The following is a 144,179-nucleotide window of genomic DNA, read 5'->3' as shown; positions in this document are numbered from 1 at the left end:
GTTTTGATTGACAAGGTCTTTCATTAGGTTTCACACACACATATATATATATATACACCCAGACACATACCCCCCCAACACACACCCATACACACACACACATTCCTTTTCCATGGGAACAAATAAAGAAAAGTTTACAAACCATTGAAAACAGTTTGAATGAATATTAACCGTTTAGTATATAAAAAAGTAATCATCATAATAACTAACTTATTTTCAAGCCAAACCAACTTTTTTTTACCTTATTAGTGTATATTTCACTGAATTACAAATTTCTATATATTGTAACATACTACTACTACTACTACTACTACTACTACTACTACTACTACTACTACTACTACTACTACTACTACTACTACTACTACTACTACTACTACTACTACTACTACTACTACTACTACTACTACTACTACTATTAATATTGAATATGAATTATGATAGATTGATTGAACTTTGTTTACAATATTGTGGATGTGCACTGTTGAGGAGATCCACAATAGGACAAAACCGCCATCCAATGCTTCCAAGTTTTCAATGGTGATGATCTAGCTTCAAAATACAATATTTCTCAAACTATTTCAATCAGAATCATTATTATTATCAACCTTATAAGGAAAGGTTAAATTTGGTGAGTTGCTGATTGATTTTCAAAAGATATCTTCATCAGAGATTATAATTTATAGGTAATCTTTGAACAACCCTGGAAGTGATCTTGAGAATAAAGGTTAGAAATCATTGTAAGGAATTCAATTTCAAATTTTCATCAGGGACTGATATCAGGGCGAGACTCTAATTTATGAATGACCTTTGAACGACTCTTAAGTGACCTTGAGAAATATTAGCTAATCAAGAAACAGTCAGTATAGAGTAAAAACATATAATACAAAACCAAGGTAGTAAAGTGGATACACTTCTTCTACGTGATTCAAAAACTTCTCAAGGTTAGAAAGAGGTTCAGAGGTTCTAAAATCCTAATGCATGTAGAAGAGGAAATCATCCATATGGCTACAGAATAGTCGGCCTCTGGAGCCGTGATAAAGTCTCAAATACTCTTTCAGCCTCGACTACATAGTTCCAATATTGTTTATGTGTACTTCGGCTGTTGAATATACAAAATGCTACTTATGGATAACGACACGATGCACATAACCAAGTCTACGTAGGAGTGTGTACGCTCTCCAATCATCCGTATATATTGTAGTACCTGGCTGCAGCCAGTGTTACTGGTGCTTTTATTATCCAGTTCGCAGTAATTGTCATAACTTGCCTTAGTTAGGAATTATATATGGGGTTTTCATCACGAACTGACATCAGCTATAATGCCGGGAGTTTATTTAACCAAAAGGATGAAAGGCTTTCGCGTTGAAATCCGAGATCTATTAACTAATGCCTGATTAATTCGTTCACAGATTATAGTCTCGCCGTTTTATTTGTTATAGCCACTCAATTATCACGTTTTGTACAAAATTCGTTGTGAACCGATCGTACGTTAGCATTAAGCACTGAAGTTGGCACCGTAACCTTGAAATCTCTAAAACGCTCCTGATAAGCTCGTCCATAAGTTTGAGTCTCGCCGATATCAGATATAATGCCAAAGCTGAATTTAAACAAATGGATAAATGAATTTCGCGCCAAAATCTCAGATACGTCATCTTAAATCGGATTGGTTCATCTATAAATGATAATCTCGTCGATATCTTAAATCCTTCTGTAAATATCTCATTGCGTAATCATCTATCAAAGTTGCAATCTATATTATAAATTGTATTCATATTATACCTGAAAGCACTAGATAGTCGTTTCATCCTAGTATAGGACTTTTCAGTAGTATGTATCCACGATCCATTACATGAGGATTCCTATTTACTTCCTATTTGCTTTAAATTTTAGTATAGGAACAAATTATATTCCTGTTTGCTAATGATATCGATATTAGATAAAAACTGATATAGTAGATGTATAGATGATAAATGAAATAGTGGGGAAAATGTTTTTATTATTGTTGTTGTTGTTACGCCAGTTTCTCGCAATGGAGCATAGGCCACCGACCAGAATTCTACAACCCACTCTTTGATGGGCATTCCTTTCTAGTTCTATCCAATTGTTATTCATTCTTCTCATTTCTGTATCCATTCCTCAGTGTAATGTGTTCTTTGGTCGTTCTCTTCTCCTTTGAGCTTGAGGATTCCATGTGGGGGGTTGACGTGTGACATAGTTGGGTGCTCTCCTCAATGTGTGTCCTATCCACTTCCAGTGCTTCTTCTTGATTTACTCCTCCACTGAAATCTAATTTGTTCTCTCCCACAGTATGTTTTTACTGTTAGTTGCTGATAGTCAACGGATCCAAAGTATTTTGCATAGACAACTGTTAATAAACACTTGTATTTTCTGGATGATGACTTTCGTAGCTCTTCAAGTTCCCGCCTCATACAGTAGAACTTTCTTGATATGTGTACTGAAAATTCTGACCTTGGTGTTGGTTGATAGATAGTTGTTTTGAGTTCCACATATTCTTCAGTTGTAAATATGCTGCTTTTGTTTTGCTGATCGACACCTTCATATCTGTATCAGATTCACCGTGCTCATGAATAATGCTTCCCAGATATGTAAAGGTTTGATTCGATTGGCGCATTCTGTGTTCTATCGAAGAATCTTACTTTTCTAACCAATTGGGGAAAATACTGTGAAAAAGAACTTATCCATATGACTAACCGTTTGTTTTCAAGGTTGTAATTAGCAGTACTATTATTATTATTATCATTATCGTTATTGTCAATCTCTTATGGCTATTCTTCTTCTTCTTCTTCTTCTTCTTCTTCTTCTTCTTCTTCATCATCATCATCATCATCATCATCATCCAAATCATCATCATCATCATCATCATCATCATCATCATCATCATCATCATCATCATCATCATCATCATCATCATCATCATCATCATCATCATCATCATCATCATCATCATCATCATCATCATCATCATCATCATCATCATCATCATCATCATCATCATCATCATCATCATCATCATCATCATCATCATCATCATCATCATCATCATCATCATCATCATCATCATCATCATCATCATCATCATCATCATCATCATCATCATCATCATCATCATCATCATCATCATCATCATCATCATCATCATCATCATCATCATCATCATCATCATCATCATCATCATCATCATCATCATCATCATCATCATCATCATCATCATCATCATCATCATCATCATCATCATCATCATCATCATCATCATCATCATCATCATCATCATCATCATCATCATCATCATCATCATCATCATCATCATCATCATCATCATCATCATCATCATCATCATCATCATCATCATCATCATCATCATCATCATCATCATCATCATCATCATCATCATCATCATCATCATCATCATCATCATCATCATCATCATCATCATCATCATCATCATCATCATCATCATCATCATCATCATCCAAATCATCATCATCATCATCATCATCATCATCATCATCATCATCATCTTCTTCTTCTTCTTCTTCTTCTTCTTCTTCTTCTTCTTCTTCTTCTTCAAGTAATCATCATCATCATAATGAGCTATTAATCATTCCTGTAATTTGATTTACTATTCATACGTTAACGTAACTTATTATATACAATCCAATTAAGTCACTGCCATATGAAACATAATTTAGAACAGAATTAGTAATAAATAAAATAAAGAGAAAAGGAAAAAGAAAGAAAGAAAGAAGGAGAAAGGGAAAAAGAGAGAAAAAGGAAAAAAGAGATAAGGAAGAAAGTAAATAATGGAGTTGAGAAAAAAATCATTGAACTATATGAAAGAATAGAAAAAGTTATAGTAAAGTAAAACAGAAAAGAAAAAAGGAAAAGAGAAAAAAGAAAAGAGAAAAACGTGAATCAACTCATTTTCAAACTATGTCTCATTATTCTTTATTATTTGTACTTATATTCATATTAAAATGATTAATGATAAATAAATTGATTAAATAGGTATAGTACAGTTATAAAGTGAATAAACAATATAAGAATATAATGATGATGATGTGGACGATGAAGAAGAAGATGACGATGATGATGCTCTCAAATGCCCTAGTATGGCCGAAAGTGGGGTGGGCCCGCCATCCCTTTCGAGATGCTCCCACATGGCCACGCGTATACAGCCTCTGCCATGGAAGTCCTACTCATTGCCTTCTCGTGGCATTACTGTTGTTTACGAAAATGAGAGGACGAAAAGCGAATGTCCGGCACTTTAACCAGATCCCAAAACAATGGTGCACATGGGCTCCAGTATCCTGAGGGAACAAATGGTGTATGACCCAATCGCTGGTGACCGGCTACCATGGGACTGCATCTCCTCACGATACTCCACTGCCTTGTGGGTTAGACCTTTAGGTCAAAGGCTTGGGGTGTGGCCCTCTAAGAAAACCACCTGCTTCGGTCTGCGCACCCGGACAGTATCACAGCCCACACACACACACACAAATATGGTGTGGCGCACATATATTTGGTGCCCCTTGTACCAATATTTATGTGTTGAATCGGTTGAATCGGATGATGATGATGATGACTACAAATATGGAAGATACAAATGAACAACCATAACAACAGCAAATTAAATACAATCGGAAGTTAGAAGTAAACAGTAGGTAAATGAAAAGAATGGAATGAAATAAACTTTCCTGATTTCTCTCCTCTATCTTATAATGATAAATAAATTTTATATTTATTATTATAAAAAATACATTAAGAAATTCTTTCACGATTATTGTTTACTTTAAATATGAACTTTGTCATGATTACACTAATGGTAATCAACATCATTGAACATTAATGTAAATGGATTTGTTTAGATAAATCATATAATGATGATGATGATGATGTAGGTAGGCAGGAAGGTAAGTAGGTAGGAATATAGTTATGTTGAATTTCACTTAATTTACACAGTTATGAACTAATTTTCTTCAGAATTTCAATATATTTATTATTGTGGTGTATACTACTTATATCTGTTAACATAAGTAGTATATCTAATACTAAATAGAAAAGGAATACTTGATAGTAAAAGATTGAGAAAATCAAATTGAAGAAAGAATAGGAACAGAGTATAATTGTTATGGTGATGAACGGTAGGTAAAGTTTGAGATAATTGATGGAACATTTGAAAATGAAATATTGAATGTAATTTTGAGTTAAAACTTCATTGTTTATTCCCACCCGTATTCTCGTTTATTACATTATCACTAATCTGGACTCTCCGAGTTGAGGATGTTAGACGACACTCTGTGTTTGATCGTTGGTGTCTACAAAGGATTGCTGACTTCCAGTGGCAATACCATGTCAGTAATGCAGAGGTTTGGCGTCGTGTTTTCGATAGCAATTGGTGTCACCATCTTGAAACACCGACTTCGGTGGCTTGGATATGTTCTACGAATTTCGTCTCAGAGAATTCCAAGTCGTGCATTATTTGCCGACTCTGGGACTGGTTGGAAAAAGAAGAGAGGTGGTCAATGTATGACATGGTGTCACGGTATGATAGAAATCTGTAAAGGACTGGCTTCTGTTGGTCCTTCACGACTCCCTGGTTGGGGTCTGAGAGATGGTGCTACACAGTGGCTAGAGACGTTATCAGATATGGCTCAGAATAGAAGCCAGTGGCGATCCTGCTGTAACCTTCTTTTACTTTCTTTATAAAAAGTGGTTGTGTCTCCCTTAACTGAAAGATTTCTTCTGATTGTACCTTTCTGTCTCCCCCATTATTATTATTACGCTACCTTACACCAATCTCTTCGTTATTGTTCTCTTTCTTTCTTTCGCTCCTTACCTTTTTTCCTTTTCCTTCTCTCTAAATTCTCATTGTTTTGTGTGGCGCATAAATATCTGGTGCCCTGTTGTACCAATACTTATGTGTTCAAATAAATAAATATCACTATTTGTAACGATCGAACAACCAATATTCAGATGGAACAACGGACTGACGAACCCAAAATTTATTTGATTAGATCAGACCACTTTCCTCTGTATAGCTCACAACGCGTTTTTGAGATACTCGTATTATATTATATCAAAACACAAACTCTGTGCTCAATATAAACGGTTCTAATTAAGAAAACAGAACAAATTACATCAAAAATACAAAATACCTCAAACGGTACAGCATGTACTATACAGTCAGAAGTTTCTCTTACGCAAAGTAGCGCGCTAAACAATGAAAGAGACAGTTAATACTAAAGGGTTTGATACCTGAGAATCAATACAAATATTCCCAATAAGATGGGATCAAATATCTATCTGCAGGGATTGCAGCAATTCTCCCAAGCAGACAGTCAAAAAGTTAACAGTCACAAACTGAACCACGCCGTGACCTTGAGCTTAGTCAAACACGACCTTACTGTCAATAGTCCGGCAACATGCAATAGAAAATTAGGTAACAAAAAATAAGTCTTGAATCAAAATCACATAATAAAGGCTCAAATGGAGAAGACTGAAGAACAAAAGATATGGTTAAACGAAATCGGAACAAGGGTTAAAATACACAACAGGGAGAAGGAACAAATAAATGACAGTACTGTTCAACAAAGAAGCTGCAGAGAGATTTTCATTGTTCTCTTTCCGTTACACTATTATTGTATTAGACATAGAAATTATCTTCATTTAACTTAACTTAAAGCCGTTGTAGATGGATTATACAGTTAATCGGATAAGAATGGTCTACTGATTGATAATTCACGAAATCTGTATAGCCTAGGAAATCGAGAAAAAGTTAGTTCAATGGAACTTTAAAGAGCCTACTTCATATGTAACAGACGTAAGTAAGTAAGTAAGTAAGTAAGTAAGTAAGTAAGTAAGTAAGTAAGTAAGTAAGTAAGTGGTGTAAGTAAGTGTAAGTGGTGCAAGTGAGTGAGTGAGTAGTGAAGTGAGGAGTGAGTGAGTGAGTGAGTGAGTGAGTGAGTGAGTGAGTGAAGTGAAGTGAGTGAAGTGAGTAAGTGAGTGAGTGAAGTGAGTGAGTGAAGTGAGTGAGTGAGTGAGTGAGTGAGTGAGTGAGTGGTAGTAGTGAGTGCAAGGTGAGTGAGTGAGTGAGTGAGTGAGTAGTGAAGTGAGTGAGTGGGGTGAGTGAAGTGGTAGGTGCGTGAGTGAGTGAGTGAGTGAGTGAGTGGTGAGTGAGTGAGTGAGTGAGTGAGTGGTAGTGAGTGAGTGAGTGAGTGAGGTGAAGTGAGTGAGTGAGTGAGTGAGTGAGTGAAGTGAGTGAGTGAGTGAGTGGGTGAGTGAAGTAGGGTGAGTGAGTGGTGAGTGAGTGAGTGCAGGTGAGTGGGAGTGAGTGAGTGAGTGAGTGAGTGAGTGAGTGAGTGAGTGAGTAAGTGAGTGAGTGAGTGAGTGAGTGAGTGAGTGAGTGGCAGTGAGTGAGTGGAGTGCGTGAGTGAGTGAGTGAGTGAGTGAGTGAGTGAGTGAGTGAGTGTAAGTAGTGAGTAAGTAGTAAGTAAGTAAGTAAGTAAGTAAGTAAGTAAGTAAGTAAGTAAGTAAGTAAGTAAGTAAGTAAGTAAGTAAGTAAGTAGGCTAAATTTAATCATCTACCCGAATTTCATTTTCGAATAGATAAATTACTTTTTTTTAACAAGAATCATCAATGACTTAAAACTAGTTTAAGCTATTTACTTTGTCAATATTAACTGATCAAAATACACTACTACTACTATTACTATCACGACTACAACTGCAATATCTATCATCATTACAAATTGTGTACACAGTCGATCATCTGTTTTGTTTATTTGGTATAAAGACGGAAATAAACAAGCATTAACAAAACAATATGATGAAATGAAAAGGGGTTAACTGAATCGGTTGTAATGAGTTAGTGAATGAATAGGAAAGATATAAGAAAATAAACAATCAAGTAATAGATATGTATCTTATTCAATTTACATGAATAAGAATATGAAACACAACTGTTCATTAAAAGATGTTAGTTTAAAACACAATAGAGATAGAGTGAGAAAGAGAGAGAGAGCCAGTGTTGGGATATTCAGGGAAATATCCCAAAAATTATCCTGTTAAGCCTAATGCTATCCTTGGACATGAAATGGTATCATCTTATTGGTCAATATTTATTTAACGTGTTATTTTCCTGTTGGCCATTATTGTACAATTTTATCTTCTATTTTATGGTACGTTGTGGACTGCTTGACTGGTATATAAACAAAGTATGTTTGAAATATAATGATTCATAAATCCGAGGCTGAAACTTGTGTTCTGGACTCAATTGACTGGGCTAGACAGGGAAGCGAGACCAATCAGAACCCTAGGTCGTTCTACGTATTTGCGCGTCTTTGGTCCGATCAATAATTTGCTACCCTCTATTCTGCCGTCACAGTTATAGCAGCCAGAGAGATGGATGGGAGAAAGAGTTTAACACCCTCTATACATAAATATACATCTTTAATAGAATAAAATATTGTAAGTTTTTTGATAAATTACAAAATAACACATTCGTTTTTCAGAATGGGTTTTGTGGAGAGTTTTTAGAAATTTCACAGGTTGAAATCATGAGTCGATTGAAGCTAGATCACCATGGAAAACCTGGAAGCATTGGACGGCCGTTTCGTCCTGGTATGGGACTCCTCAGCAGTATTGGTTGAAGTTAGACATTAACACTATTGGATGCCGGCTCAATGGTCTAATGGTTAAGTGCTTGCGCGCGAAGCCAGTAGGTCCTGGGTTCGAGCCCCACGTGGTGCGGGATCGTGGATGCGCACTGCTGAGGAGTTCAATACTAGGACGAAACGGCTGTCCAGTGCTTCCAGGTTTTCCATGGTGGTCTAGCTTCAATCGACTCATGATTTCAACATTCGTTTTTCTTAAATAGTTGAGTTCATAAGTCAATTGAAGGTAGATCTTCATGAAAAACTTGAAAACACTGAACGGCCGTTTCGTCCTAGTATTGTATTCCTCAGTAATGTGAATCCATAATCCAGCTTCGAGAGATTTAAACACACGACCTATCAGTCTCGCAAGTGCCTAACGTCTAAACCACTAATTTGGCTGGTATCCAACAGTGTTAATGGTTAACTTCAAACAATCCACGAAAATGTGCCATAGTCTACCATTGTCTTCAGTGATTAACTATCTCACAATAGACCCAGTTGAACTCCATTTGATTTTTTCGAGAAAATTTATACCTAGAATCTTTCAGTCAACCAATAGATAATCGATCACATTCTTGATATTATTGATCTCATAAGAAAATGATTTCATTTGTACCGTTAGTTTGATCTTTAATGAAGTCAACAAAGATCTCTCTCCACTAACATACTACTTATTTAGAATGATTTAATTTGTGAAGATTTGAGGTAGTTGATTATTGTTGTTATTCACGATTGAATATTGATCAGTCTTCGTTGATACATATATGAATCCTATGTGGATTGCTTGGATACGGCCATTTTTTTACAAGTTTACTAGAAGACATTGGTAATGGTTAATAGTGGAATTCAGGACAAAAGTATGTTGTCTTATGTATGGAAATTTACTTTGGTCAATTATACTTACTTACTTACACCTGTTACACCTCTTGGATGAACATAGACCAACCGCCAGCATTCTCCATCCAACTCTATTCTTGACAATTCTTTACAGTTGTTTGCAGTTCCTATTTATTCTTTTAATGTTTTCTTCAAATTCCCGACACAGGGTATTCTTCGGTCTTCCTCTCCTCCACTTCCTTTGAGGATTCCAAGTTAGCGCCCACCTCATGATGCAGTGTGATGATTTCCGTAACGTATGTCCTATCCATTTCCAACGACGTTTCCTAATTTCCTCTTGAGATCGAAACTGGTTTGTTCTCTCCCACAATAGGCTGTTATTGATGGCATCCGGTCAATGGATGTTGAGTATTTTGCGTAGACAACTATTTATAAATACTTGTACCTTCTTGATAATGGTTGTAGTAGTTCTCCAAGTTTCAGCTCCGTATAGTAGAATTGTCTTGAGGTTTGAATTGAAGATTCTGACTTTTATACATCTTGACTACTACTACTACTACATCTACCGCTGCCACTACTACTACTACTACTACTACTACTACTACTACGCACACTAATCGTACTACTATTGATGGCAAATAATCAGGATTCTTTTGAAACTATGCAAATGTTAGAATTTTAATTTATTTTTGGATTTAAAAGAGAAAAAAATATCCAAATTTGATTGCTAAAGAAACAAATCCATTAGAAGGCGAAATTCTGTCAACAGTGAAACCACAACAGTAACAAGAACACCATACGTACATTAAGCATATATATATAGGGGGGGGGAGGTTGTTTATTCCTTTCTTTATATGTATCTATCTATATGTGTGTGTGGGACCATATGTTTACATTTCATTTCTTTAGTTGTTTTTTTTGTGTTTTGTTTTTTTTCTTGCCCTTGATAACAGGAACTTATATCATAGTGATATCATCATATAAATTAATTAGGAGACAACGTTTCTATGTTTATTATCGGTATTCATACTAACCGACATCAATCAATAGACATACAATCACACACACACATAGATACACAACTACATCGTTACTGTAAATCAAAGTTAATGAACACCTGTTTAGTTGAAAAATTTCTTTTTTTAAAAAAAAAATGGAAAACTTTTCTAACACTTTTGATGATGGAAAAAAACTGGGTATTCTGATCTATCTCTATGCATTTGTTTGCCTTTTTTTAGGTTAACATCAATTGATGAGATACTCATTTTTTTTCCGCAATTCTTCAGCAATTTGGAAGACTCTCCCGGTCTCTCACATTGTACGAGAATTATATGTATCTAAATAAATGATTGTTCTGGTTGTTAGAAGTGGCATTGACCTCGTGACTTCCGAAGGAACTTGGCTTTTATCATGAGGCGTCATAATTCTTCTAAATGAAGACCATCTGACTCCCAGGGCAGAGTTTCAATGGTGTGAATAATTTTTTTCTCGTTAGCATTTTTTTAGCGAGTTAGTTTTCTACGGGATGGGGTTGCTAACCCTATGCTCAACCCTCCTCCTTTATCCGGGCTTGTAACCAGCAGTAGCCTCCAGAGGCACTCCAGTCGGAGTTACTCATTGTATGCCATTTAGTAAATTAGTCAGATATATATGTAACTCAGAATCTGGCAATTATATACATATGCATCATTTTATGTTCTCAAAGCATATCAATACCTACTTGCTTACTTACGCCTGTTACCCCCCCCGCAATGAAGCATAGGCCACCGACCAGAATTTTATAACCCACTCTTTGATGGGCATTCCTTTCTAGTTCTACTCAGTTGTTATTCATTCTTCTCATTTCTGTATCCATTCCTCAGTGTAATGTGTTCTTTGCTCTTCCTCTTCTCCTTTAACCTTGAGGATTCTATGTGAGGGTTTGACTTGTGACACCGTTGAGTGCTCTCCTCAATATGTGTCCTATCCACTTCCAGTGCTTCTTCTTGATTTACTCCTCCACTGGAATCTGGTTCGTTCTCTCGCACGGCAGGTTGTTCAAATAGTTGCTGATAGCCAACGGATCTAAAGTATTTTGCATAGACAACTGTTAATAAACACTTGTATCTTCTGGATGATGACTTTTGTATTTCTCCAAGTTTCCGCCTCATACAGTAGAACTATCTTGACATTTGTACTGAAAATGCTGACTTTGTTATTGGTCGACAGACATTGGTTTTTACTTCCATATGTTATTCAGTTGTATGTATGCTGCTCTTTTATTGCCGATCGGCGCCTTCACACCTGTATCAGATCCACTGTGCTCATAAATGATACTGCCCAGATATATAAAGGTTTTTACATCTTCCAAAGCTTCTCCGTCAAGTGTGATTTAATTGGTACATGCTGTGTTGTATTTGAGGATCTTGCTTTTCTCCTTGTGTATGTTGAGATTTACTGCTGCTGAGGCTGCTGCTACAGTGGTCGTCTTCTCTTGCATATGTTGTTGCGTGTGCGATAGAATAGCCAGATCATGTGCGAAGTTCAGATCTTCCAGCTTTATCCTAACTGTTCACTGTATCCTTTGTTTTCAGTATCAGTGATGGTATAAATTATTAGAAATCAGTAGTATAATCAGAGAATAATGATTTAAAACAACAAAAAGTCCATGATTTTAGGAAAGATAATAAGTGACTGCAGGCGCACTAAGGTGACAAATTCTAAGCCATGTTGGCAAACGTCTCTAGCTACTAACTAGATGGTTTACTTCTACTATCACACTTTGTCTAACAGATAATCACTAGATCTACTGAGTCTAGGCAATTAAATGTCCTCTTATTGCTCTATTTCAACTAATTTCTACGCCAGTAAATCTAAAGAAATCCTGAGGTAAGGAGGATCAGTAATATATATTTCATAGCATTTAACATCAAATACATAGCATGTGATTAAACACAGATCACAAAGGTCTTACGTTCAATAAGGTTACTTTTTTGACATTGAAATTGAAATCCAATGGGTTTTGACTAGATTGGTCATTGAAAAGTTCAATTGATAAGTCACTTCACTAAACATCATATTAACTAACATTGGTGATATTATGGATATTTGATGTCACTAGTGATATTGTTCTTTAAGCTGGATGATTTGATCGTAAAGCTTTCATCATTCTACTGGACAACATCATCAACACAAACTTCAGGTAGAAGTGAAGTGTTTGAATTTCTCTACATGTGATTCACAGCTTGTCCTGTTAAAGCTAGACCACCATGGAAAACCTGGAAGCACTGGATGGACGATTTGTTCTAGTATGGAATTCCTCAGCGGTGAGCATCCGGGATCCCGCCCTGCGAGATTTGAACTACACTCTCCACCAAATTCCTCTCTGATTATAATTCTCATATGCTCACTAGTGACTGTCTCCAAGAGTCATTTCCTGGATTTATAGTGAGAAGACGTGACTAGTAAAGTTCAACTGGTTCTGTTGTGAGATAGTAACTCACTGAAGACAATAGTGGATGCGTCGCTCAATTTCGTAGATTGATTGAAGTTAGACAATAACACCGCTGAATGCCATCACAGTGATCTAGAGTTTAAGCTCTAGCTCAGAAGACTGATAGGTCCTAGGTTTGAATCTTGGTAGACAGGATCATGGATGCTTAGTAATTCAAAATAATTGAATTCATGAGTCAATTAAAGCTAGATCACCATGGAAAACCTGAAAGCACTGGACGGCCGTTTCTTCCTTGTATGGGACTCCTCAACTGTGCGCACCCACGGTCCCGCACCCCGCGAGATTCGAACCCACGACCTATCAGTCTCGCACTAGGCGCTTAATCAACTAGACTACTGAGTTGGCCGGCATCTAATGGTGTTAATGTCTAACCTCAATCAATCCACGAAATTACGCGACCATCTTCCATTGTACTGAGGTAGACAACTGTTTCTACCCGACACAGATTAGCTCCACTGGTCACGACGGTTGTACACTGCTGAGAAGTCTCATACATGGTGGTCTAGCTTCAATTGACTCATGATTTCAAACTATTCAGTAAATATATCAACATTCCATGTTTTCCACTTTGATATTTAATCCTTATGTATGCTATCTCTCTCTTATAAGTTTTAATCTATTTATTGTATATATTCTCAGGTTATATAAGATGATAACAAATGCACCTTAAATGACGGACATTTCATATTTTATTTTACTTTTTTCTTATCTTTTTTTTTAATTTGTCTTTTTCATATTACATTATTGCAAATATCAATGAATATGCACTTGAATTCATCTATCTATATATATGGGAATACTGCACAAGAAACTATCAGTTACTTTGATAGAATAGAATATTATATCGTTTATTTGAATCATACATAATCATTGTATATGCAAAGAATTAATGATAAATAAAGATGAATAGGAACTAGCAGTGTAAACCAGGACGTATGTTTCGTCCTTTTTTGGATTCGTCAGTTGTATGAACCTTGTATCCGACAGTTGATGTTCACTCCGAGACTCGAACACAGTATAATACCGTTTAATTCAAATGTTATCATGTCATCCACTTCAGTTACTGAGTCCTGATAACCACCTGTTTATGTAATGGGGTGAAGTATAAATTCACTTAGTGTTATTGTTTTACTTGTATCTTATCATTTGTTATTTAAGACTGTAATTGATCAATATCTTGTTGAGATATATATATCCTGTGTGCATTGCTTCAATATTGCCTGAATTCACAAGCATTCAAAGTAAAGATTAAAATAATGGCTAGTAGTATAATTCAGGATGTACGTTTCGTCCTATTTGGGACTCATCAACTAAATGTATTTGTATTCCACAGTTAATGTTCACTCCAGGATTCAAACCCAGTACAATACCGTTCTCTCTTCAAATCCCATCAAGTCATTCATTTAGCTAATGAGTTCAGATAGCCACCTTCTGAATGAAGGCAATATCCAAGCCATCCACACAGTATCCATATATATTACCAATACTAAGAGACTAATCAATTTCACTCCTTAACATTATTGTGAAGATGAAAAAAAAACAAAAAGAAAGAACAAATTAATTACCAGAAGGGGTTTGTGGAGATTTTTAGAAATTTTCACAGATTGCAGTCATGAGTCAGTTGAAGCTAGACCACCATTGAAAACCTGGGAGCACTGGACAGCCGTTTCGTCCTAGTATTGAACTCCTCAGCAGTGCGCATCCACGATCCCGCACCACGCGGGGCTCGAACCCAGGACCTACTGGCTTCACGCGCAAGCACTTAACCATTAGACCACTGAGCCGGCACCCAACAGTGTTAATGTCTAACTTCAACCAATCCACGAAGTTGCGCCACCATATACCATTGTCTTCAGTGAGCTGATATCTCACAACAGACCTGGTTGTACTCCACTGGTAACGGCTTCTCACTAGAACTTCGGGAGTTTTTCCTGAAGTCAGTCACTAGTGAGCAGTTGATTATTATCAGAATGGGTTTTGTGGAGATTTTTAGAAATTTTCACAGATTGAAATCATGAGTCCCATACTAGGACGAAACGGCCGTCCAGTACTTCCAGGTTTTTCAATGGTGGTCTAGCTTCAACTGACTCATGATATCAATCTGTGAACAAATTAATTATACAAAGTAATCTATAGATTTATTTGTAGGTTTGTGTAACTATATCCATAATGTTACTATTACTATGGAGGTGATAATTCCATTTTGATAAACATATTTTAAAAGATTTAATAATTATTATTACTAACTAGAACGATTGAAATGATATGTATCTGTACATACATACATACATACAAACACACACACACATGCACACATACACATGCACACACACCTAAACAACAATACACATATAAACATGTTAACCTATTTATGGACATGTAAATTAATAGTAGCATTTTTTTTAAAAAAATAAGAAAAAAAAAGTACACCAGATTGAGACAGAGGGAGAGAGAGGGAGGGAGAAAGAGTTGAGGACAGGGGGGGAAGAGGGGTGGAGGAGTACACAAATTGGAACATTGGAACAAAGGGTAAATAATGATGAATTGAAGATTAATCACATAGATCACTATCTATTAGACCTAGATATACGTTACATTTTCGAATTATCACAACTGTTTCGTTTCTATGTTGTTGTTTCTTCAGTTGAAGGAGTAATAAAACTGTTAGAAAAATGAAATACGCCTGTTTTTAATTAATAAAACAATAAATTTTTCTTCTATAAAACTATATGACACTTTTATTCACAACTGTTCCATCGTTTTGATTTATTTATTTAGTTAGTTAGTTGTGAATTACAAACTGTTGGGAGGTTTACTGTTTGTTTGTTTGTTTTGAAAAGATAAACCTTTTTCTTTACAGGAAAATTTCGTATCAAGTTACAAAAGTATCACAATTCAGTTGTGTTTTAGTGTGTACTACTGATATACACAGATATATAAGTAGTATGTATCATTAATCGAAAGTGAAATACTTGATGATAGAAGGTTAAGCACATCGAACATAAGAGAATAATTGTTGTGGAAATGAAGGAATGAAGGAACAGTGAAGTGTTAGACGATTGAAGAAACTTATATTGTGATGTGTGCTACTGATATAGACCAATATATAAGTAGTATATATCATCAATCGAAAGTGAAATACTTGGTGATAGAAGGTTAAGAAAATCGAAGAAAAGACAATGAGAAGAATGGATGATTGATGTGAAAACGAAGGATTAATGAAGTCACAATATATTTAAAGGAATATATGTGGATTTATGAAGTTTACACATTCACTAGACTTGATTTGTTGAATAATTATTCATTCTTCTCATATCTTTCTCCATTTCTCAGTGTCATGTGTTCTTTGATCTTCCTCGTCTCCTTCGGCCTTGAGGATTTCATGTGAGGTCTTGCACTGTGATGTAGCTGGATACTTTCCTCAATGTGTGTCCTATCCACTTCTGGATGATGGCTTCCATAGTTCTCTAAACAGCAAACACCATTTATAAAGTAATATATGAAGTTTACACATTTACAAGACTTGATCCATTGAATAATTATTCTATTTTATCGAACTATAAACTACTGTACACAATTTAGGACAGAGTGGATTGGAGAATGCTGGTCGGCGGCCTACGTTCCATTAGGAGTAACAGGCATAAGTAGGTAAGTAAGCCTCATATTTTACTAAGAGATTCTGTAATTTTGTGTCTTAATACATTTGGTTGTCCCCCACTTCTGTTCTCTTTCACTAAATTATATGCAGTCATATTAAACTTATGTCATCAGTCAATGCAAAAGAAGCATGTTTTTTTATCCAACAGTAGATATAAATCTACACTGGTTATGACAGAATCGGATAATACTTATACCGAATTATCTTTCAACGGTTTCCTTTGATGATAAATAAAAGAGAAGATAGTGATAGTGCGTATCCACGATCTCACTCACAGGATTCGAACCCAGAACTTATCGGTCCAGTGATTTCAGATTTTCCATGGTGGTCTAACTTTAATTAACTCATGAATTTAACTATTCAGTTACTATATTATCTACAAAACCCTTTTCTGATTATGATCATCATATGTTCAGTAGTGACTGGTTTCAAGATATATTTCCTGGAGTTCTAGTAAGAAGACATGATCAGTAAAATTCAACTGGGTCCGTTATGAGATAGTAACTCATTTAAAGACAATGGTGGATGATGTCAAAATACAGTGAATTAGTTGAAATTAAACATTAACATCACTGGATGTCAGCTGGCTTAGTGATCTAGGGGTTAAGCATTCATGTACAAAACCACTACATCCTGTGTTTGAATCCCGCGAACGGTATCGTAGATGCATACTGCTAAGGAGTCCCACAATACGACGAAACATCTGTTCAAAGCTTCCAGGTTTTCCATGATGGTTTAATTTCAATTGACTTTCTTTTATCTAAAATCGATTCCACTCTGTGATAGATAAGTGGATAGAGAGGAGAAGAAGAAGAAGAAGAAACAATATCTTCGAAACTATACCATAACATAAGATCATTATTATTTTAATGGAGAACAAGTTAACAAACATTTCACATGGGATAAAAATTATCAACAAAAAAATAGATTTAGTTAAATATCATCTGATAAATTACATTAAACAAGAAAAAAAAAGAAGCAACAATCCACAATCAGAAAGAAAAAGGGAATAGTGAGAGAGAGAGAGGGGGGAAAGAGAAAAGGAGAATTCAGTGAAGGACAAAAGGGATTAGATAAGAATGATTACCCATCATGCACACAAATACAAATAATCAATTACAGACTACCCCCCACACACACGAATATGATCTGATTACGTAATAGGGATAATACACCATAAAATAACGTAGATCACTGGGTGGTGAAGGGAAAAGATCTGATCAGTTTTTTTCTATTTTCTCACATCAATGGATCGGTATTCTAATAAAATCGAATCAAAATATGATCATAGAATATAGAACATAATCGTTTAATATTCATTATTGTAAGAGAAAAGTCAGAATAGAATAGATAGGTAGATAGATCTAGATCAGATAAATTTCATTTATGCAAAATGAATATTATTTAACCTAGATTTTAGAAAGAAGTGTATTTTTTATATTTTAAATCATCAGCTGTCTTAATATATACATATATCCTAATATGGAACTCTTCAGTAGTACACATCCACGATGTCGCACGTTGAGAAGTTCCATATTAAAACTAAACAACCGTCCTGTAGCTCTTCTAGAGTTACTGCCGGTCCCAAGCCCGGATAAAAGAGGAGGGTTGAGCATGGGGTTAGCGTCCCCATCCCCTAGAAAACTAACTCGCTAGAAATACGCTAACCAGAAAAAATAATTCAAACCATTTTAACTCTGCCCTGGGAGTTAGAAGGTCTTCATTTAGAAGAATTATGACGCTTCATGGTGAAAGCCGAGTTCTTTCGGAAGTCACGAGGCCGACGCCCTTTTTAACAACTAGAGCAGCAATTTTTATAGGTACATGGAACGTCCGAACAATGTGGGAGACAGGGAAGACCAGTCAACTAGCAACGGAAATGAGGAGATTTCAGATTTTCAATGATGGTCTAACATTGATCTATTCATGATGTCAATACAGACTTAACATTCTTCACAGCTTAGAGTTTGAGCATTCGTGTATGAGATCGAAGGTACTGGGTTCGAATTCCATGTACAGAATTGTAGACGCACAGTTCTGAAGAGTCCTATACTAGTACGAAACGATCGTCCATTACTTCCAGGTTTTCAATGGTGGTCTAACACCTATCATTTCATGATCTGAGTAAAAACTCAGTAGTCTTTACAACGCTATTCATCACTATGATGTTATCTAAGAATTGTAAACTTATCTATGTACTTGTGTTTACTAGTCTATTTACTTTTCAGTTACTATAAGTGAAATATACTAATACCAATTGAATCACTATCATTTGTACAAAGACGGAACGAAGAATCAAGGATTCAGAGACTCGATAGGCTTGCTAGGTTTGAAGCTATCACGAGTTCACTTAATCCGCGAACGAGAAACAAGACTCGGTGACCAAAGACCAGTAAGCTAGCTATTTGATGCGTCCCAGCCCCGCTAACTAGAGGGAGAAGTCCAAGCTTGAAATGGGGAAGTATATTCTGCAAACAGCCAGAAACGAGTGATAACAACAACACACAATTCGAAACGTATATATACAGTGCGAAACCATCCTTGGGGGAGAGTTACCAAATAGCATGCTCAAAGACGCAACAGACCAATAGCATTCAAGATATTTCCCAAGTGGGAAATACGACATGAAGGTGACAAGAGTGCCTTTGGCGCGAAAACAAAGAAATTCAAATTTTCTAAATAAAATTACAAAATTAGATCCTTTTCCCATGTGAGTTCTGGGGATCTAACGTCCCCAAAAAAACTCAAGTTTCGTCCTATCTAGAACTCATCAGCTGAATGTACGTGTATCTCAAAGTTAATTCTTCTTCCAGGCACGAATCCAGTACCTTTCACTTCAAATATCATCATCTTATGCACTTAACTATTAAGTTCAATAACTCAATGGCACTGGAAGAGAAAGGCACTTAGTTCAAGTTCTGGATCTAGACAAATCCAAATAACAAGTCCTAAACAGGAAAAAACCTTTTATTCTAGATTTCATTATTGGCTACCACCCACCAACCCAACTAACTAACTAACTAACTCACTAGTCATAATACTTAAATGGTTTTTTAAACAAACGTTTTCTAGAAAGTTTTTCTCATACTACTTAAATCTATATACACTCATCTATTAATGAACTACTTATTTATGATTAGAAATTAGTTCTCACAATTCATTTAATTACTTTATCATTCTTTCTATTAAGTAGTATATAAATAATAATAGTAATAGAATAATGTTAAGATTAGTTTATTGTAGTGAAAATAAATGAAAAGAAAAGCCATATGAAGTAATCATTAATTGAATTTTAAAAGGAAGAAAACAACAACAACAACAACAACAACAATTAAACCGTAAAGAAAACCCATCGTTTACTCTTTTCATCTTCCTTATCATCATCACCATCATCATCACCTTCTTCTTAATTCGTCATTTCGTCTCCTTAAATGTTGACTATACTTAACCTATGTCAAATGAATGTAGATACATATGACTAGAATAATACTTTATTGAATATATTTAAATCTATGCTTCTCTGTCAACCCCCCCCCATCTTGTGTTCTCTCCCCTCTCTCTCTCTCTCTCTATCCCTCCCTCACTCACTCACTCTCTCATTTTGTCGCTCTGTTGCTTTCATTTCTATCATGTTCCAGCTGATTTCATTTCTCACTTGATTATTTCTTAACTAATTCTTACTTTTATTTGATTATTCTATATTGAATTTATATATTTAATTAATCAGATAATTAATGAATGAATTATCTTTTATTCTTTTCATTAGAGTAAACAATGAAATGCATTTTTTTTCTTGTTTTTCCCCCCACCACCTTATTGTTTCCCCCCTCTCTCTCTATCGCTCTCTCTCTCTCTTTATCTCTGTCTCTGTGTCTCAGTGTTTCTGATTGTGTAAGTGATTGCTTTTACGCTTTGAACATTGAAAACAACAATAGCCCAGACTCATTTAAACAACCATTTCATTCTATTCATTGAATGTATTTTTTTCTCTTTTAAGAATACACATGACTACATTTATACATACACATATTGAATAAGATTTAATGTAGCGGTAAATAGACAAAAACTATGTATATAAACAATCAACATTGATAATTGAAAATTAACATAGTTACATTGTTATCAGAAAGGGTTTATGTGAAGATTTTAGTAATTTTAATAGTTGAAATTCTGAATCAATTGAAGCTAGACCACCATGGAAAAACCTGGAAGCACTGGACGGTCGTTTCGTCCTAGTATGGGACTTCTCAGTAGCGCGCATCCACGATCTTGCCTCCCGCGAGATTCGAACCCAGGACCTAACAGTCTTGCTCCAGGCGCTTAACCAACTAGACCACTGGGTTATCCGGCATCCAATGGTGTTAATGTCTAACTTCAACTAATCCACGAAGTTGCGCCACAGTACACTATTGTCTTCAGTGAGTTGATATCATACAACAGACCTGCTAGAACTCCAGGAAATGACTCTTGAAGTCAATCACCAGTGAGCAGATGATTATTATCAGAAGGGGTTTTGTGGAGATTTTTACAAATTTCATTAGTTGAAATTATGAGTCAATTGAAGCTAGACCATTATGAAAAATCTGAAAGCAATGGACAATCATTTCATCCTAGTATGAGATTCCTCAACAATGCATATCCACCATCTCAACCCCTCTTCGCGAAATTCGAACCCAGGACCTACCACTCTCATGAGCGAACGCTTAACCTTTGGACTACTGAGCCGGTATTCTATCTATATCACCTTACCATTGAAAGGTGATTCAAATAACCTTTTATTAAAACAAAGGCCTAAATCAGTCATTAAGAAGACATAATGTGCAGCAAAGGTCATTATCAAAGAAATGATAATGTTCATACTTCATCGAAAACCTAGAAGACAAGAAAACGACTGAATCACATCCCACTGTGTTTACTTATTTAAATGTATATGTGTGTGGTCACACATACACAGAGAGAAGCAGTTGTGAGATATATTTTCTCCTTACACTTAAAAGGATGAATAATCTATGCACTTTAGCTGTAAAATATACATCTATATATATATATATATATATATATATATATATATATATATATATATATAATTATTACTTGTATATTTTAATAGTTGAATTCATGAGTTAGTTGAAGCTAGAACACAATGAAAAACTTGGAAGCATTAGAGTTCTAGTGAGAAGTCGTGATCAGTGGAGTTCAACCAGGTCTGTTGTATGATATCAACTCACTGAAGACAATAGTGTACTGTGGCGCAACTTCGTGGATTAGTTGAAGTTAGACATTAACACCATTGGATGCCGGATAACCCAGTGGTCTAGTTGGTTAAGCGCCTGGAGCAAGACTGATAGGTCCTGGGTTCGAATCTCGCGGGAGGCAAGATCGTGGATGCGCGCTACTGAGAAGTCCCATACTAGGACGAAACGACCGTCCAGTGCTTCCAGGTTTTCCATGGTGGTCTAGCTTCAATTGATTCAGAATTTCAACTATTAAAATTACTAAAATCTTCACATAAACCCTTTCTGATAACAATGCAACTAGTAGGTTCTGGGTCTGAATCTCGCAGGGGGGGGCAGGATCATGGATGCGCACTGCTGAGAAGTCCCATATTAGGACGAAACAGTCATCCAGTGCTTCCAGATTTTCCATGATGATCTAACTTCAACTAACTCATGATCTTAATCACTGGAATTATTATAATATCCACAAAATCCCTTCTCTACTTATATATTTATTCTCTTTAAAGTTCATTTAAACTCATATTGTTTACAGAATATACACATTGAACGATATACTCTTTGATATTCATTATCATTATTCAGTATTCTTTAAATAACTTCATAATTGAATAGTTAACATCGTGGATACGCACTGCTGAGGAGTCCCACAATAGGACGAAACGGCCGTCCGGTGCTTCCAGGTTTTCCATGGTGGTCTAACTTCAATTGACTCATAATCTCAACTGTTTAAATTACTACAATCTCCACAAAACCCCTTCCGATACATCAAAAAGAATAAAAAGGAAATAATCTTTAGTCAGATAATTAAAATTTTCTTTTGTTTAAAATTATTCACAGTTGACTTAATTCAAGATTATCTGATTAAGCTAAACAAAGGGTTGTTTTCTTTTCTCTTTCCTTTTTCTTTCTTTTTATATATTCTTAAAGTACATTATCAATTAATTTTGATTTCACTGATTGAAATCATGAGTCAACTGAAGCTAGACCACCATGGAAAACCTGGAAGCACTGGACGGCCGTTTCGTCCTAGTGTGGGATTCCTCAACAATGCGCATCCATGATCCCTCACCCCGCGGGATTCGAACTCAGAACCTATCACTCTCGCGCCAGGTGCTTAACCAACTAGACCACTGAACTGACTGGAATCCAACGGTGTTAATGTCTACTCAATGGTCTAGTGGTTAAGCGTTCGCGCGCGAGTCCCACAATGCGGCATCATGGATGTGCACTGCTGAGGAGTCCCATACTAGGACGAAACGGCCGTCCAGTGCTTCTAGGTTTTCCATAATGGTCTAACGCTTCAATTGATTCATGATTTCAATCAGTGAAATTTCTAAAAATCTCCACTAAACCCCTTCTGATAATAATTTTGATTTGTTTTTTTCTTTTTCGTTAAAAATAAAGAAAAGAAAAATGTTCATTATTGTTCTTCTCTCTTTTTTTTCTTCTCTCTCTCCTCTTTATAATAATAATTTGATAGACTGTAATAAACATACATTCAATTCGCTTTAACAAAATAACTCATTCAGGTAGAATTAATTTCATTTAGTATATGATGATTATATTGTATTGATGAATCACGAAGTTATTGAAACTCTTCAATAGTATATACGTGTTATGTTTGAAAAAGATTAGGCGATCAACTAAATCGTTGAATGTAATGAAGGATCAGTGAAACAACGATAATACAAGTTAACGATTCCGATGCATTTCAGTCTCGTTAACTAGTAAGAGAAGAACTGGTTCAAATAAAGGTAAATTGTATTTCACAAGTAGTTAGAAGCATAAACAACAACAATCATACAACTCATGCGTATATCTATCAGAGGAAATTTGGAAGACTCTCCCGGTCTCCCACATTGTACGTGAATTACATGTAACTAAATAGGTGGTTGCTCTGATTGTCAGAAGTGGCATCAGCCTCGTGACTTCCGAACAAACTCGGCTTTCATCATCAGACGTAATAACTCTTCTAAATGAAGACCTGACTCCCAGGGTAGAGTTTAAATGGTTTGAATATTTTTTCTAAGGGATGGGGTCTCCAACCCCATGCCCAACCCTCCTTTTTCATCCGGGCTTCGGATCGGCAGTAGCCCCAAAGGGGCTCCAGGCGTAGTTGCGTATACATATACAGCACTAAAATGTCTTTGGGAGAAATGTGAGAAATGTAAGATGAGGGTGATAATGGGCGCTTTTGGAACGAAAATTAGAAATTTACATTTCCAAAATAAAATTAAAAAATGTGGGGTGCTCATCAAGTTATTTCTTGGGACTTGGCATCCCTAAGAATACTGAAAACATGACCTGGAATCATCTGAGTTCCATGATTTGCATGTTACTTTTAGACAACTGAGTTGTAATCCAATCGATACACTTGTGATATAAGCTGGTCTTCAAGTTGTGTTATGAAACGATTGAGGTTGGAAACGTAGATCCTGATGAATTCTGACTGACTGGTCTAAAGTTTATAAGCTCGCAGCCAGACCCGAAACTTTAATATGCTCACAAAATCATGACTATATGCTGCATTGTTTCCTCATACAAAAAAGCAACCACTAACCAGTGCTACTCGATTTTAGGTAACTCTTCAGTTTGTATCATTTTGTGCAAAAAAAAAACATATTTGAATTGGATCTCATTGCAAACTAGCCATATAAAAGCGACCCATTTAGGATATACGTATGTCAATACGGGACTTATTGAAATACAGTCTTGAGTATGAATTACGAGGTAATTCTAATCCTTATTGAAAATGACACAAATATCAAAACAGTTGACCAAGTTGACAGCTACTTAAACTCAGTAACTTATTAGATAGCGCATTGATGTTTGAGTCAGAAGATATTGAGTTTGAGTGTCGATGAAGACATCAACACTAGGATTAGTGTTCATCCAATTGAGGAGTCCTAAATAGGATGAAGCATTGCTTTGCATATAGCTATTATAGCCATAGTCCATCTATTCGATACTCTCCGAAAACTTCGAAATTAAACAATAATTTACGAACTAACTTATATTTGAATATATTTAGAATCTAGCAGACTCAATAGAAGAAAATGAGAGACTACAAAGTTTATAAGGTTGTAGGTCCAGTGAAATTCAACTGAGCCCTAGCCAAATCATCCTGCAGTTGGGTCATTGATTATCGAGCAGATCACCGACCCTCGTCAAGGCCAAGGACAATCCAACGCGCATCAATCAATCGTACGCTATGGACTGGCCCATGCGTTAGTGGTCTTACTTTCGCTTGTATTTACTTTAACTAAATATATTTCTGTAATAACGTCCTCTGTGTTGTACAGTCTTCAAAGCATCTATGGTAAATTGATACATCAATGTGTTAGTCCATGTAAGGTGATGACCACGAGGTGTGACTTCGGCGTTAGCTGGTTCGTCACACCATCTCCGTTTAACTCGAGTAGGCTTCCGATCATTCGACATAGATCATCTACGTTGGTGATCTACAAGGTGATTTTTTGGGTAGCAAATAATTCTACAGAGTTCATAAAACATCAATAACTAATAAAATACATAGTAGTACAGTTGATGAACATCAAAACGTGTGTTTATTTAAATTTCATCTGTAAACAATATGACTTTTTATACTAGATCCCGAATAACTTCGTATATTTTCTTAGGTCAAACTCCTAGTTAGATCTACTATCATTATTAGTCTGAAACATAGCTTAATATATTTGTAGCGTGGGGTCGAGTAGTGTTTGACTATGAACACCACTACGAGAAGACTACGTGCCAGTTAATCGATAAAATCCCCCGTAAGCCAAATATCAGAAGGCAGTTGATGGCTGTAGTCGAGATGTATTTGTTGGCGATCTCGTGGTATCGAAAGGATACCGCGATCGTGCCAAAGGAGTACAAGCGTGGTTACCAAGCGTAACCAAACACATGCAATGTCACACTCGAAAGATAATGGGGCAGTAATATGGCTTTCTTTAGCACAGTTAAACAAACGAGCACAGTAAAACAATCACTGGTACAATTGGTTATAATAATGATTGTTTCCACTGAATCAATCGCGTTCTCTTGGTAAAAGTAGGTGACTACATATTCAACAAAAGCCAGCAGCGCTTTTAATTAGCAGTACTGAAAACAGGAAATACACAAGCATTAGGCAGTATAGAATTGTATATGTTATGTAGATATTTTCAAGAGAGAAACTCGTTACTCATATTAAGTCGAATCTAATGGACCGATATTCTTTTAATTTAAAACGATTGGATTACATTTCCGGCATGCCGAGATTCATCAGGAAATATTATGTCTTTTGCATTCATACTGATATAAATGGTGGTTATGATATAATTTCCTTGTACATGATTCTACGTTTGAGTTAATTTTTTAAATACACTATATTTGATTGTGTTCATGGGGCTCTCTGACTTTACTGCTGATTGACACGTGACTACCATATTATGAATTAGAGGGTTCTGAGTATTACTACTTAGTACGGTGAATTCAACTAATTCTAAATAACATGATGTTGTTTAGTTATAATACAAGGGCTAACACCATAGGTATTTCAACCATAATTACTTAAAAGTCATGAAAACCAGATTCCAGTGAATGAAGTGAATCTACTGTGGTGTTTGAATGAACTAATGGTTTCTTTGTACATGTTGAATGCTTGATTTCGAATTCCAAATACAGTACATCCGTTCGTGCTCATCTAATACTTCTTGATTACGTTGCGTAATTTCTGGGATTCCTAGTTTGTACTGTAATTCTGCTGGGGATGTTAGATTCCCAGAACTCACTTGGTAAATGCCTTAATTTTATAATTTTATTTTGTAAATCTAAATTTCCCTGTTTTCGCGCCAAAAGCGCACTTTTCACCTTCACGTCGTATTTCCCACTTGGGAGAATCTTCAACGATACTGGTCCGTTGTATATTTTTAGTATGCTATTTTTGCTACGCTCCCCAAGGACAGTTTTATGCTGTATACATACGTTTGATTTGTATCTGTTATTATTCACTCGTGCTTCTGGCTTACAGAATATACTTTCTGGTTCCAAGCTTGGACTTCTTCCTCTAGTTGCTGGGGCTGGGACTCATCGAACAGCTAGCTAATCGGTCTACGGTCACAAGTCTTTATTCCGTTCGCATACTAAGTGAACTCGTACTAGCTTCAAATAACTCGTAATAGCAAATTCAAATACTGCTAATTATCCTATCTACTTATCATGAAAGAACTGGGATTATTAAACCTTGGCTAATTTTCAGAGAATGTCCAAATATGATCCCACAAGGTCCAGCACTAGAATCTTTACTATTTTTAATTTATACTAATATATTAATTTTCTAAAGTATCACTTCGCAACAGCTATATAAAACTTTAGACACATGTCTACAACTAGAATTATTAGGCAGTGCATCACAAAGTCCTGACTAGACTTCAATGATATGTGATATGAGATCCACCACGTACCTCCTGGGAATTCAAGGGTCATGCTTACATCATGAAGGGGAACTGATGTATCACCAGTTGTGGTACCTTAAGTGTAGCTTCCGATTGACATTTTGCAGCTAATCAGGCTTTAGTTGCTCGAGATATAACTCCATATAATGAAAGAATTTTGATGCCTATGAGAAAAACATCCCACCTACACTCGTATATAATGGTCAGCTTAACTCACATTATCAGTATGGAGATTTATACAGATAGTGTTATTTTGACACTCGAAATCACGAGTAGGTCAAAGTTAGACCAACACTGATAACCCGGAGGCACTAGAAGGCTTTTTCGGACGAGTATGGGACGTCCCAGAAGTGCCCATCAAGGATCCCTCGCGGAGGACTCGAACCAAAGACCTTGGGAGGCGCGCAAATGCTTGATCTATAGACCGCCTTCGGATCACATTAATAAATACCAGGACAAAACGAAAGGTCTGGGAGTGCGTATATTTCATACGCCCACAACCGAAGACATACAATAAATGAAAAGAGGAAGAGTCGGCAGAGGTGCCCACTAGGTTTGGTGTAATGTGGCCCACAGTTTATAGCTGAACAAAAAAACAAGTTAGGAATGTGTAGTAAATATAGCAGGTTATACACCCATATGTGATCACACAACAGTACTCAAGGCTATAAGCGGATAGTCGGAAAGGTCAAAGCGAGGAATAAACTGATTGATCCGTACAAAAGCAAGAATGATAATACCAGACGTTATAGAGCGTATTCCGAAGATTATTTTCAGAGTAGTTGCGAAATTACCCCAGAATTATTCACAACGGTTTCCAGTGATTTTACCGAGTGCCATTATTATAAAACTACTGCGTTATATTCTTCTGCCTTGATGATAATTGTAACGGAAAGAAGACGTTGAAAATCTCTCCACAGAGTTTTATCGGACAATATTGTTATTTATTTGTTTCTCCACCCTGTCTTGTATTTTAACCTTTATAAGGGTCTTTTTAACTGTTCTTCAGTCCTCTTCGTCAGAGCTTTTATTATGTAACCTCGATTACAGACTTGCCTTTTGTTTCCTAGGTTTATCGTTGCATGTTGCTGTACCATAAATAATAAGGTCGTGCCTGACTGAATTCAAGGTCATGGCGTGGTTCAATGAGTGATTGTTATCCCCGGACTGTCATCTTGTAAGGGTTTCCGTAATCCTTGTAAATAAGTATCTGATCTCATCTTGTTGGGACTATTTTTATTCATTTTCAGGTGTCGAAATCTTGACTGCTTATTATTCCTTTCGTTGCTTAACATGTTATTTTGTGCTCGAGGAACCCTTGACTATGTAGCACGGGCTGCACCGTTTGAGACATTTTGTATTTATGATGTAAATTGTTATCTTTCTTAAATCAAAACCGTTCAAAGTGAACATAAAGTTTATGTTTTGATATAATTTAATACGAGTCACTCACAGAAGGACGTAGTCCGGCCGAATCAACTAGACTCTTGTTCGTTAGTTCTGGTTCCAAACAAAATATTGGCGTTTCGGTCGTTAAAGTGATTTCGCCCAAGAGGGTACTTGGATCAAAAATAAAACTGTATTCAGGTATCATGAATGCTCTTAGTTTATAGCCATTGCGGCGGGAGAGGATTGAGAACGTTGTTAACACGATATGGTTTAGGGCCTAATCGAGTTAGAGGGGAAATGGTTTGACCAACTAGCTAACGTCGAATTCACACCTCGCGATTAACACATAACAGTGACCGCCCTTTTGTCGTATCCAGGTACAAGGCTGCTCTGATGGCCGTAAAACACAAAGGACATGCCCATGGATGTCTACATGCTTTAAATACGCTGCAAGTGCAGGTACTTCAGTGTACAAAGATTTGTGGCGACTGAGTACTGTCAGTGGAAAATGTCAATCCCGAGTTTCAACTTTCTACCCCTAAGCGCCGATACACGACAATGGGTCCTAACAGCCACTGACACAGCAGTATGTCAAGCCAAAATCAGACCTGTCTACATACCAAAAGTAGTGTTTAATGACATGGACTGTAATATATTTTTTTAAAAATGAGTCTAAGAAAATAAATAAAAGTTCGTCTGTACTACGGGAGAACTGGAGACATTTTGGCCGATTAAAGCCTTTATCTTAAATATTTTTAATTTCACTGTGTTCTTGGATGTATTTATTTTACTCAATCTTTGAACTTGTTTGTTTATACTGTTATTTTCGGACATCTTGGTTTCTCTTTGTCTTTGGTTTGGTATTTGAGAGCTTTTGCTCCGGGAGCCTACAAAATCGAAGGTCTGTTTCTATAATTGTTATAATTATTGTAAGGACGACATTTGAGTCGACATTTTTTAAATTGCGAATAAACTTTGGTACCTAGATTAGGGTACCATAAATTGCAAATAGACCGATATACCGTACTTCAATAACGGGAATGTGCAAAAACTTGGACGCAACAGTCTGATTGGATAATAGCATTTCCCTAGTTCACTTGAAGTAGACATTATCACTTCCGAACAAGATTTCTCGCTTCTCCAGTTTCACTTTGAAGACACCGAAGGGGACAGTAACTAGTTGGTCATGTTAACAGCTTGATGCAAAAATCAGTCAACTGATGATCGTTAGGTGCACGAAATTCCAAATACTGTTCTCTGAATTTCAAGAAAACGAAAATTGATCCAGCCAGTAATGTCCATCACGAACTGGTTTTCTGGATATTCAGTTTGGCTAAATTAGATTATATCACATTAAACGTAGTAAATATGAAGGAAAGCTGATAGTCTTAGTGATTGGACGCACTCCTATCCTCGGTAAATTAACTACCGTTTAAACTACATAGAGTGTTCAGATGTCTAAACTGAAAATCGTTCAAGCTCTCCACGAACGATCATTGTTAGATAGCCTCTGATTAACCCGGAGAATCTTAAAATCCTCTTGAAACTGACTAATCAAGATAGTTAAGGCATCTCAATGTCATGCAGTTTGCTACAACCTACTAAAAGTTTCACGCCAGCTTAAGTGATTCTTTGTACGCTTAGCCCGCATAACTATAACCTTTGAGGTAGTTCAGACGTTCACTAGAACTGTGACAACTATGATACATCGCGCATCGACTGATGATCTTATTTCAGCAATTTGACGCATGCAATTAGGAGGCTCTTCTTAGGACAGTGAAGAATTTTTAAGTAGCCTGCAATCGGATGCACCTACAAATGTACGGCAAGTCAAATTAGATGCATTTTCATGTCATGGCTCTAATGTTAGTTTAGTAAGTAGACATAGCAAAGTTAGCTCTAGGATTACCTTAGCAGAGTTAAAAGAAAAACAATTATTAGAAATGAGAGGCTTGAAAGGTAGACAGAGGAAGCAACTACTGTGCTTTCAGAGAGAGTTTGGGTCGTTAAGGCTGAACGAAAGCACGTGTAGTAAGTTATCTTCTGTTTCTAAGTGTGATGACAGAGAAAAGGAGCACGTTCACAGGTTCGTAAGTCCTTCTCATGACCTTAGGATAAAGTCTCTAGAAAAGTCCAAACTGCTAGATTATCCAGGAACGAAGAAGAAGGAAGTGACCTTGGAATCTCCAAGTGTAGGTCTTGAACTTCCAACAGTAGAGCGCGATGTCTACTTCGATGAAAGTTACAATATTGTTCCTTTACCTAGAGGAGTGGCTGAGGAAGACATTGCTGCCTCTGTTATTGGCAATGAGTCTGGTATGTGTAAAGCTGGCTTCACCAAAAATAATGCTGCCAGAGCCGTATTACCCTCTATTGTTGGAAGAACTAGACATCAAGTAGTGACTGTGGGAATGGATGGAAAGGACAGTCATGTGGGAGACGATGCTCGATCGAAACGTGTTATCCTGACACTGAAGTACCGAATTAAACGTGGTATTGCGACTAAGTGGGGTGATATGGAGAAGATATGGTACCACACATTCTACAAAGGGTTGCGAGTGGCAAGAGAGAAACATCCGGTGTTGTTGAGAGAAGTTTCATTGAACCCGAAGGCAAACCGTGAGATGACAAGGGTCATGTTTGAGACTTTTAATACACCAGGTACGTGTGCTGCTACTCAAACGGTGTTGTCACTATGTACATCTGGTCGTACAACTGGTATAGTGTTGAACTTAGGTGACGGTGTGACCCACACAGTTCCGATTTATGAAGATTATGCGTTGCCTTATACTGTTTTTGGACTGGACCTTGCTGGTGGAGTTCTTGCCGACTTTATGATGAAGATCCTGACTAAGGCAGGTTGCAGTTCCTCTGTCTATTCGTGGAACATACTCAGGCGCAAACCACCGGACATCGTTTTACTCTATAGTAAGTCTAGAGTGGCACCTATAAAACAGGTAACTGTGCCTAGACTGGAACTAGCAGCGGCAGTATTGAGTGCTAGAATAGGGGACGTTATAAATAAGAACCTTCCTCATGTGTTTGACAAAACTCACTTCTGGACGGATTCTATGATAGTACTGTACTATATAAAAAATACAGATAGTAGGTATTCCACCTTCGTGGCTAATCGTCTGGCCGCTATTCAGCATTTAACATCTGTGGACCAGTGGGGGCATGTAGAATCCAATGAAAATCCTGCTGACTGGACATCACGAGGCATACGGAAGGAGCTAGCTTTAAAGAACTGGATTGAGGGTCCTCCCTTCTTAAGGAAGAGGGAGCCGGTAGGAACACTGACGCTTATGTGCGAAAACCCCCCGGAAAATGTTGAATTTATGAGATGCCACACGACCAACGCATTTGCGCTAAAACATAGCTCAAGTCCAATTCTGCTATATCACTCAAATTTGATAAAGCTGATTAAAGCGGTAGCATGGCTCAGAAGATACGTGACCTATATAACCATCATGTACTTCCATCACGATGACAGGTCCCTAAGTGTGGGCTATCTGTCAGTTTATGAATTGGATGCAGCTGAACACAAGGTATTAGCCTTAGTGCAAAAGGAAGTGTATGGGGAAGCAGTGAAAGTGTCTCGATGCAATGGCGTAAGCGCAACTGATATAAAAGAGCTAAAAAATCTTTCACCTACGCTAATCGATGGATTGCTTTGTGTCGGCGGACGATTAAATTACTCGGATTATCCACTCTCAATCAGACATCCGGTAATTTTGCCCAGTCATCACTTCGTAACAGAACTTATTATTAGACACCACCACCTAGAAGGTCACACCGGTACATCACAAGTGTTAGCTACCATACGACGAAATTATTGGATTGTTAAAGGAACCAGTGCAGTTGAACGAGTGATAGGTAGATGTGTGAGGTGTACACGCGCGAAAGCCAAATTAGGCCAACAGATGATGGCACCTCTCCTCAAGTGTCGAGTGCAGCAAGGCTGGTTTTGCTTCTCCTCCGTCGGGATAGACTATTTTGGGCCGTTGATAGTTCGTCGGGGAAGAAGTGAGGAAAAAGATATGGATGCCTATTTACGTGTCTCCAAACACCGGCCGTACATTTGGAAGTAGCTTTCAATTTGAGTACTGATGCTTTTATAATGGCTTTAATACGTTTCATCGGAAGACGAGGAACTCCTAAGGAAATCTATAGCGACAATGGAACTAACTTTGTCGGGGCTACTTCCGAATTACGGGCTAATATGAGTGTGTGTGACAAGCATAGAATAAACGACTTAACAGTATCGAAGGGTATACGCTGGCATTTCAACCCCCCACTAGCTAGCCATCGAGGCGGAGTTTGGGAGAGATTAATACGGTCTGTTCGGAGGATCTTACTATCTATTTCCAACGGGCAAGTATTACACGATGGTAGTTTGGCAACTTATTTTGTGGAGGTAGAACAAATTTTAAACAACCGCCCAATCGTTCCTGTGACGTCAGATGAAAAGGATGATTTGGCGCTCACGTCAAACACTTTGTTATTACTAAGAGACTGTGATGGTTTAGGAATGGAGTGTAGTGTTACGGATAGGTATTCAAAGCGATGGAGACAGGTTAATTGTTTGGCCAATACCTTCTGGCGTCGATGGATAAAAGAGTACATTCCTTTACTGCAAGTGAGGCAGAAATGGTTTTGCAAACACAGAAACTTAAAAGAAGGTGATGTAGTTCTAGTGGCTAACGATGCAACTACTCGGGGTTCATGGCCAATGGGACGGGTTGATAAGTGCGAGACAGATAGAGATGGGTTGGTAAGAACAGCGATAAGTGCGAATGAGAAAAGGTGTAGTAAGAAGAGATGTGCGAAAGCTCTGCCTTCTAGAGGGAGCCGAGTAATTGTAGATTGTAGCTCAGGTTTATGGATGTACAGGCGTACTGTTGTAAGTCCTGTGCCTCCCATTGATATAGAGCAGTTAGTAAGGAGAGCCATGACGGAAATGTATTCTAAGGTGTCTTTGCGTAGCTGGAGGGATTTGGGGGCCGGTGTAACGGAAAGAGAACAATGAAAATCTCTCTGCAGCTTCTTTGTTGAACAGTACTGTCATTTATTTGTTCCTTCTCCCTGTTGTGTATTCCAACCCTTGTTCCGATTTCGTTTAACCATATCTTTTGTTCTTCAGTCTTCTCCATTTGAGCCTTTATTATGTGATTTTGATTCAAGACTTATTTTTTGTTACCTAATTTTCTATTGCATGTTGCCGGACTATTGACAGTAAGGTCGTGTTTGACTAAGCTCAAGGTCATTGCGTGGTTCAGTTTGTGACTGTTAACCTTCTGACTGTCTGCTTGGGAGAATTGCTGCAATCCCTGCAGATAGATATTTGATCCCATCTTATTGGGAATATTTGTATTGATTCTCAGGTATCAAACCCTTTAGTATTAACTGTCTCTTTCATTGTTTAGCGCGCTACTTTGCGTTAGAGAAACTTCTGACTGTATAGTACATGCTGTACCGTTTGAGGTATTTTGTATTTTTGATGTAATTCGTTCTGTTTTCTTAATTAGAACCGTTTATATTGAGCACAGAGTTTGTGTTTTGATATAATATAATACGAGTATCTCAAAAACGCGTTGTGGGCTATACAGAGGAAAGTGGTCTGGTCTAATCGAATAAATTTTGGGTCCGTCAGTCCGTAGTTCCAACCGAATATTGGCTGTTCGGTCGTTACAACCTTTATTACTCAATTGTGAAAACCCCGAATTCTACGCCATACCAAATGATAGTTATTAGGTGTGTTGACAATATTGATGACCGTAAGGAAGATACACTAAAACAAAAGTGGCAAGAGTGAGAGGTAGACAAGGAAACATCCCAACATGAAGCAGCTCAGTTTATTGTTGGCAACGGAAACATTCACAATATGAACATGATACGATATTATAAAAATTCACTGCTTCTGAGGGTGAAATTGTTCTTAGACATCAGGAATATGATAGTGTAGATCACCAACGTAGATGATCTATGTCGAAATGATTGGAGGCCTACTCGAGTTAGACGTGAATAGTGTGACGAACCAACTAACGTCGAAGTCACACCTCGTGGTCAGCACCTTACGTGGACTACCCCCATTGACGTAACAAGGTACTATAGATGCTTTGAAGACTGTACAACACAAAGGACGTTATTACAGAAATATATTAGTCAAAGTAGATACAAGCGAAAGTAAGACCACTGCCGCATGGGCCAGTCCATGGCGTACCATTAACTAATGTGCGTTTGTTGTACATGACCTTGGCAGGGAGCGACGATCTGTTCGACATTCAGTGATCCAACTGCCGGATGATTTGGCTAGGGCTCAGTGACATTTCACTGGCCCTACAATACTCCCCCACCAGATTCAGCGGCCGTTTGAATCGGTACCAAACATGTTGGGAGCAGTCGCGCGCCGGAGAGTGCCAAACGAATATTATAAATTCTCCAGGTATTGCTTATCTGTAAAACAAATGGAAAGGAGGCGGCAGAAACTGGTCGGGAAACAGCGAGTCATAATATGTTAGTAGGACGTTGCTTAAACGTAAATTGATTAACCATAGAAACAATGAAAAGAACAAAACGTTTTATTGTTCTATCAAGTCGCGCTGAAATATATAGCCTTGACAAGTAATTCAGTTCCTCCGATGACAAACGTTAAGTCCGTCGCAAGAGTAATGATGCTATAGCGATAGTAGGATAAGTGTATTATCAATCGATGTCCATATTTGTACTGTCATTAGTTTAAAGTTGTAAGTCGGACAGTGTCGTTGACAGCTATTAATTAGTATCGAATTCTAGTTATATCTATATCTAACAGACTAACCGTAGGTACAGAAGTATAACAGTGAAGAGTGGTCGTGATTTCGTTGTGCGAAGCTATTGACCAACTTGTAGTCACAGTTTGAAAAGTCGATGACTGCTGTTACAGTCAGTAAGGGTTGAAGGCTACAAATCCACAGCAAAGGTGGCACGATGAAGTCTCTAAAAGATGATAAACGGTGAATGCTGCGTGTTTGTTCGGTTAGTGAACAGAAAAATATCGAAAAGAACATAAGAAACCAAGAGTGTCACTCTGGACTCATGTCAATGATACCCGCGAAAAACGCTGTCAGTGTTGGGATAGAGGCGACAATATCGTTTTCAGTTTGCAGGAGATTCACTCGACTGCATAAACTGATGATTCGCGCGAATGATATTGTCGTCAGACCACCAATTGAACTGTACAGGTTGTAAATCGTCGAGTAGTTGAACAGCCGATTGATGTACCGGAATCATCTGTTAAATAACAGCCACGAGGAAACAATACTTCATAAAATGAAGTACGACATCGAAGTAGAACAACTACAATAGTTCAGATGTGTTACAATGTCAAGTCTAAATAACATCGTTCTTACGTATACTGACAGTTGCACTGAACGTTCGCTTAGGTATGATTAGCGTAACAGTTGGATGTGTGAATAAAAACATATACGAAAACTATGGTTGGGTTCGTGGAGAATTTTCGAGGACGTTTAGATATTTTCCAAACCCGTATCGCATGTAAATAAACCGAAAATAGAATTAAAATGACTGTCGTGTAATAAGGAAATCGAGCCATGATTTACCGTGTGAATTATTAGCAAATACAAGGGGTATAATAAACATTAATTAAAATGGTAACCACCAATGTAACTAAGGTTTAGAGGGTCCAGGTAACGTGGCCATTTCGTAAAAGGCCGATACAAAGAGCTTATTACCTAGCGTTAAGTGACATATTAAGTACGACAACATGTGTACTTGGGACATGGACTAAGCGTGGTCGTGTACATGCAATATGTTTTACCACAGTATGTCGACTAACGAGTCATAAATGTACATGATTTCGACTAAAACTTGACGGCAGTGACAGAATATATGACTAGTTTACGTGAAAGCAACTACGAAATGTTATCACGCATCATAAATATAGTACGAAATAATCTAATGAAATTATGAAACTCGCCTGGGTTACTCTTGCCTTTAAGTAATGAAGTAGGCAGTAGTTTGAATCTGGATTATGTACGAGGTACTGTTGATTAAATTTTTCGATTAACACAGCGTTGTAGACTGACGAACAGTCTAAACGAGATCTAAGATCGCAGGAAATTTATAGTTCAAACTCACCGTGAATTTCTAGCATTCGTATCCTCTGTTTGGCCATGGAACTCAACAATTGGAAATTAGGCAGGCAGTGGTAAAAAAAAAGCAGAACATTCTAGTGGATAGTGGTTAAGCAGAAACATGAATTTATAGTCGATAGTTAATCTTGTCTTATTTATACCAGTGGATAAGTTACAAACAGATTTGCGTTCGTGTTGCCTTGTGGCTATACTCACGAGTGGTTGATATTTTAACAGACATATTACACAGGAGCATTTACATGCTGCTAATGCTTGTTAAAGAACCACGATAGCCAATTGTAATCGTAGTTGATTGTTTAGTTCTGCTGATTGAACTAAGTATTTAAGTTTAAATACTAATCAAAATTGACATGAAGCAACGGAAGTTCACAGTGATAGATTGACATAGGCGATGATAAAAATGAAAAAGAATAAGTATAGAATGCAATAATAAAGATTATAGTGATAGGTTGTGTTATTCGAAGTCTTGCTCACCAGTGTAGATCACCAACGTAGATGATCTATGTCGAAATGATTGGAGGCCTACTCGAGTTAGACGTGAATAGTGTGACGAACCAACTAACGTTGAAGTCACACCTCGTGGTCAGCACCTTACGTGGACTACCCCCATTGACGTAACAAGGTACTATAGATGCTTTGAAGACTGTACAACACAAAGGACGTTATTACAGAAATATATTAGTCAAAGTAGATACAAGCGAAAGTAAGACCACTGCCGCATGGGCCAGTCCATGGCGTACCATTAACTAATGTGCGTTTGTTGTACATGACCTTGGCAGGGAGCGACGATCTGTTCGACATTCAGTGATCCAACTGCCGGATGATTTGGCTAGGGCTCAGTGACATTTCACTGGCCCTACAATAGCACAGTCGACTCACCACATTCCTCCATGTTGAAAAACGATAAAGGACCAAATGCAGATCACGTGACTCGGAGTAGACAATGCAAATGCAGCAAAAACAAGCGTTTTCAGGTCATTTCAAACAGTTGCTTCTTGAGTGAAACTTCAAGCGCAATGAAGCAAAATTCAGAACGAAACACGGCATTCATATTCTCAGACACTGATGTAAGCACATCCAACCATAAGCACACAGACCTGATTTGTTTCCAGAGCAAATTTCTGGAAGAATGTTATATCCCTCAACTCTTTTTAGCCATAAATTGATACCGAGAAGCAGTAAATACTTGAGGCGCTACTATTAATATAGTGCGTTACTGTGTGACGTAATTAGACGTTCACTTGCTCTTGTTCCATCGGTAAGATCTCACTACTTAGTTTCTGTAAGTCTTACTTCCAGTAGTGTCTTGCCCTTTTTGTGAAGCCTCTGCCCCATTTACTTCATACAATTTTTCTGTTCGTTGATCGTGAGTATGACGACTACATGCTTGTTTTCTTTGACGTGGAACATATAGATTTCATATTATCAACAGCAGAGACAATTAAAAGACTACATGTCGTCAAGAAAGACTAACGTTTTCAGCGCTTCAGTTTCAGTTTCAGTTTGGGAAGGACAGGAGGCTCGATGGACTATGTTAGTCCTGGCAATGGTGGTCTCTCAGTTGATCCAACTTTCTTTTGAAAGAGTCGACGGATGGAGCCTCAACCACGTGCTGAGGTAGTGAATTCCACTCGTTGATGATTCGATGGGAAAGTCGATAGTCAGCTGACAAGTAATTTGTTCTCGGCTTGTGAACTTTTTTGGTGTCCTCGTAAATTCTCTGTTTTGGAAGACAAGAAAAATGAGGGCATGTTAGGTGCAAATTTATCACTAAGCAATTTGTAGACTGTAATAAAGTCGCCTCTAGTTCTGCGATATGACAACGGGAAAAGGTCCAGCTTGGCCAGTCGAGATTCATACGGAAGCCTCGCTATTCCGGGAACCAGCTTAGTCGCCGTTCTCTGAACCTTTTCCAGAAGCTCACTGTCTTTTTAAAGCAGGGGCTAGCCGCTTGTATGCAGTACTCAAGTTTAGGACGAACGAACACTGTATACAAAGTCAAAAACGTCTTAGCGTCGACATGACTAAAAGCCCTACGTATTGACCATAACGTTCTAAAACTTTTGGCGGCTATTGCACGGCAGTGTGCAGTAGTCTTTAAGTCTTGACTAACGATAACTCCTAAGTCATTATATGTCTGGACGACAGGTAGCTCAGTGTTATTCATCGTGTATGTATCTGTGCCTTGATGACCGATATGCATCACAACACACTTGGAAGTATTTATCGGCAACTGCCATGTTTGAGACCATTCAGATAACTTCTTCAGGTCATTTTGAAGTTCTAAGCTATCACCCTCACATCGTATCGTTCTCCATATCTTGACATCGTCAGCATATAGCAAGACCGATGATGATAGGAGACAAGGAAGGTCATTTACATACAAGAGGAATAGCACTGGCCCCAAAACTGTACCCTGGGGCACTCCACTAAGCACAGTTTCCCAGCTAGATAACTTTGAGTTCACCCGAACTCTTTGTTGACGCCCAACTAAGAAGTCTTTTATCCACATCAATAAATTGCCTCCAATCCCGACTTTTCTTAGCTTATATAACAGCCGGTTGTGCGGAACTTTATCAAAAGCTTTACTGAAATCAATGAAGGCGACGTCTACAGGTAGCTTTTGGTCCTTAAGAGCACACCAGCTTTCACGAGCCACTAATAAGTTAGTGAGACAAGAATAACCTATTCTAAAGCCGTGCTGCTTCTCCGAGAGGATCCGGTTTTTATCGAGATACTTAAACAGCTCCTTCCGAATAATCTTTTCTAATATTTTAACAACCACACTAGTTAGGCTAACGGGGCGGTAGTTCTCAGGTTTGTGTTTCGTGCCTGTTTTGAAGACAGGACTTACTATGGCATTTTTCCAATCTTTCGGTAAGCGACCCTGCGTAACGGATAGGTTAAAGCATGTACTTAAAGGGCTTGCAACGAAGTTAGATAATTCCTTCAGTAGCCTAGGATGTAATTCATCGGGCCCCGTGGATTTACCTATGTCAAGCTTATTTAGCAGACCAAAGACATCGAGTTCTTTAATGGTCACGCTATCCAGTGTATGTATGGGGGATCTGTATACGCTGACGAGAAGGGCGCTTCTATGGTATACACGTTGCTAAAGTAGTTCGAGAACGCTTGAGCCTTACCAAAGTCGTCCTCCACTAATGATGAAGCAGTACTGTCTCCCCATAAAGCAGGAATATTTCCTTTTCTCCTTGAGACTAAATCGCATTTTCAGAAGCCCATACAATCAGAATTATGATTTTGTGCCTGTCGCTAGCTACTAACCACATAAATTAGATAAATGGAATCTAATAGTTAGGTCTAATGTACAATATATTTTCACATGGTTCGTGGGTTTACAGGTTCAAAATCAAGATTTATTCATCTCCGAAGCTTTTTTACTTGTTTTTGAATAGTTGTAGAGTGGCTTTTCTTCATGCAGCGCTAACAATTTTGAAGAAGTTATCGCGAGCTTTTATAATTTTTGACTACAACTCGAACACTTCGGCGCTAATGAGTGACCATTAGGTATTTACATCTAATATTGTTTAGCCGTATATCGTGCACGAATGATAGTTATCTGATCTTGTCTTAATTCAAGTCCCGTAAAGTTTGGTCCAAGATAATAGAAAACTATAATTTATCAGTGATCTGCGCCCCCATCTCTATCCGCATAGTAACAAGTCGCCGTCTCTCGCGTTTTTGCTCCCACGTATCACCCCCGCCCTGAGAAGACAGTGAGCAGGACTTCCCTGGCAGTGAGTGTATACGCGTGACCATGTGAGAGGATTTCGAGAAGGTGAGTAGACTCCCCGACCCTCGACCGTACCAGGGAATTTGGGGGCATTGATCTTTAGAAGGCGTTAAGTTCATAACCTAATCAGGATTAGATGTGGTCAGTTACATAACCGTGAAATATTTCACTGGGAGTTTGTTATCTAACCTAGAGTTTTCCAGAACTTAATTATGAGATATAAGGAGACTATGGGTGACATGACTCAGAATCGATCACAATGGTGTCGGTGTATACACTCTCTGTCTTCCTTTAAACTGCTCCCAAATGCCCTGGTATGGCTGAGAGCAGGGTGGGCCCGCCCTCCCTCTCGAAATGCTCTCACACGTTCACGCGTATACAGCCTCTGCCACGGAAGTCCTACTCACTGACTTCTCGTGGCATTACTGTCCTTTACGAAAATGAGAGGACGAAAAGTGAATATCCGGCGCTTTAACCGGATCCCAAACCAATGGTACACATGGGATCCAGTATCCTGAAGTAACAAATGGCGTATGAACCAATCATTGGTCACCGGCTACCATGGGACTACATCTCCTCACGATGCTCCACTGCCTTCTGGATCAGACTTTTAGCTCAAAAGCTCGAGGTGTGGCCCCCCAAGAAAACCACCTGATTCGGTTTGGGCACTCGGGCAGTATTACAGCCCACACACAAATATAATGATAATGATGGTATTTACTGAAAACTTTATTCTCGCTTCGATTTAAAGTCAAACAATTCACATTTATTATTATTATTATTATTATTATTATTATTATTATTATTATTATTTACTACGTCATTTATCCACTCTCTTTTATTCCCACTGTATGTATCCTTATTTTTCGACTTATACAGCAGCTCGTCTATGGTGGAAATTCGACTCTATCTAAACGTTCTCGAGTCACTGCCTGGTTGAAAATTGTATGCTACCACCAAATACGAATACTGAAGCAGTTTTTTCTGAAACCACGTGCACTATTCAAACTGACTGCCTTCAACGTTCGCACATTTATGCAGGTTGGATAACAGATAGGGCTGGCTATGTCTTTGGAAAGTTTTAATATCGACGTTTGTTGTCTATCCGAGACCCGTATTCAAGACTCTGGTGAAGTACTACAAATTTGCTCTCCATCTGTCGCTTCAAAAAGCTTGTTTTACGTGTGTTTATCCGGGGACCCTGTGGCATCTTCATCTGATCTTGCTGGCGTTAGTGTCGAACTAAGCGCTAGAGCTAAGGCAGCACTAATCGATTGGATCCCCATTAACAGTTGGTTATGTGTTGCTAGAAAGTTACATCAGAGTGAGAAGAAATCGGCATGAGAAACGATGTCTTTGAGTCATTTCCGCTTATACCCCGACAGATTGCAGCCCGGATGCAATCAAGGATGAATTCTACCGCCAGTTAACTGTTTTTCTCCAGAAAGTGCGTTCGACAGATATTGTAGTACTAGCCGGAGACTTGAATGCTCAGGTCGGGCGTCTAGGCACAGAAGAGAGTCGTTTACGTGGCCGATGGGGGCTTGTTGGTCGCATGACAGATAACGGGGACCGTCTACTGCAACTATGCACAGACCACAACCTGTTTCTGGCTAGCACTAACTTTCGGCACAGTCATCGCTGATGTGCCACCTGGCGTCCTCCCTCTGCATCTCAAGCCTGGACTCAGATTGATCACATCACGATCAGCTACCGCTGGCGTGGTTGTGTACAAGACTGCCGCTCCTTTTGGAGTACTTATCTGGACTCTGACCATTCCTTGGTCTGCGCCAATCTTACCTTACTTTTCAGTGGCCAACGAAGTGACCGCCACCAAAGGATTGATGTCAGCAAGTTGGTTGCAACTTCTTTTGCAAATAAGTATCAAACCGAGCTAGCTTCTAGGCTAGCTACCATTCCACCGAAAAGTATAGGTGATCATTGGTTGCAACTTCACGACGCCATCAAAATGGCGAGTAAAGCTGCTTGCGGCTTCGCGAAACGTCCCGCTTATAAGCACTGAGTTTCTTCTGGTTCCTTACAACTCATTGAAGCCCATCGGTCTACTCCGGGCAATCGTAAGTTTGACCAGAAACGAAGACTGTTACGTAATGAAATCGGGCAGAGCTTGTGTAAGAACCGAGAAGCCTGGTGGTCGGAACGTGCTAGAAGCAGTAGCTGCATCTGGTAACTACCGGAAGCTCTTCCAACTCATCCGAGCCACTGGCAGCAAGAAGTCTGGTGTGAGCGAAACAATCTACGAGGATGACATGATACCAATCACCAACATCCATCTACGTCTTGGACGATGGGCAGAATTTTTCGAAGGGCAGTTCAACTGGCCTGCTGCTCCGGCAACATTGGTCAGACTCCCGCCCTCCATGGCCGATGACGACTGATCCACCAAATGAGGCGGAATTCCGCAAGGAACTCCAACTCTTGAAGCGCTGAAAATCGCCGAACCCAGATGACTTACCTCTGGCTCTTTTTAAAGGTGATGGTGACTTTCTGACTAAGGGATTGACTGTGTTGCTTACAGAGGTCTGGGAACTAGAGAGTGTACCAACGTCATGGAATGAGTCGATAGTTGTCCCTATCTTTAAAGAGGGTTCACGTCGTTCCTGTAACAACTATCGGGGAATAAGTCTACTTCCGATTTCGTCCAAGCTATTGGCTTCCGTGATACTTCGTAGGTTGTTCAAAACCTATGAAAGATTGACTCGCGAGAGGCAGACTGGTTTTCGTTCTGGTCGAGGATGTATTGATCATATCTTCATCTTCCGCCAAATGTTAGAACACCGTCATACTTATCAAAGGCCAACAATCGTAGTGTTTATTGACATCAGGGCTGCCTTCGATTCGTTGGACAGGACTGTTCTTTGGGGTCGTCTATTAAAGAAGGGTGTGTCTGAGAAGTTCATTAACATCTTAAAAACCCTGTATACAAACACCCCAGGCAGAGTGAGGGCATACAACCACCTCTCTCCATTGTTCCATTCGAGCAGTGGGGTTAGACAGCGTTGCCAAATCTCACCATTCCTCTTCAACTTTGCCATAAACGACATTCTGGAAACAGCTCTGATGGATGTAAGTAATGGCAGTGTGGATCTGTTGCCTGGAGAAAGACTTCTCGACCTTGATTATGCGGATAATATTGTCTTACTGTGCGATAATGCCCAAGCCATGCAATCCGCACTTAATCAGTTGGCAATCAGTGTCCGTAGGTATGGTATGTGCTTTGCACCTTCCAAGTGCAAAGTACTTCTACAAGACTGGCAGGATTCTATTCCTGTACTCTCCCTGGATGATGAGCAGATAGAAGTAGTCGAGAAGTTCGTGTATCTGGGTAGCTGCATAAGTGCTGGTGGGGGTGTGAGTGATAAGATCAATGCACGTATAGTGAAAGCCAGAGCAGCTTATGCCAATCTGGGCCACCTTTGGCGCCTTCGTGATGTCAGTCTGTCTATAAAAGGTCGGATCTACAACGCGTCGGTGAGAGCAGTTCTGCTCTATGCTTGTGAAACCTGGCCTGTCCGAGTTGAGGATGTTAGACGACTCTCTGTGTTTGATCATCGTTGTTTCCGAAGGATTGCTGACATCCAGTGGCAACACCATGTTAGTAATGCAGAGGTTTGGCATCGTGTGTTCGGGCACAGAGACGATAACCCAACTGGTGTCACCATCTTGAAACACCGACTTCGGTGGCTTGGATATGTTCTACGAATGTCGTCCCAGAGAATTCCATGTCGTGCATTATTTGCCGACTCTGGGACTGGTTGGAGAAAGCGGAGAGGTAGTCAGTATATGACACAGTGTCGCGGTATGAAAGAAAGCTGCAAAGGGCTGGCTTTTGTTGGTCCTTCACGACTCTCTGGCTTGGATCTGAGAGATGGTGCAACACAATGGCTTGAGACGTTATCAGATATGGCTCAGAATAGAAGCCAGTGGCGATCCTGCTGTAACCTTTTTTATCTTCCTTAACTGAAAGAATACTTTTCGTTGTCCCCTTCTGTTTCCCCCATTACTATTATTATTACACTACTTTACACTAACCTGTGGTCGTTATTGTTCTCTCTTTTTCTTATACGCACCTTACCTTCTTTTTCTCTTCCCATTCTCATTGTTTTGTGTGTGTTAGCTGGACATAGACTGGATTAAAGCATGCTCAATCCACGATAAGAATTAGCCAATCAGCGTTAGTCAATACTTAGTGAACACTTTAGAAATCTTCTCATGTGAAAAACTATAAATGTACTAACGTTTTCTCTATTGTACTTACTTACTTGGTTCTTGCTTCCATCTAACCTTGTTATTTGGAATATAATCTCTTTCCTGTTTAACCGTGTTCTGATTTGGGGACTTGTCGAGTGATTTGGTGTCCAAGAATACTAAGCAATAGGAATAGCTGGGTTATAACCGTAAGAGAGAGATTATAACAGTGTGGCGCATATATATTTGGTGCCCTGTTGTACCAATATTTATGTGTTCAAATAAATAAAATTTAGCTAGACAATTTACACAGTACTGTAAATATTTGGTTTGGTTAATTTGTGTATTAACTCCGGTCATATTTAAGTTGGACTCGTTGATTTAAAGGTTGTTTCACATCGATTCCTGTTACTTTAAATTTTATCTGGTAGCCATCCCATTTGGATAACATAAGTAGAAAACTTGGTTTCAAGGATACACAATATGTTACGTTTCTTTCTATCCAGGTATTTGAAGTTAGGCTCAAGTCGTTTAAAAAACTCAAACCGTAATTTTCACATTTCCAGCAAAAGGATGAGATACTGTGTGAGGGGAAATATGTCAGTCAAAGTGATTTCAGTCTCACAGATTCTCCATAATTTATTGTATAGAAGCAATTATCATAGGCACTTGAATATTACTAATCTTATTTCTTTAATCAGCAACATATTGCAATGTCTTAAGAGGCTTAGCATCAATTCGTTAAAGTAAGGTGAATAAAGCAAAGCCTCTAGATACGATTTGAATCAAATCCATCATGTTTTTGGAGTCATTCAGCTACAACGTAGGACATGGCACATATATGCATCGGTCCAAGTTGCCATACCTCATCAACACAACAAGATGAACACCAGATTCATAAAGGTAGTTAATTCAGTTGTGGTGATATATAAAAGAAAGATTATATATAAGGACGTAGTACAGGAAGAAAGAATTAGTTCGTACAAAGAAAGATATGAAGCGATTTTAATCTCTTAGTTTAAGAGAAGACGAAGGGTGTATACAACGACGCCATTGTGACCGATTCTGGGCCATGTCACACACAGTCTCCAACCATTGGTTACGATAGTCACGCGACCCAAACCAAGTAATCTGCATCTCCCAACATGGCTCAGACTAGACGTTAGTGATTTCAAGCACTGATGCCACGTTTTGGTTTGACCGCCCCTAACTTTCTTCCAACCATCTCCAACACGGGTTAGCATTGCACGTCGTGGTAATCGGTGTTCAGGCTTACGTAATACGTGGTCCAACCATCTCAGTCAATGAAGATTCACAACCTCATCAACTGATTTACCATCATTTCCTAATACCCTGTATCTGTCTAACCTCACTATCACTTACCCGGTGATCCCAGAAGACGCCCGTAATATTTCTAAGGCATCTGTGGTCAAATACTAGTAGCTTACGAGTATCTTCTACTCTTAATGTTTTCGGAGTAGTTTTCTTTGTTTGCATTCCGATTACCAATTAGTTCCTATCAGTTCCGTCTACTAAAGAAACAAGATACATTCCGGTTTCTTGTTTGAAAACTAACTAATTTGTGTATTTATTTTGTTGAATACTTGCTTTTAAATCCATAGTATATGTTATTTACTATTTGTATCTCATAGTATTTAAATGACTTGGACTCGTTCTGAAGTACAATATGGAATATTACAAAAACTATGTCTACATGCTATTAAATATGGACCAATTCCAAAACATGTTGCTTTTATTATGGATGGGAATAGACGGTTTGCTGATAGTAAAATGTTAAAAAAATCTGATGGTCATTTACATGGTTTTACAAAACTCTCTGAGGTATGTCGTTTTTTTTCAGATTTCATTCTATCTAAACATATTTATTGATATTCTTTTTAGACTTTACAATGGTGTCGTGATATTGGCATTGAAGAAGTATCAATATTTACTTTTAGTATAGACAATTTCAATAGATCTCATGAAGAAGTTTCATTTTTAATGAATTTAGCTGAAGAAAAACTTCAAGAGTTACTAGATAATAAGTAAGAAGTATCATTGTTATTATTATTATTATTATTATTATTATTATTATTATTACCACTCTTTTAGCGATTAGGTTGACTAATATTTTAGCTAAGATCTGAGTGTTAGACGTAATCCCATCTGACTGGTCACAATCATTCATTGTTCCGATATGTAAGAAAGGGTTAAAATCATCCTGTGACAACCATAGAGGGATTAGTTTGACCAATATAGCATCTAAACTACTGTCCTCAATATTTATCAGACGCCTAACTAAGACTTGTGAACTGGTCGTGGCTGCATCGACCACATATTCACCATCCGTCAGGTTCTAGAACATATGCATACTTATCAGCGTCCGACAATGGTGGTCTTTCTTGACTTAAAAATAGCATTTGACTCTGTGGAACGCGAAATTCTGTGGCAGTGTCTGTCATTGAAAGGCGTACCTCAGAAGTACATAAACCTTGTGAAGGCTCTTTACTCGAACACTATCAGTCGAGTGAGAGCGTATGGCGAACTGTCATCTGGTTTTGCAACCTCAAGTGCTGTCCGTCAAGGCTATCCACTTTCTCCATTTTTGTTTAACTTCACCATAGATCTACTGATAGAAATAACATTCTCTTCGACTGAACTCTCGGGTATTGACCTCCTACCAGGAGGTCCACTTATCGACTCAGAATGCCCAGATGACATAGTCCTGTTTGGCGAAAACGCTGATAAAATGCAGAGTCTTTTGGTAGCACTAAGCAACAATGCCAGAATGTTTGGAATGCACTTCTCTCCCTCTAAATGCAAGTTTTTTTTCAGGACTGGCCTGCGTCGACACCTGAACTAAGGATAGGAAGTGAAGTAGTCGAACGCGTTGACAACTTCACTTATCTTGGAAGTCTGATCAGCCCTAATGGGTTGGTATATGACAAAATCTCAGCACGGATTCGAAAAGCTCGTTTAGCTTTTGCCAACTTACGTCACTTATGGCGAAGGCGAGATATCCGCCTGTCAATTAAGGGGCGAGTATACTGCGCGCCAGTCCGTTCTGTTCTACTTTACGGCTGTGAAACGTGGCCATTAAGAGTAGAAAACACTCGTAAGCTACTAGTATTTGACCACAGATGCTGGGATCACCGGGTACGTAATAGTGAGGTTAGACAGATACAGGGTATTAGGAAATGATGGTAAATCAGTTGATGAGGTTGTGAATCTTCATCGATTGAGATGGTTGGACTACGTGTTACGTATGCCTGAACACTGATTACAACGATGTACAATGCTAACCGGTGTTCGGGATGGTTGGAAAAAAGTTATGAGTGGCCAAACCAAAACGTGGCATCAGTGCTTGAAATCACTAACTTCTAGTCTGAGCCATGTTGGGAGATGCAGTCTACTTGGTTGGTGTCCGTGTGACTGTCGTAACCAATAGTTGGAGACTGTGTGTGACATGGCTCAGAATCGGTCACAATGGCGTCGTTGTATACACTCTCTGTCTTCCCTTAAACTGTGAGATTAAAATCGCTTCATATTTTTCTTTGTACGAACTAATTCTCTGTTCCGGTACTATATCCTTATTGCAATCTTTCTTTTATATATTACTACCACCTCTGAATTAACTACCTTTATGAATCTGGTGTTCATCTTGTTGTGTTGATGAGGTATGGCAACTTGGACTGATGCATATATGTGCCATGTCCTACGTTGTAGCTGAATGACTGACTGATTATCACTCTTCCCTTAACCATTATATTACTTCCTTTTTAGAGATGAATTGAAAGAAGATGATATATGTATTCGTGTTATTGGAAATTTAGCATTACTACCAGCAAAAGTTCAAAGTTTGGCCGCACAATTAATGCTTGTTACTAGGAATCATTCAAAGTCAGTAAAAAGTTAACATCTCCACAATTTTATTAAACACTAACTTACGTATATTATTTAACCTGGAAACTGGCTATCAAGATATATATAATCCTATTTATGCGAATAGTTTTTGGAAGTAGCGGATATTTGTTGGTTACCAGATATCTTCAAAACACTGCTTGCGTTTAGTAGAACACAGAAATAAGCAATTCTGAGATTGTATATAGTGTACTCGGAAAAGATGAAGAATAGGTTAATATAAATCTGAATCTTCACCGACTGAAGAGCATGTAACATATATCACTTACCTAACTACCACCTATCTTAATATACAATGCTAACTGTTAAAGTAGGTTGGAAAGAAGTTGGAATAAGGCAAATTATATACACTGTTCATCAACAAAATCAATAACTGTCAAACTGAGCTATGTCAGTAGACTCACATTAGTTGATTGAAGTCAGTCATTGAAAACATGAAGTAATATGACTCACAATCAGTCTCATAAGCGTAAATGTATTCGTTTTTCATCTTCCTCTCAATATTTTTTTAAATACACCATTACTTCTCGAGCCATGTTCTCCAAACTTCAGTTTTTCTCGTTATCATGAACAATATTAATTATTCCAACTTCTTTTCCATTCATCTTGTTTGTTATTTACCGAAGTACATAAATGTCGGTACAAATGGGCACCAAAATAAATATGCCGTCACACAATGAGAAAATGAGATTTTGAAAAGACGAAAGAAAGTGAACATAATAAAAAGTAGTGACCAGTGGAGTTCAACCAAGTCTGTTGTGAGATAGTAACTCACTGAAGACAATGGTGGATGTGTCGCTCAATTTGGTGGATTAGTTGAAGTTAGACATTAACACCGTTGGATGCCGGCCGACTCAGTGGTTTAGTGGTTAAGTGCTCGCGCGCGAAACCAGTAGGTCCTAGGTTTGAATCCCGCAGGGTGCGGGATCATGGATGCGCATTGCTGAGGAGTCCCACAATAGGACGAAACGGCTGTCCAGTGCTTCCAGGTTTTCCATGGTGGTCTAGCTTCAATTGACTCATGATCTTAACCATTGAAATTACTATAATAATAAAAAAAACAAATAAGTTAAAATAAGTGTATGAGAGTAGTAAATAATGTGAGAAGCAGTTCAAGTGCGAGAACTACAACCAGAAAAGAATTCCTCCAGTTAAAGAAGTTCTTATGACTTTTATATGGAGATCGTAAGAAAATTACAGCAATACCCACCACTAGCTCTTAGTCTAAGTCATATCTGATAATGTCTCAAGCCACTGTGTTTCACTATCATTAGGATCCCAACCAGGAAATCGGGAATAACCGACAAATGTCAGTTTTCACAAAACGACACCATATCATAGAGGGATCGCCTCTTCTCTTTTTTCCAACCAGTCATAGTCTTGACTAATTTCATTTCGATGTATTGATATATTATAGAGATTTTGATCTGATGCAGATTTGTGTCAGCTTTTACTTTGATTACTAATTGACTGTATTTACTGGTTGGATTTTTTTCTTAGTTGTTTCCTTTTCATTTTCTTCACAGATCAATACTAAACATATGTATGGCATATAATAGCCGTAATGATATTACAAATGCAATGGAAATCGTACGTTTAGGTGTGAAAGAAGGAAAAATTATACCTAGGTAGGTGATGAATTTCTTTTCTCTCCCCTCCCCTAAAATTGAGTCAAATTCTTTGCACTTTTATTTAGATTTCATTGGATTACTGACTTCACTAACCGTTATCTTCCTCTTTCTGTCCCTTAGGACACTGCGGTTCTCATGGCGAATCCCTTACCATACATCTCTTTCATTGATACAACACCTCCCGATTTGCAGAACTAAAATGTTTGCATAATTTTCAAAGTGTTTCCATTGAAATCACGAACCTATCTAAGTTAGACAACCATTGTAAACCTAGAAGCACTGGATGATCGTTAGCGCAATATCGTGGGCTAATTGAATTTAGACTTATATATCACTGGATTCCGGCTCAGTGGGGGCTAAGCTTTCACATTCGAGACCTAAAGTTTTGAGTTTAATTCTCAGTTTCAAGGGCGTGAACGTGAACTATTGAGGAGTCCCATAGTGGCATAGAACAGTCGTTCATTGCTATCGGTTTTTAGTTATTGTCTAACTTAGAATCGATTTGTAATCTCAACGAAATTCGGCAATCTACACAATGCAATAATGAAAATATATTCCCAATCACTAGTGGTGGAATCGATAGACGGGTGGATAAACGAAGTGGTCTTAAATACAATCTTACACAAAAGTTTATCCGTTTGTTTATTATTCACACATTACAACACTCTAAATTCATAAATAAAATCAATACAACAAAACTAAACGAAAAGAAATAGTAGATGTAGAGGTTTGTGCTTTAAAATTATTTGTTGAAGAAGAATGTATCTGATATGTTTATCAGCATCTTGAAGGCTCTCCACATAAATTTTTCGGGTAGAGTAAGGGGTTATACTAATCTGAACATCTTTTGCTCAGTCATAGTGTTACCCTAACTTCACAGAATCGGATTTATAATACATTGGTGAGAGCAGTTATGCCGTATTTTTTTGAGATTTGGTTACTGTTATGCTGATGATGTTTCGTTGAATCTCTATATGCTTGATCATCATTATCTTTGAAGGATTGTTGCTTCTTTTTTTGTGTTTGATCAACAAAACTGTCATCTCAGAATTCTGATTCAGAAATGTGATACATTCACCCATCCATTATTATCACACAAATTAACTTTTATACAATCCATTAAGCGCTTGAGAACTTCCACATAGAAATGATCATTTACTGTTTGTTCTTTGAAAAGGAATTCATGGGACTAGTACTGTAGTGAAGCAGAACACAGGTGAGGACAATCGGATTATATTTAGCACATCATTACAGAGTTACTTGGTAAAATAGAAAAACCATACTATAATACTTAATTTGCAAAATGTTCAATAATTGTCTCGAACTTCATTGTTCTTGCATTTCTATACTAATTACATTCTATTGCCGTTCTTCATTTCTTGATCTTCCCAATCTTCTGCTGCCAGATATTACATTCGTGACTCGCGTTATATACTACCTATATCAATATATAAGTAGCACACACCACACTACTCCTACTACTACCTAATTTGCAATTTACTTATTTATTTGAACACATAAATATTGGTACAAGAGGGTACCAAATATATATGCGCTACACAAAAAAAACAGAGTCTTGAATACGGATCTCGGATAGACAACAAATGTCGATATTAAAACTTTCCAAAGACATAGCCAGCCCTATCTGTTGTCCGATCTGCATAAGTGTGCGAACGTTGAAGGCAGCCAGTTTGAATAGTGCACGTGGTTTCAGAAAAACCGCCTCAGTATTCGTATTTGGTGGTAGCATACAATTTTCAACCAGGCAGTGACTCGAGAACGTTTAGATAGAGCTGAATTTCCACCATAGGTGAGCTGCTGTATAAGTCGAAAAATAAGGATACACAGAGTGGGAATAGAAGAGAATGGATAAATGACGTAGTAAATAATAATAATAATAATAATAATAATAATAAATGTGAATTGTTTGACTTTAAATCGAAGCGAGAATAAAGTTTTCAGTAAATACCATCATTATCATTATATTTGTGTGTGGGCTGTAATACTGCCCGAGTGCCCAAACCGAATCAGGTGGTTTTCTTGGGGGGCCACACCTCGAGCTTTTGAGCTAAAAGTCTGATCCAGAAGGCAGTGGAGCATCGTGAGGAGATGTAGTCCCATGGTAGCCGGTGACCAATGATTGGTTCATACGCCATTTGTTACTTCAGGATACTGGATCCCATGTGTACCATTGGTTTGCGATCCGGTTAAAGCGCCAGATATTCGCTTTTCGTCCTCTCATTTTAGTAAACAACATCCCCGTCACGAGAAGGCAGTGAATGTGACTTCCCTATCAGAGGTTGTATACGCGTGGCTATGTGAGAGCATTTTGAGATGGAGGGAGGACCCCCCACACACACACCTCCTCTCGGCCGTACCCAGGGTATTTGGGGGTCACCACAATACTAGTTTAGTTCATTTATTTACATATCTTATACATAGTTTATTTTTATCAATTAAATTACTTTAAACTTTATTGAAATTGTATTTTCTAACTAATTTTATTTTTAGTGATATCACTCAAGAATTATTATCAAAATGTTTATATACACGTTTATCAAAACCATTAGATTTATTAATTCGTACTTCTGGTGAAATACGTTTAAGTGATTTTTTAACTTGGCAAGTATTAGAAAATGATACTATTTATAAATTTATTAATAATTATTGGCCAGAATTTTCATGGTGGGATTTTCTTTCATCTATTTTACATTATCAAATATCATATCTACAATTATCAGTAAGTATGAATTGTATTGTATAAAAAAAAAATGATAATGATTATATCGTGGATTGATTAAGGTTAAACATGTACACTATTGAATGTTGGCCAGTTCAGTGGTTCAGTAGGTTAAACGTTCACGCGTAAGACTCAAGGCCCTAAGTTCGAATTCTGTGGGTGAGATCGTGGATGTGCACTGTTGAGAAGTCCTACAATAGGACGAAACAGTCGTCCAGTACTTCCAGGTGTTCAATGGTGGTGGTCTAACATCAATCACTTCATGATCTCAATCAAAACAGAAATTTGTTTGTTTTTTTTTTGTATATTTCTAAAGTGTATTTCTGTTGGAGACGTTAGATCCCCAGAACCTCACTTGAGAAAGGATCTAATTTTGTAATTTTATTTAGAAAATTTGAATTGCTTTATTTTCGCACCAAAGGCGCTCTTGTCACCTTCATTCATGTCGTGTTTCCCACTGGGAAATGTCTTCAATGCTATTAGTCCGTTGAGTCTTTTAGTATGCTATTTGGTAACTCTCCCCAAGGACGGTTTTGTGCTGTATATATTTACGTTTTGAATTGTGTTTGTTGTTATCGCTCGTTTTATGGCTGTTTGCAGAATATACTTCCCCATTCCAAGGTTGGAATTCTCCCTCTAGTTAGCAGGGCTGGGATGCATCAATAGCTAGCTTACTGGTCTTTGGTCACCGAGTCTTGTTTTCTCGTTCGCAGATCAAGTGAACTCGTGATAGCTTCAACTCTAGCAATTTCATTCTTCTTCCTATCTAATGCTGAGTGATAAAGTATTATTTAACTTTTAATTCAGAAAACTAAGTTTATGTTAATTATTAACAACTTGAAATCTGATTTATTTATTGGAACACATAAATATTAGTACAAAGGGGCACTGAATACATATGTGCCACATAAGTCACGATTTACTGTGATACAGTCCGGAGCCTTCGACCTAAAGGTCCGATCCACAAGGCAGTAGAGCAACGTCAGGAGATGCAGTCTCATGGTAGGTGAGTGACAAATAATTTGTTCATACGCATTCGGGGGCAGTAACTGAGAGCCAGTCGCTTGCCGAATGCCCTGGTACGGCCGAGAGTGGGGTGAGTCCGCTCTCCCTCTCGAAATACTCTCACACGGCCGCGCGTATACAGCCTCTGCCAGGGAAGTCCTACTCATTGCCTTCTCGTGGCGGGGGTGTTGTTTACGAAAATGAGAGGACGAAAAGCGAATGTCCGGCGCTTTAACCGGATCACAAACCAATGGTGCACATGGGCTCCAGTATCCTGCGGGAACAAATGGCGTATAAACCAATCGTTGGTCACCGGCTACCATGGGACTGCGTCTCCTTACGATGCTCCACTGCCTTGTGGGTTAGGCCTTTAGGCCAAAGGCTCGGGGTGTGGCCCCCTAAAATAACCACCTGCTTCGGTTTGGGCACCCGGGCAGTATCACAGCCCACACACAAACGATGAACTCTATGTCTATGGCAACTACTTTTCTCGCTCCGAAAAACAATCAATCGATTCAAATAATTATCATTACTATTATTGTCATTATTAATACTATTATTATTACTATTATTGTCATTATTATTATTATTATTATTATTATTATTATTATTATTATTATTATTATTATTATTATTTTCCACATTATTACGTTCGCACACTTATGCAGGTTGGTCAACAGATAGGGCTGGCTATGTCTTTGGAAAGTCTTCATATCGATGTCTGCTGTCTATCCGAGACCCGTATTCAAGACTCTGGTGAAGTACTACAAATTCGCTCTACATCTGTCACTTCAAAAAGCTTGTTTTACGTGCGCTTATCCGGGGACCCTGTGGCATCTTCGTCTGGTCTTGCTGGCGTTGGTGTCGCACTAAGCGCTAGAGCTGAGGTAGCACTAATCGATTGGATCCCCATTAACAGTCGGTTATGTGCTGTTAGATTAGAAAGTTCCATCAAAGTGAGAAGAAATCGGCGTGAGAAACGATGTCTTTCCGTCATCTCCGCCTATGTCCCGACAGATTGCAGCCCGGATGCAATCAAGGATGAGTTTTACCACCAGTTATCTGTTCTTCTCCAGAAAGTGCGTTCGACAGATATTGTAGTACTAGCCGGAGACTTGAATGCTCAGGTCGGGCGTCTAGGCACAGAAGAGAGTCGTTTAGGTGGCCGATGGGGACTCGTTGGTCGCAGGTCAGATAACGGGGACCGTCTACTGCAACTTTGCACAGACCACAACCTGTTTCTGGCTAGCACTAACTTTCGGCACAGTCATCGCCGATGTGCCACCTGGCATCCTCTCTCTGCATCTCAAGCCTGGACTCAGATTGATCACATCGCGGTCAGCTACCGCTTGCTTGGTTGTGTACAAGACTGCCGCTCCTTTTGGAGTACCTATCTGGACTCTGACCATGCTTTGGTCTGCGGCAATCTTACTTTTCAGTTGACAACGAAGTGACCACCACCAAAGGATTAATGTCAGCACGTTGGTTGCAACTTGTGTTGCTAGTAAGTATCAAACCGAGCTAGCTTCTAGGCTAGCTACCACTCCACCGAAAAGTATAGATGAGCATTGGTTGCAATTGCATGACGCCATGAAAATGGCGGGAACAGTCAGTTGTGGGTTTGCGAAACGTCCCGCTTATAAGCACTGGGTTTCTTCTGATTCCTTACAACTCATTGAAGCCCGTCGGTCTACTCCGGGTGACCGTGAGTTTGACCATGAACGAAGGATGTTACGTAATGAAATTGGGCAAAGCTTGCGTAAGGACCGAGAAGCCTGGTGGTCGAAGCGTGCTAATAAGCTGGAAGCAGCAGCTGCATCTGGTAACTACCGGAAGCTCTTCCAGCTCATCCGAGCCACTGGCAGCAAGAAGTCTGGTGTGAGTGAAACAATCTGCGAGGATGATGGGATGCCAATCACTAACATCCATCGACGTCTTGGACGATGGGCAGAATCCTTCGAAGAGCAGTTCAACTGGCCTGCTGCTCCGGCAAAATTGGTCAGACTGTCCTGCCCTCCATGGCCGGTGACGACTGATCCACCAAATGAGGCGGAATTCCGCAAGGAACTCCAACTCTTGAAGCGCTGAAAATCGCCGAACCCAGATGACTTACCTCTGGCTCTTTTTAAAGGTGATGGTGACTTTCTGACTAAGGAATTGACGACGTTGTTTACAAAGGTTTGGGAACTAGAGAGTGTACCAACGTCATGGAATGAGTCGATAGTTGTCCCTATCTTTAAAGAGGGTTCACGTCGTTCCTGTAACAACTATCGGGGAATAAGTCTACTTCCGATTTCGTCCAAGCTATTGGCTTCCGTGATACTTCGTAGGTTGTTCAAAACCTATGGAAGATTGACTCGCGAGAGGCAGACTGGTCTTCGTTCTGGTCGAGGATGTATTGACCATATCTTCACCCTCCGCCAAATGTTAGAACACCGTCATACTTATCAAAGGCCAACAATCGTAGTGTTTATTGACATCAGGGCTGCCTTCGATTCGTTGGACAGGACTGTTCTTTGGGGTCGTCTATTAAAGAAGGGTGTGTCTGAGAAGTTCATTAACATCTTAAAAACCCTGTATACAAACACCCCAGGCAGAGTGAGGGCATACAACCACCTCTCTCCATTGTTCCATTCGAGCAGTGGGGTTAGACAGCGTTGCCAAATCTCACCATTCCTCTTCAACTTTGCCATAAACGACATTCTGGAAACAGCTCTGATGGATGTAAGTAATGGCAGTGTGGATCTGTTGCCTGGAGAAAGACTTCTCGACCTTGATTATGCGGATAATATTGTCTTACTGTGCGATAATGCCCAAGCCATGCAATCCGCACTTAATCAGTTGGCAATCAGTGTCCGTAGGTATGGTATGTGCTTTGCACCTTCCAAGTGCAAAGTACTTCTACAAGACTGGCAGGATTCTATTCCTGTACTCTCCCTGGATGATGAGCAGATAGAAGTAGTCGAGAAGTTCGTGTATCTGGGTAGCTGCATAAGTGCTGGTGGGGGTGTGAGTGATAAGATCAATGCACGTATAGTGAAAGCCAGAGCAGCTTATGCCAATCTGGGCCACCTTTGGCGCCTTCGTGATGTCAGTCTGTCTATAAAAGGTCAGATCTACAACGCGTCGGTGAGAGCAGTTCTGCTCTATGCTTGTGAAACCTGGCCTGTCCGAGTTGAGGATGTTAGACGACTCTCTGTGTTTGATCATCGTTGTTTCCGAAGGATTGCTGACATCCAGTGGCAACACCATGTTAGTAATGCAGAGGTTCGGCATCGTGTGTTCGGGCACAGAGACGATAACCCAACTGGTGTCACCATCTTGAAACACCGACTTCGGTGGCTTGGATATGTTCTACGAATGTCGTCCCAGAGAATTCCATGTCGTGCATTATTTGCCGACTCTGGGACTGGTTGGAAGAAGCGGAGAGGTGGTCAGTGCATGACATGGTGTCGTGGCATGAAAGAAAGCTGCAAATGGCTGGCTTGTGTTAATCCTTCACGACTCCTTGGTTGGGGTCTGAGAGATGGTGCTACACAGTGGCTAGAGACGTTATGAGATATGTCTCAGAATAGAAGCCAGTGGCGATCCTGCTGTAACCTTCTTTTACTTTGTTCATAAAAAGTGGTTGTGTCTCCCTTACCTGAAAGATTTCTTCGGACTACCTTTCCGTTCCCTCGTTACTACCACACTACCTTACACCAATCTCTTCGTTATTGTTCTCTTTTTCTTTTGCGCACCTTAGTTTTTTTTCTATTTCTCTTCGAATTCTCATTGTTTTGTGTGGCGCATATATATTGGCGCTCTGTTGTACCAATATTCATGTGTCTAAATAAATAAATAAATGTTCATACGCGATTTGTTCTATCGGTTTGAAGCCAGCGTTTTCCAACACCCCTACGTGAATCCTTCATATTTATAAGCTCGGTTAAAACGCTGGACATTCGCTCTTCGTTCTCTCAATTTCGTAAACAACAGTGATGCCATGAGAAGTTTGTGAGTAGGACTTCCCTGACAGATGCTGTATACACGTGTCCGTGTGAGAGCATTTCGCGAGGGAGGTTGGGCCCACCCCACTCTCAGCCATACCAGGGCATTTGGGGGCATTCGTACACTAATATGTTCATGAATTACTTGATTAAGTAACTTATCGAATCCGTTTTTTTTCTTCTGTCTAGCCATTAATTCATTCTAAACGAATGATGAATAACAAATTGAATAATATTCATAATGATGATTCTATGAACAATAATTTCATATTGAATAGGATACATTCAAATGAAAATGAATCACATCAACAACGTATCAATTCATTTTTAGATTATTTAGATCAAACATTTTGGCAAAATATGACTATTTTAGCTACTTCATTTTAATGTGAACAAGATTTCCTCTCTTTCTCTCTCTCTGTCTATGTGAGTGTGTCGTTGTGTATCTGTGCAATTCCTCATAGAATGAATGAATCCATGATTTCACTTGCTCATTAAATGTACAAATGATTTTATACTTACTTACAATGTATGTATTTAGACAAAAAAGAAAGCAATATTATGATATAACTTTTGTTCTTATTGACTTTATCAAATCTATTACGTAATCGCGTAACGCGTTGACAAATTCACTTATCTTGGAAGTCTGATCAGCCCTAATGGGTTGGTGTTCGACGAAACCTCAGTACGAATTAGAAAAGCTCGTTTGGCTTTTCCCAACTTACTTCACCTATGGCGAAGGCGAGATATCCGTCTATCAATTAAAGGACAAGTATACTGCGCAGCAGTCCGTTCTGTTCTACATTACGGCAGCAAAACATGGCCATTAAGAGTAGAAGATACTCGTAAGTTACTAGTATTTGACCACAGATGCCTCAGAAATATTGCTGGTGTCTGTTAGGATCACCTGGTAAGTGATGGTGAGGTTACTCACAGGGTATTAGGGAATGATGGTAAATCAGTTAATGAGGTTGTGAATCTTCATCGACTGAGATGGTTGGGTCACGTGTTACGTATGTCTGAACACCGATTACCACGACGTGCAATGCTAACCGGTGTTCGGGATGGTTGGAAGAAAGTTAGGGGCGGCCAAACCAAAACGTGGCATCAGTGCTTAAAGTCACTAACTTCTAGTCTGAGACATGTTGATAGATGCAGACTACTTGGTTGGGGTCCGCGTGACTATCGTAACCAATGGTTGGAGACTCTTGGTGACATGGTTCAGAATCGATCGATCACAATGGCGTAGGTGTATACACTCTCTGTCTTCCCTTAAACTGTGAGATTAAAGTCGCTTCATATTTTTCTTTGTACGAACTAATTATCTGTTCCGGTACTATATCCTTATTGCAATCTTTCTTTTATATATTACTACCACCTCTGAATTAACAACTTTTATGAATCCGGTGTCCATCTTATTGTGTTAATGAGTGAGGTATGACAACTTGGACCGATGCATATATGTGCCTTGTCCTACGTTGTAGCTGACTGACTGGATCGTACAAGTTAATTCTCATTGATTAGATATATGATGAAGTTTCCTGTTACCTGAGAAAGATTATTTTGATACCAATTAGATACTTTAAGCCCAGTAATTCCATCATGAAACTTTTATTGTCTTTCTAGACAATAGTTGTCACCAGTGGTCTAGTTGGGTAAGCGCCTGGCACGAGACTGATAGGTCCTGGGTTCGAATCTCGCGGGGTGCGGAATCGTGGACATGCACTGCTGAGGGGCCCCACACTAGGACGAAAACGCCGTCCAGTGCTTCCAGGTTTCCCATGGTGGTCTAGCTTCAATTGACTCATGATTCCATTCAGTGAAATTTCTAAAATCTCCAAAAAACCCATTGTGATAATAGTTATCATCAGTAAACTGTTAGAATTTTTCTCTACAAATGACTAACAAGTATCAATACCTAATGATATATATGTAAATAGCGTTCGCGTTTTAGTGTTTGCTAATGGTTGATAGTCATGTAAACTATACGGCCTTGTAATCTATCTCAGATCATCTGTAATTGCATCAACTAAATCTGGTCTTTACACATATAGTATGTTGTTGATTACTTACCCAATAAATAGTAGACTATGAGCATGTGACTATGTAGAACTATAACTGATCCTAAAATTACGCAATACTAGGATTAGTTCTTTTTTGGATTATACTTTTTGAATGAACAATGAATAACCCTTGGGTCATTAAGATCTCTGATTACAAACCGTTATAAGCGTGATTTGTCCTGAAAATCTTATTGACAATAACATAACAATCAGATCAGAAACTGATTTCATCTGGACAACCATTAAAGAATAGGTAGCGCTGGACAATTGTAACTTCTCACCAGTGTACATCCATACTTTGTCAGGAATGAAACCCAAGAAAACCTCGAAGTACTTATCCTATCAAATATCAACTAACAATTTTCCTACACAGAACCCAATTAGTAAAATGACTATTCACATGTTTATGTTACCAAGAAATTGTAAGATAATCAAGTAGCTGTATATTGTTGTATAGCATAACAATACAAATATAAAGTTTTGGGTTATACACACACAAATCAGCTGTTTTAATTCTTTACAACAGACCGAGGAAAAATAGAGAAAAATCTTCCCTTACTACTGATGAATTCTCTCTGAAAAATATTCACGATCCAAGTAGCCAAGAAGTATCAGCTGGCCTATACACTTTTAACAGTGTTGCTCTAAGCTAAATTGAATTATAGACTCGAAATCGAAAAGCCATAGTTCATTTTGAGATGGTGGAGAAGATTTGTAGCACAGGTGGATGATTTTTGTGGAGTTTTTTTTTCTCTGAGCTGGATGGGGTTTGATCGTGGAGCTTTCATCACAAACTTCTATCTGAAGTATGTGCTGATGATGTTGTTCAGAAGAACGATGAAAGATCCACGACCAAACTATCCAGCTCAGAGAACAAAACTCCACCAAAGCCATAGTTCATTGTTTTGTTGACACATAACCAAATTCTGCTTTGGTGATTCAAATGTATACCACTTAACTAGGCATGCTAATACAGACTTTCCGCAGAACCAGGATTAATTTAACAATCACTAGAAAGTAGCTTATCTTAATTCCTAGACGAGATTAGAGATATTCAATTGGTTGTACAATTTGCTTAAACACGATTTTAATGACTTGATAAGATGATGAGCTATTCTGATGGAACATTGTAGATTATCTAAGAAGTTAAGGATTATGAAAAAAATCATTTGCTTTACTTCATTCAATGTGATCGTGTTATAATGATAACAAGATAGATTGTAATTTATTTTATTATTTTAACACAAAGATATTGGTACAAGGAGGCACCAAATACATGTGCGTCACATAAATCAATCGATTTGTGTGAGGGCTGTGATACTGCCTGGATGCCCAAACCGAATCAGGTGGTTTTCTTAGGGGGCCACTCTCCGAGCCTTCGACCTGAAGGTCTGATCCACAAGGCAATGGAGCATCGTAAGGAGATGCATTCCCATGGAAGCCGGTGACCAACAATTGGTTCATACGCCATTTTCCCTCAGGATACTGGAGCCCATGTGCACCATTGATTTGGTTTGGAATCCGGTTAGAGCGCCGGACATTCGCTCTTCGTTCTCTCAACTTCGTAAACAACAGTGATGTCACGAGAAGGCAGTGAGTAGGACTTCCCTGACAGAGGCTATATACACGTGGCCATGTGAAAGCATTTCGAGAGGGAGAGTGGACTCTCCCCACTCTCGGCCATACCATGGCATTTGGGGGCAAATTGTAATTTAATTGTACACCAATTATGAATAGAAAAGCTGTTAGAAATAGGATCTTATATTAAGATAGAAATTAATGAGATTTAATTCTTCTAAACAGAATAGTAATAAATACAACAATCTTTATCAGTTAATTATAACATAGAGATTATGAAACAGATTAAAATTGATTTTTTCTAAGCATCTATCTAAAGGCTCCAAACGATTGATCACATGTACCAGTATTTGTATGAGATCTATCTTCATCTTGAACTACAAGAATATATATGTATATATATAAACCATGTGAAGCCTTAATATAATCTATAATACCTGTATTTTAATTAGACTACTCGATGACGAGGTTCATCTCAAAAGATAGTTCAGAACAGTAGCCTCGAGACATTATCAGAGGATGGTTCAGAATAGAAGTCAGTGGTGGCAATTTTCTTATGTTGTAAGTCAGAGGAACTTCTTTAACAGAAAGAATCATTTCTGATCATATTTTTTGTTGAATGAACTACTTCTCCCGTTATTACTTTTTCTAATCAGACATTAATTTCTATTCATTTTGTCTTATTCACCTTCCTTTCTTTATCTCTTTACAATCTCATTTTTATTGTGTGGCGAATATACATTTTGGTGCCCCTTTTTATCAGATTAATGAAGTTAGCTATACACTACTATACCGAATTCAACAAATACAGATAACTTGCTTAAATTAAGCAATACATTCGTCCGGGATTTTACATTTTCTTCTTACATCAGTTAGCTATTTGCAACATCAGTCAGTCAGCTACAACGTAGGAAGCAGGCACATATATGCATCGATCCAAGTTGCCATACCTCACTCATTAACACAATAAGATGGACACCGGATTCATAGATGTAGTTAATTAAATGGTGCTAATATATAAAAGAAAGATTCCATATAAGGATATAGTAAAGGACGAAAGAATTAGTTCGTAGAAAGAAAGATAAGAAGCGATTTTAATCTCTTAGTTTAAGAGAAGACAGAGAGTGTATACACCTACACCATTGTGATCGATTCTGAACCATGTCACCAAGAGTCTCCAACCATTGGTTACGATAGTCACGTGAACCCCAACCAAGTAGTCTGCATCTATTCAAATGGCTAAGTTCAATTGTCAATAACTTCAAAGACCGGTGTTATGTCTTGATTTGATCACTCTTAGCTTTCTTCCAGTCAGTCTACTTCTACACTAGACAACATCTTCCATACATTAAGAGCTGATAAGTTTTTGGAAATCAATTTGATTTAATTTTTTTTTTCCTGAACGATGTTATTCTTGAGTTCTCTGATTTATTGGAAATTTGTAAAAGATCTAAGATGGAATGTTGTCTATCCATCGAATGCCTTAATATCAAACAAAGCAACAAAGTCAATGAACAAGATGAAAAGCAAAGATATAGAGTTCATTTCAATTGCATTAGTAAATTAAACATAAAAAAAATACAGTACAAAAGAGAATTAATGAAACTTAAGGAGGAAGGTAGGTAATGAATGCGATTTTGTATCACTCAGACTTATTTCAAGTCATAAATGATACAAACGCTCAGTGTCTTCAATCATAGACAATGAATATCCCAAGGGTTCCAACTAACTAATCCACTTACTACTCATATGCTTCAGACTAACATTCAGAGTAAATAAATCGATGCCAATTCTCTACTTGAACACCGTTAACATAACTTACCCTTATGTCATCTAGCATTGTACGTTGAGTTAGCCGAACCTCAGGATATGTATTACGCATGCTTAACCATTAAAGTCGTTGGACTATCATAACCTTATGAATCAAATTGTTATTTTATCTAATACTCTTGACCTATGATCATATTCCAATATTTGAATTACCGTTGTATTCAACTGCCATTCCCACATTTATGGTTTATGCATCCAGCTTTGAGTGACACTGTGTTAAAGACTTATAATACTAATTAGCTGTTCGGACTGAAATACAAGGTGTTTCATCCTAGTCTGTATGATGACTGAACAGTGCGAAACTACAAGCCTGTTAGTGTTCGAACCCTAAAGGCTTCAGACATCATGGAAAGACGCGTTAAACACATTTCAACACAAACTTACATACACAACTTGATCATATCAAACAAAACAGATAAATAAACATTACGTACCGAGTAAACATCCCGTCGTTTTTTTTTGTTGTTGTTGTGGGTTACACAGTTCCAAAAAGTGAACAACTACTACACAGAATACATATTTATTTTATGAGTGCTCCCTCCTCCCCCCCCTTCCAAAAAAACAGTTTACGGACATATATAAATAATGGTGCTCATTTATTTCTCTCTACATTACAAATAGATAGATATGTACACTCATCTGTCAAGAAGAAAGCGTAGATAAAAACACTAATTATTATAATCGATTAACAAATAGTGTCAATAAAGTAAGTACTAATACTACTACTCTTATTTACTATTACAAATCTTTGCATAATCCAAATTTGCATCTGTAATTTATCAGGGTTTATTACCGCTATTTAATCTCCATTTAAAGGATATGTACACATATTGTAGTATTTTTCTTTCTTTGAAAACCAAGTATTTCAACATAAATATACACATTTACAACCAAGCGAGCCATGAAATTATCATTATCGTCCAGGAAAACCACCTCTGGAAAAATTTCGATATCGAAAGGGTAAGCCAATAACACCACCGCCGCCGCCGAGAGATGGTGGAGCGGGAGGAGCGACAATAGCACCGCCGACAACACGAGGTGGAAACATTGGTCGATTAAATGTTTTCATTTGTCCTGAATTAAGCATAAAAGCATTAGGATTACAAGATATCGGTGGCATAGTTGTTTGATTATTGTTGTTATTAGACCATTGTATATGCATAACACCACCACCACCACCACCACCACCACTGATGACACCAGTAGAAGGATTAGCACTACCGAGAATACCATCATTATTCATTGGTATTCTACAATTATTCAATGGTAACCCAGACCCCATTGGACGAAATCCAGACGATTCCAATTGTACTTGATGATGAGGATGTCGTTGTTGTTGTGGTGGTGGTAATGGTAAACGTTGTTGTATTTGTTGACGTAGTCCAGATTGTTGACATGTGAACAATGGACCAGGTGGACGAGGAGATATAAATGTTTTTTGAGTTAATTGCATTTCATAAGAATTCAATGAAGACGTATTATTATTACTTGCATTGGATGGAATATGAGGAATTTGATTGGATTGAACAAAATGACCTTTTTTTGTTAAATAAAAATGAATAAACATCAAATCAAATTGTTCATACAATGAAGTGATTGAATCAAAACAATGAAAATTTCATTTATGATAATTACTGATAATTTTGTGTATAGTAAGAAACAAGGAAAGAAAGATAGAAAGTAATTTTAATCTCACGGTTTAAGGGAAGACAAAAAGTGTATACATCTACACCATTGTGATCGATCGATTCTGAGCCATTTCATCCACAGTCTCCAACCACTGGTTGTGATAGTCACACGGATTCCAACCAAGTAGTTTGCATCTACCAACACGACTCAGGCTAGAAGTTAGTGACTTCAAGTATTGATGCCACGTTTTGGTTTGACCGCCCCTAACTTTCTTCTAACCATCCCCTACACTAGTCAGCATCGTATGTCGTGGTAATCGGTGTTCACGTATACGTAACACGTAGTCCGACCATCTCAATCGATGAAGATTCACAACCTCATTAACTGATTTACCATCATCCTCTAATACCCTGCGTCTAACCTCACTATCACTTACCCGGTGATCTCCCTATCCTTAGTTCAGGTGTTGACGCGGTCCAGTCCTAGAGCAACAACTTGCATTCAGAGGGGAAGAAACGCATCCCAAACATTCTGGCATTGTTGCTTAGTGCTACCAAAAGACTCTGCATTTTATCAGCGTCTTCGCCAAACAGGACTATGTCACCTGCGTATTCTAAGTCGATAAGTGGACCTCCTGGTAGGAGGTCAATACCCGAGAATTCAGTCGACGAGAATGTTATTTCCATCAGTAGGTCTATGGTGAAGTTAAACAAAAATGGAGAAAGTGGATAGCCTTGACGGACACCACTCGAGGTTGCAAAAGTAGATGACAGTTCGCCATACGCTCTCACTCGATTGGTAGTGTTCGAGTAAAGAGCCTCCTTTACAAAATATTTCCCATTTATTGCAATACACTTGTCCCATCCAAATGTCTTTTGTTGAACATATCTTTGGAATTTCACAAAAGTTAGGGTCGTTATCATTTCAGGTTTTATCGTCTTTATATCATCCAGTTCATTAACAATTCACCAGATAGTCGATCAGCGGTCGGAAAGTACAATAGGTGGTATAGACGTTCGATTTTGTTCTATAACAAGGACAGTTAGTGTTCGTTCCGATCTAGGGTTATCCTTGATGTCTTTACAGTCCTAACTGTACAATACACTTGATCCAAAGAGTTGATTGATTTCAATGTATATTATCTCCATAAACAATTCTCATTAGTTCATGCATTTTTTAAAATTTTTTTTGAAGCTAGCAGTAGCTTATCTAGTGTACTTATTATACAGAGATCATGTACATAATACGAATGCGTAGAACGATGACCTAATCCAGACATGTTAGAAGAAACATCCGTTCCTTGAGGTCGATCATACCAAGTGTAGTAGTTTAGGAGCGGTAGGCTTTAAAGCAGTAAACTCATCATCTAGGGGTTTAATTTTACTGCTGAATATACAGTGGCATGATGCCGATAAGGTGTTCCCCTCAGACAACTAGCATTTACGGCGATGCTGCTTTTGTACAACGAAAGTAAGGGACTAAAAAAGATCCGCCCTCAAAGTAGCTCACTACTTTGCGCCGAAGATTTCCAGTCCCAGAGCTAAAGTCAGAAAAGTATGAAGGTAACACATTGACAAATGCTCACAAAAAGAGTGTGTGTGATCAATCTCAAACAGTTATTCTTTGGGCTATACAGTCGCGCTTTCAAGTCGCCAAAACCATCTCCTTTCTAATCTAGTTTTATTTTCAGATCCCTCAAGTGTTCTTTCATAGTGTGAGCAACTGGTAAGTGAAAAATACTTTCATACCTCCAACAACATTCGACATCGCTTTGTTTATAAACTTCATACAAGGCAATTTATGAGAGTTTAACAAAAAGGTATCGACACTGTGCAGCATAGAACATTCATATATATTGGTTTATTTGGTTGTTTTTATAAAACATATTGTGGAAGGTAACCTCAGTCAATAATTAGACCGATATAATTATGGAAAATATATTGTATGAGAAAGGGAGGGCAAAACAGGTTAGTCATTTAGTTAGTTAACACTACTGAAGATGTAATAAACGCAGTTTAAAAACGGATGTAGTGTATCTTTTTTAATAGCAGACGAACAAAAACACTATACACTTAAGGACATACCAGCAGGAACATTTGAACTTGATGGTTCGGAAAAACGTACATCTGACCAAGAAGATGAATGAGGTGGGAGCATTGTATTGGGACGAGGTAATGTCGACTGATTATTGTTGTTAAGACCTGGTGGAAATGACATGTTGTTGGGAAATCGATTTTGTTGATTTACTGCATTCATATAATGTTGTTGTTGTTGTTGTTGAGGTCTAGTTTGATCAGCTGATGGGTAAGTGGGGGAGATAACAGAAAAATCAATGATAAAATACTTTGAAGAAGCACATGGAACAACAGTTCACTTATATGATTGGCTAAAATTACTTAAGGGTTGTTTATATCTATACTTTTTATAAGTAACAAAGCTTCTATACTCATGATTTTAATACCACAGTAAGTCATTTGCCAAAATATAAAGATTTGTATACTCGGCTTTTAACTACACTGTTTATGTAAGGTGAGGACTAGTGATAACACTAATTGACTATGGAGCGGTTGCTCCGAGGTTTAGAAATTCAACTTCGAGTCAACAAGTTGTGAGTTCTAATCTCTACCAACATACATATGTACAACAGCAGAGTGAACTGAAATATGGCCTTTAAAAATGGAGAATATTCGTAGGTTAGTAGTATTTGATCACATATGCTTTCTAAGCACTGCTTGTGTATGCTTGAACCATCGAGTGATCAATGTTGAGGTTTAGATGCAGAGTACCAGATGAAGATAGAAAATCAATTGATCAGGCAATAAATCTACACTGACTGAGGTGGGTTGAATATGCACTATGTATGTCCAGCATCAACAAACAATAGTTGTAAATGTAGAAATATGTTGGAAGAAAGTGAACGCCATCCAAATAAAAACATGACATCAGTTCATGAAGTCATTAACTGCTGGTCTAAAACATGTTTGTAGTCGCAGATTATCTGATTGGAGTCCGTGTGATAACCTCAATCAGTAGTCAGAGACTTTAAGTCACAATGAAGCAGAAATATTCACTCTTTATCTTCCCTTCCATTTAATCTTTACAAAGCATATTCCCAATGTTTAATCTTTCTTATTATCATTATTATTGTATTATTCGAATTTCTTTGCAATCCATCTCGTTATGTTAATTAGGTATGGCAATTTGGGTAAATGCACACCTATATCACGCTTTATATCGATAATGTCGGTTTGTTATTGTGAAAAATTGTCTCATACTTGTGAAAAGAGTTTGAATATCAAAGTACTGTTTGTTTTTTAATTGTTCAAAATAACTGTACATCTTCTCCTTCAATGCGACCACCGGCATACAAGATCATCGGAAAACGACACCTTACAAATTATCTACAAACAACAGGTTCTTCTAGTATTCACTATACTATAATTCAGTTCTTACAATTTCATATTCTTCGCAATAGATTACTCCATACGATGTTGTATTATTTGCTTTGAGCTCGAATAGAAACCCTTTCGTGTATTTCTTGTTTTCAGGTATTGATGTTTTTAGTATGTTATTATTTGTCACCCTATATATCCAAGAATATTGTATATAATATTAATACACAATCATTGTACACACCTGATAAATCAATTACTTCTTTTGTGAGTAGAGCTACTACACTTTTACTTCTGGACTATCTACAGAGGTATGTAGATATTTACGTAGATTTGTTATGTCATACCAACATCACAGACTGACCTTATTTAGATAGCCATTCAAAAACATGAAGCATTTGATAGCTGTTTTGTCCTAGTATAGGACTGCTGGAGGTTTAATCATATCCAGTATGTGGCAACTAGTTCCTAACCGATGATATCGAAATACGATTGCTCAATCTTAAAAGTTGATTGAAATTATAAATGTCAAGCAACAGATATCAACTTAGAGGTCTAAAGTTTAAGTGTTCTCTCCACAAGACCTGAAGGCTATGCGTTTGATCACTGATGTGGATGAGGATAGCTGAGAACTTCCCAAATAGGACGAAACAGCTGTCCAGTCTTTCCAATTTTTTATATTTATCTAATTCAGATTAAAACTGAGAAATCCAACAATCTCCACGATCCCTTTACGGTAATAATAACAATAATAATAATGTGTACTTACGTGGAAGAAAAGTATGTGGTAATAATGGTGGTCTGTTGTATGGTCTAAGCGCGGCAAAACTTGAAGTTGACAATTCTGGCTTCGGATTTTGTTGTAATAATTGCTGATTTACAACACGTTGATGATTCGCATTAATTCCAGGATTCCACTGACACTCCGATGTAGTGGTTGTTGAATGAGGTTGGGATGATATAGTGGCAGAGGGAGGGGGAGGGGTGATTGACGGTTGTGTAGGTGGTGGGGGTGGAGGAGGAGGGGGTGGAGGCGGTGGCGGTGGAGGAGGGGGTGGGGAGGAGGGGGAGGTGGTGGTGGAGGTGCTCTAGAAGTAGCTGTTGTATTGTTCTGCTGAAAATATAATGGTTGTGTTGGGACTGACATACGTGGAACTGATGCTTTGAAAACAAGAGGAATAATGAAAAATAACAGGTAATTTAGTGGAATTTAAATCCAATTTATCAAATGGCTATGAAATGGAGCGGTAAATTAAGAACGTGGATGGTATATAAATGCAACAAAATAGAAACCGTTTGACTGATTTATTAGTATGAGTAATTGATGCATTTTGATTGCCTCATCTTCAACACAAAAGATAGTATGTGAGATTTGAGTTTTTTATTATTACTTAAATTCATTCGGGCAGTAACAACGTAGAACTTCGTACGTACATACACCAGTTCGAGTTACCATACCACATTAGCACAGAGATGCAGTTGTCAATTCGAATCCCGTAGTGGTAGAGGTAGTAAGAGTATAAGCAGTAATCGGAAACATTAGGGTTTGGAGATGTTATTTAAAGAGTATAATTCAGTGAAATAAATTTGGAAAGAGAAAAAAAGAAACAAGGAGGATTCAGGAGATTAGAATTTGAGAGAACACAAAGAGTGTATGCACTTGCGCCATTGCAAACGAATTTTGAGCCATGTCATTCAAGGTCCCTAACCATCGGTTGCTATCATCTCGCGGTCAAAGTATCTCACTGATACTATTATTACTTTTACTACTCTGATATTTATCTTGATAATTTCATATGATTGTGTTGATATGATGTAGCAACTGGAATCCATTGACATATATAACAGGTTCTACGTTTCATATAACTAACTAGTAGAATTGGTTTTTAATTCATATTCTTCATTTGATCTGTATGAAGTTGATTAGTATATAGATAGGTCTCACATATGGTTTCCACTTATTTATGAATGTACTTATTAACTCATTATCAGGTAAAAATAAATACGTTTAGTTGGCTACGTGCCACATCATCTAAGTCTAAAGACTAATTATTGATAATATCTGATTATTCAAACTAAAGTAGATAAAGTAAGGTTCGAAACTACAACTTATTGGCTGAAACTCGAATACCTTACTAATCAATAAACTACTGTTCCACTAAATTAGTATCAGTTAAGGAGAATCATTTATCTAAAGCTCTATACATCGTTCCAAATTAATAATCACTGTCACTGGTTATTCAAATTAATTCAATAAACAAACCAGGTAGTCTTGTTTATATTTTAATCATCATCTGAATACTAACTAAGTTTTTGTATCTCATGGACTTTTAGCCACTAGTTTGTAGGTTCGAACCCCACTACACCTTTAATTTAAGCAACTGGGTAATATCATCAGTCCTCACACTTGAATTGTAGCTTGAAGCCGAGTCTTCTGACCACTATAAGCGATAATGCAAGCAGGTTCGGGATGCGGTTCCCCTCCTCGAAATGCAAAAGTTACTTCAGGATTGGGTGGTAGTTAAACATGTCGACTGCTTCACTTATCTTGGGAGTCTCATCAACCGCGTCGTTTATGGGGTAGGCGAGATATCCGTCTACCAACCAAAGGACGGGTTTACTGCGCAGCAGTTCGTTCGTCTTACTTTATGGCAGTGAAACATGACCAGTAAGAGTAGAGGATATTCGTAGGTTACTAGTATTCGATCATAGGTGTCTTCGAAACGATGCTCGTATATTCTGGGACCACCGAGTAAGTAACGCGGTTGTTAGGAAACGGGTGCTAGGTAAGGGTGGTAAATCAATTGGTAAAGTAATGAAACTTCATCAGTTGAGATGGCTGGGACAGATGTTACGTATAGCCAACCACCGACTGTTCCGACGTGAGGTGTTTCTTGGTGTAGGAATAGGATGGAAGAAAGCTAGGGGCGGCCAGACCAAAACGTGACACAAATCCATGAAGTCACTGACAAGTGGAGTGAGCTATGTTGGTAGGTGTAGACTATCTGGTTGGGATCCGCGAGATGATAGTAACCAACGGTTAGGGACCTTGAATGACATGGCTCAAAATTCGTTTGCAATGGCGCAAGTGCATACACTCTTTGTGTTCTCTCAAATTCTAATCTCCTGAATCCTCCTTGTTTCTTTTTTTCTCTTTCCAAATTTATTTCACTGAATTATACTCTTTAAATAACATCTCCAAACCCTAATGTTTCCGATTACTGCTTATACTCTTACTACCTCTACCACTACGGGATTCGAATTGACAACTGCATCTCTGTGCTAATGTGGTATGGTAACTCGAACTGGTGTATGTACGTACGAAGTTCTACGTTGTTACTGACTGAGTATCAGTAGTTGTAGAAAATCTAATCATTGGTCAATATAATTCACAAGGATCGTAGACAGGTAGCCTGAGACCTACCATCATGGCTCAGTTCAACAGTTAAAAATTTAATCATAGACACAAGTGAAACGTATCCTAATCACTTCAGTCACTGCAGATTTACTAATTGATCAATCAATTTGCTATCTTTATCTAGTCCTCAGTTTGTGATCTCAAAATACACAAACGATCCTTTAAAGTCATCTATAGTCAAATATTAATAATCTATGAGCATCCTCTATTTTTAAGAGGCCACATTTCATAGCCATAAAGGAACGCTTTCAAGACCTCATGGTCAAAAACCATTCGGCCTACTCACATCTACTTTCATAGACTATCCTTCACAACAATAAAGTACGATAGGACGAGTTACTGTCCACTATACTTGTCCTTTAGTCGGTAGATGGACACTCCACATACACCACAAGTGACACAATTGACCAAAAGTCAACCGAACTTTCCGGGTTCGTAACGCCACATCACCAGACACAAACACATCACAGCTGACTAGACCACTTAGATAAATGAAGTGGTCAATGCACTAAATTACTTCACATCCTAGCATTAGTTTAGGTGTTGGTCTGGACCAGTCCTGACGCAACATTTCGCATTTAAGAGACAAAGCCCACTTTAAATGCGCTTGCGCTATAGCTCAGAATGATTATAAGACTTCGCACTTTATCAGTGTCTCCACTAAGTGAACCTTTTTCCCCTGTATTATTTTTATGACGTCAGTGTGTATTGAAAACTAACAATTAAGTTAAGATTAATCAAAAACATCCTCTAGAAAATATTCAACAAAAATACGAAAAACATACCCGCTACTAAAGGTAGGATTAATGGGACTGACCGAGGAACCATCGGCTGCATTGGCGGTATAGGGCGAGTTAATATCATTGGGACAGACGGTGGTACAACAACAGGAGAATAAACTGATACTGATAAATTTGTCGAGGTGTTTGTTGTAGATTTTTGAGTGGTTGGTGTTGTTTGTATCCTCTTAACAGACTTTACATTAGGACTACTAATCGATTGTGTTTTACTATCATTATTATTATTACTGTTCATCATGATCAAACCTCTAAGTCGAGGATCAGTGAGAGATTCTTCATCAACTTCACCACAACCAGCTAAAAGATCATCGAATTGGGGACGTGTTAATTTTACAACTTCTTCTATCGGTAAATAAGTACAACCTTCATCAGTATCCCAATAATTGGTGACGTAATCTTCTCTTGATTTAATACCGAGATTTGGAGCCCAGGCTACTTTAATTTCTCGACCACTCAATGTAGATTGATCCATGTGAGTCACTGCACGATGTGCAGCTCTTCGAGTAGCAAATGTAACAAATGCACACCCACGTGGTGGAATAAAATTACATTCAATTACTTGACCTTCAGTTACTTCTGAACAAAGTGCTGTTAGCTTGCTTTCAGCTAATTGTTTATGTAAATGACCAATAAACACTGTATGCGATAAAATCCCAACATGATCTGGTTTCAATGTAGGCAAGCCAAGATGTTTTCTACGACGTTCACGATGTTTTGGGTCGGATTCAGTTGGTGATACTGATTCATTTTGAAACAGACTATCGTCAAAACGTCGACGAACAGGACTCAGAATAGGTGAGTCTGAAGCATAATCATCAACGAATTGATCTGAGTGTTCAGGTTCATTGTCGAATACATCAAGTTTATGTGATTCAAGAAAAACATGTCGATGATGATGAGAATGAGGAGGATCAACACGATCATCGTACGAATCGAGACTATTAAAAAGGAAACGATAAACGGGAGTTGCAGGTTGAGAAGATTCACAAGAATAAATTCATGTCAAAAGATAACTCACTAAGAAGAATTTTCGACTAACCAATCAACATATTAACAGGATATAATTTATCATCAATGTGAGACCATCTAGAACAAAGTTGTATCAATTTAAGTTACCGCAATATCTTAAACCAGCAATAGTGAGAGAGGAAATAAATTAGATGATAAACAAGAAAGGGGGGAATAGTTTAAACTATAATCGGAAATATCAACGTGAGAAATAGAACAAATGAGACTACAGAATAATAAGGTATAAAATGACATTTAACACAAAATTTGGATAAAGATAAAGAATGAGCGAATCTGTGCAACTGGAACCCATATTGAATCATGTCAAATAGTCTTTGACTATGCATATGACCATTAAGTTGTGGACCACTAATAGGAAGTCCATATCTAGAGTGGCGATTGAGTAAGCGAAAATCAAATATTATAAGCAGAGATTATGGTAGCTAGCAGACACCCTAACCATTTATTTCCAGGTTCGAACCGCACTCCATCTACTCCGATTTGGGCACCTGGGTAGTAACATTGGCTTTCACAACTAGATTGCGGCTTATACCTAAGTACCTGGTGAATGAGTAAAATTTATCTTTTGTATATCTATCAAAACGATACAGTTCAACACTTAATGATATTATAAGCTGATATCACAGCTTACTTCAGTTACTCCTAACTTTCTTCTAAACCATTCCTATACTACCCAGCATTTTGCATTAAGGTAGTCAATGGTTGAACATACGTCACAGATGTTTCAGATACAGTAGCCGACGACGATTCATAATTTTATCAAACAATTTATCATCTCCAATTACCCTACATTCAACCTCAGCACTGGTAACTCCGTTTTCCTGTCATATGCAAGAAATGTTTTTAGGATGAACAAACCAGACTGTTACGCAATATACTCGTGTCTTTCATAGCCATACAGTCATTTCAGGTACATCATAGATGATAAAAGCCGATAAAAATTTCTGAGTCCATCCTAAAATTTCGTTAGCTACTACTACCCCACAAGATCTGATGAGATTTCTAAAAAAAAAGTGAAGTGGTTAGTATGCTCGATCAATTCGCTCTCTATTATAAGTCAGAGTATGCGTTGATTTAAATCACTGTTGAAGTAATAACTCGCATACAGAGGCGGAGAAATTCATCTTCAACATTTCTGCTTCCAATAAACATTTCGTTTGAAGATAGAGCACATAAAAGAGTAATGCATTAGGAAATTTAACAACAAAAAAAAACAAAACAAATAGGATTAGTTTTCATTCAACGCTGATGTTATACTCAAAAATAAGATACTACTATTACCCTGAAAAAATAACTAAACAATACACAACCTAATGTTAATTAAAAACGTTAGGGGCCGCCAAACCAAAACGTGGCGTCAGTGCTTGAAGTCACTAACTTCTAGTCTGAGCCATGTTGGTAGATGCAGATTACTTGGTTGGCGTCTACATGACTATCGTAACCAATGGTTGGAGACTGTTGGTGACATGGCTCAGAATCTATCAGAATGGCGTAGGTGTATGCACACTCTGTCTTCCCTTAAACTAAGAGATTAAAATCGCTTCTTATCTTTCATTCTACGAACTGATTCTTTCTTCCTGTACTATATCCTTATGTTCAATCTTTCTTTTATATATTACCACCACTGAATTAACAACTTTTATGAATTCGGTGTTCATCTTGTTGTGTTAATGAGGTATGGCAACTTGGACCGATGCATATATGTGCCTGATCCTACGTTGTAGCTGACTGACTGATTAATTACAAACAATTTGCATTAATTATATCAGGACAGAATCGGATAAAAGTAGGGACAAAAACTTACCGACTATATTTATTACGAACTCTTTGACTTGATGAAATATTCCAATCATCACAATTTTCATATTCTGAAACAAGTCGATTTGTATGTTCTCGAAATGAATGAACTTGATCATTATTATGATTAATATTACTATTATTTCGATCGGAAAATGAAGAGTTATCTGATGGTAAAAATCCATCTACATGACTAGTTTCTCTATCGAAATTATGCATTGGATGCGAATCATAAATATGATGTTTACGTGAACCCTGACAGACATTGGAATCATGAAAAGTAACATCTAAGGACTGATAAAACAAATTATTCATAAAAATAGTGTAAACATAAATAACAAGTTACTTATAAGCAAAATGATATGATCATATATGCTGAAAACTTCACCTGGAATCAAACAAAAGATAATTTTTTAAAAAGGTCTAAACTGTCCTCTTAAACTTGAGTTCAGCGGTTCGAAACTCGTAAAGATACATATGTCACTAGATGTTGTTGAGTAACCAGGAGAAGAAACACGTTCAAGAGTTGCAGTTGAATTCGGAACATAGGCTTCGTCCTATTTGGGACTCATCAGCTGAGTATACCTGCATTCCATAGTTGATTTTCACTCCGGGACTCAAGCTCAGTACCATTTACATCAAACGCTGTCAAGTTATCCACTTAGCTACTAAGTCCAGGTAGCCACTGGGTTAGGTTGTGCAATAAGGTGAAGTTCAATTCATTTCTATTGGTTGTTTGAATGTTCCCATTGATGTTCAGGAATGCAACTGTTTAACTCTTGAGTGCAGGTACATCCAGCTGACGAGTCCCAAATAAGGCAAATAGGCGTCGCGAATATCATTGCTAACTATCATCTGTCTGTGCTTATGGTGCTTGTGACTTAATGGCAATATCGAGGTAATGTGTGCAGGATGTACATTTGCCAATAAGAGACCGATTAATTTCAGTCCTAAACATCAATGAGAAAATCAAAATAACCAATACAAAAGGTCTCAATGACAATGTTTAATATTCTGAAGTATTAAATTAAGTAGCAAAACACCTTAATATATACAAACCCATAAACACATCGTCAATGTACCGCATTCAACAGGTATAGGTTAGTGTATGTGAGGCTTTGAACCCGATTAATGATGCTATCTCCGTTGCGTTGAACCTAAGTAGATGTAATAAAGATCTAGTCCACAGAGCAGCGGAGCAACACTAGATGTTATCTAGAGGGAGTTAGAGACCAAATAATGTTCATATGCTGTTCGCTTCTCAAGAATTCTGAAGTTTATATCCGCGTATTATTTGCAAGCAGGGGTTCCCAACTCTCCCAGCTAATCTATTCGCATACACCAACCCCGATGAAATACTGAGTCTGCTTTTGTGGTTTTGTACAACTCAGAGGACCGCTGAGATGTGATGAAATTACGAATACAACTGAGAACTTCGATAATGTTTAAAAAATTCCATAGTAATATTATGTAACAACACATTGCACAGAGGCAACCAATAAACCACACCAGGACAGTGTACATAAACTTTTGAAATGAAATTCAGGGTGGCCAATTTAGTAGGTTAAGATAAATTGCTTTTGACATGATATTTGTAGCTGAATCCTTGATAAGCGGACAGAAAGACATTACCAGTCGATCATACATAATAATCACAATTTAACTTACTTTGGAGCCTAAATGTTTTGAACTAGCTCTATTTGCAATTTTATTCTTTTTTGTTAAGTGAAGTTTTCTATCACATGACTGTGGTAAAATTCCAGGATCATCTTCAACATCCGATAAACATGGAGGTGTTGTAGGTCGTATTAATCTATTTGAATCATTTCGAATACATGTGTCTGTTTTTAGTTTAACTGAACTAACTAAACCACCACGGTTATCTGTAGGCTAAAAAAGTAAGAGACAAAAAAGACAAGACAATACAGTTGAATGGAACATTGGGGACCATCTGATTGTTTGATGTTAGGCAAATGAGGTAAATCGATTGGAAGACCCTTTATTAGTCTGTACGAACAGTGACTTGTTTAAAATACCCAATGTATTGCAATCATTTGTTGACTAGCATAAAATCTAAAGCCACAGGGGGATTACTACAGACTGTCATCAATTAAAAAATGTTATTGTGAAAATACTGGGCCATTTATGTTAAGGCGATTTTAGAAAAAAACAGTCGAATTATTAAAGAGGTAAGAACGCCTACCTAAAGAAGTATGTGAAATACACACTGTTGTCAACCACTTTTATTTGACTTACGTGTAACGGAACAGAGGGAAAAACAAGCTGACCAAACAAATGTTCATGTTTTCAAATTAACTCTGCATCATGTCTCCGCATCAATATTGGTTGTAACATGTATTATGTATGCTTAACCAGGGCCTACCTTGACGCGTGATGTTTGCCGGTAAACGTAAATAACAGCCTGCAAAATCAATGACTAGTAAAATAAGTTAAGTCAATAAGTGTAGGCTAGGTGGCTATGTTCCATCCAATAACCACGATCAGTGGTTAGAGACCTTAGGTGGTGGTATGTGGCACTTGAATCCACTTGTTATCTTCCATTGGATCATAAATTTGAAAATTACCTTAAGCTTTTCTGTTCCACCAATTCATTCATTCTGAATCATACTGTTGAAGATTACTATTCGCTGATACCAAACATTTTAAGAATTAATTATCTGGAAAAGCCATCACTCATTTTTAAGTAATCCAAAATTACAAAGAAGAATCTATCATATGATTTATACTAACTAGTCTTACAACGAAACACACTATCCAATGATGGAATTTTCTCCACCACATACGTAACAATATGAATTAAAATCTAGGGTAGGGAAAACCTTTCACCTTGTTAATCATTTCCCCTCAAATGCCCTGGGACGGCCGAAAGTGGGGAGAGTCAGCTCTTCCTCTAGAAATACTCTCACATGGCAACGTGTATACAACCACTGCCAGGGATGTCCTACTCACTGCCTTCTCGCGGCATCACTATTGTTTACGAAATTGAGAGGACGAAAAGCGAATGCTCGGCGCTTTAACCGCGTTAGTGGACGCGGAGGATCCACCTAAGGGAATCGGAAAACCCTGATTTCAAACAAATGGTGCACATGGGCTCCATGATCCTAAGGGAACAAATGGCGTATGAACCAATCGTTGTTCACCGGCTACCATGGGACTGCATCTCCTGACATTGTTCCACTACCTTGTGGATCAGACATTTAGGTCAAAGGCTCCGGGTATGGCCCCCCTAAGAAAACCACCTGCTTCAGTTTGAGCACCCGGGCAGTATCACAGCCCTCATACAAATCGGATGATTTATGTAGCGCATATCTAGTTGATGCCATCTTGTACTAATGTTTATGTGTTTAAATAACTAAATGTTAATCATTTAATTAAAATGATAATTTCTAATTCAACCTTATTCCTGATCAATTCATTTATAAAATCTATTTAGAATTATTTGCAATGAAATTGCTCTAAAAATACCAAAATATTCCATGAAATTGAACAATAAACAAATAAACTTAATAAATCATTTAAAACACAACAACAACAACAACAACGAACCCGAATTAGTTTTGTATCATCTTCCAATTGACCAGCTGTTACACCATTGATAGATCGGACAACAGTATTTGATTGTTGTTGCTGATATCTTGAGTGTTGTTGATGGTGATGACGTTCAGCTCGTGCTTGATTTAGTTGTTTTTGTAATACACGAGTATGCGCCAATGTATCAACCATCGATTGTATTCGTGCCAACAAATTTGGATCAATCACACTGAGAGGTGAACAAGAAGAAAAAAAACGGAAAATAGAGTAAAATCATTGTAATTGCAGAATAAAGAGAACAGTAACTATGAGAATGTGATACAATGACTTCTTTAAATGCAAAGTTTTATCAATATTTTGGAAGTAATGAACATCCCATTCACTTACGTATAAACGAACAAAGACTAACACTGAAACGATGTGATGTGATACCAGTGATACCACTAAAGAAACTCGGAATTTCGAACCAGGTAAACTTCAAGATTACCAGGGGATTTCTAAAATAATGTCATTCAGGTCAATCGCAAACTACATCAATACAGTTTTAACCTATGAACCCATAAGGAAGAGATCAACTTGTCGCAAGACTACAACTAAACTGACAAAACCTACGAAAACAACCACTCACAAACGTGACCACTGGAATGAACTAATAGAACACTTGTGAAATAACCAAAAAGCTTAACGCAACATAAGTAGGCGCTGAAGATTTTGAAAAGAAGGATAATTAAAGCTCCCCAATGAAACTATCTAGCTCAGAGAACACAACACAAAAACCAAACACTTTGTAGCATTTCATAAGGACATAAACAGGTTATACATAATAAGTGAGTAAAACAGATTGATTCTGGGGAAGCAATTAATACATAACGCAAAGTTTTCTCATGTTCAAAGTAACAGGACAGTACAAAAATGTGGTCAGATAGAAAGTTTTATTTGTTCTCGTGTGTGTATGTATGTATATGTGAAAGAAATCCGACTAAACTACATTGTCACAAACAGTTCAGACGGTAAAATTGAAGTGGTCAGCTTAAGTGAATATTACTTCATCGAAAAGTGAAAAAAATTTCAGCACATTCTATGAATTCCCTATATTTAACTAGTAATGTTATCTAAAACACAAAACATTTTGATACACAACAGGGGACCCAGCAAAAAAACTACTCTCCATATAAATTAGAATGATAACATTGTTAAAAGAAAGGAAAAAAGGTAGTGATCATTTAACTAATAAATGAAATGAATAACCAAAGTATCCATTCAAAGGTACACTTCCACTACGAACATAATCAAGAAGTTCCATTTCACTTTTAAGTATGAAAAATGAACACAGTCTCTCCAATAAATGTGCCAACAAAGTTCATAAATACATTAGTTCATAAAATTTAAGGTAAGTCAACCCTATTTCTTTTAAAATACTCTCAATTTATGGGAATACATTTGCCTTAACTCTAAACCTTGTGTTCAAAACATCACCAGAATTCTTACAAAAATAAACCAGGCTGTTTAGCTGACTTGTTTAATATTTCATATCATCTCTATATCATTCTAGTGCTAATGTGCAAAGGAGAACTCCCTAAATTCACTTCATCAGTAATGATTTGAAGAGTAAATTAACGGTCGGAACGTACAGTAGGCCATATAAGTCCTATGTTTTCATCAATACAAGAGGTTGATAGTTGTTCTGATCTGATCGACACAATGTACACATGACCTTTTAGTCAGACTAACGTCGTAGAGGGACCAAAGATGAAGAAGAAGATTAGCGTAGCTTACTCTAGATTCCAATATATGTAGATTGACCTCATTTGGCTAAAGTTAAGAACTAAGCATGGGACTAGCCAATACTTAGTAGTCGATTACTACAAATTAATACAACTTTTAAAAACATTGACTATGTGGTACACTTTATAACCAGCTTAAATTGATGTAAGTTACTTAGGACGACGAGAACAGATGCTAATAAAACCACCAAAAAAATATTAATGGTAAAGAAAACACAGTCGTAGTTACGACTGATGTATCAAACTACTAATGATAATGGACTGTGTAATTTCATCGGTTTTGAAGTGAACTTTCTAGTTATCACCAAAAAATAATAGCTTGATTGATTTGCTTCAAAAGTAGTCAGCAATATGCGTATCCATGTTTCCAATAATCCTTTTGTTAATAAGCTATATCGCGATTTGATTAACATCGAATTAATTGATTGATAGATCTGTCCTACATTAGTATGACTAACGATTATTGATTGACCTGAATGCCAGACTTTTAGGAAATTTCTAGTATCTGAAGAACCTCTTTAGTTCACATTTTTTTGTATTTTTCCAGACAAATTAGTGTTTCTTACTTGTCGAAACCCATGGATGGAAGAGGGTATCAATAAGTCAATCATAACCAACGCAGAGTCTGGCACAAACATGCATTTGCCTAAGTCGCTGTATCACACGTTAGCACGATGACAAAATTAACAAGATGAATGGCAAAATGAGTCCAAAAAATGCAGTAACTATGATAATGAAAAAGACTAAACGTTGAGGAAAAGGTCTGAGAAGAAATGAAAATGTATGTATGAAGGGATACTAAGAATTAAGATCTAAGGGGAGGAAAAAAGGGTTAATGCATTTCAGTGACAGATTCTGACAAATGTCATAAAATGTATCCAGACACTGACCTCGGTTATCCCATGGGTTAAAACCACGTGTTCTGAATTCCCCACCATGACCTGGTTAGATAGTTAATGAGCTCATGGACCGATGTTGCCATTTATTGGCTTGGCTGTTCCTACTTTTCTTCGAACTTACTAATATACCAACATCATCCGTCAATATAGGTGATGGCTAAGCGTAAAAGTCGTGATAGGTAATGGGCATGAATTCAAAGCTACGACTTGTAATTGACAGTTTAAGATTTAAATCACAAAGCCAACAACTAAAAAACACTATGAAGTGTAGTTGAACTTGGAGTTAAAACCAAAGGTCAAATGAGTGACAGATTTGTGCTCAATTAGAATGAAGCTATTCTTTTATTAAGTAGGAGAATCCAGTGCCATATATGTATAACTTGATTATATCAAAGAACAAATAAAAACAGCCTACTTTAAATCTTCATTGGCTTGTTCATTAGCAAGTTGAACTGTTGCTGCTTCTGCTCGTCTAGTTAGTTCTGACATAAGAATATGAATTTGTGTCAGCACCTCCGGATCAATTGTTTGTTCTTGATTAAGTAATGCTGATTGTTCAGCAATCTTTTTTTGTAAAGCCTATAAAAAAGGTTCAGAGAAAATTTAAGCCATGGAATCATAAGTATAGCATTACTCTGCCCATGTTTCTAAAAAAACGAATTAAGTTTGAACTATTGTACTCGTTCACTAAACGGTGGAGAAATGAATATACGGATAAGTTATGAAAGATTGGTAAGAAATCAGTATTTTAATTTTCTTTAAAACCAGAAGGAAAATATTCTTCTATAATCTTTGTTAAGTAGTCGACATTGTAGGAAAATTAGACAATTAGGATTATTCATTCAGCAAACAATTACATGCAACGTGGAATCTGGAACATATGTACATCGGTTCAAATTGTTACGTCATATAATTCATCAAAAAAACGAGGTCTGATAGTCAAAGAACTGACATACTAATTTTATGAACTTTTACGTCGGAAATTTTTCAAAATCTAGGGTGTGGATACAAAGCCCAGCACAAGTTAATAGTTTTTATTTATATTGGAGACTTAATAATCCCATAAATTTCCCTTATCTTGAGATCGAATTCGAGTACGTGGACAAAAGTTTGAACTTTAAAGTTAGTCTTCTATTATCCTGAAATCGGACAACCGGTATTAATATAACTAATCGATAACTGGGTGCTAATTGTCTGAAAACGGCTATCCAAGCCGCTTCATACGGAAGAATATGGAAAAAGAAATCGAGACAAGGAATCTGATAATTTAGTCCGAAAGAGGTACCTTCATATGAACATGTAATTTAAAGGTGACCCAACTTCTGATATAATGAAAACTCAGTTGACGGTAGCGATAAAAAGGACGTTCTATGCAACAAAGCTGTTGATGGTGCTCATTAGTAAGAACCTGTTTTCTGTATCCGTAAAGAATAAGCTTTCTCGTCTGGTCGCCTCCATGTGCATCTAAAAGTTCACCTGCTCAAGTGGAGCAAGGTATATAAGTCGTAGCCAGAGTCTGCTTTCAACTCGGATACGAGAATATGTTGCAGTGTGGTTCTACAAGGGCAAGAGGGAGTTAGAAGTCCAATTCTTGAACATCCAATTGACTCTAATCACTCTACCGACCCACAGGTTGACTTTAAGGTTGATGAATGCAAAGAATGTGATCCAAAAGGACTGAGTGAATAGAAGATTCAAAACAAGATTTATACAAAGACATAATTAATATGTCTGAACAAATGAGACCGATTTCCAGCTCAGTTCCTTAGGGCTTCAAGCTATTTATCATCTTTGGGATGACAGAAAGTCTGCAACTTTTCACGTTACTAAGTTCAATAGATAGTGAACTGGACTTTATTCTTCATTCCATTTACTCCTGTAATAACCAACATTCAGTATCTTAATTAACCTCTAACTGGATGTTGAACAGTAACTCCCAATGTATCCTGTGTAGTCCCTAGTGTCTGTTCTAAAAGCTTAGTGAGTTGTCCTAATCTCTAGGTTTAGCAAACCAACACTTTTCAGACTTAAATTTTAGATGACTCCTTTGATGTCGGTCAACCCACTATTTATTTTACTCCTATAAAATGTGAAGACCATTGACTTACTTGTTTTTAATTTGACTATTCACCCTAGTGTACGTGACAACAGCCTGATTCCATTCAAGTTTGTAGATTTTTTTCAAAAAGACGAGATACGTGATGTTAGGCTTGCTAATTTTGTTTGTTTAGCACAGAAAGCTGAATAAAACTAGATGTTTTTACTACCACACTCTGACAATTCTAATTACCCTACCCGCCATCCTAATCTCAAGACAGCTATGTACACGGAATAGCACCTGGCACAAATCTTGGAGTTACCACAAACCCCATAGAAAGAAATGGGAGAAAGGAAGAACAAATAGAAACAGTGAGACTAACAGTGGGGAGTTGGGAACATAATAGAGGCAGAACAAACGAGTGAACACAACGAAGTGAATTCATCTAATAAAACGTTGGTTAAGACAAAGATTGTGTATGGGATTTATCTGAATCAGTGACAAATTTCTAACTAAAGAATAAATATGAATCCGAAACTCAGCCCTACTTTAAGTATTATAAGGATTGGGATATAAAGGGTGGTTGTGACTTGTTAGAACTGTAGTTCAATGGTCAAGACTTCTAAATTTCAGCCACTGGGTTATAGGTTCGAATCTCACGCTGCTTACTTCAGTTTAAGCAACCGAGCAATATCACCAACCCTCATATATGGTATAGCTCAAAGTCAAGTACGCGAACCTCTACTCAATAAATTGACGAAAATCTGAGGCCCGGAACGTAATTTTTTAGATAATCAGTATACTGCAACCCTCATATGCAAAGTCTGACGTGTTGATGCTAAAAGCACGAGCCGCTCAAATTAAGGGACCTGTGGAAACATTAGTAAAATATTGTGACAAACTTAATACTGGAAACTAATGCTGTCATCTTTTTATGTAAAGTTGAACTTCATTCGCGAAAACTCTTAAGATTCAAGTTTACTACATGCATCAACCTCGTATAAATTAATGAATTACTGACCACTAAAAAATGGCTAAGACCAACGGGATAATTTATACTATAAATCTGGTCAATCTATGCTTTTATCGGAAAACTATTTTGACTGTAAGTGCACTGCACGTACCCACGTTATTTCAAACGATTTAGAGAGATATAACGACATGAAATATGGAAATCGTTCAGTTTCTTCGAAATGTCACAATAAAACTCACTTGTAGTTGAAGTAGTTGAACCTTAGCGCTTGTGTTCCTTTGGGCGCAATCACTAGCGATCTCAGAAGCAGATACTGCATTATCGTCTCTAGATACACAGTTGTCTACAGTTGGGGGTATTTCTGTGGCCTGTGAAGGGACTGAAGATTCAATGATTATTTGCTTCGTAGAGGAATTGTTTAGTGATTCAATGATGACCTCCTTAGCTAAAACAAAATAATTAATGAACATAAAGACTTACCTTTTCCAACAACCTGTGGATTTTTGGGATCCGATATAACACCGCACAGTGCCTTTATAACTTCATCTGGAAAGACAGAACTTTTCTGCCACAAATACAACATGCGCATTAGCATTGGCTTATCTTTCTCATTGCAATTCATAAGGGAAATAAATACAGGCACTAGGTTACGAAGGAATCTGGGTCCATAAACATCCTTCTCGCGATAAAAGTACTGAGATTGTCTAACAATGGCATCGATTACATACAATCCAGGGACTTTATATTCCGGTGAACATTTCGCTATAAACTTCTCAACAATCTGTACCACATGTTTATAATATTTCAAAGCCTTTATAGCGGCCCTTGTTATCGAAGCCATTTTGGCTCTAGAAACCGGCAGTTGTGAATCTGTTAATGATTTTAACTAAACAAGGTAAATCGTATGAATTACAACTAACCTCGGTGTTGAAGGCCGCAACCAAATCCATTTCCTAACATAAGGTTTAGATTTTATGTCAGCCAGTTGCAAAGAACCTCAGGAGTCCAGTGTACCTTACAGACGAAACAAACCGATACGCGTAAACACGGAAACTTGTATTACGCGCAACGCCTTGCACATAGAATTATACCAATTAACAATACATCTAACACGAGAATACACAAACATATTAAAGTGCTTATGAACTATTGAAGTATAGCAAAATAAACGCATAACGTCAGGTGGTGTTTCTGTCGGCAAATTTCGATGTTTATTGGCAGTAGGAAACCCTTGAATCCCAACAGAAATCTGTATGTAGAGACATGAGAAATTGTCGGTGGATTGCAACACAATGATTTCCTGAGTGCTTTTGAAAGCATTAAGCAGACAACTCTTGTAACACATATCCTCAACTTCTTACCATCTTCCTGTTACCCTGAGAAAAGCGCCAGTAAGACGGAAAAAATAGATAAGGTTAAGGAAAGTAAGATTTGTAGTGGATAAACGTACTGCGTGAACTCCCTGAGTTTCCGAAAGCGGTTCTGACTTGAAACGTTACGTTTTTGGTTGATAGGTTCATGGGCTTTGAGATTTAGGGGTACGTACGTATTATTGAGGAATCTCAGGGGACATTCCAGGGAACTGGTGCCGGCATTCATGTCCTGGGTTTAACACCAAATCTCTTACCGTGTCATCCATAAAAAGGTCTTCTAAGAGTGCCTTATTCAACAGAGCACGCGTTTGTCAAGATAATATGTTCAGAAATCACAAAATCTTAGATACAACTGCAGAAGCTAGTAATTGGGGGATTAACATAAATGTCATTAGGCAGCAATGCAGCTATATCGCAAAATTCCCCTTGACACACCGGAGATTTCCTTCTTATGTCCACCGGTAAATTGAGGCAAGGAGAAGAAATTGCATTGGTAAACAGACCCCTGAAATAAGTAGTACAGGAAGTCTTAGACATTGATGCTGATGTAATTGGTTTTACTGGAGACATCCTAACTGAAAGCGCTTGGTCGCGCATCCGCACCAGATTTCTACTGTTAACGCCGTTCTACACACCCCTTATAGCAACTAGACAGCTTAGATCAAACACCTCGATATAATGACTATCTTCCAAATATACCTTCGAACTACATCATTCTTGACTTTTGGTTTGACTGGGTTTGGGTTCCTTAAATTATAAAGGTGTCATGGACAAAAGTGTTGTTAGGCTTCAAATACCCGTGACATCCTCAAAGCAGCGGGTAATTTTAGGCATGAGAAGACCAGAAGATATAATAACCAGTATCCTAAAAACTGAGGGTGGGATAACAGATTATAAATAATGGCTTCTGATAAACTTCAGAAGTTCAGTGACGCGCAGCAATTTCCTAAAAAAACGTGAAATTATTCTGAAAATATCAACGGTATGCTACTGAGATTTATTCGAAATCATACCATACATTTTCCGTCTATATCTAGGCAATAACACTACTTAGAATAAACTCCCCTATTAATAGAGGCCATGGACTCAATAAAACTGGAGTGCTAAAATCATTCATCGCCAGAACGTAAACCATCCAGCAACAAATCTGTCGTATAACAATTATGGCCCATCATTAGTGTCGTTTAATAAGCGTCATGGACGAACATTCGGAAGCTATGGAATGCTTGAATGTATGGGTGACAACATATGGCAGAATAAATATGAAAAACTGTAATGACTTGAGAGGTTTATATATATCATGTGTTAAATTCCCCAATCAGAATTTTACTACTAATTTTTCTACCCCACGTATTGTATCTTAATCATACTGTTCAAACAGCTAACAACTATCTCAAGCACTCATTAACTTATTTAAATGAATTATGAAACCGAATAACATACCAAGTAAGAAATTAAACTCCAAGCACAGCCATACATGTAGCTTAGGGCGAAGAGAACAATACATGATTATTAAGCAGTAATTGAAGAATAATAAAGCGTATTACAGCAGTTTTTGACCTAGTAGATGTTAGCAATAAAGAGAATATGGTATTACAATGCTACAACTGTCTACTAGTCATGAAAAAACACAAATAATAAATCAAAAAGTAGTTCCAAAAGTTCGAGCCTTTCCTTTACTCGTCCTGTTGTAACAGAGACCACCAAGTCTAGATTGTCTACTCCCGAATTATCGGCTTACAATCGAAAAGCTCATTTTTAAACTAACTTGGATAGGAATAATCGTGTTATGACCATGTTTGGCATAGTTGCCGCCAAGACACCTTCATGGAATAGGAACATTTCTGCTCCTGTCAAATTAGGGTCGACAGCGCGGCTATAAAGTTGTGCTATCGGAACTCCCCTGACGCGCAAACTTCGTAATCTACCAGTCCATGAAAGCAGCAAAGTTAGACATTTATATGCCTCTACAATGAATAAACCAATCAAGAGATGATCAAAGGTGAAGTAGCGTAGCGACCACCCATTTCATTCCAAAAGGAGCCTGACATAAGTGGAGAATTTCTCTATGACAAGTAAACACTAGTATTTTCCTGACTTCCAAGGGGAGTGAAGAACACGACATCTATCGGGACAGTGGAATAGCACTGAACCTTCGCAAAATTATCATTGGAACGAAATGTATATCTGCATTAAAAGACTGATTCTTGGACTCTGATCGGCTGATAGCAAGATAAAATTCAGTGAACATACAGGCTACATGACTCGGCTATACAAGAAAGCCCATAACATATAAATCTTTCATCTTAATATGGAGTACTTTTCCGGCATGACTAACTTGTTTTTCAAAAGTACTGAATAACAGGACAGACTATCAACGGATTTCTTCGTGACATTATATAAATCAAACAGTCACGCTGTGGCCGGTAAACAGTTTTGGTCTATGACTGCAGATTTAGTAGCTTGAATGAGCTCACTAGTAAATGTCACAATCCAAGAATTTCCAATCAACCGTCCCGGACCCACCTATCCAGCTGATGCTAATTACTTGATCTTGATATCTGTCTACAATTCATGGCGACATGTGTCCTTCAATGTGCCTCTTTACCCTCTGCAATGAAAATTTCAAGTTAGAGTTTGCCTTGTGATACGGTTTAATGGTTTCTGTAAAGTGTGTCATATCCACCTCCATCATCTTTCCCAGTCTCCTCTTCATTTGGAAGCCGGTCTGTGTGGCACAGACTTTACTGTTCTTTGTATTTTGCACATTTTATATAATCTGTCATGTCCTTAAGTTAATACCCACTAAGTTAGACAGAGAGTCTGTGTTTTGATATGATTTAATGCGAGTCACTCATAAACTCTTTGTACGCTACACAAACGAACGTATTTTGGTCTTATCAATAAAATTCGGTTCGTTAGGTCTATGATCAAGTCAAACACCAGAATTTTGGTCGTTACACTGTCCCTGCCTACACACAAGTTTGTACATTTTTAAAATAACTAACCCCCCGAGGTAAGCTGTCTGTGGGACAAATCTTTAATTGGTCCGCAATGATTATTGTATACCTATTTGCAAGTACACATGCTTGTAAAAGTGACTACGTAAGGCTGAATGCGCGTTTGTCGCCCTACACTCTTATTTCCCAGCCGCACGTGAACATTTGTTGTCCGAAGCTTTCAGTAGTTTCCTGTCTCAGACATACATATTCGCTCACCAAACAATATTAATCAATTCTCCTGCTTAAATATCTGATATACCTGCTTTTGTTATCTGGATAGTTCAACAAGTTATTTGTTCTCTTGTTTAATCAAACACATCATTATGCCTGTTAGTCGCATAACCTATTCATGTGCGTTTGTGAGGCATTTACATTTCCCTGCACAAGTTACAAAAGGGCACAATCAGAGACACCATATCTGCTGACATGCATCGAAAAGAATAATTATTAATCAGGTGTCGATTAACTCAGCCTGGAGTCCCTCCGGGGGCCACTGCCGGTCCCAAGCCCGGATAAAAGAGGAGGGTTGGGCATCGGGTTAGCGTCCCCATCCCGTAGAAAACTAACTCGCTAAAAAAACGCTAACCAGAAAAAATTATTCAAACCTTTTAAACTCTGACTCGGTGGTCAGAAGGTCTTCATTTAGAAGAACTATGACGCCTCATGATGAAAGCCGAATTCCTTCCGCAGTTACGAAGCCGATGCCTCTTCTGACAACCAGAGTAACCATTTATTTAGGTACATGGAAGGTTCGTACAATGTGGGACCTCGGGAGAGCCTTCAAAATTGCTGCGGAAATGAGAGGATACAACCTAGAGGTACTTGGGATCAGTGAAACACATTGGAGGCAAGTTGGACAACAAAGACTAACTTCAGGAGAGCTTCTGTTATACTCTGGCCATGAAGAAGAAAATTCCCCACATACACAAGGAGTTGCATTGATGCTGTCCAAACAAGCGCAAAATGCACTTATGGGATGGGAATCTCATGGATCCAGGATCATCAAAGTCTCCTTCAAAACAAAGAAAGAGCGCATTTCAATGAACGTCATCCAATGCTATGCGCCTACCAACGACTACAATGAAGACGCTAAAGATCAATTCTACAATAGGCTGCAGTCAATCATCGAGAAGTGCCCAACAAAGGACCTGACCATTCTGATGGGAGATTTCAATGCCAAGGTTGGAACGGACAACACTGGATATGAAGACATCATGGGACGACACGGACTGGGAGAAAGGAACGAAAATGGTGAGAGATTTGCAAACTTGTGTGCCTTCAATAAAGTGGTCATAGGCGGCACCATATTTCCACATAAAGGCATACACAAAGCCACATGGATTTCAAATTATCACACTACACAGAACCAAATCGACCATATTTGCACCAATAAAATGTTCAGGAGGACGATGAAGGACGTGAGAAACAAGAGAGGAGCTGATATAGCATCAGATCATCACTAACTGGTTGCCAAGATGAAATTAAAACTCAGAAAGCACTGGACAACGGGGCGGACAATATCACAAAAGTTCAATACGGCCTTTCTTCAGAATACCAACAAACTCAACAAATTCAAGATAGCCCTCAGCAACAAGTTCCAGGCCTTGCATGATCTACTCAATGGAGAAGGAACTACTGTGGAGAGCAACTGGAAGGGGATCGAAGAGGCAATTACTTCAACATGTTATGAGGTCCTGGGTCACAAGAAGCACCATCACAAGGAATGGATCACTGTTGATACACTGGATAAGATTCAAGAAAGGAGGGACAAGAAAGCAGCAATCAATACCAGTCGAACAAGAGCAGAAAAAGCCAAGTCACAAGCTGAATACACAGAAGTAAACAAGCAAGTGAAGAAGAGCATCAGAAGCGACAAACGTAAATATGTGGAAGATTTAGCAACGACGGCGGAAAAGGCTGCAAGAGAAGGAAACATGAGACAACTGTATGACACGACAAAGAAACTCTCTGGAAATCACCGCAAACCAGAACGACCTGTGAAAAGCAAGGAAGGCGAGGTAATCACCAACATTGAAGAACAACGAAACAGGTGGGTAGAACACTTCGAAGAACTCTTGAATCGACCAGTTCCACTGAACCCACCCAACATCGAAGCAGCACCCACGGACCTCCCAATCAATGTTGGCCCACCAACAATTGAAGAAATCAGCATGGCCATCAGACAAATCAAGAGTGGCAAAGCAGCAGAACCAGACAACATTCCAGCAGAGGCACTAAAAGCAGACGTAGCGGCAACTATAAGGATACTCCACATTCTCTTCAATAAGATTTGGGATGAGGAACAAGTACCAACAAACTGGAAACAAAGACTTCTGATCAAAATACCGAAGAAAGGCGATCTCAGCAAGTGTGATAACTACAGGGGCATCACTCTTCTCTCAATACCGGGAAAAGTCTTCAACAGGATATTGTTAAACAGGATGAAGGACTGCGTAGACGCCCAACTTCGTGACCAACAGGCAGGATTCCGTAAGGATAGATCGTGTACAGACCAAATCGCATCTCTACGGATCATTGTGGAACAACCGCGCTTTTCGAACGGGAAGTTTAGTCCTAACGTGATTTGCATTTATCAAACTTTTGCTGTGTTCTTACGCAACAAAAGTACCATTTCAGTTCTAAAGAATCTATCCTGAGCTATACGTTCGGTAGATTACTTTTTTTTTTTTGAGTTTCACTATATTTAATAGTTACCTGTGGTTTTGCCTCAGCTTACTATTCGGTTTGTTTTTGTTTTTCACGTATAGACTAGTTTCAGTTTATATCACTCGTTTTGTCCATTTTTGTCCGTTTTCAGTGTGCTTTTTAGTGTTTTTTTTAAAAGGTCCTAGGCTCTTGCAAGCATCTATAACATAATTTGCTTCAACACCGTCATGAAAAACTCATGCAAACGTCCGGGATGCCGTTTTGCTGTCACAACTGGCATGCAGTGCGACAACTGCAAAGGTTGGTTCCACGAAGCATGCACAGATCTGACAGCAACTGCTTACAACAGACTCAGCAAGTCAGAGCAAAAGTGGGTGTGTGTCACGTGCAACACAGACTCCGTAGTCTTGCTGAGTAACATCATTGTCCTACTGACAAGTCTTCGGAACAAGTTGTCAGTTAACTTGGAATACGATAGTAAAAAAACTGATATACAAACAAGAGAGTGCAACGGACTCAAAAACAGGGATATCGATAGGTATTCCATCGATGGAGCATCCATCCACACTAACGACGACGTGTCGAGGCTCAGTACCATCATTACGTCGACGGTACTGAACTCCCTAGGCAAACTCGGGTCTCCCAGCTCAGGGTCCCCGAACACAACAGTGGTTGCCAAAAACCCTGCATGTGATTCGACCCACGTTAAGAGAGCCCAAAAGAACCAGACATCACCGCCTAAGCCGAGCAACCCAAGAGTTGCTGCACGGAAAATAACTGGTAATTTAGTCGCACAGTCTACCCCCAAGACTGTTCGTCCGGTCAATAAAGAGCCCATGATTCATAAACGCACACTGACCTCCAAACAACAAGTTACTAAACCTGAACCCATCGTGAAACCTGGTAAATTAACAACAGTTCGTGACGATTCTCTCATTATCATGAACCTCGTTGACAAGCCTGATCTTCCTCTCAGTCTGCAGGACAAAAACGACAGGATGCTCTGGGGTGAATTGAACAAGAAGCTCGAACTTCCTAGAATAGAGCCTTTGACGGTCACCCGGCTCACTCGAGGAAAGGATTCTAAGCATCTAAATCACCCGAGGCTTCTCCGAGTAACACTTAAGGCTGCTACCGACGTAGAGGACGTCTTGCTAGCAAGCCACTTGCTGAAATCAGATGGTAACGTAAGAATACTGCCCGACATACCGTACTCTGAGCGCAGTATCATACGAAACGTCCCTAAAGAATCTCGTGAGAAGTTTTTCCGTGGAAGAAACATAATTGTCCAAGGTATACCGGAAAATGCAGACCCTACTCAATCAAATTCTGACATCAGGGAATGGAAATTCATCAAACAGTCCTTGAGGCTCAAACACATACTGACTCAGCATGTGACGAGACTAGCCAAGAAGGACGGTGATCTTAGACCCCGTCTAATGAAGATAACCTTCCCATCTTCCCACATGGCGGCTGCAGTTCTGGAAGCATTTCGTGCTAATAGACGTCGATTGCCACCTGGAATCCACATGCACCCGGATAGGCCATACGAAGTTAGGACCAAGAACAAAGACAAGTTGGAGCTGACCATTCCACTTGTGGACTGTCTAAACGATAAAAAAAACGTGTAAAGGACAGGGCCTACCACCTCGGCAAACCTCACATAGGTGGGCTACCTGTCCATTCACATAAGGTTCATACAGAAAAACAGGACGAAGCTCACGCGTTCCAAATTGAAAGCATAAACTGCTTATATATGAACGCCGCGAGTCTACCAAACAAACTGGATGAACTACGTGAACTAAGCAACGCTAATAAGGCCCATCTGATAGGAATATCTGAAACATGGATATCTTCTCAGTTCTCGGACCAAGAGTTAGCATTGCCTGGGATGACTTTGTTCCGCAACGACAGAAAAACAGGAATTGGGGGCGGAGTAGCCATATACATAAGCTCTTGCTTGGAGGTGCACCAGGTTCACAACCTCGAGTTTAACAATCTTGAGGAATCCATATGGTGCTCTGTAAGATTGTCTAGTACTTCCAGGTGTCTAGTCGGAGTCATTTATAGGAAGCCAACTGCCGACACCGAGTACGATAGTCGTATGCTGGAAGGACTATCCCGCTCTATCCGTCTCGGTTTCACACACATCCTGATTCTAGGGGACTTTAATCTCCCTAGAGTCAACTTCGCGGAACACACGTACACTGGAGGCGACAACTCAATTGAAGCTCGGTTCTTCAACCTCATCGATGACTTGGGCTTATATGAAAATGTGAGGTCGGCAACTCGTTGGAGAAACAGTCAGACACCATCGCGCTTAGACTGTGTATTCACTAACGAAGAATTCCTAGTCGACAACCTCTCAATCCTGGCTCCTCTGGGAAAAAGCGATCATGCCGTCATAGCCTTCAGTTTTGTCATCAAAACTAAGCTAAGGTATCCCAACAATAATTTGCGTTGGAATTTTAAACGGCTGAATGTGCCAGCTCTACATGACTATCTACAACAGGTGGTTTGGGATGTTCACCCTCAAATCGATGTGGATGGTCATTGGGACTTCTTACTGCACACGCTCTTATGTGCTACAGACCATTCAGTTCCTCAAACGGTTCCCAAAAGCTTCAAGCCACCTACAGTAATCAAGAACCGTACCCTTCGCCTCCTAAGCCGCAAACGGCACTGTTGGGCGGAATACAAACGAACTAATAACGATGGAGCGTATAGGCAATACAAACATATCAGGAACACATGCACGAAGGCTATAAGAGAAGACAGGCTTCAGTACCAAACAAAGCTTATGGACAAATTCGCCTCTAACCCTAGAAGCCTATTCCGTTATGCAGCCTCTCTTCGTCAAGCCAAAACAGGAGTTTCTCAACTGCTAGGTCTTAACGGCCCGACCAACAACGATGGCGACGCCGCTAACCTTCTGGCGGCCCATTACTCTCAAACATTTCAACCGGCTGACATCAACTTTATTGACGACAGTCTCATCTCCAACTCTACAGGACTTTCTGAAGTGGACCTAAGCGCTGACTTGGTGTTCCGGAAATTGCAGCACTTAAGACTTGACACTTCTCCTGGCCCGGATATGGTTCATCCTGCCATACTGAGGGAGGCAGCCTCAATCCTGGCAACGCCGCTTAGCGTGATGTTTTCACACTCGCTTAGCCGAGGCAAATTACCGGAAAACTGGAAGTTGGCTCACATCACACCAATTTTCAAAGGTGGTCGACGCAATGAACCTTCAAGTTATCGGCCGGTGGCTCTTCTGTCATTACCTTCAAAACTCATGGAGTCCCTGATATGCGACGGTTTAAATGACTATCTACTGTCCTTAAAGTTCTTCTCACCCCAACAGCATGGTTTCAGGAAGGGTTACTCTTGTATAACCAACCTGCTGACTGCGGTGGACAGATGGACAAGCATCCTCGATTGCAAGGGAAAGGTTGATGTCATTTACCTTGATTTCTCAAAAGCTTTTGATAAGGTTAACCACTTGTGTCTTATCAACAAGCTCAAACGACTAGGTATCAAACCACCCCTAATCGATTGGCTTACTTCATACCTAAAAAATCGACACTTTAAGGTTAGGGTTAATTTCACTTTATCTCAGGCTATGGAATGTCCTAGTGGGGTCCTCCAGGGCTCAGTACTAGGGCCTCTTCTCTTCTTGATCTACATAAATGATCTTCCTCAACAGGTAACGTCAGACTTACTACTTTTTGCCGACGACGTGAAACTTTGGAGAGAGATACGCAACCAAGACGATACACAGGCACTTCAGGAGGATCTGACGCGACTTCAAAGTTGGGCAGACGATAACGGACTTACCTTTAACACTTCAAAGTGTAAAGTAGTCCATCTGCGACATGTTGCAAACTACAGTTACAACTTAGGAAACTCCTCTCTAGTAGTATCCCAAGTCGAAAAAGATTTAGGAGTCCTGGTGCCCCATGACTTAAAGTCTTACGCTAACTGTGACAAAAATGCCTTCCGAGCAAACCTTGCACTGGTAACGTTGAAGCGCATTTTTGGACAGTTTGACGGACGAACTTTCCATACAATCTTCAATAGTTTCATCCGTTCCCATTTAGAGTACGGAAACATAGTACTCCCCCCCTCACTCCATAAGGACAAGGTCACTTTGGAGCGTATCCAACGGCGAGCTACGAAATCAGTTCGAGGACTCAAATCTAAGCCTTACGAAGAACGCCTCCGTTCACTAGACCTTTACCCACTAGAATATAGGCGTCTTAGAGGTGATTTACTAATGGCTTATAGTATTCTTAACACATCTGGACATCCTCTTAAACACCTACTTAAGCTTAGTTCGAATAATAATCTAAGGGGTAACACCCAGAAACTGGAAACACAACATAGCAAGACGGAATGTAGACACAACTTCTACTCCTTAAGAGTTGTCAAAAGCTGGAATTCGCTGCCGGCCGAGCTAGTCCAAGCGACTTCTCAGGAGTCCTTCAAGAGGCAACTTGACCTATTCTTAAGGACCAAGGACAGCATCACATTATGATTTACCAATTTCTTTTCCTTTTTTATTGTTAACATACCTAGGTTCCTGCCTGGAGGATTTGGTGATCCCCTGCTACTAGACACGGAAGCCTGTTAAGCGAAAGCTTCTTCTATTCCGTCCACAACCATTTGAACCATTTGAACCATTTGAACCAATTGAATGGAATTCATCACTCTACATCAACTCCATTGACTACGAAAAAGCATTTGATAGCGTGGACAGAACAACACTATGGAAGCTTCTTTGACACTACGGCGTGCCTCAGAAGATAGTCAATGTCATACAGAATTCATATGATGGATTACACTGCAAAATCGTGCATGGAGGACAGTTGACAAAGTCGTTCGAAGTGAAGATCGGTGTTAGGCAAGGTTGCTTACTCTCACCCTTTCTCTTTCTCCTGGTGATCGACCGGATCATGAAGATGTCAACGTTTGGAGGGAAGCACGGGATACAATGGACATCTAGGATGCAGTTGGACGATTTAGACTTCGCAGATTATCTGGCCCTTCTATCCCAAACGCAACAACAAATTCAGGAGAAAACGACCAGTGTGGCAGCAGCCTCAGCAGCAGTAGGTCTCAATATACACAAAGGGAAAAGCAGGATTCTCCGATACAACACAGAATGCAACAATCGAATCACACTTGACAGAGAAGATTTGGAAGATGTAAAAACCTTTACATATCTGGGCAGCATCATTGATGAACATGGTGGATCTGATACAGATGTGAAAGTGTGGATCGGTAAAGCAAGAGCAGCATATTTACAACTGAGGAACATCTGGATATCAAAGCAACTGTCAACCAACACCAAAGTCAGGATTTTCAATACAAATGTCAAGACAGTTCTACTGTATGGGGCGGAAACCTGGAGAACTACGAAACCCATCATCCAGAAGATACAGGTGTTTATTAGCAGTTGTCTACACAAAATACATCAGATCCATTGGCTGGACAGTATTAGCAACAACGTACTGTGGGAGAGAACAAACCAGATCCCAGCGGAGGAAGAAATCAGGAAGAGGCGCTGGAAGTGGATAGGACACACATTGAGGAAAGCACCCAACCGAGTCACAGGGCAAGCCCTCACATGGAATCCTGAAGGTCAAAAGAAAAGAGGAAGACCAAAGAACACATTACACTGAGAAATGGAGACAGATATGAGTAGAATGAACAACAATTGGATAAAAGTGTAAAGAAAGGTCCAGGACAGAGTGGGTTGGAGAATGCTGGTCGGTGGCCTATGCTCCACTGGGAGTAACAGGCGTAAGTAAGATGTCGATTCCTAAGCTAATAAATAATATTATAAATATGTATATATTACTGATATACATAAGTTGCATACCGTTCATGTCGTTTGAACCGAATGTTGCGAATAAACCATTCTTAAAAAATTTCATCTCCACTAGCGAATATTCCACGTCGTTGTTGGGTTAACATCGTAACAGTTATTAAGTCAAAGTGTCCACGGAATTAAGAGTAGAAACTTAATGTCCCTGCAACAATTTCTATTCAACAGATTGTTCTGCTATAATCCGCAGTGTTATGCCTTGATTGGTGCTTGATCGGTCCTTGCGAAAGCCAGGTTGTCGATCTCTAACTTTGATGTTTACTGAATATTTCACCGGATTCAGCAACACTTAAAACGGGTCTAAATTAGCGTCCAATCAATACCTCAGAAGTTTGGGAAAGAAAACTGTTTAACAGTGCTATGAATTGTTTTGGAATAACGTCCTTAAGGATTACAATGGTCATCCTCTTGACCCATCAGAATCAAGTGAATTAGTAGGCTTTTGATAGCCAAGTGACGGATAAACAGGATTCTAAATCACAAGAGCTGGTAACAAGGGTGTCACCTCGGAAGTACAGCTGTTTGGCTATCAAGGAGCTAGTTCGGCCGTATATGTATACTCCAGTCGTGGAATTAAAGGATGAGAATACACCAAGTTTGAGAAATTCGTGGCGACAGTGTGAGGTTAACCATCTTTCTAACGTTCAATCAAAGAAGTATATCCGGCATTTTCGATCGACTGTCCGTTTATTTAGCCAGGGGCTGCATAAAAGAGGATAATTGAACCATGGATATCATTTTAGTTGTATAAAGCTATCTTCTATAAACACGCCGCCGCAGAGAATCGCAATGTGTAGGATGAAAATAACGAATAAAGTGGGAATCAGAACCCGAAATATAACCGATAGTAAAAATCACTCCTGCAAGCATCACCATAATAATTAGAAGTACTCGAATTATTGTACTGACTAGGAATTCCAGAAATAGTGCAATTTACAGCAAGTAGAACTAGATGAGTACAAGTCGACACATAGTACTCGGAATTTGTAATAAGCGGGTCATCAAGTAAAAAGAATCACTAGTTCATAAAAATACCACTACTACTTACTAAATGAAGAAAGAAAGCTTGGAAATACTTGAAACCGTTCACATATCGAATATACGAAAACAGGAAAGCTACAACTTCTCTTATTTATGACCCCAGAATTTTTATTTGACTTCAGGGAGTCATTAATCGGAACATCCAGCCTCACTTTTATTTCAATCTAGTCCTTAAGTTTCAGTTTCATCTTGGCAACCAGTTAGTGATGATCTGATGCTATATCAGCTCCTCTCTTGTTTCTCACGTCCTTCATCGTCCTCCTGAACATTTTATTGGTGCAAATATGGTCGATTTGGTTCTGTGTAGTGTGATAATTTGAAATCCATGTGGCTTTGTGTATGCCTTTATGTGGAAATATGGTGCCGCCTATGACCACTTTATTGAAGGCACACAAGTTTGCAAATCTCTCACCATTTTCGTTCCTTTCTCCCAGTCCGTGTCGTCCCATGATGTCTTCATATCCAGTGTTGTCCGTTCCAACCTTGGCATTGAAATCTCCCATCAGAATGGTCAGGTCCTTTGTTGGGCACTTCTCGATGATTGACTGCAGCCTATTGTAGAATTGATCTTTAGCGTCTTCATTGTAGTCGTTGGTAGGCGCATAGCATTGGATGACGTTCATTGAAATGCGCTCTTTCTTTGTTTTGAAGGAGACTTTGATGATCCTGGATCCATGAGATTCCCATCCCATAAGTGCATTTTGCGCTTGTTTGGACAGCATCAATGCAACTCCTTGTGTATGTGGGGCATTTTCGTCTTCAGAAAACTTCACAGGCTCAAAAAAATATTTGCCAGATAAATATCGACCTTCCCATGAATGGTACTCGTCAATTCATTTGTCAACGTATGCAAAAGAAAGTCGTATCAACTGCGTTACCACCATTCCGATGACTAACCCAGGCTACTCAATTTCCTAGTATTTACAAAATCAAACCGGAACTGAAAAGTTTTAAAATTAACCTTGAACTCGAGAAGGGATGGGCGAAACAAGGCTGGAAATAAACTGAACACTAACAAGTCATTTAAACTTATTGTAGTCAGTGTTTTCGGTCATGTTTTCTTTTATCTATTCACTTAGCTGCAAATATTTCTGAACAATTTCTATTATAGAAGGTGTGGCGTTTGCAGTGTTGTGATCCTCCTTCCTTCATGACTGACTACGCTAAACGTGACACATCCGTAACATGAGGAACTGATAATTCCATCTTAAACAACTACATTTTTCGTGGTTTTATATAAGTAAACCCTTGGTAAATACTACCAGTAGTGTTAACGCAAATGGCTTACTTATTTTCGAATGTAGGTAACCAATGCAGATGATTTGTGTCGAATAATTTGAGTCTACTCGAGTTAAGCGAAAATAGAGTGACCAACCAGTTGATGTCGGAGTCGCACCTCACAGTTAGTACCTAGCGTGGATTACCCTCCCGTGGTATGCAGGTGCTATGACTGTTATAACGACCATAAAACACAAATGACGTTATCACGGAAATATTTTAGTAAGAGTAGGTACAAGGAACAGAGTGAGGCCACCAACGCAGTAGCCATTCCATGGCATGCGACTGATTAGTGGGGGTTGATTATCCTTGACCTTGACGAGGGTCGACAAAAAATTCGATGTTCAGTCATCTGATTGCCAAAGGATTTGACTAGGGACTAATGACAGTTCACTGGTCTTACAAGACACTTATGGTTTAAAAGAAGCAAAGAAAGAAGGGGAAATCAATCCAAATCTGAATGAATTGAAGGGAACATTTCTGAGGGAAATAAAGATGCTACAAGTATTGGGAGTTTGGCAACGCCTTTATACGTCATGTTTTTGTGAAAGAAGTGAACCAATACAGTCGAACCAGAATTCAGAAATGAAGAGGGTCGTGGATGTATTTGAAAAACTATCGATACTCTGGGAAGCGTCTAATCTAAGCTGGGTAACGGTTGTAAGAAGTGCGTAGCAAGGTATGCCCACTCGTGATCTGTTGCGAATGCATGACCAAGTGTCTTCAGCTGGATGTACCCATCAAAACTAATGGGGTCAGCATCAAATGTCGAAGACTTACAAGACTATTTGTTTCAGGGATTTATTTCCCACTACAGAAATAAGGAAGAAATTGAGATAGACTCGCCAAAAAGTCTTTCTTGTCGCCTGCCATGGGTTAATTATGAGACTTTTCCGCTTTGTCTAAGCATAGATTGGAATATTTTGAAATTAGCGATGGATGTTGGCTGTTGGTGTTTGCTTTCCGCCTGATTTAACGATATTCTGTCTAATCCAACCTCATATTCACGAGAAATGACTTGATACTCGCATGTGCTACCGTTAATTACATTAAAAATTATATGCTCTTGGCCAAAATGCCTCCCATATTTGCTTTTATCTTTATCAGGGGACAGACGTTTCTACCTGGTGAACTACATCTAGAAGTATGCATGATAAAAGACATTTACCTACAGGAATGTAAATCCAGAAATGAAAAAAAAACAAAGCTACAAGTTCATGACTTATAAGGATTTTACGAAGTATATCTTAGCCCGACAAAACACCTAAATTGGCCGCTATAGTTTTAGTCGTCACATAAATTACAATATACCGAGACGCTGAAACACCAAACATTGCTGTTACATTGATAAGCCAGCAAAAACAGCAGAACAAAACACACCCGTCTTCGTGGTTCATTATAGAATCAAATATGACACCCACTTCATTTTGATTGATTGTCAGGTGCGACGTCAAAATTACGAATGAGAGTGGAGTTTATTCTCAGTCGTTAGTTCTGTTCAGCGAAGTCTGCTCATGCAAACTTGCTGGACTCATGAGAGCGCCTTCGCATTTGAAAAGCGCTGATTTGGGTTATAAGCGTTACTCAGGTTGTATGTTAGTCAGGTTGCTGAACGGTAGTGATGCGAGGTGGTATTATCAAACTTCAAATCATTTAGGTTTCCCTGTGTAATAACTTTTAGATGTACCTATAAACTCGAAGCACGACACCTAACTGGTGTTCGCCAGGGCTACCCACTATCCCCATTCTCACCTACTTTAGCCATTAATGCGATCTTTGTTGTAATAACATTTCCAACCACCTTTTCAGAAGTTCAATATCCTACCATATGATTCACTTGACTTAGAACACAAGGATCACATAGTTCTGCTTGGTGAAGACACTGACAAAGTGCAAGGTCTTCTAATCACTCTGAGCAATAACGCAAGATCATTTAAAATGTGTTTTGTCTCTTAAATACAAAATGTTGCTTTAGGACTGGTCTAAACCAACACCTAAACTGATGATAGGTTGTGAAGTAGTTTAGTTCATTGATCACTTCATTTATCTAAGTGGTCTAGTCAGCTATGATGTGTTTGTGTCTGGTGATGTGGCGTTTCGAATCCGGAAAGTTCGGTTGACTTTTGGTAAATTGTGTCACTTGTGGTGTATGTGGAGTGTCCATCTACCGACTCAAGGACAAGTATAGTGGACAGTAACTCGTCCTATCGTACTTTATTGTTGTGAAGGATAGTCTATGAAAGTAGATGTGAGTAGGCCGAATGGTTTTTGATCATGGGAGCTTTGAAGCATTGCTTGCGTTTCTTCGAACGACCGAGTTAACAATGTTGTTTGACAAATGTGTCAAATTGGTCGGTGAGTCTATAAATCTTCACTGACTAAGGTAGTTAGGACATATGTTACGTAGGCCCAACCACTGCCTGCCTCAAAGAGTAATGCTTGCTGGTGCAGTATTAGGTTGGAAGAAAGATAGGAGTGACCAAACAAGGACGTGGCATCAGCCTATGGAGTCAGACTGTCGTCTGAACTATGTAGGCAGATGCAAACTACTTGTTTGAGTCCACATGATAACCGCCACCAGCGATTGGAGACTTTAAATGACAGCTCAGAATAATTCACAACAACGAGGCAAAATATCTCCCTAAGAAAACCACCTGCTTGTGTTTGGGCGCCTGGGTATTATTCCAGCCCTCATATAAATCAAATTATTTTTGTGGCGCACATATATTTGGTGCCTCCTTGTGCCAATATGTGTTTAAATAAATGGATAAAATGCATTTAGTCCCTAGCTGCCTCTTGGTTTCAGACTTCAGTACTCGGCTTTGAGGCATATTATGTGAGCCTAGGGATGACGCCCCGCTACCCAAAGACGGACCAGGGTTCGAATCTGTAATCTAGTGGTTTCTAAGACAGTGGTTTTAATCAGCAGGGCACTGTTGCACATTTAACATCTTAGTACTACTTGTATGAGGTTTAGCATTGGGATGTTATCAGTAGACTCAAGCTTTTAGATAATTTTGCATCCAGAGACTACGACTAATTCACAAAATACAGTGTTTATAAACAATATGTTTTCGGTATCTCATAAATGGTTTCGCTTTCCGCTTTTATAGGAGTTTGTAGATAGTAGGAATATGCGTTTATGCTCGGTCTTACAATCAGTTACCCATCTCAAATTACTCATACTGGAGCTTAGATTTAATCTTTCATCAATCCACCCGGGTCTAGTAAATTTGAAGACCAGTGTGTCAAATTATTACACAGGGATTCGAAAAAGTATGTCGCTTTATCACACTTTGTATTTTACGGAGTGTCTTGTAAATTGAATAGGTTTTTGACTAAACAAACCATGCACAAAGTGTAACCTTTTAGAGCTGTTATTAAAATTATCAATGAAATTAACTGGTTGATGTATTTGTTGAAACCTCTAAGATAAAGTATTTTATCGTGTTCTTCACCGCAGAAATGAAATCTGGCTCCAAAATACAATAATTTACACCTCTAGATACGTACAACGTTTATTTACCATGTTGACTTATCATCGTCTGTTAAAAACTTCAAGAAAAGATGCTAGTTCCGGATTATGGTTGGGACTTATCGTCCCTGCTTTATTACTTAAAACAGATAATAAAGCACTCGCTTATGAATTTTTTCTATCTTTAATTACTGTACTCTTCTTAACGAAGAATAGTCATTTTAAACATGCTGTCATTCCTATATGTATATGGCTGAATTGTCAACATTTTCACCATGTTAGTACGGTGATTCGCCCTTTATTTACAGTTATGTTTGTTTTATTTTTTTCTTACAAATTACTAAGTCTATTCCCTTTTTCGTTTACGTTTGGTGAAACTATGCTACTTGCTCAACTTTCTGCAGTATTTCTTCTTACTGAATGTAATTTTGTAGTACCATTTTTAATACTCTTTCTAATTGAACGATATTCTATTAGATTCTCAGTGAAAATGGCTTTTTTTGTGTTAATAACACTTACTATTTTGACTGGATGCTTTTGGATTTACGCTTGTCGTGTAAAGATAGCTACTAGTTTCATTATAAATCAAATTGAATGCTTTATTGTGTCAACTAATTTCATTTTATTGATATTTTGGCTATGCTTATTTATGCTATGTGTTTATATTACTATTGTTTATCGTTGTTCTGATCATAACATTTATCGGATCATGAATAGTAGTACAGTTAAACCAGAATTTTGTGATAGTTCAATTGTATTATCCGATGAATTGAGCCTATCTGACCAAAGTGAATATTATGAATTATTTAGCGAAAATGAATTAATTAGAAATAGTCGTACAACGTGTGATTTATTATATGATGACAAAGAAGAAACGTTTCAACTTCGTAAACTATTTCATTTTGCTGCTGGTATTGTATATTCATCTGGCTTGCTCTATTCACCATATCTTCTTTCATTGATGTCTGTCGCATTACTTATTGTATTTTGGTGTTTTGAATGGATCCGAAGGCGAGGGGTAAGTTTGTTGATACTTTTAGTTGGACTACGTTGATTATGATTATAATTACAAGTAGGTTTTGAGATCGATACTCAATGTAATCACACAGGGGCTTGTTTGTCAAGTGCATTGTAGTGTCTTGTCAGACTGGATTGTTACCTACTTATCTACCTATTCAGCATCAAAGCCAAACGGTAGAGAATAGTCGTAGAATTTACTCTGATGTAGTCATATCTAACAGATAGAGACCTTTGCAAAAGCCATCACGGCTCTAGACAGGGCGTTCACTCAACCAAGGAAGATTGTCCGTCAGGGTATTCCTAGTGTGGTCGTATTTGTTTCAACATGTACTGTGCATAACAACACAGAAAAATTCATATAACACCGCTAAAAGGATGTATTACACAATTTAGAATGATATTTTGAGGTAATAAAGTGATGACAGATTATATAATCAATATTGTTCGGAAGGCACTACAGTTAAAGACGGCTTAGACAAGCATTTTTGACTTACGAGATTTCGTTTCATTTTCAGGGGGAGTGTAACTGAAAACGACCTTAGAGTCATCATTGACTTCTATGTTAAATCTTAGGCCATCAGGTTGGGTGATTTTTAGAATCTCTTCAAAAGGGTCGTGACAAATCAACAGACGTGAGTCTTACAGAGCTATCCCTCAAAATTTAGTGTAATACTATGAACTGACCACCTATCCTTTTATTCTTAAATGTATGCCAGACCTTTTGTGTTAAACCTAGTTGAGTTCTATAACAACTAACACATATATTATATACTAAGGATACGTATTAGTAACCAACAAATCTACTTTATCCTATAACTACGAAGTTAGTATAGAATAGTACTTCAGTCCTCTGCAACATAGGGCATGATACATATGTGCATCGGTTTTAGTTGTCACACCGTATCAACATAACCAGAGAAAATTATCAAGGCAAGTGTCAGAGTAGTAAAAGTAGTATTAGTGATAGTAATAGAGGAGATTAAGTATGAGAGTATACGATTCTGAGAGTCAGGATCCAAGAGAAAAAAGGAGTCAATTCACTTGTGCCATTGCAAGCGACTGTAAATCACGTCATCAAAAGTCTCCAACCACTGGTGATGGCTGAAACGCGGATCCCAACCACGTAGTTTGTATCCATCTGCATGATTCAGTATAACTGTCACTGACCTCACAAACTGATGCTACATTTTCACCTAACCCTCCTAACTTTCTCCCAGCCTACTCCTACACCAGACAGCACCGCCCTTCGAGGTACTCGGTTGTTGGAGATATATAGTACATGTCCCAACCACCTCAGTCGATCAAGATTCACTACCTGGTTAATCGGATTTCAATTTCCACCTAGCACCCTATGCCTAATCTCAGTATTACTCACTCGGTAGTCTTAAAATATACAGACCATGCTTTGAAGACACCTATGACCGGATATTAGTAGCTTACGAATATAATCTATTCTTAATGACCATATTTTGTATCCATAAATTAAAAGACAACGCATTGCTGGATAATAAACTCGACCTTTGGTTGGTAGAAAAACATCTCCCGTCACTCAGCTTATTCGTAAACCGTAAATACAATAAATGTACGTCAGTGATCATTTGATAAAATTAGTTGTTCATGGTTTTTTTTAATCACGGTGAAAATTTCTTAAATTAATGATAAAGTATGATGTTACTACAGTTTATATCTATGTATTATGATCACTAAGATACTATTATAGGGAAAACTAAAGCATACTCATGTAGAAGATCAAATTATTGCGGTAGGATTTAGCTAATGAGTAAATATATGTTCACGGTCTAGTGTACAAAACATTTAATAACAATTCTTTGGCTATATTACCTGTCTGAATCAGTCAGTGGTCTTGAGTGCTGTTAGAGGTATGAGGGCGGTTATCACTTCCCGGTTGTCTGTCTGAATCAAATCTTGGATTAACCAATTCCTTGTGGTTCTCCATGTGAATATTAAAAAAATCGGAGTTTTTCGCGCACCTAGTATTCATTGAGATATATAATGCTGTTTCTGTCTCGTTCTATCTTCAGTTTTTTTAAAATTCTATTGCTCAGATTGTAATGCTTATCATTTGTATGCTTTTAAAACATAACTACTACAAACAGCCTTTTTGTTGAGTACAGTTAGGTGTTTCACCCAGTTCAGTTGTGAGGATAATAGTGTTTCTCCTCTAAATATTAATTAATTTATATCATCGTATTCCCCCGATCCGACGTTTCAAACAACGTAAATGATTCAGTTATTAGAAAAGGTATCTAGTGATTAAATTGATGTTTTAATAGACCGAACTACTAAACTTGTTCTAGTTTCATTTTATCTCAAGTAGGCGGCTGTTGTGTGACAGTCACAAATATATTTACATTACATTATACTAGTTTCCTATCTAGATCATTTTATTCTTGTCTAAATATAAAGGGTGCTAAATAATTTAAAAATAGGACCATCTAATTAACTGTTAAACTTAACTCAATTATCCAGTCATCAATCTGATTTTTATCATTTCAGTAAAATTTCCTTTTTATTTTAGTCTTAGTCTACTAATATGTCATTGTCATCTAAATATTAAGGTACTCGGGTTTCAGTCAGTAAGTCAACGATTCGAACTCAGTCACATCTACTTCATTTTAGTCTACTGATTAATATCATTTAACCGTAGGAAAAACAATATGAATCGAGGCCAATTGCATAAACCTGTACTTAATAAATGTGATACATAGTAAGTAACTCTGGGCAACAAACTGACGTAATTGTACATAGTTTCAAACAAGTTTTCAATGTAATACTTAAACTAGAAATTGTTTTTAAATTTTCATTTCTAAATTGTAGCCATCTACTCTTTCCTCCTACCTTAGTACTTTGGTTAATCCATTTCGTGATAAACGAGATTCTGGTGACATTCTATTCACACCTATTGCTCTTTTACTCGGTTTAAGTATTCCTGTTTGGTGGCCACAAAATAGAAATACTAATGGGAGTATAATTAGTATTGGTAAGTAAATTAAAGTTTATCGGTTTTATAGAACATTTTGCTTAAGAGAATTATTTATTTGAACTGAACACAAACATTGGTACATGGGGGCACCGAATACATAAGCTCCACATAATAAAAATGAGGCCAGTAGTAGTTATCATTGATTTGTGTGAAGACTGTGATACTGCCTGGTTGCCCAGACCGAAGCATGTGGTTTTCTTAGAGGGTCAGACCTGGAGGTTTTGACCTAAAGGTCTAATCTACAAGGCAATGGATCGACGTTAGGAGATGCAGTCCCATGGTAGTCGGTGACCAACAGTAGTTTTACACGTCATTTGTTCCCTCAGGATCCTAGAGCCCATGTGCACCATTGGTTTGCAATCAGGGTTTTCCAACTCCCCCAGGTGGATCCTTCACGTCCACAAACCCGGTTAAAGCACTGGATATTCGCTTTTCGTCCTCTCAATTTCGTAAGCAACAGTGATGCCACGAGAATGCAGTGAGTAGGACTACCCTGGTAACGGCTATATACGCGTTGCCATGTGGGAGTATTTCGAGAGGGAAAGCGGACTCTCCCCAACCTCGGCCGTAACAGGGCATTTAAGGCTTTATGAAAAAAACTGACAACTATCTACAAAAGTACAACAATAAAATATAGAGCACATTCAACTCTTTGTAAATCACATTAGAACTCCTATTTTTAGCAATATACAAGATCATAATTACTAACACTAAGTTCAATCCTTGTTGTGTAAATTCAAACATTGACCCACCAAATATCAAACATTAAGTCTACTGATAGACGGAAGTAGTATTTAGCAAGTATTTTTATAGGTTAGTGAAGTAGTTCAGTGGTGACTGATTCTTTTGTTTTTTAGATCACAATTCATTAACATTCATGGGCTTGTGGTTAAAAAACCATCCTAATTGTGAAGTGTCGATTTAGTTTGCAAATTTTATAGATTTTCTTATGACAGAGATAATCTGTTCATCAGTGACTAGCTCCATATAGATTCCAGAATTTCTACTGACAAGTGATTGCTGTTGGAGTTGAACCATGTCACTAATACGATTAGAGGCTGACGTTACCCATAGTTTTCCATGTACCCGAAGTGTATCGTATCTAACACTCAGTCGTCTTTCCTTTCCTTTAATGAGTAAGTTCTGAATTTCGAAGCATATTTTTTATTAGAGATTTCATTTCAAATACTAACGTCTACTGTACTTGTATCTTTTATCTGGCATTTTGGTTTGGGTTTCATTGGAGAATAAGTTCAGGAGAATTGGATGATCGTTACGTCGCTATATAATGCGAATTGACTGAATTCATGGGTGTAAATTATCGAATTATAAACTAACGGTTTCGAAAGTTATCATGTTCGTACAGAAAGAAAACTAACAGTCCTGAGCACAATTTCGTGTCCGGTGGTCATAACTAATGCTCTACTTCGTCCAAACTAGTTAATATATATACAATTAGTAAAGCAATAATTTGACAAGATCTATACACGATGACCACTTTTTCAGTTGCTATGCTAATTACTAGTAAATATACAGTTGAATTGTGAAGATTATATATTAGTATGTTCATCAGTGACTAACTCCATATGGATTTCAAAACCTCTGTCCGATTATAATCATCATATGCTCACTAGTGACTGTCTCTAAGAATTATTTCCTAGAGTTCTGATGAGAAGCCGTGGCTAGTGGAGTTCAACCGTATCTGTTGTGAGATAGTAACTCACTGAAGACAATGGTTTGCGGTGGCGCAACTTCGTGGATTGGTTGAAGTTAAACAATAACACCGTTGGATGCCGGCCCAGTGGTCTAGTTGTTTAAGCGCCTGGCGCGAGACTGATAGGTTCTGGGTTCGAATCTCGCGAGGTGTGGGATCGTGGATGCGCACTGCTTAGGAGTCCAATACTAAGACAAAACAGCCGTTCAGTGCTTCCAGGTTTTCCATAGTGGTCTAGCTTCGATTGACTCATGATTTCAACCAGTGAAATATTTTAATGTTTGAACTTTATAGCATGAATTAAGACAAGCGAAATGACTTTCAACTATCAAGTATCAGTGAAAAACTGTGCACATTGGCACTCGTACTATTGATAAAATGACATTAACACTGATGAGTGAGCAACTATGTATGAGTTTCTTTAGTTGTTAGTGTGTAGTTAAAAAATTTTTTTCTGGCAACCTGACTTAGAGCTTAGTAACTGTGTTTATGAAACCATTCAGTTAAATAGTTTGATCAATTCTGTTTTTTTTTAAAATTAAGTGTTATTAATATTCAAATATCTATTATTATACGCATAAGCTTAAGTCAATACATAGATTTCGTAAAGAAGTTTTTTAATATTTATAACCAGGCAACTTATGTTACCAATTGGATGTGAAGCCGTCATCGTGGTCAGGAGTTCTATCAATAGCTATAGGCGATAGTTTTGCTGCATTGATTGGACGAGCTTATGGAAGGCGTCGTTGGCCTGGATCACATCGAACATATCTAGGATCTTTCGCTTCATTCTTTTCTCAAGTATGTATGTATGTTTGTGTATATAGTAGTAATATAGGCATGCATTGATTTAATGTTAAGAAAATTTTGTTGAATGATCCACTGGATTGTCGTTATTCTTATCTCCTCACTAGGAAGTTCAATCACTAACTCATTATTGACACTGAATTATTTTCGTAATAATCTAAGGATTTCTCTACTGTGATTTGTCAAGAAATCCTTCCATGTGCCATTGGTACGACTGGAAAAAGTGAGAGCCAATGCTTCCTATAAAAATGTTTCAATGTAGATTTGTCATTTTAAGTCTCCTGAAACCGGGCCCCAAACTATATTTCGAGGCTTTCAGTGTTCGGACCCTTTAGTATAGTAGCACATTAAGTCATGGATTGGGCGAGTGCCTGCTGGCGTGTATACCCGTATATTAACGTGGGTTACTGGTCAAAGGCTCCGTCCTAATAATCCGGCCACAGCCTAGTCCGGTCTAGATGGCTTGATCGGCATGCTGTGGTGCGTTGTGCTCGAGTCGTGGCTTAATGAATGTAGTCTTTGCCTGAAAAGCTTTGTCCGCCTATTTCTCACACCGAGGGTATTTCCTACAGTAAAGCTCTTGAAACCCAATTCTCTTAAAGTGGCTGGATAGCCCCAATTTAGCGGACCTGGAGCTTATTGGTTATGGTGCGCTCAACTTTCAGCCACTAACTCCTCGGTTCAAACCCCACTCGACTTACTTTGGTTTAGGCGACTAGGTTGTATTATCATAACCCGTCATTCTTAGGATATGACTTATATCCGCCTGTAGCTCTTCTAGAGTTACTACCGTTCTCAAGCCCGGGTAAAGAAGGAGGGTTGGGCACGGGGTCGGTAACCCCATCCCATAGTAAAAACACTAGCCAGATTAAACAAATTAAATCATTTGTCGAATGATTTAATTAAATTCTCAAGAATTCACAACATCATCGAAATATTCAGGTTTCTCTTGTTGAATGTATACGTGATACAAGTATTGTTTGCATTACTAGTAAATTACTATACTAACCGAAGTCGGAATTTTGATTTTACTTTCTCTGTGCAAGAAATCTGCGTTTAATCGAAGTCGTCAAGATCAACGGACTTGTTGAATGTCTAGAAACTTCATAACTTTCAGTCGTAGAAAATACATTTAGTATTTCTTGTAATCAAAACTATGATAGTGTCATTTAGAATTAGTACTTCCCACTAATCTATTCCAGCTCTCCACGTAGTAAGTAATCGATAACTATCAGCGGAGATGGAAAGTGGCTAGCAGTCAAATTTGCAACACGAGTTTCGTCCCATTTGGCACTCGTTAGCTAGGTAGATCTGCATTCTGTAGTTGATTTTCACTTTGGGACTCACGCTCAGCACTGTTCACATCAAACGCCATCGAGTTTTCTACTTAGCTACTAAGTCCAGGTAGCCACTGGGGTTAGGTTGTGCAATAAGGTGAAGTTCAACTCATTTCTTTTGGTTGTTTGAATTTTCCCATTGATGTGAAGGAATGCAACTGTTCAACTCTTGAGTGCAGGTACATCCAACTGACGAGTCCTAAATAAGGCAAATGGGCATCCTGAATATCACTGCTAATTATCATCTGTCTGTGCTTATAGTGATTGTGACTTAATGGTAATATCAAGGTAATGCGTGTAGGATGTACATTTGCCTATAAGAGACTGATTAATTTCAGTCCTAAACATCAATGAGAAGATCCAAACAACCAATACAAATGAGTTCAACTGATTTAGTTTATAAAATAATATTGAGTTCGTATTTGAATTATTCTGTCATTAAAATAATGTCATCAGATTGTTCACAAATATTTCTAACGCACTGGAAACTTATCTAATTATTTGTAATAATTTAGTTTGAAATGTTAAATCATTGTTTCCTGCTATCAGTTTGTTACCTTGAAGAGACTAAATTTCTAAATATCCGTCATTTGATGATGAGGAGATGAGATTTGTTTTGACAATGTCATCTCGTTGTGCTAAATTGGCTTATGGTAACTTGAACCAACGTACATATGTTCTGTGTTCTGCATTGCGTTTAACTTACTGAATAATCGATAGGATTAGGAAATTTGTGCTTGGCTCTCTTCTCACTTACAACCAAATTATTAGATATAATTATGCGGAAAAAAGTGATGTTTTACTAACTTAGTGTATAAAGTTGGGTAAAATAAAAAAAAATTTCATTCCAGAACAACAATCTTTTACAATTGACATCAGGTAATAGACAGTTTCATTCGTCTCATCAAGTGATTTTACTGTTACGAAATTCATAATTCAAATCTTCCCAGTTATATATGCTGTAAGCTGTTTTAGAGTTAATCCAATGAGTTGTGTCAATGTGTTGCTATAGGATATGTTTTTAATTTTTTATTTGAACATATAAATATTGGTACAAGAGGATGTAGAACTATGGTCTACTATGATATTAGTACTGCTCTAATAATAGACCTAATCCTAAAATTGTAGATTTGTCATGATATAACTGCCTAATCTATAAGATCTTACGTGGAAGTCACATCATCGACTACACCAACTCACTGTATCGTATCAATTACCAATACATGATGTAGAACAAGGTTAGGCTAGAGAAGGAACAATATATTTAATATGAATAGAAGATATAAGGTAATATTCAGATGGACCACGCCTGCATGGCCGAGCCATGCCACTCGATCAACTCCAGTCCATTCCATTCATTGTTCCCTCCTTTTCCATCGTTAGGTATTTCTCCGCGTTAAATATTGAATACCTATTTTCCGAGTAATCTCGTATTCAGCTTTGAGGATTGTGTGGTTATGATCCAATGCCACTACAAATTTCATCATATTTGTGTATGGACTGTGATACTGCCCGGGTGCCCAGATCGAAGCAGGTGGTTTTCCTAGAAGGCCACTCCCCAAGCCTTTGACCTAGAAGTCTAACCCACAAGGCAATCGAGCATCGTGAGGAGATGTAGTCCCATGGTAGCCGGTGACCAACGATTGGTTTATACGCCATTTGTTCCCTCAGGATCCTGGAGCCCATGTGCACCATTGGTTTGTGATCCGGTTAAAGCGCCGGACATTCTCTTTTCGTCCTCTCATTTTCGTAAACAACACCCCCTCCACGAGAAGGTAGTGAGTAGGACTTCCCTGTCAGAGGCTGTATACGCGTATCCATTTGAAAGCATTTCAAGAGGGTGGACGTGCCCTCCCCACTCTCGGCCATACCAGGGTATTTAGGGGCATTGGAATTGGTGATACTAACAATGAAGTACAAAACCTTCTTAACAACTCCTTCTAGTCTTTATATCAAGTACATGTTAACAAGTGAATTATATAATCAAATTGTTCAAATGATTCATTTCTTGAATACATCATCCTTTTTTTTTTTTTTTATATTGTTACATCATTTAGATGATTGCATGGACAATAATATCATATTATTATTCATGGTATTGGTTAACCGGTATTATTCCTTTATTCATTGGTGTACTTATTGAAGCATATATTGATCAAATTGATAATTTAGTTATACCATTGGTTGTTATGCTTATTTTTCATAGTTTATAATCATAATACCAGTTTAATGATACATTTTATGTACTTATTTAGATTTGTTTATTTTCTACCTTTATTTCATGTATGTTTATGTACATAATAAATGAATGTTTTATTTGCTAATAATAAAATCTATCATTCGTTCATTTATTTTTACAGGAATAAAATGTTAACAAAAGATAATCATCAATTACATAATATTATTGACTATTCTTATTATTTATAAGAAAATAGAGTTGATATGAAAGCACTATTCGTTGCAGAATATCTACTGAAAGAGTCGATTTTATAAGGGGTTATCTAATAGTTCCGTCAAGGATATCGTTTTCATTTGAGGGATCAAATAAAATACTGTTATAACTTGTGACTTATCGATCGGATCAATGATGCATAAAACCGTATAAGCAGTCTAGAGTCCTAATTGGCCCTGCTTCCAGTTTAGTCCAGCCAGTTAAGTCCAGAGCACAAGTCTCAGCCTCTGCGATATGAATCATTATATTTCAAGCATACTGAGTTTATATACCAATCAAACAGACTGTAGCGGTAAATAAATCCCCCATAATAAATAGCTCTGTAAGTTTTCGACATTGGGTGCTGACCACATGTTTTAATGGACTCACCTAGCTGAAGGCGCTCGGTCATGCATCCACACTAGATCACGAGTGGGAACGCCGTGCTCAACAACCCCTGCAATCGCTAGTCAGATTAGATCAGACGATTCTCGATATGTTGATAGCATATCAGATATTATCTCCAGGCTTCCTCGCTTATGTCTTTTGATTTCACTTGGTGGGTACGCTTCGTATTAGAAGGTGTTACTGGTTAAAGCGTTGTCAAACTCTGAATACCTGTAGCATCTTCAAGACCACATCGTACCATAAAATGGAAAATAACATTTGTACAATATTTGGCCGATAGGAAAATGACACGTGAAATAAATATTAACCAATAGGAAAATGATACAATTACAAGTCCAAGGATAGCATTAGACTTAACAGGATGATTTTTGGGATATTTTTCTGAATATCCCAACAAATACATTTAAATCATCATTGGAACTCGATAGTCTGCATTTCTAATGTCAGTCAGTTCGTAGTATAATGGGAAGACCACCGGTCGTCGATACTCTGTGTGGATCCGCAAACGTATTTTGTGCTCCAAAACTATTGAATATTTGTCCAGTGAACATCAACTCGGTAACAGTAATGATCGTGAAATTGGACCAATTTACACAAACTTTTTAGGTGAACAGGAAAGTGATTTTGGAGGCAACGAATCAGGTTTAGGTAACTTTTTGGTTAATTAAAAAGTGAGTCATTCTGAAAAAAAGGTCTTGGGATCATATGTATTTGTCTAGCTTTGAACATCTGTATGGCTTTCTTAACCTGTGCACCCATAAAGCAATTCGTTACTTGACTGTCCTGCAATATGTAAAGGTCGGAAAAATATCAACCAATACTTCATGTTGGTTTTTAGTTTGCCTAAATTATATTTCTGTTTATCCGATCCTCTCTAATGTATGTATTTTGCGATGTGACAAACAATGAGGATAGATCTATCCATTCTTATATATTAACTACATTTTAATAAGATCCTTGTTTTTGCTTATATAAGCGTGCAGGGGAACTAGTTTTGCTAGATAGTCTCTAGGAGTATGTGTTTCAGATCAATCACGAATCAGTAGGTCTTTTAATATGAATTCGGTATAGATCAGACAATCAAGTGGTTAAAAGTCGACTGGTCGGAACGGAGATTTTAGGGGCTTGTGATCTACTGAGTTAGTCGATTATAAACAAAGTCATCATAGTGAATATAATGGACACGTGAACGTCTAGATATCTATGAGCAAGGGATAGTAGACACGGTAATAGGACCCGGTCGTGTACTGTTGTATCCAAGTGTTCCTTTAACAGCAATGGTCCATAGCGAGTTGATGGTGTCATTTCCACGTTGATGCTCACTTTATGTTCCCCTCCATCAAAATTTATCTCAATGATCCATGCTTCTGCTCGCATTTCTACAGATAACGACTGACTATTGTTATGGTTGAGAGAAGTAAAACTGGTTTATCGTGAGTGGATATTTGCTGAATTTCAATTCGCTAAATAACATTAAAGCGATTTTCATACTCCACTATCTCGGTATTGAATAATGCATAACAAACAGGAATGCATAAACCATAAATGTATTGAAACAAATGTGCTTAATAAATCTTTGAATATGATACTATATGCAGTTAATCTATGTATCACTATAAGTATCTAAAACGTAGTAGAATCGCACGTTTTGATTAGTCTAATGCACTTTTTGTTTTAATTATGTGTGACTGAACAGTTGGTAGGAATGTAAGAGATATAGTTTTACTTCATATCTGAACGTAAGATTTTCGTTTAGTCCAAGTACCTAAAAGAATTATGATACGAAACAAACGTAGTGTTTAAACTTGATGAGCAAGCGTTGACGTAACAATATTGTGTGATGACTTCATCTGTATATTTACTGTAATAATCATGTTGACTGATTGAACAAAAGAGATCCTCTTGTTGAACTATGGTCTACTATGATATTAGTACTGCTCTAATAATAGACCTAATCCTAAAATTGTAGATTTGTCATGATATAACTGCCTAATCTATAAGATCTTACGTGGAAGTCACATAATCGACTACACCAACTCACTGTATCGTATCAATTACCAATACATGATGTAGAACAAGGTTAGGCTAGAGAAGGAACAATATATTTAATATGAATAGAAGATATAAGGTAATATTCAGATGGACCACGCCTGCATGGCCGAGCCATGCCATCCGATCAAATCCAGTCCATTCTATTCATTATTCGCGCCTTCTCCATTGTTGGGTATTTCTCCGCGTTAAATGTTGAATATCCATTTTCTGAGTAGTCTCGTGTTCACAGCTTTGTGGATTGTGTGGCTATTGTCCAATGCCACTACACTACTCTCCCACCAGAATCAACGTGATGTTGGTTCGATACCAAATTGGATGGGATCGTCGCGCGCCGGAGGTTACCAAGAATATTAAGAATCCTCCGGGTATTGGTAAGCTGAAAGATAAATCAAAAACGCGGCAGCATCTGGTCGGGAAATACATATAATAATTTTAAAATATCTGCCTTCATGCTTAAAACGCTTGACATGAGAATTTGGGTGAAGATTATTTGAACTATAAAGAATGGCATAACAATAATAATAATAAGACGATGCGTGCTAATAGCCGTTGGTTAATAACTTAACGTATAGGTAGTAAGTATTTGTGTTAAGAAATATTAAAAGTAATCAATGTTGTAGAAATGTTAATATTGGTATTAGTTTTGGTTTAACTTATGAAATCAATTTACAATTATGCCGGTAACCTGTCCATATGTGGTTTCTAATTGCATCTGTATTAGTAGGCTAACTGAAAGAACAAAAGTATTAACGTGGAGAAGAATTCCAACTAGTGTTCCAGTTAGTTTGATACGGTTTATTTAGTTACATGGAGATTTTCTCAACCTCATTTTTACTTGACCGTGATAGAATTTAGTAATACTACTAATACACATGTATGGTTATCAAAACAAAATTTAAATACATGAGTGATAATTATATGAATTTTGGACAGATAGCTGGGAACAAATCGTTAAACATGAGTGTATTCGTAAGAGACATGCTCTAGACTCAATGTTCTGATCTGTGGCAGACTATTTATTTATATTTATACTTGCCGGCTGATTGGGCATACAAGTCAGTTGCAAGTATGCAGTTTATCATAAGGCGGAATACGATTTAATTGAGATATAGTGGTTATAAGTTATTAAAATCAGTTAGGCCTGTGTCATATGACGAAGTGATGTGGTGCTGCAAGATGTATTTAGCTAAGTTTTTACAAGATGATTAATAGTGAGTGATGCTCATGTGATTATCAGGGAGAACATAAGTTGTAACCAGGGGGAGTACACTCCCAACTCATGTCTATGATAATGGCTTGAACCTTAGTCAGTGTTGGGGTAAATTCGACATTGATGTTTTCAGTTTGCAGGAGATTTGCTCGACTGCTTATACTGATTATTTGCATGCATGATTGTGTCGCTAAACCATTAATTAAACTGACAAGGTTTTGAGATATTTACTGAGTGAGCAACTGAGAGAGAAACATACTGTAATCATCTGTGATGGATGAAGATACCAAGAAAACAACACCATTTAACGGTAATTATAAGTCAATTTGTTGACCGATTTCGTTAATAGTTTCATTAATTTTATCAGTCATATTACGTGATTGTCAAGTCATGACAATGCTTTATGACGATATCCTGAAACTATTAAATTTAACTAGTTATAGTGTTGAATGAGGATTAGTCAGTGGAAAAATAGGTATTGTTGCTTTAGGTGATTCGAAATTATCAGAAATTTGTAACGTTAAAGAATCCGAGACGCCTAATTATATTATAATTTTCAATTCAGAAATATTCGTTTAGTGGTAATTTAAGTAGGCTACGCAGTTTTGGTTTTAAACGTTTGTTTAGTCAACAGCTATCTGGGGATTTAGTTATTTGACTAGTGCCGTTGATAGTACCTAAATTTGTAATCTAATTATCTAAACTATGTCCGCATTTTAGGCTGCTACTATGATGGGTTCATTGATAAATGTTAAAGGCGATCCAGATGATTTCTAAATTTACAAGACATGGAGATATAGTGTAACGTATGTATGGGCCAGGTTAACATGCAGGTTGTTGACGTATATGACAATTTAAAAATAATGAACATGACCAGGGAAAGTAACTTTAAAGTCAAGACTGCTTATGAAACTTCAGGCAGGAATATGATGCGTTATAGACATTCCATAAGAAATTACTGCATTTAGCCTAGGGACACTTACAAATATATAGCAAAAGAAACCGGAAAACATATACATGTTAAGTAAAAAAAAATCATCAAGTAAAATAGTTGAACTCGCCTGGGTTGTTTTTGAAAATTAGATTATTCAGTGGACGACATATATAACGCCATTCGTGAGGAGTAGTAATGATCCAAAAGTATCCAGAATAAAACATGCAGTATGGCAATCACTTCCAGGGTGCTTGATGTTGTTGAGGTTTTTGGGACTCGCTCTGATCAGAACAACTGAATGAATCCAGATAATTGTGTGTGCCACTGAATGAGCCATCTAAAATGAACTTATGATTGCAGAAAACTTATAGCTGGAACTCATCGTATTTTTTTGGAGAAGTGTCATCCTTGTTGTTTGGCAATGGAACTCGAGAATATGAAATTAGGCAGGCAGTGGTCGGAAGAAAAGATATTACAGGATAGTGCATAGTTTAAAACAGGATGAGGTGTTAGGCGAAGGAACACTAAGAATTAGATCCAGATAACTATTTAGTCCTTGATTGCATTGTTAGTCAATGCATATTTACGCTATTTACGGGTCATATTTGCTAGAGCTTGATGTTTAAACAAGTCTATGTTGCTGAAGCATGTAAATGCTATCAAAGCTTCTTAACGAATCATCAAAGCTAATTAGTTAATATAGACGACCAGTTTTTATTATCGATTGAGCTAGTATGTCATGAGAACTAATCAATATAACATTACGATAATACATGTGAGCATTAATCAGGACTGTTAGAATATTGGGTTAACATAAATACAAAATAGATCAAGAAATTCAGAATGGAAATAAGATTAACAATAATAGGTTGCGTTTCTTTAGTTGGGCTCACTAATGTTGAACTATGGTCTACTATGATATTAGTACTGCTCTAATAATAGACCTAATCCTAAAATTGTAGATTTGTCATGATATAACTGCCTAATCTATAAGATCTTACGTGGAAGTCACATAATCGACTACACCAACTCACTGTATCGTATCAATTACCAATACATGATGTAGAACAAGGTTAGGCTAGAGAAGGAACAATATATTTAATATGAATAGAAGATATAAGGTAATATTCAGATGGACCACGCCTGCATGGCCGAGCCATGCCATCCGATCAAATCCAGTCCATTCTATTCATTATTCGCGCCTTCTCCATTGTTGGGTATTTCTCCGCGTTAAATGTTGAATATCTATTTTCTGAGTAGTCTCGTGTTCACAGCTTTGTGGATTGTGTGGCTATTGTCTAATGCCACTACACTCTAATATCAAGTCATATACTTCAGAAGGCAAAACCAACCAAATATTCTAGGGGGTGGAAACTGATGTATTAGATGACAAGTAATCAATCATTGGTGCAACGAAGTATGCAGTTATCTCCTACAAAATTGATATTTAGCCATTTAGAATACGCCTATCTGAGCCTGTTACCCTTCGTGAGAACATTTGTCGTCGACCGGAATTTTCCTTTCAACTCTATCCTAGGCTTTCGATTCCAGTTGTTCCAACTTTCTATTCATTATTTTGATGTTTTCCTTCAATTCCTTACTTATTGTGTTCTTTGGTCTTCCACCTTTCCCTTCAAGATTCCTAGTTGGGGCTCGTCTCGTGACGTAGACTGATGAACTCTGCAATATGTGTCACGTATATGCTGAATCCGGCCTGTTGATCTCGTAGTGGGCGTCTACTGAATCTTCCATTCGGTTCAGCAACGCTCGGTTGAAAACTTTTCGTAGTACCGATAGTAGTATGATGCCTCTCTGGTTCTCGCGTTTGCTCAAGTCTACTTTCTTTGGTATCTTCAGGAGGTGTACCTTTTTCTAGTCTGTTGGCACATGTTCTCCATCATTAATTTTACTGAATAGAACGTAGAGCAACTATGCCGTCAACTCTGTCTGAATTCACTGCTTCAGCTGTTATGTTCTCTGGCCCTGCTACTTTCCTACTTTTGATTTGTCTAGTGGCCATGCTAATTTCCTCGATATCTTGTAAAGTTTCTTCCGTAAAAATGTCTGTTTGTAGTTTCGATATCCGGTTGGTTCAGCTGGACTGGCCTTTTCAAGAGTTTTTCATAGTGTTCTTTCCACTTATTCCTATGTGCTTGAACCTCAGTGATTGGCTTGCCCTACATATGCTTGACTGTTCTCCCTAGTTTACAGCATTTCCCAGCTATCTTTTTTTTATATCATACCTCTGTCCCATATTTCCATATTTTGCAGCTTTTTTGTTCTCACCGCTAGGTCTTTTACATATTACTACTTGTCGACACTAAGGCTCTTCTTCACTTGATTGTTTGTTTCAGTGTATTCAGCTTGTGCATTGGCTTACTTTGCTATTGTTCAGCTGTTGTCAGTTGCTGCCTTCTTGTCCTTTCCTTTCTGAATCTTGTCCGGAGTTTCGATCGAAATCTGTTCCACATGATGATGTTAATTGTGGCTTAGAACCTCCTGACACGTTGGAGTTAGTGCTTCTTTGATCCCTTTTCAATTGTCCTCCATGGTACTGTGATGTTCTTTGAGCAGACTTGTAGGGCTTGGAACCCGTTGTCGAAAGTTATTATGAATTCATCGAGTTTGTTAGTATCTCGAAGGAACACTGTATTGAGCCTTTGTAATACTGATTGTCCAGTTGTCCAATTCTTCTTTCGCTTCAGATTCATCCTTGCAACAACTAGGTGACAATGTAGAACTATGTCAGCTCCTCTCCTGGTTCTCAAATCTCCCACTGACCTGAATGTTTTAGTGTTTTTAAAGTAACTCAATATTCTTATCAATTTTACAGAACCTGATTTATTATTATTATCAGTAATTTCTCTATTTTTTTTTGAAATGTGGCAAACATAATGCTAACATTATTGAAACATGTGTGTTATTGTATTTTTGAAGAAACCCGAAACGGTTTCTTCACAACACTTGTGTACCCATAATACGTTCGTGAATATTAATAATAAAATATAATCGCCCTGGTTATGTGTAGTCTGGCCCGGTGATACCCCTTTATATTTTTGTGTGTTTTGGGGGGACACCGTATCATCTATAACTATTTTTTGGGTGAACACAAGTTTGTAAATATGTTACCATTCTTGTTCCTTCCTCCCAGTCCATGTCGTCCCATGATATCTTGATACCCGATGTCGTTCCTTCTGATATAAGCGTCCAGTTTTCCCATCAGGGTGGTCAGGCTTTTTACTGAGCACTACGCTACGATCAAATGCAGCCTCTCATATAACTGATCTCCATCGTCCACATTGCTATCATTGGTGGGTGCTTAACATTGGACAACATTAATTGTAATTCCCTCATTCTTCGCTTGAGCGGATCCGCTGATGTCCCCGGATCCGTGAGATAACTATTTTATACACACTTCCCATGCTTCTTCCGACAACATCAGTACAAATACATGTGTGAGGAGCATTTCCTTCTTCATGTCCGGAGTACAACAACATCTTCCGAATCTAATATTTTCTGTCCAGGTTGTCTCCAATGGGTTTCACTTATCGTGAGGACCGATAGGTTATATCTGCTCATTTTCGTAGATATCTGATTGGTGGTCCTGGTCTACCACATTGCCGAACGTTCCATGTACCTATAATAGTTGTTGCTCCGATTGTTAGACAGAGTTTAAGTGGTTTAAATTGTTTATTCTGGTTAGGGTTTCTTACCAAGCTTGTTTTCCACGGGATGAGGACGCTGACCCCGCACTACCCGGCTTCCGGACTAAAAATAAGCCCAGAAGGTTTACAGGTAGAGTTTTAGGATCACATATTTAGTGCGGATAGTAGTGTTATCGTGAGCACACCTGGATGTCTGAGTAATGTCTCTGTCGATTCATGTCCTCGAGTTCGCCAGTTTGACCTCTAAGTGTTTTATGTCGAATTAAATCTCAAGATGTACGTGTTCAGCTCCAAAGATCGTGTGAATAGGAACCAGTGTCATCACTAGATACATGTTATCGTCAGAAGTGTGCGTATCCACAGAAAGGAATGTGTATCCAATATTATGACAATATGGGAAAAATAGTTCCAATGATTGCCATATATAAATTCAAAGCGTTCGCGCATAATTACCGGGGGCTATGTTGTATGAAATGAGCCAAAGCGCTCAACAGGATTATTAGCAATCAGTTGGAAGACGGCAGCCAATAAAGTCAGAATTTGATGTATATACGAACACATTTATTTAACGAACCACAATCAGCATACCATGAGAAAAGTGAACAGTAATAATAGAAGTCAATTTAAAAAAGTGTTTGGTCAATGCAATCTTCGTATACATTGCATAGAACCACGAAAAACTACGAAAGGTGACAGAAATTGTTTACAAATTATGTTTATTTCAACCCACCCCAAACGCCCAAGAAAAATGACAGTCAATGAACTATCTTCTGTATCTTTTAATAGAAGACTATACTTGTTTGAGTTCAATAGATAACAGCGGTCACTCACCGCCTTGTCTCTCTTAAATTACTTATTCCTTCATCGATGAACATTTCTACGTCTTAGTACTCAGCCTTCATTCATAAGAACAGTATAACGGTTGGTCTGTATTAATCTTTACAGTATGTACATCAGTTAATAACTAAATTTGCCTTGAAAGGGTTCATCAGTGGAGTCAAGATCACTTTCTCATTTAGTGTGTTCTTGTTGCTTACCACTATGAGAAAAACAGTGTACTACTCTGAGTTTCCTTGGTCAACGTTTTAGGAGCTGTTTGTAAAGACTTCGAAGATGGCTATTCTTGAAGAAAACAAAAATAATACATTTTGGCAGTCAAGCCACTATTTATATATGAGTTCGTAACATGAGATCACCCTTCATCTTACAATAAGATGGATAGGAAGTAGATGTAATCGTTCTAGTCGCACCTTGAAAAAGGTTTTGGAAAATCATATTTATGGGTTAATGTCTACTGTTTAAAGAAAACCTAATTTCTACATCTTTGTTAAGATGAGTAATATCCTCTTGAACAGAGCGTTCTAAATTGGCTCTTAAGTTGAATTTAACTCATTTGTAATTAAAAACGATAAAATTCATGTGTTAAAACAATCATAATAATTCTACACTTTTAAAGAAAAATTGAAATAGGGATTATATCTTTCCATAAACAAATACGCTCTCCTGTCACTAAGACCCAAAAAGTAAGGATATTTCTATTTGACTTAGCAAAGTTTGAAGTTTGACCCTGTGAACAGTTTCGAATATTGCTTTGGGAGCGAGCTTTGAGGTTGGTTGGAGAATGAACCCAGGCAGGCTTGTAGAAGTCAAAAGCAAGGTAATTCTATACAACACGAGAATAATTCCCATTAAAGTTTGGTGCCGAGTTCCGGCGATTCAGTTTCATGGCAGAGGATACACTACAATACAACGCTTTCTATTCCCTACTTGAACGTATTCACATGTTGTTCAACATCCCTTTTGTTATTCAGTATGTCGAGCCGAAAAACGCAGATTTACTACCGATAAGTAATAATAAGAATTTCGAATTGGCTGTAAATTCTTCAAAGCCTTTACTTAGGATTTTACTTCAGCGAAAAGGTGTGTAGATTCTTATAACTTTATTCTTGCATAGGTGAGAGTTATGGAGAAATTTACGGGTACAAATCTTCTAAACATGGTCTTATACATCGAGGAGCGGCCGACACTCTTCGGAACTTCGGTGGCAGTGAGAAACATCGTCGATCTGAAAAACCTGTCATAAGCGTTATGAGTGACTTCCACTTGGTCTCATCGATACTGGATGTTGATATTATACCATGGACATTAAGACGGTAAGAATTTAATCGTTTGCAAATAGCATCTTATAATGTTTACTTAAGCCCATCCAACTTCCTATAGTTGATGGCTTGAAGTTGTCGAAACACATCCTTTCTGTACACGTTAAAATTCTGGAGATTTTTTGGCCTTCGGGTCTTCGCAAAAATCACTGTTTATCTGTGATGCAAGACTTTACGAAAGTTATCCGAACAATGTTACTTTAATTAAAGTCATAATCTTTGGTTTGTTTGTCAAAAACGTGCTGTTTTTGATATGCATAAGAATTCAAGACAATTGTCTAAATAACTATCGGCTCGTCCATGCCATTTATACTGCTTGTAAGTTATCACGAATTTAATTTCCACACATAGCATCATATAAACTGTCTCCCTGAGTTATTAAACATAAATTGTGTGGGAGATTTCATCTACATAGAACTTGGCACAAGGGTGTGTTGCCCTAAATGGCCATCTCAATTCGCACAGCAGAATAAAAATAACAGAAGGGATTGCTGGAATTCAGGATGGATAAGAAAATAAGAAGTAAATTCATGTGAGTCCTTGTGATCGACTTTCATCTATTGCATCCGGAGTCTCTAACCATGGATTGTGTTTATTGAATCGACCACCTTCAGATAGTCTGGATCTAATTACAGGACTCAAATCAACAGTTCATGACCTCCTGAACTGATACCACGTTTCTGTTTCAGCCTTTTAAGTGCTAAAATAGTACAGAATAATTGTCAAAACAATGATGTAGTGTCATAGCTCCTACAGCTCATACTTGAGGGACGTGAAGACGTAACTGTCCCCCAAAATGTCATGTAATTTTATATTGTGTTAGTGATACAATGAGAATACGTTTATCGGGATATTGAGATATATTTGTGCTATACATTTCGAAAAACATGTATGTGGAAAGGTAAAAGGTCAACTGTACAAATTAGAAAGTGAAGAGAAACAAAGGTATCAAATTTTCATGTACATGGGGAAATGTACATAGTGAAGAGCAATCGTGACCTCCCATTAAGGGCAGCTGGGCACATACTGAAATGCATTGGTCAAACAAGACCAAAAACCAAGCAAATATCTCCCTCCATTGCAAAATACTTGGTTGGGACGAGTCAGAGTTAATACTAAGTCAGCTTTCGTAGTGTTATACAAAAATGTTCATGGGCCTATACTGAGGTCTACTGAAGCCTTGCTTTTACGAAGACTGGAACCTCGATTGCATTGATCTTTCTTACTACCCAATTTGTTTAGTCCATCTTTTATCTTTTTATATACAATGTATTAATATATATATATATATATATATATATATATATATATATATATATATATATATATATATATATATATATATATATATATATATATATATATATATATATATATGATCGGGATGTTCGGAATGTATTGCGCAAATATATCTTATAATTCTGATAACCTTCGTCTTCACATCGCATTTTCCGAATTTATCAAAGGGGCCAATTGTTTTTGATTTCTAATTTGTCACTAACAATGTCTCCCCTCTTTCAAGTGTGCACCAACCCAAATTGTCACAGCACAGTAAGGGGAAGTCTAAAAAGTAGTCGAAATAGTGATACTAAGAATTTATACATGTTCAATGTGGTCCGGAGAGTAGGACTGACATATAGGGATGAAAAGTATAAAATAATATTAAGATTCAAGGTTTCTAGAAGGCTAACTGTCGAGTACACTTGTCCTACTGTTATTGATTTTGCAAAATCTCATCCATTGTTTCCAACTATGAATTACAATTATCTCTTAGATTCTAGCTACGAAGCCTTAATTTTTCTTCTTAGTTTAAACTAGTAGTCCGTGTCTTCATTGACTGATGCTATGTCTTCACTTGGTCTTTACTAGATTTCTTTCAACCCACTTCTGCTCCGGTTAAGATCGTTACGTGCACTGATCGAATTCTACCTACCAAGTTTTAATGGGGCTATTAGTGTAATTAACCTGGCAGGAATCCTTCCTTGACGTAGTTCTCGTGTTAGCTGGCACCCATTAACATCAGTTTCCTCAAGATTTCAGACATACCTAATCTATGAAGTCAACAGATCTTAGTCTGAGGAATACAATAAATCAATCGCACGCTTTTTGATTAAAATTTAAAAATTAACTACCTTTCCAAGTTATATCGGTTGACAGGGTCTAAAGTTGAATAAAGTTGCGTGAATGTACTCCTTGTTACCTTGTAAATCTAGAGAATTTTTGTCATTATACCTTTCATACTGTGTTTACTAGTATTTTGCTCATATATTTGCATCCCTCTATGTTAAAAAAGAAATGTATTGTGAAATCCTAAGTGAAACTCAAACCATGCTGACGAGCAAAACATTAGATTTATTTAAGTCCAACTATAACTTCATTCTTGATATTTTCTGTACACTTAGGGTTCAGCTATTTCGAAAAATTTTGTCTAAAACCTCATACCAACTTATTTTACTAGTATTCGTATCACTTTTCTTGGTGGTTTTGATGTTTTTTGAACTGTTCTTGTTGCACTTATCTGAAGTATACCAACTACAATCTTTTTGCACAACACATGGTCTAACATATTTGTTAAGTATTAGTTTATGTATCTTCGAGTTTGAGCAACACGCTGTTAATGTTATGAGGAGTAGTGATACTGACCGGCTTCCACAACTAAAAAATAGATGGAGCGGTGTTCAAATCTACGAGGACTCAGTGGTTAGAAAGTTCGATTTTGAGCAACTAAGTTACAAGTCCAAACCCCGCTCCGGCTACTTCTGTTTGGCAATCATGTAGTATCACTCACTAGCCCACATACTTAGAGTGTGGTTTGTAGTCAAGTAAATGAATCTGTACGTAATAAATGAGTTGTAAAAAGTTCAAATTTCTGATCTGTTTGAATGCTAAGTGCCTTAATTACTAAGGCATCGCTTCACTGTTTACAGATTTACCTTGATCTTTATTCTCTGTCCATATATATATATATATATATATATATATATATATATATATATCCATCTAATTTTTGTAATTCTTTATTTAGTGTAAGCCTGATCCGTTCACCTGGTAAACAGTTCGGTTTAAATATTCGTACTGGTGCTATTCAATATTATACTAAAAATGGTTATGAAACTATTCCAGCCTTTTTTATATCTCGTCTAGCCGAAGACGGGATTGCTTATAATACTGGTTTATTAGCTGTGAATGATGAAATAATTGAAGTGAATGGTATTGAAGTTTACGGTAAATCATTAGATCAAGTCAATGATATGATGGTTGCTAATAGTTCAAATTTAATTATTACTATTCGACCAGCTGATCAAAGTATGTGTTTAGTTCCAAGAGAGATTTCACGTTCAAGATTTTCACAAAGTTCTGATCTTTTATATGGTCCACGAAAAAATATTCCAATAACTGGACGTAGTTCACCACTATTATTATCATCATCATCAACAACAACAACAAATTATCCTCAATCTCAATCACAATATATTCCATCTCAATTATTATTATCATCATCATCATCATCTCATCCATTAACAACAAATGTTGTATCCTCAAATAATCATAATCCATTAACTAGAACAAGTGGATTTAATGGTGATTCAACAATTCAAATTAATGAAGAAATTGAAAGTGATGATGATATGAATGTTGGATTAATTACAATATAAATGGTATTCAGTTTATTATTTGTTCTAGTTTATACATTCCTATTTATTTCATACATATACACATTTATATAGAGTTGAAATCTCATATCAATTTAGCACAAGGTAATGAACCTTTTTTTGTTGTTGTTCAAAGACATATCTCCTATTGATATCTATTAGTACTGTTTTGTTGCTTTTTCTTTTTCTATCAAACATTTTGTGTTATACTTAAGGGGGACCTATTGAGTACCCTTCAATATAATGGGTTTATAGAGACTAAATGAATTTTGTGCATTATCTACATGTTGATTGCATCTAAGCCGTGTTATTCCTTCTCCTTCTCCTCCTCTTCTTCTTCTTCTTCTTGAGAATTCTCTATAGAGAAAAGTAAATGTAAAGTATTATGTAAGAGCGTAACATATCATCCTAGATACATACATATACATGTAGATAATTTATTTGTGATCATCTTTGAAATCATAATTCTTTCTTCTTTCATTTCCATTATAGAATTAAACAACATTCTATAAATAATCTTTTTATTTTCATGAAGAAAACAACAATAAATTCCAAAGTTTAAAAAAAAAGTTTTTTCCCCCCTCTCTCTCTCTCTACCCCCCTCTCTTTTTGCCTTTTTTTAAAATCTCTGTTCCTTACATATTGATAGAAACAAACAAGCAAACACAGACACACACACACACACAGAAACATTCAAACATACAATTAAGCTCATACATATATAAACTGTTTTACATGAATGATTCCATTGATTAAATGTTATTCATTTGTTTATTTTAATTTTCTCTTGGATATATATTTTTTTCCGGTTACTAAGTGGTATATATTATGTCTGGTTACCTTTTCTGATTATGGATATGGGTTGTTTTTTTTTCTTTCGTTTTTTTTGTTTTGTTTGATATTATTTCACTGGTTTTCTATGGATATATTTACTATACCTACACATATCAATAGACATTGCTCAATCTACTACTCATAAAATTGCACATGAAGTAATTCTTTTTAATTTATATTATTTACTTTTTCTTTTTTAAAAACAAACAAACAAACAAACATGAGAAACTTGACAAGGTCCTTATGATATAATTTACTTTTGCATCAAGTTGTACTGTTTAGAAAAAACAAGTGATTTTTAGTATGAGGTAGTTTTGATGAAGATCGTTCAACTTATTTATTGGTAGTTTATTTAGTAGATTAATTGCCATGGTACGGCGGAGAGTGGGGAGCGTTAGCACTCCCTCTCGAAATGCTCTCACATGGTCACGCGTATATAGCCTCTGCCAGGGAAGTTCTACTCACTGCCTTCTCGTAGCGGGGGTGTTGTTTACGAAATTGAGAGGACGAAAAGCGAACGGCCGGCGCTTTAACCGGGTTGGTGGACATGGAGAGTCCACCTGGGGGGAGTTGGAAAATAACCATAATTCCAAACCAATGGTGCACATGGACTGGCTCTAGTATCCTGCGGGAACAAATGGCGTATGAACTGATCGTTCGTCACCGACCACCATGGGACTGCATCTCCTTATGTTGCTCCACTGCCTTGTGGATCAGACCTTCAGATCGAAGGCTCCGGGTGTGGCCCCCCTAAGAAAATCACCTGCTTCTGTTTGGGCACCCTGGCAATATCATAGCCCTCACACAAATCGAGTGATTTATTTGACGCATATGTATTTGGTGCCTCCTTGTATCAATATCTATGTGTTAAAATAAATAAATAATGTGAGATTAGAAATCGTTTCAAATCAAAGTAAATTGGATAAGTGTTTTCGTCATAGTATCCTATTTATTTATTTATTTACTTACTTGAAAACATAAACATTGGTACAAGAAGGTATCAAATAAACATGCGCCACATAAATCATTTGATTTGTGTAAGGGTTGGGATACTGCCCGGGTGGTCAAACCGAAGCAGGTGATTTTCTTAGGGGACCATACCTGGAGCCTTCGACCTAAAAGTCTGATCCACATGGCAGAGGAGCAACTTAAGGAGATGTAGTCCTATAGTAGCAGGTGACCAGCAATAGGTTCATATGCCATTTATTTCCTTAGAATACTGGAGCTCATGTGTACCATTGGTTTGATATGAGGGTTTTTCAACTCCCCTATGTGGATCCTTCATATCCACCAAACCGATTAAAATGTTTGACATTCACTTTTCATCCCCTCAATGTCGTAAACAATAGTGATGCCGCGCGAAGATAGTGAGTAAGAATTCCCTGGCAGTGGACCCCTCAGTCAGTCAGCTACAACGTAGGGCCAGGCACATATATGCATCGGTCCAAGTTGCCATACCTCATTAACACAAAAAGATGAACACCGGATTCATAAAAGTAGTTATGTAATATATAAAAGAAAGATTTTATGTAAGGATATAGTTCAGAACGAAAGAATCAGTTCGTAGGAAGAAAGATATGAAGCGATTTTAATCTCTTAGTTTAAGGGAAGACAGAGAGTGTATACACCGACGCCATTGTGATCGATTCTGAGCCATGTCACACAGTCTCAAATAACGCGGACCCCAACGAAGTAGTCTGCATCTACCAACATGGCTCAGACTAGAAGTTAGTGACTATCAAGTACTGATGCCACGTTTTGGTTTGGCCGCCCCTAACTTTCTTCCAACCATCTCCAACACCGGTTAGCATTGCACGTTGTGGTAATCGGTGTTCAGGTATACGCAACACGTGGTCCAACCATCTCAGTCGATGAAGATTCACAACCTCATCAACTGATTTACCATCATTCCCTAATACCCTGCGTGTAACCTCACTATTACTTACCAGGTGATCCCAGCAGACGCCAGCAATATTTCTGAGGTGTCTGTGGTCAAATACTAGTAGCTTATGAGTATCTTCTACTATTAATGGCCACGTTTCACAGCCGTAAAATAGAACAGAACGAACTGCCGTATAATGTACTCACCCCTTCATTGATAGAAGAATATCTTGCTTTGCCATAGGTGACATAAGTTGGCAAAAGCCAAACGAGCTTTTCGAATCCGTGCTGAGATTTCGTCAAACACCAACCCGTTTGGGCTGATCAGACTTCCAAGGTAAGTGAAGTTGTCGAGGCGTTCGACTACTTTACTTCCTATCCTTAGTCCAGGTGTTGACTCAGGCCAGTCCTAGAGCAACAACTTGCATTTAGAAGGGAAGAAACGCATCCCAAACTTTCTGGCATTGCTGCTCAGTGTTACCAAAAGACTGCATTTTATCAGCGTCTTCACCAAACAGGACTATGTGATCTGCGTATTGTAAGTCGATAAGTGGACCTCCTGGAAGGAGATCAATACACGGGAATGTTATTTCCATCAGTAGGTCTATGATGAAGTTAAACAAAAATGGAGATAGTGGACATCCTTGACGGACACCACTTGAGGTTGCAAAAGTAGATGACAGTTCGCCATAAGCTCTGACTCGACTGGTAGTGTTCGAGTAAAGAGCCTTCACAAGGTTTATGTACTTCTGGGGTACGCCTTTCAATGACAGACACTGCCACAGAATCTCGCGGTCTACTGAGTCGAACGCTGCTTTTAAGTCAAGAAAGACCACCATTGTCGGACGCCGCTAAGTATTCCTGTGTTCTAGAACCTGACGAATGGTGAATATGTGGTCGATGCAGTCACGACCATGTCTGAAGCCAGCTTGATTCTCTCATGTTTGCAGTTCACGAGTCTTAGTTAGGCGTCCGACAATTATCGAGGCTAGTATTTTAGATACTATATTAGTTAAACTAATCCCTCTATGGTTGTCACAGGATGATTTTGACCCTTTCTTGTATATTGGGACGATAAGTGATTGTGACCAGTCAGGTGGGATAACGTCTAACTCCCAGATTTTAGCTAAAATATTACTTAACCTAGTCGCTAAAATTGGACCACCATCCTTAAAGACCTCTGGAGCCAATCCATCTGGACCAGCTGCCCTTCCTCGTTTCAGATTAACTATAGCGTTTTGAACTTCAGCAAGAGTTGGGGGACCTACTTCAATGTTCCATTCACACTGTCTGGGAATGGAGGGTAGTTGTAGAGTAGCTGAAGGCCAGCTGAAATGTTCCTCTCAACGTTCTAAACGTCTGGACTGGGAGCAGATGAGAGTGTCGTCTTTTTCCGAAATAGTCTGACTTGCACTTGACTTATTAATTCCAGTTTCTTTTATTAGTCTGTAGAGCTGTCTTGTATTCCCTATAGCCGCCGCCTTTTCCATCTCTTTTGCTTTCGTTGCCCACCACTTTTTCTTAACCTAGATCTGATTTGTTTACGCTCTTCATCGTGTTCAGAACCTGATGGGATGAGTTTACGAGAATCCATCAGTGCAACAGACCTTGAAGAAATCCATTGGTTCTTTGTAACCTTGTGGTCTAAATCACTGATAGGTGTCACTGCTGTTTCCACAGCTGCTTATATATCTTTCCAAGTAACATCTGGGTCAGCCTCGTTTTCAAAACTACCTAAGTGTGACCTCAAATGTTCCTGGAACCTACTTTCAGTCTTCTCGCTACTCAATTCAGTTCTAATGGGTCTTTTTAGTGTGGCTTTTTTGCGTCCAGTGAGGCGCAAGCAGATGCCTGCCCGTATTAGGACATGGTCGGAGTCCAAGCAGGTACTCCAGAATGAGCGACAATCTTCTACCGACCCTCTCCAACGATGACTGATGGCAATATGGTCTATTTGAGTCCATCGTTGGTTTGGTGCAGGCGGTCGCCACGTTAGACGATGTCTCTCCTTATGCTTAAAATTTGTGTTTGCTAAAAACAAACGATTGTCTGAGCACAGTTGCAGCAGCCGATCATCATGATCTGTTCGTTATGCCGGAATACTAAAATACCCACCTAAATGCCTTTCTGTTTGGTTTAAACTACCTACTTGGGCATTAAAGTTACCTGCTATGAGTACTATTTCTGAACGTTTAGCTTTCTGGAGAAGTTCAGATAGCTTTCTGTAAAATTCATCTTTCACTTCATCCGAGCTGCAGTCGGTGGGAGCGTAGGCAGAAACGACAAAAAGGCAACGACGTGTGTTCCTATCCTTCTGAGTTCTTACGGAGCCGTTTAGACGAACAGCACATAGACGACTGTTAACGGGGTTCCACTCTAACAGTGCTTGTTCCGCCCTCATGCTTAGTGCTATCCCTACTCCTGCCAGTCCACGAGAACTGGCCGTTAGGTCACCAGATACACGTAGGGTGTATCTCGTCGGCTCTCCGTTTTGCCGAGGTGAGATCAAGTGAATGACCACACTGGAATCCTGTATGCGTGTTTCGGAGACACAGCATACATCAATGGTACGAGATTCTAGGGTTCTAGACAAGGAAGCCTGCTGACCGATTTGACATAGGGTGCGTACGTTGAAGGCTCCAATGTGTAGTTTGGAGCGAGGTTTCAGTAGACCTGGGACAGTGTTTCGCGCACTAGAATCGTTGACTATGGTGACACTTGAGAAGGAAGTCAAAAGAGGAAGTTTAGAGTTGAAAGTCAATGTAGGAGGAACAATAGGAATCGAGGAGGGAGGTTGATTATAAATACAATGGTCTTGAGTGCTGTTTGAAGTATGAGGGTGGTTATTACCTCCCGGTTGCCCACGCCGTGGAAAGGTTCTTCTGCAGGTACCTGAAAACAAGATTGGATTAGAGGTGGTCTTAGTGACCTGAGAGCGTAACCTCAGTGCCCAAGGGACAACTGCTTGAGTTCAGTCACACACGACCCTTATTGTGAGTAGTTTTCGTGTTAGCTCCGTACTCGTTGAGACCTAACCGCCGGAGAAGGGTATCCGTGGGATAAGGTGAGGTGTGCATTTTTAGGGTGGACCTTTTCTAACCCCACCCCTCCTAGTGGGAAGGCAGCATCGCTGTCATGGTTGTCTGAAGGAAACACCTTACTGCTGTCACACCTCTGTAAAGTCAGCAGTACGACTTCTCCTTCGCACCTTAGGTTTGTTGCTTTTAGTCTTACCGCTCTTCAGCTGACCTGTCTGATATGGTAGGACCTTGAGGAACGGTTGTTCCAGCCAGTATAGCTCGGTTGCTTCATCACGATAGGCAAGCTCGACCACCACGTCAAGGTAGCAACATTGAACACAAAGGACTGAGACTTCCATGTTACTGTAACTTAAAAATCTGACTTGAGTAAATACAAAAAGTCATTCTTACCTTTGGATACAAGCAATACTAAAAGATTTACCCAACGATAAGTAATTGCCACTGACGTTTTTGTTTCGTGTGTGGGGATTAATAGGAAAAAAGGGTAAATTTAGCATGTTTTTCCGGTGATGAGAGGAAAGTAAGACTTTCTGGAATGTCACCGCTTTATTCACCATTTGTTCGCCTTTATTTTTGCTTTATTCTTTGCTTGCAGTTTATGAGTATCCCAGCAGTACTACAGGACAAAATAAATTTGTAGAGGGATTCAACAGACAACGTCAGATGAAAATAATAAAACGTTCATTCTACTTACTATTAGGTCGTTGATTCGAATTCCAGTTCATCCTTTTTTATTTAAACAGCCCAGTTACACATCTCTTGACTTGATACAGAAAAAGTTCTGTAACTCAAAGCTGAATACACAGATCTATGTTTGCTTAATCAAATTTTATACTTAAATATAGAGCATTTCATCATATATTGTGTTGACTTTCAAAATCAAAATATTTTTAAATATAAGGGTGTTTATAAAGATTACTGAATTGTATGAGTTACATTACAAATTGATTGATTATTATTTTAACACATAGATATCGGTACAAGGAGGCACCAAATACATATGTGCTAAACAAATGTCATTCGATATGTGTAAGGGCTGTGACACTGTCAGGGTGCCCGAACAGAAGCAGGTGGTTTTCTTAGGGGGCCACACCCGGAGCCTTCGACCCACAAGGCAATGGAGCATCGTAGGGGAGATGCAGTCCTATGGTAGCCGGTGACCAACAATTGGTTCATATGCCATTTGTTCCCGCAGGATACTGGAGCCAGTCCATGTGCACCATTGGTTTGGAATCGGAGTTTTCCAACTCCCCTAGGTGAACTCTCCATGTCCACCAACATAGTTCAAGAGCTGGATGTTCGCTTTTCCTCCCAATTTCGTAAACCACAGTGATGCCACGAGAAGGCAGTGAGTAGGACTTTCCTGGCAGAGGCTATATGCGTGTGGCCATGTGAGAGTATTTCAAGAGGGAGAGCGAACTCTCCCCACTCTTGGCCGTACCAGGGCATTTGATACTAGTTAAACAATTATTAAAAACGAATAGGACATTACACTTAGTATTGTTTGGCTTGTACCTTCCCATTGAGGTTTAAGACTGCAATTGATCAGGACATTAGATAGTTGTTTGATCATAGTATTAGACTCTTCAGCATTTAATTTCTTAAAAGAACTCACATTGAGACTATAATTTATGAACGATCTTTGAGCAACGCTAAAGTGATCTTGAGAATGTCCACCTACTGACTAGGGCTAAATAAGAGTTTTAAACTTGTGTAAAGGATAAATATTGTGATTTACAGTTGACAGTTAGTGATTAGGATTAGATTTAGGGGGTTTTCATCATGAACTGGCATTAGCTAAAATGCTAAGAAGCTATTTTGCCAAATGGATAAAGCATTTTTACATCGAAATCCAAGACCTGTTTATCTTATACCTGATTAGTTCGTCTATAAATTATAATCTCGCCGAATTCACTTCAATTATTATCACAGTGAATATTTTGTCTATATATATCAGTCAAACAATACCCTACTATAAATGATATAAAGTAATGGTTTTATTTAGAATGAATTAGGAAATATGAATGTTTAATTACTTATTATAAGGATGTTATAATTTCTCGTTATTATGATCTAGCTATTCTTATTGCTTAATAGCCTCCGATTACCATGATGCGTAATGTTGATTAATGTTTTGGATGGTTGGAAAAAAGTTGTGAACGGCCAAATCAAAATGTGGTATCAATGCTTGATAGTCACTAACTTTTTAGTCTAAACCATGTTGATAGATGCAGACTACTTGGAGTCGGAGTCCGCGTAACTATTATAATCAATGATTAAAGACTTTGGGTGACATGGATCAGAATCGATCGATCACAATGGCGTAGGTGTATACACTGTCTTCTCTTAAACTGTGAGATTAAAATCACTTCATATCATTCTTTCTACGAACTGATTCTTCCTGTACTATATCCTTACATAAAATCTTTCTTTTATAAATTACTACTATTGAAGTAACTACTATGAATTTCGTGTTCATCTTGTTGTGATAATGGGGTGTAGCAATTGAAGTTAATGAATATATATGCCTGGTCCTACGTTGTATCTGACTGACTGAGTCTTGAATATCAATTTACTTGAATAGTTTCCATATCAGTACACGATTGAATAAGAACGAAATTTGTATTTCAAATAACAAGGAGTAAATAGAAGTAAAAGAAGCACAATAACAAGAGAAATATCAACAGTTGAGATCATGAGTCAATTGAAGCTAGACCACTATGGAAAACCTGGAAGCACTGGATGGCCGTTTCGTTCTATTGTGGGACTCCTCAGTAGTGCTCATCCATGACCCCGCCTCGCGGGATTCGAACCTAGGATCTACCAGTTTCGTGCCAGGAGTTTAACCAACTAGACCACTGAGCCGACCGGTATCCAACGGTGTTAATGTCTAACTTCAACTAATCCACGAAATTGAGCGACACATCCACTATTGTCATCAGTGAATTACTACGAAACGACTGTCCAGTGCTTCCAGGTTTTCCATGATGGTCTAGCTTCAATGGACTCATGATCTCAACTATTGAAATTACTACAATCTCTACAAAACCCCTTCTGATACAAAAAGAGAAATGTTAGTATATTTATAATATAATTTTGTGAGAAGATACTCTAACAGATACGAAATAACCAATCCATGTACCCCTAAACATATATAATCTTGCACGGAGAACATACTTAAGTCCCGCTCAGTCAGTCAGCTACAACGTAAGACCAGGCACATATATGCATCGGTCCAAGTTGCCATACTTCATTAACACAACAAGATGAACACCGGATTCATAGAAGTAGTAACTTTAATGGTAGTAATATATAAAAGAAGGGTTGTGTATAAGGATATAATACAGGAAGAAAGAATTAGTTGATAGAAATAAAGATATAAAGCGGTTTTAATCTCATAGTTTAAGGGGAAACAGAGAGTATATACACCCATGCCATTATGATCGATTCTGAACCAGGTCATCCAAAGTTCCCAACCGTTAGTTACGATAGTCACGTGGGCCCCAACCAAGTAGTCTTTATCTACCACATAGATAAGACTAAAAGTTAGTAACTATCAAGTACTGATGCCACGTTTTGGTTTGGCCGCCCTTCCCATTAGCAAAAGATTACTGACTTATTTCATAGATTATTTTAACAGAATATACAAAATGTTTTTCTTTATAAATCACTTTCATGACATAATGAATAATAGATTTTCGTTTATATATTCCTTATATCTATATATATACATAAATGGATTAGTTGAAGTTAGACATTAACAGCGTTGGATGCCGGCCGGTTCAGCGGTCTAGCGGTAGGTCCTGGGTTCAGATCTCGCAGGGGGGGGTCGTGGATGTGCACTGCCAAGGAGTCCCACAGTGGGACGAAACGGCCATCCAGTGCTTCCGGGTTTTCCATGGTGGTCTGGCTTCAGTTGACTCATGATCTTAACTATTGAAAATACATAAATGCGTTGGTCATGTTTACATTGAACTTATTATAATTAAATGATAATAAACATTTATGATAATTCACTGAGAATTAAGTAGTATCATGTTAAATATTGATAGTATAATCATGTATTCCATTAGTGTATTCTTTCTGATAGATTTTTTAAAGTTTCATTTCAATAAATGATTATGTTAACGAATAGAGTGTAATGATGTCGTGGGGGGAATTCTCAGAGTTCTATTGAGAAGTTGTGATCAGTGGAGTTAATCCGTGTCGGGTAGAGATAGATATCTACCTCAGTACAATGGAAGATAGTTGTGCAATTTTGTGGATTGGTTAAGGTCACACATTAAAACCATTGGATGCCGGTCGGCTCAGTGGTCTATAGGTTAAGCGTTCACGCACGAGACTAATGGCGCTGGGTTCGAATCCCGCTAGAGGGACTCAACGCACTGCTGAGGAGTCCTACATTAGGATGAAACGGCCGTCCAGTGCTTATAGGTTGTCAATGGTGGTCTAACATCAATTGGTTCGTGATCTCAATACAAAATTTAATAATCTCCACAACCTTTTACTCATAATTGTTACGAATTACCATAGATGATGATTTCATAATATTGAATATTCACTGGAATTTAATCAGTTTCAACTTGATGTTTCAAAGGTATACTGATGATTATGAGGTCTGCTGGTCGTTTATCATATTTTGTTATCATGGGTGAAATATTTATCTATTACCCAATGGCTTTTAATGGAGCACCAATTCAAGTCAGTTCCTGATGAGAATGCTGTTATGACGGAATTCGTCACTATGCATCAACTTCCTGAACTATGAGAAAGCGTTTGACAGTGTAGAGAGGGGAACCTTCTTTGACACTATGATGTGCCTGAGGAAATCATCAACATCATCGGGAATTCATTTGACAGACTACACTGCAAAGTGGCGCATAGAGGACAGCTGACAGACTCATTCTAAGTGAGGACCGGAGTCAGACAAGGCTATTCACTCTCTCCCTTGCTCATTCTTCCGGTAATTGACTGGACTATGAAGGCCTCGGCATATGACGAGAAGTACGGAATGCAATGGACAGCTTGAGTGGAACTAGACGATTTGGACTTCTTAAATGACTTACTTCTTCTATCCCAGACACAAAAACATTTTTAGGTGAAGACAACCAGTGTAGCAGGAGTCTCCGCACCAGTAAGCCTCAAAGTACACAAGGGAAAAAGCAAGATCCTCAAATACAACACGGAGACCACCAACCCAATCACACTTGATGGAGAAACTCTGGGAGAGGCGGAAACTTCCGCGTATTTGGGCAGTATCATCGATGAACGTGAAGGATGTAAAGGAAAGGATTGGCAAGGTAAGGACAACATTCCCACAGTTGAAGAACATATGAAACTCAAGATAACTGTCTGCAAGCCAACATCAAAGTCCGAATCTTCAATATGAACGTCAAGACAGTTCTGTTGAACGGATCCGAAACTACCACAACCATCATCAAAAAGGTACATGTATTTATAAACAATTGTCTACAAAAGATATTCAATATCCGTTGACCGGATATCATCAGCAACAACCTTCTGTGGGAGAGAACAAACCAGCTTCCAGTTGAAGAGGAAATTAGGAAAAGACGTTGGAAGTGGATAAGACATACATTGTAGAAATAATCAAATTACATCCCCAGATAGGCGCGTCAGGAATCGGAAGAAGACATCAAAAGAATGAATAACAACTGAAAAGGATTGCCAAGGACAGAGTTGGATGGAGGGCCCTGGTGGGCGACCTATGCTCCTCCACGAGGGGTAACAAGCCTAAATATTGGAGAAGTTAATTCTAGTTTTCCAGATTATTATTATCATCATTATCATTGTTTTGTCATATAATTACTGAATCACTAGATTACTATGTATGTGCATTCCGTTTATTATAAGCTTTCGTTTAACCTATGAAATATTATCATAAGACTTAGTATTGCTGATTTGTGACCAGTCTATTACTCACAGTTTTCCCAATTCACAACCACTTTTAGCTTGTTCATGCATAACTGTTAATTTTCATTTTGTGATACAGCCCAATTTGTTATATTCGTATATAAATTATGTCTGTTTAAAATATAGATATGGTAGAGGTTGGTTGTTGATTCTTGAATTCAGATCTAGGTATAGAAAGGAGATAGCTAATAGTGAACCGGCGGGGATCTAGCTGCCGGCTCATGGCTAGTAGTTCAGGCTGGGCGTGTAATTGGCCAACGCAAAGACACAAAGCTATCTGTTCAAATACCATATGTTATTAATTAGAATGAGTGATGATTAGACTTGTATTTTTATCCCCATAGATACAATATTAGCTTCCTATTCTTTCTATAATTTATTTCATCTCCCTTAAAATTTAAATTCTATCTCTAATAGACCTTCATCTTTATATACAATGGCCTTGACAAGTGAATGTCTTGGTTAGATTGACAAAGATATATTACTGAAATAAAATTCCACATTATTATTTCAGACTGATTCCTTCTCAATACACTAGAAATCTATGAAGGGGATTAATTAATTTTAGAAGCATATCATACTGGTTACTCATGTGGCTTAATAACTTTAATCTTAAAGTTTACACTACTCGTAAGTAACTTAAAATATTTAGTAAAAAAAGTACATGAATTGCAGACATGGTTTCTACTGTAGGTCGATATCTATAGAATAATTACTAAGACTCAAGTATTATTTAAAAAAGTAACATAATAGTAAAATAAGATATCCTACCTGGTGATACTGTTCGGGTGCCCAAACCAAAGCAGGTGGTTTTCTTAGGGGGCCACTCTTCGAGCCTTCGACCTGAAGGTCTGATCCACAAGACAGTGGAGCATCGTAAGGAGATGCATTCCCATGGTAGCCGGTGACCAACGATTGGTTCATACACCATTTGTTCCCTCAGGATACTGGAGCCCATGTGCGCGATTGGTTTGGAATCCGGTTAAAGCGTCGGACATTCGCTTTATGTGCTCTCAATTTCGTAAACAACACCCGTGCCACGAGAAGGCAATGAGTAGGACTACCCTGGCAGAGGCTATATACGCGTGGCCATGTGAGAGCATTTGGAGAGGGAGAGCGGACTCTCCCTACTCTCGGCCGTAGTAGAGCATTTGGGGGATAGATTGTAGAAGTAAAAGGTATATAAGAAATATAAGAATTACATAAATTTACTTCATGTTTTATCGTTTCAATTTAACAACAGAAGGTCGTTATAGTCTTGTAGAAGTCTTTTTTCGATAGGTGATTAAGTGATTTATAATTCCAAGTTCCAAGAATCCTCACATGATGTATATTCGTGTACATCAGACTGCATTATTCTTATAAGAACAGTAATCAATGATTTATTTATCATTTCTTCTGAATAATAATAATTAATATAATCATAGACGATCATGATGACGGAGGATCCATACCCTGATTCGAAACTGATGGTACACATGGGCTTTAGGATCCTGAAGGAACAAATAGCACATTGACCAATCGTTGGCTACCGACTACCATGGGACTGCATCTTCTGACGTTGCTCCACTGCATTGTGAATTAGACCTTTAGGTCGAAGGCTCAGGATATGACCCCCTAAGAAAATCACCTGCTTCGGTTTGGGCATGTTCTGATTAATCACAAATCATTGAATTGATTTATTTAGCATATAGATTATGTTATTTTTAGTGTGATAATGTTATCACTTGTGGCCTGAATGCCCTGTTAATGTATAACATAATGATACCGTCAATTAGAGAATAGTGACTTATCAACTGGACCAATGACATATAAAACACGTACGAGCAGCCCAGAGTCCTTATCGGTCCTGATTTCTGCCTAGCGCACCCAGTCAAGAAGCCCGGAACATCAATCTCAGCCTCTGCAATATGAATCATATATTTCAAATATACTGAGGTTTATATACCAACCAGACAGACTAAATCGTACCATAGAATAGAAAATAACATTTGTACAAGATCTAACCAAAAAGTGTCTGTGAATGTGGGAGATAGTAATTGATAGACAGGGTATAATTCAAGAACAGTAAATCGTATCATAATAGTCTTTAGGTCATGGTGAAGCTTATGTTAAGAGGAACACGAATATGCGGATAGTTTACTTACTTACTTACTTACTTACGCCTGTTACTCTTAATGGAGCATAGGCCGCTGACCAGCATTCTACAACCCACTCTGTCCTAGGCCTTCTTTTCTAGTTCCATCCAATTCTTGTTCATTTTTCTCATGTCTATTTCCATTTCCCGGCGTAGTGTGTACTTTGATCTTCCTCTTTTCCTTTGGCCTTGAGGATTCCATGTGAGGGCTTGTCTTGTGACGCAGTTGGGTGCTTTCCTCAATGTGTGTCCTATCCACTTCCAGCGCTTCTTCCTGATTTCTTCCTCCACTGGGATCTGGTTTGTTCTCTCCCACAGTACGTTGTTGCTAATAGTGTCCGGCTAATGGATCTGAAGTATTTTGCGTAGACAATTGTTGATAAACACCTGTATTTTCTGGATGATGGGTTTCGTAGTTCTCCAGGTTTCCGCCCCATACAGTAGAACTGTCTTGACATTTGTATTGGAAATCCTGACCTTGGTGTTGGTTGACAGTTGCTTTGAATTTCAGACGTTTCCAAGTTGTATATATGCTGCTCTTGCTTTACCGATCCGCGCCTTCACATCTGCATCAGATCCACCGTGTTCATCAATGATGCTGCCTAAATATGTAAAGGTTTTTACATCTTCCAAATCTTCTCCGTCAAGTGTGACTCGGTTGTTGCATATTGTGTTGTATCGGAGAATTTTACTTTTCCCTTTGTGTATGTTGAGACCTACTGCTGCTGAGGCTGCTGCTATACTGGTCGTCTTCTCCTGTATTTGTTGTTGCATTTGGAATAGAAGGATAATTTAGTTACTTAACCATTATACAATAACAATATATGTATAGTATTTGGCCATAAAATTAGATTCCAATCGTTACTATTCATTATTCTTATTAGGATATAACATCAACCATGGGATTAGTTTACTTTATATATATATAACTACAAAATGAAGTCAGATACATTAACTCCGTAAGTAATCGATTTCATATCGTCTCAACAACAACAAACCCATCTAACCAATCTGATTATGAATCAATAATATTTAACTGTTTCATACATATTGATAAACAAAAAAGAAAAACTATTCTGTCTATTCGAGTTACATTCAAAGTGTTAAAGATTATCTTTCTTTTTAGTTATAAAATCAGCATTCTACTAGTCTACTTTACTCTAATAATGAAAATCATATGAATTATTAAGTACTTACTTATTGAATATATAAATAATAAAGAGAAAAGATATAGCAACAGTGAAGATCATGAGTCAATTGAAGTTAGACTACCATGGAGAATCTGGAAGCACTGGATGGCCGTTTCGTACTATTGTGTGACTTTTCAGCGGTGCGCATCCACGACCCCGCCTCGCGAGATTCCAACCCAGGATCGATCAGTCTCGTGAGCGAGTGCTTAACCACTAGACCATTGAGCCGGCCAGTATCCAACAGTGTAAGTATACAACTTCAACTAATCCATGAAATTGAGCGACACATCCACCATTGTCATCAGTGAGTTACTATCTCACAATCGACTCGGTTGAACTCCACTGGTCATTGCTTCTTACTAGAACTCCAGGATATACCTCTTGAAGCCAGTCACTAGTGAGCATACGTTGATTCAAATCAGAAGGAGTTTTGTAAAGATTGTAGTGATTTCAACAGTTGAGATCATGATTCAATTGAAGCTAGACCACCATAGGACGAAACAGCCATCCAGTGCTTCCAGGTATTCAACTGTTGAAATTACTATAGTATCCATAAAGTCCCCTTCTGAAACCTAGTTCTTTAGGATTGATAGTTGTTAATTTATATCACAAATCCTTAGTTAAGATTTTATAGATCAAGATGTTATCAGGTATGGTTTGGAATTGAAGCCAGTGTCGAATTTATGAATGAGATAACATGCGGAGTGCAAACTTACAGAGAACTATACATTGAATACTTCATTTGCCAAAATTCCATCATTTATCCTTCATTATCTATATGATTCTTCTAAATCACAATTCCTTTCTATTTTCATCTCTATTTTTTTTCAAGTCGATCTTTATAGCATTCTATTTCCAGGTTTTCCACTATTTACTGGTATTACATACTACTTAAATTGACAGACATAAGTAGCATACATCACAGAGATACTAATGTAATTTTCTATTTGTTATGACTTTAAAAAAAAACAAGTGAATATGGCTTGGCAATTACCTATTTCTCTTCCTCCTCCTCCTCCTCCTCCTTCTTCTTCTTCATATACTACCATCTGATTTTGGACAGCACATAGTTTCATACATCAATCAATCAATATTTTTCAACTACATTTTTTTCTTGTGTTTGTGTGT

General features: G+C 38.1%; 4 protein-coding genes across 7 annotated transcripts; 3 read left to right on the top strand and 1 right to left on the bottom strand.

The window, feature by feature from the left end:
* Positions 1 to 37,419: 37,419 nt before the first annotated feature.
* MS3_00002572 (uncharacterized protein) lies at positions 37,420 to 59,291 on the top strand. 2 transcript variants are annotated; one of them, XM_051210166.1, is made up of 7 exons: positions 37,420 to 38,144; positions 46,502 to 46,691; positions 46,752 to 46,894; positions 48,633 to 48,749; positions 50,297 to 50,398; positions 52,913 to 53,141; positions 58,325 to 59,291. In XM_051210166.1, the coding sequence occupies exons 2-7, from the start codon at positions 46,509 to 46,511 to the stop codon at positions 58,520 to 58,522; spliced, it is 972 nt and encodes a 323-aa protein (XP_051070132.1). In that variant the 5' UTR covers positions 37,420 to 38,144; positions 46,502 to 46,508; the 3' UTR covers positions 58,523 to 59,291. The 2 variants fall into 2 exon arrangements, with proteins under 2 accessions (XP_051070132.1, XP_051070133.1); XM_051210167.1 differs by lacking the exon at positions 58,325 to 59,291 and having other exon boundaries at positions 37,420 to 38,168; positions 50,297 to 54,644.
* Positions 59,292 to 64,110: 4,819 nt separating this feature from the next.
* On the bottom strand, positions 64,111 to 85,973 carry SCAF8 (SR- and CTD-associated factor 8). The gene is made up of 10 exons (XM_051210165.1): positions 85,398 to 85,973; positions 85,157 to 85,362; positions 82,322 to 82,485; positions 79,239 to 79,452; positions 77,340 to 77,561; positions 75,679 to 75,965; positions 72,831 to 73,783; positions 69,397 to 69,788; positions 67,320 to 67,532; positions 64,111 to 65,142 (listed from the first exon to the last, which is right to left on the bottom strand). The coding sequence occupies exons 1-8, from the start codon at positions 85,756 to 85,758 to the stop codon at positions 69,505 to 69,507; spliced, it is 2,691 nt and encodes an 896-aa protein (XP_051070131.1). The 5' UTR covers positions 85,759 to 85,973; the 3' UTR covers positions 64,111 to 65,142; positions 67,320 to 67,532; positions 69,397 to 69,504.
* Positions 85,974 to 101,698: 15,725 nt separating this feature from the next.
* Positions 101,699 to 119,674, top strand: MS3_00002570 (uncharacterized protein). 3 transcript variants are annotated; one of them, XM_051210163.1, is made up of 5 exons: positions 101,699 to 101,756; positions 103,632 to 105,295; positions 107,502 to 107,664; positions 110,016 to 112,812; positions 116,493 to 119,674. In XM_051210163.1, exon 2 carries the CDS (start codon positions 103,696 to 103,698, stop codon positions 104,695 to 104,697), a length of 1,002 nt encoding a protein of 333 aa, XP_051070129.1. In that variant the 5' UTR covers positions 101,699 to 101,756; positions 103,632 to 103,695; the 3' UTR covers positions 104,698 to 105,295; positions 107,502 to 107,664; positions 110,016 to 112,812; positions 116,493 to 119,674. The 3 variants fall into 3 exon arrangements, with proteins under 3 accessions (XP_051070129.1, XP_012797095.2, XP_051070130.1); XM_012941641.3 differs by lacking the exon at positions 116,493 to 119,674 and adding exons at positions 113,583 to 114,928; positions 114,971 to 115,161 and having other exon boundaries at positions 101,699 to 104,661; positions 110,016 to 110,182; XM_051210164.1 differs by lacking the exon at positions 116,493 to 119,674 and having other exon boundaries at positions 101,699 to 103,444; positions 103,499 to 104,661; positions 108,525 to 113,738.
* Positions 119,675 to 123,589: 3,915 nt separating this feature from the next.
* On the top strand, positions 123,590 to 129,251 carry PARD6B (Partitioning defective 6 beta). The gene is made up of 5 exons (XM_051210162.1): positions 123,590 to 123,748; positions 123,786 to 123,882; positions 123,920 to 124,145; positions 124,180 to 124,378; positions 127,410 to 129,251. The coding sequence occupies exons 2-5, from the start codon at positions 123,847 to 123,849 to the stop codon at positions 128,038 to 128,040; spliced, it is 1,092 nt and encodes a 363-aa protein (XP_051070128.1). The 5' UTR covers positions 123,590 to 123,748; positions 123,786 to 123,846; the 3' UTR covers positions 128,041 to 129,251.
* Positions 129,252 to 144,179: the final 14,928 nt, after the last annotated feature.

This window comes from Schistosoma haematobium, chromosome ZW (genome assembly GCF_000699445.3).
Source record: "Schistosoma haematobium chromosome ZW, whole genome shotgun sequence".
NCBI lineage: Eukaryota > Metazoa > Platyhelminthes > Trematoda > Strigeidida > Schistosomatidae > Schistosoma > Schistosoma haematobium.
The sequence above is the reverse complement of the archived record's forward strand: the minus strand, read 5'-3'. Positions and strand labels throughout refer to the sequence as shown.

Excerpts from the sequence above, each read along its gene's own strand:
- MS3_00002570 (XM_012941641.3), top strand. The coding sequence starts at position 103,696 with ATGTTGACTTATCATCGTCTGTTAAAAACTTCAAGAAAAGATGCTAGT. Across the intron at positions 107,665-110,015 it reads TGGGAGTATAATTAGTATTG|GCAACTTATGTTACCAATTG; the intron begins GTAAGTAAATTA and ends ATTTATAACCAG. Across the intron at positions 110,183-113,582 it reads TCGCTTCATTCTTTTCTCAA|ATGATTGCATGGACAATAAT; the intron begins GTATGTATGTAT and ends TACATCATTTAG.
- MS3_00002572 (XM_051210166.1), top strand. The coding sequence starts at position 46,509 with ATGACTTGGACTCGTTCTGAAGTACAATATGGAATATTACAAAAACTA. Across the intron at positions 50,399-52,912 it reads GAAGGAAAAATTATACCTAG|TGATATCACTCAAGAATTAT; the intron begins GTAGGTGATGAA and ends TTTTATTTTTAG. Across the intron at positions 53,142-58,324 it reads TATCATATCTACAATTATCA|CCATTAATTCATTCTAAACG; the intron begins GTAAGTATGAAT and ends TCTTCTGTCTAG.
- SCAF8 (XM_051210165.1), bottom strand. The coding sequence starts at position 85,758 with ATGGCTTCGATAACAAGGGCCGCTATAAAGGCTTTGAAATATTATAAA. Across the intron at positions 77,562-79,238 it reads ATGATACAAAACTAATTCGG|CCTACAGATAACCGTGGTGG; the intron begins GTTCGTTGTTGT and ends TTACTTTTTTAG. Across the intron at positions 73,784-75,678 it reads GTTCGTAATAAATATAGTCG|TCTCGATTCGTACGATGATC; the intron begins GTAAGTTTTTGT and ends CCTTTTTAATAG.
- PARD6B (XM_051210162.1), top strand. The coding sequence starts at position 123,847 with ATGAACCCAGGCAGGCTTGTAGAAGTCAAAAGCAAG. Across the intron at positions 123,883-123,919 it reads TTGTAGAAGTCAAAAGCAAG|TTTGGTGCCGAGTTCCGGCG; the intron begins GTAATTCTATAC and ends TTCCCATTAAAG. Across the intron at positions 124,379-127,409 it reads ATACCATGGACATTAAGACG|TGTAAGCCTGATCCGTTCAC; the intron begins GTAAGAATTTAA and ends TTCTTTATTTAG.